We start from the raw sequence: 144,179 nt of genomic DNA on the forward strand, positions 1-144,179 counted from the left end.
TGTCCTCCTAAGAAAACATCAGTCCCGATCACCAAGAAAGGGAAAGAAAAGATGGACAAGAGACCTCCTAAACAAGCGAGGACCCTAATGTTCGTTGAATTGAAAGTGAACGGCAAGCCCCTTCACGCATTGATAGATACAGGTGCCACCCACAACTACTTGTCATCAACGCAAGTAGAGCGCCTAGGTCTTGTTTTACAAAAGAGCAAAGGCCGCGTCAAGGCTATCAACTCACCACCCCAGACATTGGGTGGAACAGCTACAAATGTCCCAGTGAAACTTGGCCCATACAAAGGAAGCATCGACCTGCGCATCGCAATCATAGATGACTTCGACATCATAGTGGGTTTGGAGTTCATGAGGCAAACCAACACCATACCGGTACCATATGCCAACATGCTCCTGATGATGGGAGAAAACGGGGCCAAGCCCTGCACCATACCATGCTTTCCCATAAAGATGGCCGCTGAAAACATCTCGGCCATGCAGTTGGAGAAGGTAGTCGACAGACATGAACCCCTGGTTCCGACTACCCTTCGCAGCAACAATCAGCCATCATGCCATCGGCCTCAAAAGACTGGTGACGCTCCTCATCGTGTGAAGACTTGTCAGCCATGCCACAAGGACAAGTCGGATCACTCATCACAGACGGGACCCTTACAGCCATTACATGTCCCTCAGAGACCATGGGAAAGTGTTTCCCTCGGATTCATCACGGGATTGCCCCAAGTCGGTAATCTTGCATCCATCATGGTTGTCATAGATCAATTTTCAAACTATGCAACCTTCATAGCAGCCCCGCAAAATGCATCAGCAGAAGATACAGCTCGACTCTTCTTCTCGCACATTGTCAAACATTGGGGCCTGCCCAAAGACATTGTTAGTAGGCGCGACTCACGCTTTACTAGCAACTTTTGGACCCATCTCTTCAGGTGCTTTGGGTCAACATTGAGTCTCAACCCAGACATCCATCCACCATTGGATGGCCCGGTTCGATGACATGTTGGAGGAATATCTCCGCAACTTTGCAACCGGATCACAGAAGCATTGGGTGAAGCTCCTGGATGCTGCTCAACTGTGTTTCAATTCTCAAAAGATCCATCATACAAACAAAAGCCCTTTTGAAATTGTTACCTGACAGCAACTGCTTCTCCCGCAAACGGTGAATGCATCAACCATGCCGAAATCTCCTCGAGCTGCCAATTTTTCGAGCGAATGGGAGCGCAACATGGGGATAGTGCGGAGCTATCTCATCAAAGCCCAAGAGCGGGCAAAAAGGTTCACCAAACAGAAGCTTTGCTTTGCCCAACATCAACTAGGGGACAAAGTAATGCTATGCATCCCAAAGCAGTATTTGTTTGCAGAAATGACCCATGACCCTCGCCTGCAACAAAAATACATCGGGCCCCTGCCCATTGAAAAACGCATTGGGAAGTCCACATACCAGGTAAAAACTCTATCCTGGTGGAAGATCCATCCAGTCTTCCATGTCAGCCGCATGAAATCATTGCGTCACCATAATAGCAAGCTCACAGAACAGAGGGGCACAGACCTCCCATCCAACAACCATCAGAAACATCATCATCATCGTCATCATCATAAGGCTACGAGGACGGCGCCAACTCAGGTGGGGGAGAATGTCATGGGCTGCTTTCCAGACACGCACCATGACCCCTTGGTCGCGCCCCATGGCGGCCTAGCAAGCCTCACAATGCCTAGCGCCATGGTCGGCCCCGTGGTCTTGGCTGCGCCAAGTGACAAGCGCGCATGCGCCTCTGTCGCCCCACCGATGCCTCTCGCCAGCGCCCAAGGGCTGGCCAATGACAACAGCGCCACGTGCCCTGACAATGTCGCGCACGCAGTTCCTGATGCCTCGCTAGCGCCCAGCTGCAGGCCCATTCCAGCAGCGCCTCGCGCACAGACCCTGATGCCAAGCACCAGTGCCCAGCCTCAGGCCAGCACATCAAGTGTCGCGCGCGCCCACAGCAACGCGCGCGCAGACCCTGACCCGCAAGACAAAGATGCTGCCATCGGACTTAGTTTTTCCTTGTAATAATCTAAGTCCTTTTCATTGTAATCATAGGCTAGTTTACATCATTTTCATTTCAGTGTGCTTCTACAGCTTTATTAGGACTAGTCTTGTAATGTTGGTTTATTTTTTTTAAGCATTATTAAGGGGGACCAAACAATCAAACATTTTCAAGCAAGCATTTTCTGGTGTCTCTCCCCCTCGACACCGCATCATTGTAATCAGCATTTTCATTCATCAATAAAATCATCATCATCATTCAAAACCCAATTCTCTCTCAGCTTCCGCAATTTGCTCACGACATTGGTTTTCCCGCACGGCACTGACAATCTAGTCTAGCGTGCGGCGAGGACCTCATTGGCGGACAGCAACCGCACTGACATCGGTTGCTTAGCCTTACGTTGCCCTTCCAAAGATCATCAGGAAGGCGTTGCGTAACAGTAAGTATGAACAAATTCAGACTGTGAAACTGCGAATGGCTCATTAAATCAGTTATAGTTTGTTTGATGGTATCTACTACTCGGATAACCGTAGTAATTCTAGAGCTAATACGTGCAACAAACCCCGACTTCTGGAAGGGATGCATTTATTAGATAAAAGGTCGACGCGGGCTTTGCCCGTTGCTGCGATGATTCATGATAACTCGACGGATCGCACGGCCATCGTGCCGGCGACGCATCATTCAAATTTCTGCCCTATCAACTTTCGATGGTAGGATAGTGGCCTACTGTTAGACCCCTGACAAAGCTGATCGGCAAGCGGCACGGCAGTGGCAAGGATTTTGGCATGATGGCCTTGCCATTGGCCTATGTGCGAGGGAAAATCAACATGCAAGACAATGCGGGGGTGTTGTCAATGGCAACAAACTGTTGCTAAGCAAGTGAGACGGACTACACTTGCATTTGAGGGCTAAGGTGGTCTCCCTGGACTGAAGGCAACTACCCCAGCTACTCACCGGGTCCAGTACCGAAATCTGCACAAAAGAGTGCTGAGTGTAGTATCAGTACAACCGACCCCATGTACTAAGTAAGTATCGAGCCTAGCCTCGGCAAAGTAGTGACGAGGCTAGGATACGACAACCAAATAAACATGTGCAGTTAAATCATGTACAAACATAATCATAGTAACAGGAATCAACAGAATAAGGTGGGAAGGGGACATGCTGCGGGGAATATCAGATTCTAACAATAAGCCAATAAAGACGTAGCAATAAACGAGCGTAATGAATATCATATCTAAATAAATAAAATAATGAAATGGTAACACGTGCACGACATCACCCTTCATGCTTTTACTCTCGCCCTCACCATATGAAACAATAGAAACGGCACGACATCACCCTTCATGCATTACCTCTCATAATCATGGCACGGAATCACCCTTCGTGCATTATTCCTCACAATATAGTCACGGCATCACCCTTCGTGCATTAACTCTCAAATCATGGCACGACATCACTCTTCGTGCATTAACACTCATAATACCGGCACAGCATCGCCCTTCGTACATTACACTCACTCATAATATCATGCACGACATCACCCTTCGTGCTTTACACTCTTTCTCACCCAAACAATAGAAACCATACGTCCCGGCAAGGGAATCAATAATATCAATGATAATATCCCGGCAAGGGATTTAGCTATAACCAATCTCGTTTTCAACAATTACTTTACAAAATAAAATTCAACTTGAACCAATATTCAACAATAGTCAATTACCAAGAAAATTTCATAAGCTTTGTTCAATATCGATAATTATCAATTTAAGCATGGACGATGCATAACAGAGTCATAACAATCATGGTATAAGACCCACGGGCATGCTTGGCACCAACGTATAGATACTCGTCACCACACCTATATGTCGTACTCAAACTAACACATAGCAAATAAGACCACAACTCCTATTCCCTCAAGCTAAGGTTAGGCGAAATACTTACCTCGATTCCATAGACAAGATTAAGCCTCAATTACCGCTTTACCTCTCGGTTCCACTTTCAATTCGCTTGTATCTAGTCATAATTTACTTAGTAACGTTAATAAATGCTAAAAAAACCAAATCTAATGCATGAAAATAGATTTCCCATTGTTTTTCCCAAAAAGTCAAAAATTGATCCCGGGCCCACTTAGTCAAAACCCGAAGTTCGAACAAAAACCCGATCACTCATTCACTCACAAACTCAAATATGTATATAGTTTTGAAATCGGACCTCAAATTGAGGTCCAAATCCCCAAAATTTAAAAATTCTAACTTCTACCCAAAAACACCCAATTGCCCATGAAAAATCCTCGATTTTGAAGTGAAATCATGTAAAAAGATGTTATAGATTGAAGAAAATAAGTTAGATATCGTTTACCTATGATTTGGGGAAGAACTCTCTTCAAGAAAATCGCCTATGGGAGTTTAGGTTTTGAGAAAGTTGTAAAATGATGAAAAATCCCGTCAAAATCCCACTTAACAGGTCGCAGATGTCACAATTGCAAACAGGGGTTCGCAATTGCGAACCCTTTGAAAACCTCCTGGTTTCGCATTTGCGAAGGGGACGTTTCATTTGCGATAATGGACCTTCGCAATTTCCATCCCAGTGTTCGCATTTGCAATGAGGGCCTGCCCAGGCTTGCTTCGGAATTGCGACACTTTGGTTGCATTTCCCAAGCCTGACCACTTCGCAATTGCGAAGCCTGATCTCGCATTTGTGAGATCAGAGGCCTAGGCAAAAATATCAGATGCACAGCTACAATTTTCCTAAGTCCAAATCACCCCGTGACCTATCCAAAACTCACCCGAGCCCTCGGGGCTCCAAACCAAACATGCACGTAAGTCTAGAAACATCATACAGCTTTGATCGTGCGATCAAATCATCAAAATAACATCAACAACTACGAATTTAACCTCAAATTTATGAAATTCCTTAAGAACATTGAAATTTCCATTTTCTCAACTAAAGGTCCAATTTATATCAAATCAACTCCGATTCTTACCAAATTTTACAAATTCGACTTAATTATTATTTTAAACTTGTATGGGGCTCCGGAACCAAGATACGATACTGATACTATCAAGAACATGCATCATTTCACTTCTAAAAGACTTTATATTTTCCAGCAAATAATTTTCTTTAAAAATTCTTTTCTCGTACTAGGGACCTCAGAATTCGATTCCGGGCATATGCTCAAGTTTCATATTTTATTACGGACCCTACGGAACCGTCAAATCATGGGTCCGGGTTTGCTTACCAAGATTGTTGACCAAAGTCAACTTTAATCAATTTTAAAGGCCAAATTCATTATTTTTCTTAAATTTCACATAAAAGCTTTCCGGAAACGCGCCCGAACTGCGCATGCAAATTGAGGTGAAATGAAAGGAGGTTTTTAAGACCTCAGGACTCAATTTTGACTTCTAAAACAAGAGATGACCTTTCAAGTCATCATATTCTCCACCTCTAAAATAATCGTTCGTCCTCGACGGACATAGAAAAGTACCTGAGTCGGTGAAAAGATGAGGATAACGGCTTGGCATATCAGAATCGGACTCCCAGTTAGCGGCCTCAATAGGCTGACCTCTCCACTGCACACGAACTGAAGAGAAATTCTTCGATCTCAACTGACGAACCTGCCAGTCTAGAATAGCTACCGGCTCCTCCTCATAGGTCAAGCCCTTGTTCAACTGGACAGTGCTGAAGTCTAACACGTGGGATGGATCGATGTGATACTTCCAAAGCATGGACACATGAAACACTGGGTGCACGGCTGATAAACTCGGCGGCAACGCAAGTCTATAAGCCACCTCTCCCACTCGATCAAGGACCTCAAAATTACCGATGAATCTAGGGCCTAGCTTGCCCTTCTTCCCAAATCTCATCACACCCATCATGGGCGACACCCAAAGAAATACATGCTCCCTGACCATGAATGCCATATCATGAACCTTACGGTCAGCATGACTCTTTTGCCTGGACTGAGCTATTCAAAGCCTATCCTGAATGATCTTAACGTTATCCAAGGCATCCTGCACTAGATTCGTACCCAACAACCGAGCCTTTCCCGGCTCAAACCATCCAACCAGCGACTAATACCGCCTACCATATAAAGCCTCATAGGGAGCCATCTGGATGCTCGACTAGTAGTAGTTGTTGTAGGTAAACTCTTCTAATGGCAAGAATCAGACGAACCTCCAAAGTCAATAACACATGCTTAGAGCATATTCTCCAAAATTTGTATAGTACGCTCGAACTGTTCGTTCGTCTGAGGATGAAATGATGTGCTCAACTCGACCTGAGTATCTAACTCACACTGAACTGCCCTCCAGAAATGCAAGGTGAAATGCGTACATCGATCAGAAATGATAGACACGGGCACACCATGAAGGCGAACGATCTCCCGAATATAAATCTCTGTCAACCGCTCAGAAGAATAGGAAACTACGACAAGAATGAAATGCGCTGACATGGTCAGCCTATCCACAATTACCCATACTACGTCAAACTTCCTATGAGTCCGTAGGATTCCAGTAATGAAGTCCATAGTGATACGCTCCCACTTCCACTCAAGAATCTCAATCTTCTGGAACAAACCACCAGGTTTCTGATGCTCGTACTTTACCTGTTGACAATTCAAATGCCGAGCTACATACGCAACAATATCCTTCTTCATGCTCTTCCACCAATAATGCTGCCGCAAGTCCTGATACATCTTAGCGGCGCCCGGATGAATGGAATGCTGGGAACTATGGGCCTCCTCTAGAATCAACTCACGAAGTCCATCCACATTAGGCACACAAATATGACCCTGCATCCTCAAAACTCTATTATTTCCAACTGTAACCTGCTTGGCACCCCCGTATCGCACCGTGTCCCTAAGGAGAAGAAAATGAGGATCATCATACTATTGATCTCGGATACGCTCAAATAATGAAGAACAAGCAACTGTACAAGCTAAAACACGGCTGGGCTCAGAAACATCCAACCTCACGAACTGATTGATTAAATCCTGAACATCCAAAGCAAGCGGTCTCTCACCGATCGAAATATACTCAAGGCTGCCCATACTAGCTGACTTCCTACTCAAAGCACCGGCCACCACATTGGCTTTTCCCGGATAATACAAGATGGTGATATCATAGTATTTCAATAGACAAACTACCTCATCTGCCTCAAATTTAGCTCCTTCTGCTTGAACAAGTATTGCAAACTCTTGTGATCCGTGAACACCTCACATGACACGCCATATAAATAATGCCTCTCTTCAGCGCGTGAACAATGGCTGCTAGCTCCAAATTATGAACTGGATAATTCTTCTCATGGATCTTCAACTGTTGCGAAGCATATGCAATAACATTGTCATTCTGCATCAACACCGCACCAAGTCCAATACGAGATGCATCACAATATACTATATATAGCCCTGAACCTATAGGCAATACCAACATCGACACCGTAGTCAAAGTTATCTTGAGCTTCTAAAAGCTCGTCTCACATTCGTCTGACCGCCTGAACTGGGTACCCTTCTGGGTCAACCTGGTTATCAGGGATGCAATAGATGAAAAACCCTTCACAAACCAACGGTAATAGCCTGCCAAACCCAAGAAACTCTGGATCTCTATGGCTGATGTGGGTCTAGGCCAGTCCCTGACTGCCGCAATCTTCTTAGGATCCACCTGAATACCCTCTGCTGATACAACATGACCCAAGAATGCAACTGAACTCAGCCAAAACTCACATTTCAAAAACATAGCATATAACTGACTGTCCCTTAGAGTCTGGAGAACGACTCAACGATGATGTTCATGCTCCTCCTGGCTGCAGCAATAGATCAAAATATCATCAATGAAGACAATCACAAAGCAATCTAAATAAGGCTTGAACACTCGGTTCATCAAATCCGTGAAAGTTGTTGGGGCATTTGTCAACCCAAATGACATCACTAAGAACTCATAATCCCCGTACCGAGTGCGAAAGGTTGTCTTAGGGACATCGAATGCCCTAATCCTCAACTGATGGTAGCCAGATCTCAAATCAATCTTCGAAAAGACTTTGGCACCCTGAAGCTGATCAAACAAATCATCAATCCTCGCCAATGGATACTTATTCTTGATTGTGACCTTGTTCAACTGCCAATAGTCTATGCACATCCTCATCGATCCATCCTTTTTCTTAACAAACAACATTGGCGCACCCCAAGGCGAGACACTAGGTCTAATAAGCCTTTATCAAGCAGTTCTTGCAGTTGTTCTTTCAATTCTTTCAACTATGGCGGGGCCATACGATATGGCAGGACAGAAATGGACTGAGTGCCCGAAGCCAAATCAATGCAAAAGTCAATATCCCTATCGGGTGGCATCCTCGGCAAGTCTGAAGGAAATACCACTGGAAACTCATGAACAACGGGCACAGAATCAATAGAAGGAACATCAGCACTAGAATCACGAACATATGCCAAATAGGTCAAATTCCCTTTATCAACCATATGTCGAGCCTTTATATAAGAAACAACCCTACTGACAGAATGACTGGTAGCCCCTCTCCACTCTAATCGAGGTAAACCCGGCAAGGCTAAAGTCACAGTCTTGACGTGACAGTCCAATATAGCATGATAAGGGGATAACCAATCCATACCCAATATGATATCAAAATTAACCATATCCAGAAGTAAGAGAATACACGGGTCTTAAGACCCCTAATAATAACCACACACGAGCAATAGACTCGATCTACAATAATAGAATCACCCACTGGTGTAGACACATATACAGGTGCACTGAAAGAATCACGGGGCACAACCAGATAAAGGCAAAATAAGATGACACATAGGAAAATGTAGACCCCAGATCAAATAGAACTGAAACATCTCTATTGCAAACTGAAATCGTACATGTGACAATTGCAGTGGAGGCTTCAGCCTCAGGTCTGGCTGGAATAGCATAACATCGGGGCTGGGGCTCACTACTCTAAACTACATCCCGAGGACGGCCTCTTGCTGGCTAGCCTCCACCTCTAACACCTCGACCCATACCTCTAGCTAGCTGAGGGGGCAGTGGAACACTTGGTGCCTAAACTATGGCATGGGAACCCTGATACTGAGAGCTGCTCGGTGCTTGAGGGCAAAATCTAGCAATATGCCTCGTATCGCCACAAGTATAACATGCCCTCGTCTCCTGGGACTGTTGACCCTAACGGCTTGAGTAACCATCCTGAAAACTCTGAAGCGGAGGTGCACTGATAGGAGTTGGTGGTACACTATAGGGCAACTAATCAGAATACTACATATGAGAACCACGGCCACCTAGAGCACCGTGAGAAGCCTGAAGTGCTGAATGAAATAGCTGCCCCTACCAAAAGAATCCCTACCTCCAGATGAGGCACCACTGAACTACCAGAATGACGGAGCTTCTTGTCAGACCCCTGATCACTCCCCAGTAATAGAACCATCTCAACTCTCTTGGCCACATTGGATGCATCCTGAAAAGAAATCTCACTCCTTATCTCATTAGCCATCTGTAATCGAATCGGTTGAACGAGTCCCTCAATGAACCTCCTCACCCTCTCTCTCTCTCGGTGGGAAGTATAATAAGAGCATGATGGGCCAAGGCAATGAATCTGGTCTTGTACTGAGTGACGGTCATAGAACCTTACTGGAGACGCTCAAATTGCCTCCGGTAGTCCTCCCTCTGAGTGATAGGAAGAAACTTCTCTAGAAATAATTGAGAGAACTGATCCTAAGTCAAAGCTGGTGACCCAACTGGTCTAGCCAAACAATAATCCCTCCACCAAGTCTTGGCGGAACCTGATAGATGGAAAGCAGCAAAGTCGACCCTATTGGTCTCCACTATCCCCATGTTCCATAGAACCACATGACAGCTATCCAAATAGTCCTGGTAGTCCTCTGAAGATGTACCGCCATAAGTAGTAGTGAAGAGCTTGGTGAACCTGTCCAACCTCCACAAAGCATCATCAGACATAGCTGCCCCATCACCGGTCTAAGCCACAACACCCGGCTAAACTACCCCAAGTGACTGAGCTACTGGAGTCTGAAATTGGGGAGCCATCTGCTCCGGAGTGCGAGTAGGGGGAGTTTGTGCTCCTCCCCCAGCCTAAGAGATGGTTGGTGCTACAGGAAGTAAGCCTGCCTGGGCGACATACTCCATAAGGCCCACTAGACGAACCAAAGCATCCTGAAGTACCGGGGTGGCGATGAACAACTCTAGGACCTGAGCTGGCCCCACTGGAACGGTCTGGGTTGGAGCCTCCTCCTCAAACTCTACCTGAGGCTTCGCCACTGGTGCTGCTACTCTGGGCTGAGATCTGCCCCTACCTCGGCCTCTAGCATGGCCTTGGCCTCGTCCTCTACCCCTTGTAGGAGCTGCCACTAGGGGCTCAGGCTGCTAATCAGCGGATAAAGAAGCACGTGTTCTCATCATCTGCGGAAGAACAGAGTAGAAGTTCAATTAGCATTGAGAAGTCAAATTGCACGACATAGAAGAATAGATGTGAAGTTATTCTTAAACTTTGTAGCCTCTGGGAATAAGCACAGACGTCTCTGTACCGATCCCTCAGACTCTACCTAGCTTGCTCGTGAATTGTGAGAACTAGGCAACCTAAAGTTATGATACCAACTTGTCATGACCTAGATTTCCCACCCTCGGGAGTCGTGATGGCGCCTACTCGTGAAAGCTAGACAAGCCAACTATTAAGGTTTCAACCTACTAGCAATCAACCCAAACAGATATAAACAATAACTATAGCTAAACAAATGAAAAGCGCAGAAGAATGATAACAAAATCACATAATCCAATACATGTCTACCCATGAATCTGGTGTTACAACTTCACGAACATCTACGAATTACTACAAACACTGGTTTGAAAATAAAAGTACAATTGTTCTCTGAATGAAAAGAGACAGCAGAAAGCTAAAATAGGGAAGGAGGACTTTAGGCTCTGCGGACTCTAGCAAATCTACCTTGGTCTCCCTGGACTGAAGGCAACTACCTTAGCTACTCACCAGGTCCGGTACCAAATCTGCACAAAAACGTGCAGAGTGTAGTATCAGTACAATCGACCCCATGTGCTGAGTAAGTGTCGAGTCTAACCTCAGCGAAGTAGTGACGAGGCTAGGACACGACAACTAAATAAAACTATGCAGTTAAATCATGTACAAACAAAATCATAGTGACAGGAAACAACAGAATAAGGTGGGAAGGGGACATGCTGCAAGGTATATCAAATTCTAACAATAAGCCAATAAAAAAGCATCAATAAAGGAACATAATGAACATCATATCTAAATCAACAAAATAATGAAACGGTAACATATGCACGACATCACCCTTCGTGCTTTTACTCCCGTCCTCACCATATGAAACAACAAAAATGGCACGGCATCATCCTTCGTGCATTACCTCTCATAATCATGGTATGGCATCACCGTTCGTGCATTGTTCCTCACAATATAGGCACGGCATCACCCTTCGTACATTAACTCTCAAATCATGGCACGACATCACCCTTCGTGCATTAACACTTATAATATCAGCAAGGCATCACCCTTCGTGTGTTACATTCACTAACAATATCATGCATGGCATCACCGTTCGTGCTTTACACTCTTCCTCACACAAACAATAGAAATAATACGTCCCGGTAAGGGAATCAACAATATCAACAATAACATCCCAGCAAGGGATTTAGCTATAATCAATCTCATTTTCAACAATTACTTTACAAAATGAAATTCAACTTGAGCCAATACTCAACAATAGTCAATTACCAAGAAACTTTCATAAGCTTTGTTCCACATCGATAATTATTAATTTAAGCATGGACGGTGCATAATAGAGTCATAACAATTATTGTATAAGACCCACGGGCATGCTTGGCACCAACATATAGATACTCGTCACCACACCTATATGTCGTACTCATACTAACACATAGCAAATAAGACCACAACTCTTATTCCCTCAAGCTAAGGTTAGGCCAAACGCTTACCTTGATTCCACGGACAAGATTAAGCCTCAATTACCGCTTTACCTCTCAGTTCTACTTCCAATTTGCTTGTATCTAGTCATAATTTACTTAATAACGTTAACAAATGCTAAATAAATCAATTCTAATGAATGAAAATAGATTTCACATTGTTTTCCCCAAAAAGTCAAAAATCGACCTCAGGACTGCTTAGTCAAAACCCGAAGTTCTAACCAAAACCCGATCACCCATTCACTCACGAACTCAAATATGCAATTAGTTTTGAAATCGAATCTCGAATTAAGGTCCAAATTCTCAAAATTTGAAAATCCTAACTTTTACCCAAAAACACCCAATTTCCCATAAAAATCCCTAGATTTTGAAGTGAAATCATGTAAAAAGATTTTATAGATTGAAGAAAATAAGTTAGAAATTGTTTACCTATGATTTAGGGAAGAACTCTCTTCAAGAAAATCGCCTATGGGAGTTTAGGTTTTGATAAAGTTGTAAAATGATGAAAAATCCCGTCAAAATCCCACTTAACAAGTTGCAGATGTCGCAATTGCGAATTGCGAACCATTTCAAAACATTTTGACTTCGTATTTGCGAAGGGGACGTCGCATTTGCGATAATGGACCTTCACAATTTCCAGCCTAGTGTTTGCATTTGCGATGAGGGCCTGCCCAGGCTTGGTTCTCAATTGCGACACTTTGGTCGCATTTCCCAAGCCTGACCACTTTGAAATTGCGAAGCCTGATCTCGCAATTGCGAGATCAGAGGCCTGGGTAAAAATACCAGATGCACAACTACAATTTTCCTAAGTCCAAATCACCCCGTGGCCTATCCACAAAAGTGTCAATTTTCATGCCCAATATCAGTATAATAGAAAGAAAGAGTAACCACCTTATAATCATCACTAGCGAAATCATAGCCTTGACTAGACATGTTATAGCTACCAGGAACGGAAGATGAAAATGAAAGATTGGAATTATCTGGTACTCTAAGGTTGTGAGGTTGATTAAATATTTAACCATTTTGTCACTAAATACCAAGATCAAACCATTACATGAGCCAAAAACTTCTAGCTAGTTATCTAAGAGCTGTGGAAGATTAAGCTTTCTTTATATGCCATCAGTTCCATTTTGGGGGTTTTGGTTAAGCGTGATAGAGTGAAGGGCTCGAGATTTAGACACGTAAATAAGTTTTTCTTCGTCTTCTTTACAGGCATGAATATTGAGGTGAGCTTTGATGAAGTGTAGGACACGCACCTGAATTGGCCTATGAATTTTGCAAGCAGCCGCAAAAGTATGCCATTTATCATGACATCTTGGGATAGGATTTCACTTTCTCTCATGGCCATTGTTGGATTTGGAGAAAAACCCTAGATTCTTTTCACTATGGTAATTTGCTTGAATCTGTACATAAATGTACTCTGGTGGTTGTAATTTTGCAAAAATTAGAAAATTGTTATGGAATAATATAAAATAAAGTAGAACAAAAGGAATTTAGAGATAGATATTTTCTTAATAATGTGTCTCATATTTATAAGAAAGTTGCTTGGTGATCAAATAACTAATCTTGGTGGCCAAGTAAACAATCTTAATGACCAAGTAACTAGAATAGTTTATGACTAACTAACTTGCTCTCAAGTTTCATGATACATGGACATTCAATCTTAATATTAGTTATAACACCCCTTTGAATGTTCATTAGTAGTTAATGTAACAAGTTAAAATATTAACTAAACTAAAATCTAGTGGAAAAAAATTCTGGTGAAGGAAAAAGAGTACTCATATTTAGAAATACGTCTTTTGGTTCCTCGTTAAAGACTTTACAAGGAAAATCCTGTAGGACAAATCCTTGTAAGGAAAAGTAATACAATGTGTATTAATTCCCCTTGATGAAAGCATCAATTCACATCTTTGAGCATTTGCATCCTAATCTTGTACACTAGTTTCTTGAAGGTTGACGTCGGTGGAGATTTGATGAACAAATCAGCCATACTATCACTTGAATGAATTTGTTTTACATTGATATTATCATTCTTTTAAAGATTAAGTGTGAAAAATAACTTTGGTGAAATGTGTTTTGTCCTATCTCCTTTTTGAATCCTCCCTTCAATTGGGCAATGTATGTTGCATTGTCCTCATGGGTAGTTTGTCATTCTTGAAACTACATTTTTCTCAAATAAGATATATTATACACCTCAACCATACACATTCTCGACTTGGTTCACGATTAGAAATTATCTCTGCATGATTAGATGAAATAGTCACAATTGATTTCTTAGCCGGTCGCTAAGATATAGAAGTACCTCCACATGTTAAGATACGGCCTGTTTGAGATCGAGCCTTGTGTGGATCAGATAAATACCCAGTATCGGCATAACCAACAAGATTGAGAGTACAATTATTGCCATAAAATAAGCCCATATCGCTAATCCCTTTTAGATACTACAATATGTGTTTAATTACTGTCTAATGTCTCCTTGTAGGAGCAGAGCTAAATCATGTTAAGACATTAATTAAAAAGTTATGTCAGGCCTTGTAGTACTAGCAAAATACACTACTGCACAAATTACACTAAGATATGGTACTTCAGGACCAAGAAGCTCTTCATTCTTTTCTTGAGGTCGGAATAAATCCTTATTCACATCAAGTGATTGAACAACTATCGGAGTACTTAACGGATGTGCTCCATCCATGTACAACTGTTTCATTACCTTTTCTATGTAGGCAGATTGATTAACAAAAATTTCTTTCGCCAAATGTTCAATTTGCAATCCGAAACATAATTTTGCCTTTCTGAGATCTTTCATCTTGAATTGCTTCTTTAAATAAACAATTGCCTTTTGGAGTTTTATAGGAGTTCCAATAAGGTTTATGTCATCAACATATATGGCAAGTACAACAAAATTCGATGTTATTTTCTTTATAAAAATATATGGACAAATGACATCATATAACATACCTTTAATAAATACTCACTAAGGCTGTTATACCGCATTCGTCCTGATTGCTTTAGACCATATAAAGATCTTTGCAATTTAATTAAAAATATTTTTTGGGACTTTGAATATGTGCATCATGCATTTTAAATACTTCGAGAATTTTCATCTGTCTCTCATTATCAAGTGATCCATAAAGGTAGGTTGTAATCACATCCATTAAATGCATGATTTTCATGGAAAACAAAACTAATAAGATAACAAAATGTTATTGCATCCATAATAGGAGAATATGTCTCTTCATAATCGACACCAGGCTTTTGTGAAAATTCTTGTGCAATAAGGTGTGTCTTATATCTTTGTACCTTATTTTATCATTCTTCTTACGTATAAAGACCCATTTATAGAAACCAGGAATAACACCACTTGGTGTTTGAACTACATGCCCAAAAACTTCACGTGTCGTAAGTGAATTCAACTATGATTGAATTGCCTCTTACCATTTTAGACAATCTCGTCTTAGTCGACATTCTCCAATAGATTGAGGTTCAAGATCCTCACTATCTTGTATAATTCTACATGAAACATTATGCGCAAAGACATAATCCACCACCATATCTATTCTATTCAAATTTATCTCAATATCGATTGAATTTATTGATAGTTCCTTATTTTCTTGAGTCACGGGATCAGTGATTTTCTCATGAATCTCAAGATTGGTTAAATTATATATTTCTTTATGAGACTCTTTCGTAGTGTCATCTTGATCATTTATTTTTATTTTTCTAAGATTTCGATCCTTAGAATCTAATAGTCTACCACGCTTTAGGCATGTTTTTGACTCATTAGCTATGACACTAGAAGATTGCCCAACAGGAACATCAATACTGATTGGAACATTCTCTGCAGAGATATGTGATTTTATTATTTTTTTCAGATCTGTAAATGTGCCTGGCATTTGATTTGCTATTATCCACAAACAAATAATCTTTTGCACCTCTTTTTCACAAAAAGAGGCACATGGATCAAGATGAGACAATGATGGATTTTTCCATTGTAACACCTCGTACATTCGGACTAGGTGTTGATATGTTAACTGGGTATTAATTTGATAATTTAGACATATGAAGTCCTAGCGGGATGAGTACGGGTGAAAATAGTTATTTCCGAATCAAGATGGAGAGCGAGGCGCATATGATTTGACAAAATCGACTAAGTTTACAAAAGGTACGTCTTCCAGCTAGATTTAGTAAAACTATATAAGGAATTTTGGAAAACTCAAAGTATTAAAGTTGTATCCCTTTGAAATAGCTTTCCAACGATATATTATGTATCCTAAACGGATCTCTGTGCAAAAAGTTATGTATATTTTATAGAACAATGTGCAATATGCATGCCCAGGAGCGTGCCCGGAGGGTCACGTGCACATCTGCACACTTGTGGCAGTGCTACTGCAATTTTGCGCGATCAGGTGTGTGGTCAGACCTTCAGGTGCATGGGGGTGCACCTAGGAGGTCATTTTTAAAGCCCTACTTCATCCCCCACACCCCAAAACACAAAAACTTGCTCTAGAACGGGAAGCTCTTAAGAACCTAACTCCTTAAAGGTCCCTCCACCATCCAAGGTAAGTTCTAATGATGATTCTAAGTTTATTTCAATTCTTCAATGCCTTATTAACATAGGTAAACCCTTCAAATCATTAGATATTCGATTCGGGCATCATTGTTGAGAGAAAAATCCTAGAACTCGAATTCAAGAAGATCGAACGTCAAGAAGGTAATATTTTCACCCTCTAATTGATTATAGCGTTGGATTAATAATTGTAGACTACAAGTTTATGAGATATGAGTTGATGGGTTTGATAGAAAAGCATGAACAATTATAGGTTTGGCTTGTTGATTGTTAATTATTGGTTAAGGGTATTGCTTATCTTATGGGTGAAGAAGAATGATATTGATAATAAGAAATTTGAGATTTTAGAATTTATCTAGAAGCAAGAGAATGACTTGTTGGGTGTAGAAATACCATTAATAAGGGCTATGAATCTTTATGCTACCAAGTGTTTGAGAAAATGCCTAATGACCAAAATATGAGTATTATGGCTAATATGGAATTCCTTTGACTTGTATTGATATAGATTAAAGTTGAAAGGGTTGGCGAACGTTGTATTACACTCAAGAATAGGAAGTTAATGTATGTGAGGCTAACTCTCTAAGTTTGGGAATGTTAACGACTCTCCCTACACTATGTTTATTTTTACCACGTTACCAATTGTCACAGAAATATAGTTAAGCCTAGTTCCTTGAATAGTTGCAGAACTTCTATTCTCTAGCTTCGTAACTCATTCATGACATTCATTTTGAACGTTGTGAAATCAGTGCATAATAAATATAGACTTGGGTTTGATGCCCATGAGTCTCATTCTAGATTACTCAGCTTGTCATAAATAGTTGAAGTTTCAATTTTCATAATCAGTTCATGAATACATGTCTCAGTCTAGCTCTATTCAGCATTCAAGTATCATGTAACTCAGTATGGTTTAGTATTTCAGCATCATGTATTTTAGCATGATTCTCAGTTCCTGAATGTTGAACGCATGTATTTGGATCTGAGGTTCTCAGTTCCTGTATTTGAACACCTGTATTTATATGTTTTATGCATACTTGGGCCTGAGGTAGTAGTTTATGCTTTATATATTTTTGGGCCTGAGGCCGTAGTTATGTATACGTATACTTGGGCCTGAGGTCGTAGCTTGTGCACATATATATTGGGCCTGAAGCCATATCTTATTCAGATAAACAGGTTGTTCATCATTCAGAAGAGGGAGTATTCATATCCTTACTTCCTTTGTTCAGTTCAATTATTAGTTATCATTTCAGTTATCAGTTATCAGTTATCATTTTAGTTACCAGTTATTAGTTCAGTTATCAGTTATCATTTCAGTTTCAGTTTCGATAGTTATCATTTCCGTTATCAATTATCAATTCTCAATTATCAGCTTAGTTTCAGTTTTGGCATTTATAATTCTTTCTATTAGTTTCTTTACATACCAGTTCCATTTAAATGTACTGACGTCCCTTTTGCCCGGGGCCTACATCTCATGATGCAAGTAATGATTTACAGGTTGACGATTTAGAGTGCCAGGATTCCTGTATCAGCTATTTGGTGATCCCCAGTTCTTTCGGGGCATTATCATTACCTTATAGTCTTTAGTATTTGCAGACGGTCAGTGTTTTCAGTGCTTCATTAGAATCTTCATAGACTAGAGTAACACCTAGACAGAGCCGCAGGCTTTTCATATTACGGAAAAGGGCCTAAAATGCCCCTTTACTAGATGAAATAGGATAGGCTAGCCCTCCGTTAAAAGTTGGTCTCTATTCTGCCCTTGACGTCAACAAATGGGCTCGTATATGCCCCCATCACTAATGGGAGACTCATAAAGCCACGTAGAATATATGTGAGGGCAAGTTAGACCTAGTTCGAATTGTACAGGGGCATATATGAGTCAGTTATAATAGTCATTTCTCAAACACTTCATAACTCCATATCAGTTTACTTAGACACCTATTTGACAACACCAAACTAATTATCACAACAAATAAACTAAGTTATAGAAACAAACATTCAAATGAACGACAATGACTTCATTAAATCCTAGTATCTCAAAGGGGTCAAATCATAACAAAAGACAATGTCGAAATGTTCTAATAGCTCAAAGGGGTCGAATAGGAGGTGTCATTACGGACTTACTGCCAATTATTTCATGGCGTGGACACCTTTAAATGCTAGGAGAAGCTAGGTTTTTCAAGTGCCCGAAGCATGAGGCAAATAAATATGATGGGTTCTTTTAATTATTCTGATTTGCTTGTAAATTTGTTTTATTTATTTTTGATTTTTAGGATGAAAAATATTCCTATTGGGAATGGCAAGATGAAGAGCTTCCTCCTAGAGTTTCAAATCTCATATGTAGTTTAAAGAAGGAAAAGGAAGCTCTAATCCGTAAAAGAAATGTTCTCCAAAGAAAAATTTGATCTTGAGAATGTTATGATGCTCGTCGATCATGGAGGAATAGAAGCCTTGGAATTGGAAAGAAATGTTCTAATGAAGAAAGTGACCGATTTAGAGTACTCAGTTGTGCTTGATGTTAAATTTCGGAAGAAGATGTTGATTTTCATGTGTGTGATATTGGGATGTCTTTTTATGTTCTTTGGATCAGTGGGAAATGATATGTAATGTTAGTGTTATTATGGCTTAATTGTTGTGTTTTATTATGTAATGAAGCTTTATGTTTTTGTACAAGGATTTAATGAAATCATTGTTGTTCATTTGTTGTGTCTATGACTGAGTTTATTTGATATGATAATTAGTTTGGTGTTGTCAAATAGGTATCTAAGTAAACTGATATGGAGTTGTGAAGTGTTTGAGAAATGACTATTATAACTGACTCATATATGCCCCGGTACAATTCGAACTAGGATAACTTGCCCTCACATATATTCCACGTGGCTTTATGAGTCTCCCGTTAGTGATGGAGGGCATATACGAGCTCATATATTGACAGCAAGGGTAGAATAGAGATCAACTTTTAATGGAGGGCTAGCCTGTCCTATTTCATATAGTAAAAGGGCATTTTAGGCCACTTTCAGTTCATATTAAGTTATGTTGGCTACAAATATATTTCAGAATTGTATTAGTATTTCCACACTTTGATTTATATTATCTAGACTTTTAGTGTATCAGCATGTGCTAGTTTATCTTCCGCATTCAGTATGTTATGATATCACATGTTGATTCAGTCAGCCAGTTGGTTCGCTCAATCGCATGTAGTCAGGCACTGGATGTCGTGTTACGTCCAGGCCCAGGTTCGGAGCGTGACATTCATAAAGTTTCCCATTTGGTTTCACCACTTTCTCCCCTAATTTGAGGGAAATTATATCATCAAATCAGTAATCTGCACAATGAACAAATCTCCCGTTAATGTTTTGAGGTAGTGAATAGTGGAGGCTTAGTGGAGGCCGATTCAAACCAAAGATATATTCCTAGCCTTCTTTGATGACCCATCTTGGTGCGATATAGCTGTGTTATAGGTACATATGATGAGCATTCAAAAAATTTTAAATGAGATATATTAGGTTCATGACCCAAAACTAATTGCAATGGGGAATATTTATGATAATTTATCGGTCTGAGACGAACTAGCATTGTTACATGCAATAATAAGAGATTTAGAGTTGGGAAGAGTGACATTGGTGGAGTTAGATATAAATGTGATATTGGATGTCCTTTGTGTGCTTAATATCAAAGGATAATAGAGAAAATATTTTAATATCAAGACTATGAAATTGATCATAATTGTGTTCCATCATATAAGAATGGAAGAGCTACTCCAAATATATTGATACACTATTTCAAGAACAAAGTCCAAAATAGGTAGGCCTAGAGGATAGATTCAGCCTTTATATTAGTTATTCAAAGATGAAGAGGGTTAAGAGACATGTCTTAGAGAAATTGGAGGGTAGCTACATTAATGATTACAATAGGCTACAGGCCTATGCTCAAAAATTGAAGGACAATAATTCATGCTCTGATATGGTTATAAATATATCTAAAGATGATTTCACAGAAAGAAAAAAAGATATTTCTTAGAATATATGTGTGCTTCCAAGCTTTGAAGAGTAGCTGGAAAGCTGATTTGAGACTAATAAGTTTGGATGGCACATTTTTTAAAGGAACTACAGGAAAATTTTACTGGTTGCTATATCTCAAAATTCAGTGAAACACTTTTACCCACTTTCTTGAATAGTGGTGGATAAAGAAATATATAGTACTTGAAAGTGGTTTATAGAGCTATTGAGATCTTCTTTAGATCTAGAAAGTGGTAAAGGAGTGACATTTTTGTCAAATATGCAGAAGGTACAAGATTTATAATTATTGATTTTTACTGTTATTTTACATTATGTACTAATAAACTTTCTTTAATATTGTAGGGTTTGTTAGATATTGTATTTACTGTGGTACCTAAATTAAATCATAGATGATGTGTTAGCCATATTTAAGCTAACTAGAGTAAGAATTGGAGGGGTGTAGAGATGAAAAAACCAGTATGCTAGTGTGATTGGAGCACTTACAAAGAAGAATTCAAGGATCATTTGAAGACAAAGGGTGATATTTCTATAAATGCTGCTAAAGATCTCATATGGTACCCACCCCAAAATTGATGTAGGACTTATTTTGACACCACATGTGAGAACAACATGGTTGATAATAACTTTACAGAATCATTCAACAAATAGATTCTAGAGGCTAGACAAAAGCCTATTATCAATGTTGGAAGATATTAGAGTCAAGGTAAATTTGTAAGATCTTTTTATATATATTGTCACTGTTTTATACATTTGACTATGATTTTTTCCTTATTTGGAAGGTAATGACTATATTGAAAAATCGTGAAAAGGAATGTAAAAATTGGAGAGGAGAATTCAGTCCATATGCGATGGAGTTGCTGAATAATTTTACAGAGAATGCAAAAAGATATGAAGTTATTTTTAATGGAGACCATGAATATGAAGTTGTTGAAGGTGCAAACAAGCATACAATTAATCTTCTACTAAAGAAGTGTGCATGTAGGACATGAGACTAGTCAGGAAAACCATGTCCTCATGCCATCAAAGCTTTAAATCATAATAAAGAAGATTTATTGAGTGAAGTGCATTGGTGGTATTCAAAGGAAGCCTACATATTAGTGTTTATGGATAAAATACAACCAGTAAGAAGTGATAAATTCTAGAAGTTGAGCCAATCCATGCAATGGATCCACCAGAAGTACATAGGATGGTTGGTAGGCCAAGAGTAAAGAGAAAGAGAAAAAAAATGAGGCAAGTAAGAGAGATGGAGTTCGGTCAGCGCCAAGAAAGGGGTTTGTGATGACATGTGGATACTGTGGCAACAAAGGTCACAATATCACAAAATATTCTTTGGTAAGTATAATTTTCTCTTTGTTTCTTAACTGAAAATATACATGAATAAAATTCTTCTTAACTGAAAAATACAATTATTGCTATTGTAGGTTGGAAGTTCTTCTCAAAAAGTACAGGATGTACCTCTGACAACACCTCAGGACAGTCAAAATTCAGAGTATGCATTTATGCCTGTCCTGAAATGAGGGTGTTTACCAGTCAAGAAAATAATACATATGAAGCATCTCAAGGAAGCTCCTCCATTTAACCAGGAAACCAGCAGACAAAAACATTTATTGCACCTCAAATTAAACTTCAACAATCTGCTCCACCTCAAAACAAACATCAACAATCTACTCCATGTTCAAACATTGTTGATGATGAAAGTGAATATGAAGATGATGAAGCTTCTGAGGTCTAAAGTGATATCTGAAGCTAAGACTAGGCTTCAATAGAAAAAGTTGTTACAAAAACCAACTGTAAGTAGAAAGATTAACTTCAAAGGAGATGAGACTAGTGTCAATATGCCTATCAACTTGCCCTATTCACCAAAGAAAGTCATTTGAAAAGGCAAATCAACAATGATTTCTAACCAGTTGGTGGCAGAAAAGAGAAAAAAGTTGGTAAACTGAAGGCTAAGAGGTCCAAATGTTAGGGAAGATGATAAAAGACTGTTTTTCGTAATGACTAATTCAAGACTACTAGTTTTTTGTTGTTTTTTGTGGTGAATCGGTTGTGGATATATTAATTCACCCCAAATATCTTTTAGTGTGCTTAATGTAGGGTGAAACACTATGTTGGCAGTTTACTTATGTTTATGTTTGGCTATATGTGACAATGTTGATAATTTGTATGCAAAGCATATTTGAATTGCAGAAAGCATTTAACCAAAATAATACATATTTAAATTGCAGAATTTGACAAAAACTACATATTTTGTTCATTAACAGTGAGAACCCCAACTAATATGGAGTACATTACATAGAACCTGTAGATCATGAATATTCTTGGAATTGCATTAGACAAAAATTGCACATCAAAAAGTCAACATATGCAGAATAATACATGAAGCACTAGAACACTAATATGCAATTTACCCAGAATGTGAGAACCCAGCTGGTCGTCTTAAAAATTTATGCCCCGATTCTCCATTAACTGTTTTTTCAAAATTTATCTGCTATTTTGATTTACCGGGATGTTTGGTTTTGAGTTTCGGAGAGTTTTGGGACACTTAGTCACTAAATGAGAGCTTAAGTGTTGGAAAGTTGACTGTAGTCGGAACAGTGTGAAGATGGCCTCGGAATAGAAACTCGATAGTTCAGTTAACTCCATTGGGTGATTTCGGGCTTAGAAGCGTCTTCAGATTGTCTTTTGGAGGTCCGCAGCTAATTTAAGCTTGAAATACCTAAAGGTCGAATTTTGAAGTTTCCGGTTCGATTGTGAGATCTTGATCCGACGATCGGAATGAAATTCCGAAAGTTGGAGTAGCTTCGTAGTATTAAATGTGACGTGTGTGCAAACTTTTAGGTCATTCGGACGAGGTTTGATAGACTTTTTGATCGAAAGCGTATTTTTAGAGTTTTTGAAATTCTTAGGCTTGAATCCGATGAAAAATAGGTGTTTAATATTGTTTTAAGTGTTCTGAAGGTTGAAACAAGTTTGAATGATATTTTAGGATTGGTTGGCATGTTTGGTTGAGGTCCCGTGGGCCTCGGGTCTGTTTCGGATGCTCAATGGGTCATTTTTGGACTTAGAGAATTGCAGAAAAATGCAGCAGGTCTCCAGTTCTTGTTTCCTTTTTCGCGTTAACGAGTAGGGTCTCGCGTTGACGAAGAGGGGCTGGGGCTGGTGGAAGCTTAATGCTTTGCATTCGCGATGATGGCCCCGTGTTCGCAAAGCTGTGAGGTCGTATGCCTACGCATTCGCGAAGAGGGTCCCGCGTTCGCGTAGGTGGGAGAAGCCTGCTACCGTGTTCGTGATAGGAGCATCGTGTTCGCGATGAAGGAAATCTGGGCCAAGCGAAGTTGTGCTTTGCGAACACGAGGGTCCTTCCGCGTTCGCAAAGAAGGATTTACCTGGGCAGATTATAAAATTTCAAAGTCGAGGGTTTAGGCATTTTTATCAAAACTAGAGTTTGGGAGCTTGGATTTGAGCAAGATTTTGAGGACTTTTTAGAGATATCAATTGGGTAACGATTCCTTACTCCTTTTTTCTTGTAACTCATTAATCTAAACATGAATTCTTCATTTAATTTCGGATTGGAGATGAAAATTGGGGAAAAGTTGGAAGAAAGTTCTTAGACCTAGAATTGGACTTTTGATTGGGAATTTTACCTTAGATTTGCATAATTTTGGTATGTATGAACTCGTGAGAGCGTGAGGATTCTGAAAATAAAAATTTTACCCGATTCCGAGACGTGTGCCCGAGGGGCATTTTGGTCATTTTACCTAATTTCGCGTATTAGCTTAGAATTTCTTTGTAGAATTAGTTACTTGAAGTATTATTTACATTATGAAATTGAATTGAATATATTTGGGTCATTTAGAGTCGAGTACTCGTGGCAAGAGCTTGGTTTCGGGTTGATTTGAGCCGGTTCGAGGTAAGTGGCTTGTTTAACCTTGTGTGGGAGACCTTCTCCTTAGGATTTGGTATATTTGGTATTTTAAATACCTTGTACGTGAGGTGAAGAGTGCGTACTTGAGCTAATTGTTGAAAATCCGGTTTCTTTAAGTAATTTCAATTGTGTTCCTTTTCCTGTTTTATTTTACTTGCAATTTAAACCTGTTGTTAGCTTCGAAAAAGCATGTATAATTGACTTAACTGTTTATTTGCTTAAACTGCGTTAATTGAATTATGTGAAGCATGTTAGATTAGCATTATCTGTTACTTGATACGAAATTGAGTTTAATTGATTATTCTTGTGTTGTTGTTGTGTGTTTTACTTTGGTACTACGAGACGGCATCCCGAGAGATCCCCTGTATGTATTTATGATTTCAACTAAGGTGCGGGATACCGAGAGATCTTTGACACGTATATTGAGGATACCAAGAGATCCTCGGGATACCGAGAGATTCCTAGCATATATTGAGGATACCGAGAGATCCTCGGGATACCAAGAGATTCCTGGCATATATTGAGGGTACTAAGAGATCCTCGGGATACTGAGAGATCCCCGGTTATTTCTTTGTGATTGTTTTTGCCTCTATTTCAGTTATTGAATTCCTTGTTTTTCTGTATCAAATTCTTCGTGTTAGTTTTTCAACTATACTGCTTATCTTATACTGTCATATCTTATATTTGTATGTTATCTCAGTAGGGCCCTGACCTTTCTCGTCACTACCCGACCGAGGTTAGGCTTGGCACTTACTGAGTACCGTTGTGGTGTACTCACGCCCTTTCTGCGCATGTTTTTCATGTGCAGATCCAGGTACCTTGACTCAGACTTACCATCATTGAGGCGAGGCGACCCTTCGGAAACTTTGAGGTATATTTGCAGCGTCCGCAGACCGAGGAGTCTCTCTCTCTATTCTCTCTTGTAGTTATAGCCCTTCTATATTTACTTGTTTTAGACTATTCTGGAGTTAGAGCACTATGTAATATCCCTAGCTTGTGATTCATGGGTTTTCGGGTCTTGGAAATATGTATTGGTTTCTGAGAGTTAAATATTGTGTATGCCGAGCGACACTTTTAATCATTGTCTTATTACTCTAATTCTGTTTTAAATTGTTTTACTTCCGCAAATTGGTTTATCTTCCGCAATTTAGGCTTACCTAGTCGTAGGGACTAGGTGCCATCATGATGGTTCACGGAGGGTGAATCGGGGTTGTGAAAAGTTGGTATCAGAGCTCTAGGTTCATAGGAGTCATGGATCACAAGCCAGTTTATTAAAGTCTCGCTGATCGGTACGAAGACGTCTGTACTTATCTACGAGAGGCTATGTAACTGTTAGGAAAATTCCACTTCATTTGATTTCCTTGTCGTGCGAGATTTTGATATCACAATTCTAAACTTCTGTCTTCTATTCTCTCACAAATGGTGAGGACACGCGCTACCTGATATGCTAGGCACTAGTGCCCCTTACTGCAGCCGTCAGAGGCCGGGGCTGGGGTAGAGGCCAAGGATGCGCACGTGATATAGGCAGAGCACATGTGCGAGCTGTCGCCGAGGTACCACCAGCAGATCCAGCCGGAGTTCATGCACCTGATACGCTTACTGCTACTACTACTCCAGCACTTCAGGAGACTCTGGCATAGTTCATGAGCATGTACACCACTTTGGCTCAGGCAGGGTTGCTTCCCCTTGCTGCAGCTACATCTCAGGCTGGGGGAGGAGCACAGACTCCCATCGCCCACACTCCTGAGCAGCAAGTGCATGTTGAGCATGTCCATAAGATTATTCCTGTACAGCCTGCAGTCTGAGGACAGGGCAACGGCTTCCGAGGATGAGCAGTTGAGGCTTGAGAGGTTCAAGAAGTACAAGCCTCCTATATTCAGTGGTCTAGTATCGGATGATGCTCTGGGATTTCTAGATAAGTGTTACCGCATTCTCCGTACCATGGGTATATCAGAATCGAGCGGGGTTTCCTTCACTACTTTCCAGCTTCGAGGAGCCACCTATGAGTGGTGGCGCACCAATGAGTTAGACAGTCCGAATGAGGCTGCTTCACTGACTTGGACTCAGTTTTCAGATCTGTTCCTGAGAGAGTATGTTCCTTAGAGCCTCAGGGGCCCATGGCGCGCAGAGTTTGAGCATTTGCGCCAGGGTGCTATGACTGTCTCAAAGTATGCCATCCGTTATACTAGTTTGGCTAGGTATGCACTAGCCTTGGTTTCTATTGTTCGTGAGAGGGTTCACCAGTTTATTGAGGGCTTTATTCCCAGCATCAAGTCTAGCATGGCTCGTGAGTTGGAGATGGATATTCCTTACCAGCAGGTGGTGAGCATTTCTAGGAGGATCGAGGGTATGCATGTTAGGGAGAGAGAGGAGAGGGAGGCCAAGAGGTCTCGAGAGTTGGGCCATTTCTCTGGTGTCCGTGCCCCAGCAGCAGGTCATCATGGTAGGGGTTATATGAGTCGCCCTATTCATTCAGCTCTTCCAACAGTCAGTGGTATTCTAGCTCCTCCTAGACCTCAGGAGCCTTATTATGCACCTCTGGTATCTAGCGTGCCTTTTGCGCAGGGTGCTTTCAGAGGTCAATCCAGCAGACCTGGCCTGAGCCAGTCATAGCTACCACGTCCTCCCAAAGCTTGTTTTGAGTGTGGTGACAAATGCCAAGTGGTGAGGGATTGCCCTAGACTTGGAATTAGTGCGCCTCCACAGACTTCTCAACCACAGTGCGCCCCGCAGAGCTCTCAGGCTATGGTTACAGCTCCAGTTGCTACCCCACCTGCTTAGCTTGCTAGAGGTGGAGGTCGGGGAGGTAGAGGTCGCCCTAGAGGGGGAGTCCAGGCTAGATACTATGCCCTTCCTACCCGTACCGAGGCTGTTGCCTCTGATTCTATCATTACAGGTATTATATTGGTTTGTCACAGAGATGCATCAGTTCTATTCGATCTAGGCTCCACTTACTCTTATGTGTCTTCTTATTTTGCTCCGCATTTGGGTGTATCTCAGGATTCTTTGAGTTCCCCTATTTATGTTTTTACTGCTGTGGGAGATTCTCTTATTGTGGACCGCATCTATCGGTCGTGTTTTGTTGCCCTTAGTGGTTTTGAGACCAAAGCCAATTTATTGTTGCTCAGCATGGTAGATTTTGATATTATCTTGGGCATGGACTAGTTGTCTCCCCATTATTCTATTCTTGATTGTCATGCCAAAACCGTGACGTTGGCTATGCCAGTGTACCGCATGTTGAGTGGAGGGGTACTTTAGATCCCACTCCAAGTAGAGTTATTTCTTTTCTTAAAGCTCAGCGTATGGTTGAGAAGGGGTGTGATGCGTATTTAACTTATGTGAGAGATGTCAGTGTTGATACCCCTTCAGTTGATTCAGTTCCAGTAGTACGGGATTTTCTCGATGTGTTTCCAGCTGATCTTCCGGGTATGCCGCCTGATAGAGATATTGATTTTGGCATTGATCTATTGTCGGGCACTCAGCCCATTTCTATTCCTATGTATCGTATAGCTCCTCCTGAGTTGAAGAAGTTGAAGGATCAGTTACATGAATTGCTTGATAAGGGTTGTATCCGGCCCAGTGCATCACCTTGGGGTGCTCCAGTCTTGGTTGTGAAGAAAAAGGATGGTTCCATGTGTATGTGTATTGATTATCGCCAGTTGAACAAGGTTACAGTGAAGAACCGTTATCCTTTGCCTCATATTGATGATCTGTTTGACCAGCTTTAGGGCGCACGGGTGTTTTCTAAGATTGACTTGCGCTCAGGTTACCATCAGTTAAAGATTCGGGAGCTAGATATCTTGAAGACTGCTTTTAGAACTCGGTATGGTCATTACGAGTTCCTTGTTATGTCATTTGGGCTGACCAATGCCCCAACAGCCTTTATGCATTTGATGCACAGTGTGTTCCGGCTGTATCTTTACCCGTTCGTCATTGTCTTTATTGATGATATTCTGGTGTATTACCGGAGTCGGGAAGACCATGAGCAGCACTTGAGGATTGTGCTTCAGACTCTGAGAGAGAAGAAGTTATATGCGAAGTTCTCGAAATGTGAGTTTTGGTTGGATTTTGTGGCATTCCTAGGCCACGTGGTGTCAAGTGAGGGTATTCAGGTGGATCCGAAGAAAATAGAGGTCGTGCAGAGTTGTCCCAGACCATCCACAGCTACAGAGATCCGCAGTTTTCTTGGCTTTGCGGGTTACTACCGTCATTTTGTGGAGGGGTTTTCATCGATTGCAGTCCCTATGACTAGGTTGACCTAGAAGGGTGCTCCGTTCCAATGGATGGATGAGTGTGAGGCGAGCTTTCAGAAGCTCAAGACAGCTTTGACTACAACCCCAATTTTGATACTGCCTACAGGTTCGGGGTCTTATACGGTCTATTGTGATGCCTCAAGGATTGGCCTCGGAGCGGTGTTGATGTAGGATGGTAGGGTGATTGCCTACACGTCTAGACAGTTGAAGATACATAAGAAACATTTCCCTGTCCACGACCTTGAGTTAGCTGCCATTGTTCACGCCTTGAAGATCTGGCACCATTATTTATATAGTGTGCCTTGTGAGATTTATACTGACCATCGGAGCTTGCAGCACTTGTTCAAGCAAAAGGATCTGAATTTGCGCTAGAGGAGGTGGTTAGAGTTGCTGAAGGACTATGATATCACTATTTTGTATCACCCGGGCAAGGCCAATATGGTGGTCGATGCTTTGAGTCACCGGTCGGAGAGTTTGGGTAGTTTGGCTTATTTACCAGCATCAGAGAGGCCTATGGCGATGGATGTTCAGGCTTTAGCCATCCAGTTTGTGAGATTGGATCTTTGGAGCGCAGTCGGGTTCTAGCTTGCGTGGTTTCTCGATCTTCCTTATTTGATCATATCAGAGAGTGGCAATATGATGACCCTCATTTGCTTGTCCTCAAGGACAAGGTTCAGCATGGTGATGCCAGAGATGTGACTATTGGTGATGATGGGGTATTGAGGATGCAGGGTCGGATTTGTGTACCCAATGTCGATGGGCTTCGGGAGTTAATTTTCGAGGAGGCCCATAGCTCGCGGTATTCCATTCATCCGGGTGCCGCAAAGATGTATCAGGATTTGAAGCAGCACTACTGGTGGAGGCGGATGAAGAAGGATATAGTTGGATTTGTAGCTCGGTGCCTCAATTGTCAGTAGGTGAATTATGAGCACCAAATACCGGGTGGATTACTTCAGCAGATAGAGATTCTGGAGTGGAAGTGGGAGTGGATCACCATGGACTTTGTAGTTGGTCTCCCACGAACTTTGAGAAAGTTTGATGCTAATTGGGTGATTGTGATTGGCTAACCAAGTCCGCTCACTTTATTCCTGTATGTACTACTTATTCCTCGGAGCGGTTGGCGGAGATCTATATCTGGGAGATTGTTCGTCTGCACGGTATTTCAGTTTCCATCATTTCAGATAGAGGTACTCAGTTCACATCACGATTTTGGTGAGTCGTTCAGCATGAGTTGGGTACTCGGATGGAGTTGAGTATAGCATTTCACCCTCAAACGGACAGACAGTCCGAGTGCACTATTCAGATTCTTGAGGATATGCTCTGTGCGTGTGTGATAGAGTTTGGAGGGTATTGGGATCAGTTCTTGCCATTGGCGAAGTTTGCTTACAACAACAGCTATCAGTCCAACATTCAGATGGCACCGTATGAGGCTTTATATGATAGGCGGTGTAGATCCCCGGTGGGCTGGTTCGAGCCGGGTGAGTCTAGATTATTGGGCACAGACTTGGTTCAGGATGCTTTAGAGAAGGTAAGGTGATTCAGGATAGACTCTTGTATAGCCCAGTCCAAATAGAAGAGTTACGCGGACCAGAAGGTTCGTGATGTTTCCTATATGGTTGGAGAGTGGGTTCTACTTCGGGATTTGCCTATGAATGGTGTTATGAGATTTGAGAAGAAAGGGAAGTTGAGTCCGAGGTTTATTGGCCCTTTTGAGATATTGAGGCGTGTTGGGGAGGTTTCTTATGAGCTTGCCTTAACTCCTAGCTTGGCAGGAGTTCATCCGGTATTTCATGTCTCGATGCTCCGGAGGTATCACGGCGATCCGTTGCACGTGTTGGATTTCAGTTCAATCCAGTTGGATAAAGATCTATCTTATGTTGAGTAGTCAGTGGTAATATTGGACAGGTGGGTTAGAAAGCTGAGGTCAAAGAACATTGCATCGGTAAAGGTTCAGTGGTGGGGTCAGCCGGTCGAGGAGGCAACCTGGGAGACCGAGCAGGATATGCGTAGTCTTTACCCTCATCTTTTCACTACTTCAGGTATGTCTTTATGCTTGTTCGAGGATGAACGAATGTTTAAGTGTAGGAGGATGTGATGACCCGGCCAGTCGCCTTAAGAATTTACGCCCCAATACCCAATTAACTGCTTTCCCCAAGTTTATTTATACTATTTTGATTTTCCGAGATGTTCGGTTTTGAGTTTCAGAGAGTTTTGGGACACTTAGTCCCTAAATGAGAGCTTAAGTGTTGGAAAGTTGACCAGTTGGAATAGTGTGAAGACGGCCTCAGAATGGAAATCTGATGGTTCCTTTAATTCCGTTGGGTGATTTCGGGCTTAGGGGTGTGTTCGGATTGTGTTTTGGGGGTCCATAGCTAATTGAGGCTTGAAATACCGAAAGGTTAAATTTTGAAGTTTCCGGTTCGATAGTGAGATTTTGATCCGAGGATCGGAATGAAATTCTGTAAGTTGGAGTAGCTCCTTAGTGTTGAATGTGATGTGTGTGTAAAATTTCAGGTCATTCGGACGGGGTTTGATAGACGTTTTGATCGAAAGCGTATTTTTAGAGTTTTTGGAATTCTTAGGCTTGAATCCGATGAAAAATAGGTGTTTTGATGTTGTTTTGGGTATTCCGAAGGTTGCAACAAGTTTGAATGATGTTTTAGGATTGGTTGGCATGTTTGGTTGAGGTCTCGGGGGCCTCGGGTATGTTTTGGATGCTCAATGGGTCATTTTTGGACTTAGAGAATTGCAGAAAATGCAGCTGGTCTCTAGTTCTGGTTTCCTTCTTCGCGTTCGCGAGTGGGGTCTCACGTTCGCGAAGAGGAGCTGGGGCTGGTGGAATCTTAACGCTGCGCATTCGCAATGATAGCCCCGCGTTCGTGAAGCTGTGAGGTCGTATGCCTACGCGTTCGCGAAGAGGGTCCCACGTTCGCGTAGGAGGGAGAAGGCTACTACTGCGTTCGCAACAGGAGCATCGCATTCGCGATGAAGGAAATCTGGGCCAAGCAAAGTTGTGCTTCGCGAACGTGAGGGTCCTTCTGCGTTCGCGAAGAAGGATTTACCTAGGCAGATTATAAAATTTCAAATTCGAGGGTTTAGCGATTTTTATCAAAACTAGAGTTTGGGAGCTCGGATTTGAGCGAGATTTTGAGGGATTTTCAGAGATATCAATTGGGTAACGATTCCTTACTCCTTTTTGCTTGTAACCTATTAATCTAAACATGAATTCTTCATAAATTTCAGATTGGAGATGAAAATTGGGGAAAAGTTGGAAGAAAGTTCTTAGACCTAGAATTCAACTTTTGATTGGGAATTTGACCTTAGAATTGGATAATTTTTGATTGGGCGTTTTGGTTATTTTACCTAATTTCGCGTATTAGCTTAGAATTTCTTTGTAGAATTAGTTACTTGAAGTGTTATTTACATTATGCAATTGAATTAAATAGATTAGGGTCATTTGGAGTCGATTACTCGTGGCAAAAGCGTGGTTTCGGGTTGATTTTGAGCTGGTTCGAGGTAAGTGGCTTGTCTAACCTTGTGTGGGAGACCTTCCCCATAGGATATGGTATATTTGGTATTTGAAATGCCTTGTACGTAAGATGACAAGTGTGTACTTGAGCTAATTATTGAAAATCCGATTTTATTTAAGTAATTTCAATTGTGTTCCTTTTCCTGTTTCATTTTACTTGCAATTTAAACCTGCTGTTAGCTTAGAAAAAGCATGTATAAATGATTTAACTCTTTATTTGCTTAAATTGCCTTAATTGAATTATGTGAAGCATGTTAGATTAGCATTATCTGTTTACTTGATACGAAATTGAGCTTAATTGATTATTCTTGTGTTGTTGCTGTGTGTTTTACTTTGGTACTACGGGACGACATCCCGGGAGATCCCCTATACGTATTTATGATTTCAACTGAGGTGCGGGATACCGAGAGATCCATGACACATATATTGAGGATACCAAGAGATCCTTGGGATACCGAGAGATTCTTAGCATATATTGAGGATACCGAGAGATCCTCGGGATACCAAGAGATCCCTGGCATTATTGAGGGTACTAAGAGATCCTTGGGATACTGAGAGATCCCCGGTTATTCTTTGTGATTGTTTTTGCCTCTATTTCGGTTATTGAATTCCTTGTTTTCCTGTATCAAATTCTTAGTGTTAGGTTTTCAACTATACTGCTTATCTTATACTGTCATATCTTATATTTTTATGTTATCTCAGTAGGGCCCTGACTTTCCTCGTCACTACCCGACCGAGGTTAGTCTTGGCACTTACTGAGTACCGTTGTGGTGTACTCATGCCCTTTCTGCGCATGTTTTTCATGTGCAGATCCAGGTACCTTGACTCAGACTTACCATCCTTGAGGCGAGGCGACCCTTCGGAGACTTTGAGGTATATCTGCCGCGTCTACAGACCGAGGAGTTTCTATCTATTCGCTCTTGTAGTTATAGCCCTTCTATATTTACTTGTTCTAGACTATTCTGGAGTTAGAGCACTATGTAATATTCTTAGCTTGTGATTCATGGATTTCCGGGTCTTGGAAATATGTATTGGTTTCTGAGAGTTAAATGTTGTGTATGCCGAGCGACACTTTTAAATATTGTCTTATTACTCTAATTCTGTTTTAAATTATTTTGCTTCCGCAAATTGATTTATCTTCCGCAATTTAGGCTTACCTAGTCGTAGGGACTAGGTGCCGTCATGATGGTTCACGGAGGGCGAACTGGGGTCGTAATATAGAAGCTACTAAAATTAGATCAACCAACACTAATAACCAAAACAAACACCACTACCTCTACTAATAAAACACTAATATGCTCTTCCCTTCACTTAACAACCCATCCAACATCGACACAAATGACCAAAATAATAACTAATTGACATAAAAAAGTAGAACTATGCATAATCTTGTAATACTTCATCAACAGTTGCCACCAACTTCTCAATTTATCATCTTGATCGCGGCAAAAAAATACAATAGTAGCCTATGACCGTAGCAGTAATTTTATCAATCGATTCACTTTTAATTCCAAATTGGAACCTTTCTCCTCCAAGGTAGATACTTTATTCGAAGTTGTGGCTTTGCAAACCATATCAACCGCATTATGCTTCAACTTGTTCCTTTCTTGACGAAGGGCATCCAATGAATTTTTTTTTTGGGTTTTCCACCCGGTGTCCGATACCCGCATTGGGGCCCGACTATATCCAACGAATTTTTTTGATTATGGATAAATATTGACGCATGAGGTAGAAAGTTTTCATCATGCCATTCCCAATAACGATAATCATTTTTTTCATAATGACAACATTTGTAGAATCTATGACCACCATTCATAGGTGTCATAGCAGTAAAATGGTTGGCAATTAATCTGCAATAACATATACGAGACTCACCTTGGTCAAGAGAAGAAAGAAGAAGAGTATTATAGAATTTTGAAGCTAAAGGAAGAATAATTATTAATGTAAATTTCAGAAGAAAATACAAAGTTGGGAGGTAAGAGATGGGAGATGGAGAATTTGAAGAACCTTAATGAAAAGAGGAAGAAAACGAAGAAGAAGATGTTGCATCTTTAAAGAATAAAGGATTCAGGTTAAAATGATTAAAGGTTAGGGGGTGGTTCAGTAATGGGGCGGGTTACATGTGGATTAGTGTATTATGGCTGGTTTTTAAGTTCAGCCAATAAAAAGCCGACACGTAGAATATACATGATTTTTTTTAAAATAAAGGATCGTTAGATATAAAGGCATGGATGTGCCAAAATATAAATGGTAGGTGCACTTTTATTCGAAAAGGTGGAAGAAGGATATTATTGTACCAAATCCAACACTTGAGGGGTAGTTTTAGCTCTTTTCCGATAAAACAATATTACCTATAAGTTTATTGGGAAAAAGGCCATTATTTCCCCTGTACTATTGGAAATAATACACGTTTGTCCTTCGTTTCACTTTATGTTTAATACCCACCCTACTGTTAACAAAGTTGATGTAGTTTCCCCTAACATTAACGGATGGTCGATGTGGCAGCTGACCCACTCCATTTTTTCCAAGTCAGCTTTCAATTAAGTCGAAAGCCCCAAATCGACTCCCAAATTAGATTGACCCAATTTCACTCCCAAAATTTTGACCCGTAACCCGTAACCGTTTGCCTACTAAATAAATACGAATAACCCGTGTAGAAAGAGTAGACCTTCTAGTACTTGAAAGAAAACGAAAGAACCAAACCCGTCAGAATCCTTGCGTCCAATGCAGATTTCAAGCGAATGTAAGAAATTATTACCAAAAACTAGATGTTTCTGTTAGTTTTATCTCTTTGTACGTAACTGAAGTGAAGTTTTACTGGGGTTTCGAAGGGATTTTAGTTCCCCCTTTCTTTATCGATTATTTCAAGCTGATAGGGGTGTGTAACCGAAGTGTAGTTGTCATAGGATTTCAAATTTGTTGTTTATTGGAGTAGGGTTTTTAAAATTATTCTTGGTTGGCTAGGGTTTTCACTTCTCCCTTTCTTTGCCGATAATTTCAAGCTTGTAGGTGTGTGTTTTTGTTTGTATTCACTTGCATGTGGTTTTTTCATTATTAAACCCTAATTTTGTTCTTTTTATTTGCATGTGCTTCATATCTAGTTTATGCTTTCTTGGTATTGAAAAGTCCTTTGGTGATTTAGGATTTCAATTTTAATATTTTGTGATCCCAATTTCCTTTGGGTTTTTTTTGTAGAAAATAAGTGAATCAGATTTTTTGTATTGGCTTTCATTTGTTCTTTTCTGCATTGTTTATTGGAAGGTGAGGCTGAGGACACTTTATTTGTTACTTTAATACTTTAATGTATGGTCCCTCATATCCATGGATACGTGTATTAGTTTATTGAAGTTGACTGACTTCTTCAATGTGTGGTACCTTCTATTTTATTTTGTCTTTATCTGCCTATATCTCTGTACCTTCAATTATTCTATTTTATTTTGCCTTCCATTAGTCTTTGTTTGTTTATGTTGACTGGTTTTAGTGTGTATTTTATATTGTTTCTATATTTTTTACCTTATGTGATTTTAGTTTGTCTTAAATATGTATATTCTTTATTTTGCAGTTTAATAACAATGGTCCTACTTGATTTGGTCTTTTATCATGATGGAGAGTGGGTCAAGAAACCACTCGTGGCATACTCAAGAAAATTTTTGCACACCAAACAAGGTTTTGACTCTGACTTGCTTTCCTATAATGATTTAGTGGATGAATATGTTTCTAACATGGGGTATATAGGAGTCCAACAACTGATAGTTAATGGTCCTTCTGGTACATACTTTAAAATAGAAGGTGATTATGGCATTAAGATTTTATTGGACTTTGTGAACAACCATTTTAATGTTATTACCATACTTGCTATAGAGGAATAATAGTCAAGTATTAATGCACCTAATATAATCCATTACAATGAGCATGATAAACCTGATGAACTTGAAGCTGCCACAGATTGTGATGAAAGTGATAATTGTGATGATAATGAATATGTTGTTTCTTTAGACTATGATTCTGATAGTCTAGAGAAACTTTTTACACAAAAGAAGAGAGACATTAATGAGAAATTGACTGACTATAAAGAGTTTGATAGGTCCATGATATTCAAAGATATTGTTGAAGCTAGGAAAGTGATAAATATGTATGCACTTGCAAATGGTTATGGGTTAGAGCAACTTAAAAGTGACTCAACTGGGCTTAGGTACATTTGTGAAGTTGGTTTCCCTTTTGTATGTCACATTTCTAGGAATTCTTCAGGGGGTGAGGCTGAATTCAGGACCTTAAATTCTGAGCACACTTGTGAACCTGCATATGAGAATCATAGAGTTAATGCTAAGATCATTGCTGCATACTTCAAGAGAGGGTTGCAAGATGATCCAAAAATTAAGATTAGAGAGATGAGGGCAATCTTGAAGGCTCCATTTAATGTAAATGTTAGTGAGACAAAGTGTAAGAGGCCAAAGAGATTGATTTTAGAGAGTCTGTAAGGGAGTTTTACTGATGAATATAATAAGTTGGTGGTTTATGTTAATGAATTGAAGTTAGTAATCCTGGAAGTGATGAGATAGTTAACTTATCAAAGGATGCTCTTGCTGAAGGCAAGAGAAGGTTCCTAAGGATGTACATATGTTCTAACACAATGAAGATGGAGTTTAAGAGTGGATTGAGGCCCTTTATAGGGTTGATGGAACTTTTTTGAAAGGAAAAGTTAAGGGTCAGCTTTTCATGGTAGTTGGTCAAGACTCTGCAAATCATTTTTATCCATTAGCTTGGGCTATTGTGGATAAAGAAACAAAAGTCACATGGAACTAGTTTTTAAGTCATCTACAAAAGTCAATGGACCTTAAGATGGGTGAAGAAATCACTTTTATCTCAGATATGCATAAAGTATGAACACTTTCTTTCATTATTTTATTGTTTTACCAATATATATATATATATAAAGATTTTATTCTTCTTCCCTTTATTTGCGAGGGCTGATTGATTCAATCTCAGGAGTTCTTCCTGAGGCACACCACAAATTCTATGTAAGATATATAGAAGAAAACAGATGCAAGAGATGGAGGTATGGGGAATACAAGAAATATCTTTAGTGGGCAGATTGAAGTACCTATGAAGACAATTTCCAAGATTAATTAAAGTGTGTGAGCCAAGTGGATGATGATGGTAAGGCTATTGTTGAAGATCTGTTAAAGCATCCACCTACTTGCTGGAGTAGGGCATTCTTTGATACTACCTGTCACGACCCTAAACCCGGACCCGGTCGTGATGGCGCCTCTCGTGAAGACAAGGCCAGCCGACACTTCCCATTTCCAATTATTAACAGTTAAACCATATGAAATAAATCTAAAGCAAGATAAGATAATCCAAAGTAAACAGATAATAGCAAAATTTGCGGAATACAACCCAACACAGCCCGATACCGGAGTGTCACAAGTCATGAGCATCTAAACAATCCGGAATACTCCAAATCAAACTACAGGGTTTAATACAAAAACTAAGAACATGAATAAATAAGATAGGGAATAGCTTCAGGCTGTGAACGCCAACAGCTACCTAGAGACTCCTCGGATCCGCCTGAGCTGGAAATGATCATCACTCGAGAGCGGGACCAGATATGCCTGAATCTGCACACAAGGTGCAGGGAGTAAAGTGAGTACTCCAACTCAGTGAGTAATAATCATAAATAAGGACTGAAAGCAGGAAATCACGTAAGGCACAAGGCATGTTATAATGAAGTAGTAAAACCATTTAAAATAGTAAACCAGTGAAAGATAGGTAAAAATCCTTTAAATCAAATTTAACTTTATAAAAAGCCTTTTTCAACAATCAAGCAGGTAATTAACAGGCAATTAAGAAAAGATAAACACATAAAGGTTCGCCCCTCGAGCACAGTATCAACAAATCCGCCCCTTAGGCAACATCTCAGAACAATACCAGCCCCTCGGGCTCAATCTCACATCACAATGGGTACCCGCGCTCACTGGGGGTGTGCATACTCCTGGAGGGGCCCCTTACAGCCCAAGCACAATATCAAGCCATCTCGTGGCGTCATCACTAGGCTCTCGGCCTCATATCAACAAGCCACCTCGTGACATACATATCTCAGGCCCTCGGCCTCATAATCAATATCAAGTGTTTCCTCACAACATACGCCCTCAGCCTTACTCAGTCAAATCCTCACAAGTCACTCAGGCAATAGTAAAACATGATTTTCAACCCAAAATATAATTTAAAAGATAATTTAAGTGTAAAACAGAGTAAACATGGCTGAGTACGAAACAATGAAATATGACATGACTGAGTTCAAGTATAAAGTCAAAACAGTGAGGAAATTTCAGTAAAAATCCCCGAAGGGTCCAAATAGTTGGCACAAGGCCCAGATATGGCATTCAGTCCAAATCATGATGATAGCAAATAGATTTCAGTCAAATACGCGGTAAAATAGTCACTCGGGACGGACTAAGTCACAATCCCCAATTATGTACGACCCCACGCTCGTCATCAAGCGTGTGCATCACCTCAATATAGCACAACAATGCGTAATCCGGGGTTTCAAACCCTCAGAACATCATTTACAATCACTGCTCCCCTCAAGCCAGACAAATCTCTAGCTCGCGACGCCTTTGCCCCTCGAATCGGCCTCCACTCGCGTCGAATCTATCCAAAATCAGAATCACGGTGTCAAAATATGCTAAGGGAATGAAGCCCAAGCGAAAATAATCAATTTACAACATAAATCCGGAAATTACCATAACGCAACCCCCGGGCCCACGTCTCGAAATTCGATAATTTTTACATTAATAGATTCCTTATCTCCCCACGAGTTCATACATATCAAAAGTTCTAAAATCCGACCTCAAATGGTCCTTCAAATCCTCAATAAAAGGTCTAAGTTTCCAAGGTTCTTCAATTTTTGGCTTAATTTCCATGATTATTTAGGTGGAATTCATATTAGAATCGAGTTTTAAGTCCAAGAATCTTACCTCTAAGTGAATCCCCTTGAATACCTCTTCAATCCTCTTCAAAATGCTCCAAAAACGACCAACAACGGAAGAAATAAACCCCAAAATCGTGGACAAGATAAATATTTAAACATTCCACCCAGGCCTTAATTCCTTCTTCGCGAACGCGGTCAAAGCCTCGCGTTCGTGAAGAACAAAAATTCCATTGACCAAAACTCTTCTTCGCGAACGCGATCTCACCATCGTGAACGCGATGCCTCAGCTTCACCAACCTATGCGAACGCGGCCAGGCTTCTCGCGAATGTGATGCTTACCATTCCGGCCCTTCGCGAATGCGGGACTCCCTCTCACGAAATCGAAGGCCAAACCTGATGCCTCCCTTCATGACCCTTCGTGAACGCGAGGGTCCACTCGCGAAAGCGAAGAGCAAAATACCTGCAACAACTAAAACCAAAATATGCAACTTTTCTTTAATTTAAAATGATTCATTCAACCCTCCGAAACTCACCCGAGGCCCCCGGGACCTCAACCAAAGGCACAAACATATCCCAAAACCTTGTTCAAACTTGTATCAATCTTCCAAACACCTCAAACAACATCAAATCAACCAAAACACATTGGATTCAAGCCTAAGTTTTCAAAATCTTCCGAATTCTGCTTTTGATCAAAAACCCAACCAAACCACATCTGAATGACTTGAAATTTTGCACACGCATCCCAAATGACACAACGGAACTACTACAACTCTCGAAATTCCATTCCGACCCTATATCAAAATCTCGCCTACCAACCGGAAATCGCCAAAATCTCAACTTCGCCAATTCAAACCTAAATCTACTCCGAACCTCCAAAATTCATTCTGATCATGCTCCTAAGTCCCAAATCACCTCCCATAGCTAACCAAACAATTGGAACTCACATCCGAGCCCTCTAACACAAAAGTCAACACCCGGTTGACTTTTCCAACTTAAGCTTCCTCAAAATAGACTAAGTGTCTCAAACCTTACCAAAATCATTCCGGATTCGAATCCAACCAACCTGATACCACATAATACGAATAAACAAAGCATAAAGAAGCAGAAATGGGGGAAACGGGGTGGTAACTCATGAGACGACTGGTCGGGTCGTCACATCCTCCCCAACTTAAACAAATGTTCGTCCTCGAACGAGTCAAGAAACATAGCTAAAGCCTCCAATAGGTGAGGGTATCTTCTCCGCATCTCCCACTCGGTCTCCTAGGCAGCCTCCTCTACGGGCCGACCTCTCCACTACACTTTCACTGAAGCTATATCATTTAACCTCAACTTTCGAACATGACAACCCAAAATAGCTAACGACTCCACATCATAGGTCAAATAATCATCCAACTGAACCGTGCTGAAATCTAGAACATGAGACGGATCCCAATATACTTCTGAAGCATAGAAACATGAAATACCGGATGCACACTCGACAAGCTAAGTGGCAAAGCAAGCTTGTAAGCCACCTCCCCAATCCTCCGAAGTACCTCAAAAGGCCCAATGAACCGCGAACTCAATTTCCCTTTCTTCCCAAATCTCATAACAGCCTTCATGGGTGAAACCTTCAACAGAACCTTCTCACCAACCATGTAGGACACATCTCGAACCTTCCTATCAGCATAACTCTTCTGTCTCAACTGCGCTGTACGGAGCCTCTCCTGAATCACCTTCACCTTCTCCAAAGCATCCTGCACCAAGTCTGTCCCCAAAAGCCTAGACTCACCGGGATCGAACCAACCAACTGGAGATCTACACCGCCTCCCATACAAAGCCTCATATGGAGCCATCTGAATACTCAACCGGTAGTTGTTGTTATAAGCAAACTCTGCAAGTGGTAGAAACTGATCCCATGACCCTCCGAAATCAATGACACAAGCATGAAACATGTCCTTTAATATCTGAATGGTGCACTCGGACTGTCCGTCCGTCTGAGGGTAAAAAGTTGTGCTCAACTCAACCTGAGTACCTAACTCTCGCTACATAGGCCTTCAAAACTGCGAAGTAAACTGAGTGCCCCTATCTGAATTGATGGAAATGGGGACACCATACAAACGGACAATCTCCCAGATATAGATCTCTGCCAACGGCTCCGAAGAATAGGTAGTACATACAGGAACGAAGTGCGCGGACTTGGTTAACTGATCCACAATCACCCAAATAGCATCGAACTTCCTCAAAGTCTGTGGAAGTCCAACAACAAAGTCCATAGTGATCCTCTCCCAATTCCACTCTGGAATATCCATCCGCTGAAGCAAGCCACCCGGTCTCTGATGCTCATATTTCACCTGCTAACAATTGAGACACCGAGCTACAAATCCCACAATCTCTTTCTTCATTCTCCTCCAACAATAGTGCTACCTCAAATCCTGATATATCTTCGCGGCACCCGGATGAATGGAATACCGCAAGCTATAGGCCTCCTCCAGAATCAACTCCCGAAGCCCATCCACATTGGGCACACAAATCTGGCCCTGCATCCTCAACACCCCATCATCACCAATGGTCACATCTCTGGCATCATTGTGCTGAACTCTGTCCTTAAGGACAAGCAAATGTGGATCATCATACTTGCTCTCTCTTATGTGATCATATAAGGAAGACCGGGAAACCACACAAGCCAATACCCGACTGGGCTCTGAAATATCCAACCTTATGAACCGATTGGCCAAGGCCTGAACATCAACTGCAATAGGTCTCTCCCCAATTGGAATATATGCCAAACTCCCCATACTCACAGCCTTTCATCTCAAAGCATTGGCCACCACATTGGCCTTTCCCGGATGGTACAATATAATGATATCATAATCCTTAAGCAACTCCAACCACCTCTGCTGCCTCAAATTGAGATCCTTCTATTTGAACAAGTACTGGAGGCTACGATGATCAGTAAATATCTCACAAGACACATCATATAAGTAATGCCTTCAAATATTCAACGCGTGAACTATGGCAGCCAACTCTAAATCATAAACAGGGTAGTTCTTCTCATGGGGCTTCAACTAGCGGGAAGCATAAGCAATAACTCTACCCTACTGCATCAAAACATAACCAATACCAACTCTCGAAGCATCACAATACACGGTATATAAACCTGAAGCTGATAGCAGAACCAACACTAGAGTTGTGGTCAAGGCTGTCTTGAGCTTCTGAAAGCTCTCCTCACACTCGTCCGGCCATACAAATGAAGCACCCTTCTGAGTTAACTTGGTCAAGGGAGATGTGATAGATGAGAATCCCTGAACAAACCAGCGATAATAGCCTGTCAAACTAAGAAAGTTGTGAATCTATGTAGTTGAGGATAGTTTGGGCCAACTCAGAACTGCCTCTATCTTCTTCGTATCAACCTGGATACCCTCGTTGGACACCATGTGCCCCAAGAAAGCCACTGAACTGAGCCAAAACTCACACTTGGAGAATTTTGCATAAAGTTTCTCCTCCCTCAATCTCTGTAACACAACTCTCAAATGCTCTGCGTGCTCCTCTTAACTACGTGAATACACCAGAATATCATCAATAAAGACTATGACAAACGAGTCAAGATAAGGCCGGAACACATTGTTCTTCAAATGCATGAACGCTGTTGGGGCATTGGTCAGCCCAAAAGACATCACCAAGAACTCATAAAGACCATATCGGGTCCTGAAAGTTGTCTTAAGAATATCCAAGTCCCTGATCTTTAACTGGTGATAACCTGAATGTAGATCAGTCTTGGAGAACACTCTCGCTCCCTGAAGTTGGTCGAATAAATCATCAATACGAGGCAAAGGACACTTGTTCTTAATTGTTACCTTGTTCAATTGCCTATAATCAATACACATCCTCATAGTGTCATCCTTCTTCTTCACAAATAGAACCGGCGCAACCCCAAGGTGACACATTAGGTAGAATGAACCCTTTATCAAGGAGTTCCTGAAGCTGCTCCTTTAATTCCTTCAACTTCGTGTGTGCCATACGATACAGCGGAATAGAAATGGGCTGAGTGCCTGGCACCAAGTCAATACCAAAATCAATATCCCTGTCCGGTGGCATGCCCGGCAGGTCTGCAGGAAACACATCGGGAAACTCCCTCACAACTAGAACAGAATCAATACTAGGAGTCTCGGCACCGACATCCCTCACAAAGGCTAGATACGAAAGACAACCCTTCCCAACCATACGCTGGGATTTCAAGAATGAGATCACTCTACTGGGAACATAATCAATCACACCTCGCCACTCAATCCATGGCACACCCGGTATAGCCAATGTGACTGTCTTGGCATGACAGTCCAGAATAGCATGACATGGAGATAGCCAATCCATGCCCAAAATGACATCAAAATCCACCATACACAATAATAAAAGATCCACATGGGTCTCCAGATCCCTAATAGTCACCATACAAGACCGGTATACATAGTCTACAATAACAGTATCACCCACTGGGGTAGATACATGAACAGGTGAAGCAAGAAACTCATGGGGCATACCCACATAACGAGCAAAGTATGATAACACATAAGAAAAGGTAGAACCGGGATCAATTAATATAGAGGCATCTCTGTGGTAGACTGAAACGATACTTGTGATAATAGCATCTGAAGCAATAGCATCGGGTCTGCCTAGAAGTGCATAGAAATGGGCCTGATCGCCACCTGATCGACCTCCCCCTCTAGGGCCAGTTGACTGACCTCTACCCCTAGCTGGCTGGGCGGGTGGTGGTGAAGTAACTGGCGTCGAAGCCGATGATTGACCCCTTTGCTGAGATGAACTCGCAAGACGACGAGGGCACTGCCTCCCCATATGACCCATCTCGCTACACTCATAACAACTCCCAGGTGATGGAGAAGGGGACTGAAGGGAACCCCTCGTAGCGGAGTAACTAGCAGATGCGCCTGGCATAGAAGAGCCTGAACTAATGGAGCACGGGACAAACTCTGAGCTGGAAGGGCACTAAGTAATGACTGACCCTAATGAGAACTGTGAGAACCATGACCCGATGATGCCCCACGATAACCTGGGCGAGCTGGCTGAGCATGCCTGAATGGACGGCCTCTACCGTGCTGAAACTGACCTCTCGAAGGAGTACCACTGTAACTACCAGATCCTCGAGGCCTCTTGGCCTCCCTCTCGTCGTGCTCCTAGCAACGAACAGACTCAATCTCCCAAGCGATGTCTACAACCTCCTCAAAGGTAGTACCAATCACCCTCTCCCTGGTCATGAGAATACGAAGCTGATAAGTGAGGCCATCAACAAACCTCCTAATCCTCTCTCTATCTGTCGAAACCAACCAAATAGCATGACGAGCTAACTCGGAGAACCTCATCTCATACTACGTCACAGTCATCTCTCTTTGACGCAACCACTCAAACTCTCTACGGAGCTCCTCTCTATGGGACTGCAGGACATACTTCTCCAGAAAGAGAACGGAGAAGTACTGCCAGGTAAAGGGTGCTGCACCAACAGGCCTACGCCTCTCAAAAGCCTCCCATCAAGTGAAGGCGGCTCCAGAAAACTGATAAGTAGTGAAAGCGACCCTGCTGGTCTCCAGAATACCTGCTGTACGAAGCATCCTCTGACACTTATCTAAGAAGCTCTGGGCATCCTCGCCCTCTGCACCACTGAAGGTCGGAAGCTAAAGTCTACCAAACCTCTCCAACCTACGTTGCTCGTCCTCTAGCATGGCAGGAACTACATAGTCCTGAGCAGCTACAATCGGCTGGACTGGATGTGCCCCCGGCGTTTGAAGTCCCTACACGACTTGCTCAGGTGTGCGAGCAGCGGGAGTCTGATTGCCTCCCCCGGCTTAAGAAGTAGTTGTGGCTATAGTGGCTAAAACCTCCTAAGCTAGGCCAGTGCAAACTGATAAGATCTGAGCCAAGGCCTCCTGAAGACCCGAAATCACAATGGGCACAACTGGTGTCTGAGCTGGTGCTGCTGGAGCACCTATAATTGGGACCTAATCCTGAACTGGGGCGACTAGTGGATCTGCAGGTGCTGCCCTAGCTACTGTGTGGGCCACACCTCTGCCCTTACCATGACCACGATCGCGTCTTCGGCCTCTAGTGGTCATAGCTAGTGGTACTGGTGATCGTCTATCCTGGCCGGTAGCGCGTGTCCTCACCATCTATGAGAGAATAGCACAACAGAAGTTAAGTACTCCGATCAACAAAGTCGCACGAGAAGAATTTCAAGAATATGGAGTTTTTCCTAAAGGTTCTGCAACCTCTCGAGGATAAATACAGACGTCTCTGTACTGATTCGTGAGACTCTACTAAACCTGCTCATAACTCGTGAGACCTATGTAACCTAGGCTTTAATACCAACTTGTCACGACCCTAATCCCGAACCCGGTCGTGATGGCGCCTCTCATGAATACAAGGCCAGCCAACACTTTTCATTTCCAATTATTAACAGTTAAACCATAAGAAATAAATCTAAAGCATGATAAGATAATCCAAAGTTAATAGATAATAGCATAATTTGCGGAATACAACCCAACACAGTCTGATACCGGGGTGTCACTAGTCATGAGCATCTAAACAATCCGAAATACTCCAAATCAAACTACAGAGTTTAATACAGAAACTAAGAACATGAAGAACTAAGATAGGGAAGAGCTCCGGGTCGTGAACGCCAACAGCTACCTAGAGACTCCTCGAATCCGCCTGAGCTGGAAATGATCAGCACTCGAGAGCAGGACCATATATGCCTGAATCTGCACATAGGGTGTAGGGAGTAAAGTGAGTACTCCAACTCAGTGAGTAATAATCATAAATAAAGACTGAAAGCAGGAAATCACGTAAGGCACAAGGCATGTTATAATGAAGCAGTAAAACCATTTAAAACAGTAAACCAATGAAAGATAGGTAAAAATCCTTTAACTCAAATTTAACATTATGAAAATCCATTTTCAACAATTAAGCAGGTAATTGACAAGCAATTAGGAAAATATAAACACATAAAGGTTCGCCCCTTGGGCACAGTATCGAAAAATCCGCCCCTCGGGTAACATCTCAGAACAATACTAGCCCCTCGGGCTCAATCTCACATCACAATGGGTACCCGCGCTCACTGGGGGTGTGCAGACTCCTGGAGGGGCCCCTTATGGCCCAAGCGCAATATCAATCCATCTCATGGCATCATCATTAGGCTCTCGACCTCATATCAACAAGCCGCCTTGTGGCGTACATATCTCAGGCCCTCGGCCTCATAATCAATATCAAGTGTTTCCTCGCAACATAGGCCCTAGGACTTACTCAGTCAAAATCCTCACAAGCCACTTAGGCAATAGTAAAACATAATTCTCAGCCTAAAATATCATTTAAAATATCATTTAAGTGTTAAAACAGAGTAAACATGGCTGAGTACGAAAACAGTAAAATATAACATGATTGAGTTCAAGTATAAAGTCAAAACAGTGAGGAAATATCAGTAAAAATCCCCAAAGGATCCAAATAGTTGGCACAATGCCCAAATATAGCATTCAGCCCAAATCATGATGATAGCAAATAGATTTCAGTCAAATACACGATAAAATAGTCATTCGAGACAGACTATGTCACAATCCTCAACTGTGCACGACCCCACGCTCGTCATCAAGCGTGTGTGTCACCTCAATATAGCACAACGATGCGCAATCCGGGGTTTCAAACCCTTAGAATATCATTTACAATCATTATTCACCTCAAGCCGGACAAATCTCTAGCTCGCGACGCCTTTGCCCCTCGAATCGGCCTCCACTCGCGTCGAATCTATCCAAATTAGAATCACGGCATCAAAATATGCTAAGGGAACGAAGCCCAAGCAAAAATAATCAATTTACAACATAAATCCCGAAATTACCAAAACCCGACCCCCGGGCCCACATCTCAGAATTCGATAATTTTTACATTAATAGATTCCTTATCTCCCCACGAGTTCATACATATCAAAAGTTCTGAAATCCGACCTCAAATGGTCCTTCAAATCCCCAATCAAAGGTCTAAGTTTCCAAGCCCTAGTTCTTCAATTTTTGGCTTAATTTCCATGATTATTTAGGTGGAATTCACATTAGAATCGAGTTTTAAGTCCAAGAATCTTACCTCCAAGTGAATCCCCTTGAATCCCTCTTCAATCCTCTTCAAAAAGCTCCAAATGACCAACAATGGAAGAAATAAACCCCAAAATTGCGGACAAGACGAATATTTAAACATTCTGCCCAGGTCTTAATTCCTTCTTCGTGAATGTGGTCAAAGCCTCGCGTTCGCGAAGCACAAAAATATCATTGACCAAAACTCTTCTTCGTGAACGCGATCTCACCATCGCGAACGCGATGCCTCAGTATCACCAACCTATGCGAACGTGGTCAGGCCTCTCGCGAACGCGATGCTTACCATTCCAGCCCTTCGCAAACGCGGGACTCCCCCTCGCGAACGCGAAGGCCAAACCTGATGCCTCCCTTCCTGACCCTTCGCAAACGCGAGGGCCCTCTCGCGAACGCGAAGAGCAAAATACCTGCAACAGCTTAAACAAAAATCTGTAACTTTTCTTTAACTTAAAATGATCCGTTCAACCCTCCGAAACTCACCCGAGGCCCTCGAGACCTCAACCAAAGGCACCAACATATCCCAAAACCTTATTCAAACTTGTACCAATCTTCTAAACACCTAAAACAACATCAAATCAATCAAAACACATCGGATTCAAGCCTAAGTTTTCCAAAATCTTCTGAAATCCGCTTTTGATCAAAAACCCAACCAAACCACGACCGAATGACCTGAAATTTTGCAGACACATCACAAATGACACAACGGAACTAATAAACTCTCGGAATTCCATTTCGACCCCTATATCAAAATCTCGCCTACCAACCGGAAATCGTCGAAATCTCAACTTCGTCAATTCAAGCCTAAATCTACTCTGAACCTCCAAAACTCATTCCGATCATGCTCCTAAGTCCCAAATCACCTCCCAGAGCTAACCAATCCATCGAAACTCATATCTGATCCCTCTAACACATAAGTCAACATCCGATTGAATTTTTTAACTTAAGCTTCCTCAAAAGAGACTAAGTGTCTCAAACCTTACCAAAATCATTCCGTATTCGATCCGACCAACCCAATACCACATAACACGGATAAAAAGCATAAAGAAGCAAAAATGGGGAAAACGGGGCGGTAACTCATGAGACGACTGGTCGGGTCGTCACACTACCTCCTAGAACCAGTCAGTGGATAATAACCTGACTGAGTCCTTCAATGCATGGATATTGCAAGCCAGACACAAGCCAATTATAAAGATGTTAGAGGAGATCAGAATCCAGGTTATGAATATATTGACTGATAATGAAACTGAAGTGGTGGGGTGGGGAAGTGAATACAGTCCCAAGACTCTAAATTTGTATAACCAATTCATGAGGATTGCACAAAAGTATCATGTGAATGCCAGTTCTGACCAAGGGTATGAAGTAACAGAAGGTAGTGATAGGCACATTGTGAATCTAGGGGCAAAAAAATGCACTTGCAGGACATGGGTCCTTTGTGGAATCCCATGTCCTCATGCAATCTGTGCCCTACTGTATAAGAAGGTTGACCCTTTAAGTGATATTCACTGGTACCTTTCCAAAGAGGCATATCTCCAAATATTCTCATAAGTTACAACCTGTGAGAGGAGAAAAGTTCTGAAAGATAGACCCCTCACAAAATATGGAACCACTTGAATTTATAAAAATGGCTGGCAGCCCAAAAGTAAAAAGAAAAAGAAAGACAAATGAGTCCCTTAATAGGTAAGGGCAATGGTTTCAATCCATAAAAGGAAGAGTATATTACATGTAATAATTGTGGAGAACCTGGACATAATGCTAGAGGATGTGCCAAGGTAATCTATCTCTTGAACAATAAATTTATGCTTCTATTTTATTCTGCGTTGTTCTAACATATAATTGTGTGTGTTGATAATAGCACTTTAAAGGAAAACAGCCAAAGAGTGGCAAAACAAGGGGAAAGCAAGAAAAATAATAAAGAACTTTAGTTGATAAACCTGATAATGAACAGCCTATATCTTTCCCAGCTGCTGCAGATATCCCAACTGAAGATGACTTCCATTTATCAGCACCCCAGCCAAGTCAAAATAGTCAAGCTAGTGAATCAGCAACTTTGTGTTTATGCCAACCCCTGCAGTACAAAGGCATCTTTCAACTAGCAATGAATGTCCAGATTTTAAGATCCCTAATTTTGAGCCTAAGCCTGACATAGCTATAAGACCAAAGAGTATCTTAGAAGCAAGGACAAGACTCCAGCTGAGGCAATAAAGTATACCCACTGCAACCAGGCAAATTGGATTTGTTGGTGATTCAAGCGGTGCAATTCAGCTATTGAAGCTTACTTTCTCAATAAAAGGCCTAACATGGCTGGAAAATTCTGCCATCACTGGAAATCAGTTAAACAAACAAAGGTTGACAAAGTTTCAAGCAAGAAATGGTAATGGTAAGGAGCAGAAGTGATGAAAATTTGCTTCTAGTGAACTTTTATGATGTAAATTTTTGGAAGTGTTGTAATTACTGCCATGATAGTAAACTTTATATTTTGGTTGCAGTTCTTTAGTTGTGACAGTTGGATGCCATGTTATAACTAGGTGTTGACATCTTTTTGGGGTTATAATATGGTATCCAGTTGTCTTATTAAGCGCACTTTATGAATGTTGATAGTTGGTACATTATGAATCAAGGTGAATGTTTGTTGATAAATGTTTAGTTTATAATTTTCTATTTTGTTCCCTTTTCAATTTCAGTTTTCCAATTATCTAGTTACCATTTTTGCAACTGGAATTTAAGTTTTTCAGTTTTACACTTGCTGTCTTTTATGTCAAATGAATTGGATTGGAAGCAATTAAATGACTTAGTTATTCAACATGTCATTTAGAACAATCAAATATGCAGAACATATACTACTAAGGGAAAGCAACAAATACTACTGCACCAACATCATCAAATATGCAGAACATGGCTGGAAAGCAACAAATACTACTACAACATGGCTTAATTGACCTAAAAGTTAGCTACACATATATAACTCAAAATCAGCAATCTTGTCTTTGCAAAAAAATCACTTCATCATCGAGGCTGCAAAAAAAACAAGAAATAGTCCTCAAGAAATCATAAGCAGCATCCTTGTCTTTGCAAGTTTATCTTCAAACTTGATGACTTTATTCACTTCATATTGGTGTATAGCCTTCATGGAAATTACTTCTTCCTTCAATTTGTCCCTTTGCATCTTAACCTCATCCATTGACGATGTTACATCTTTAATATTAGTCCAATCACTTTGCGGGAAGATTTTATCTTCCCATTTCCAAAACCTACATGAACTAGGTTGTCAAACATAATTCAAAAAGAACATTTAGCTAATCATTATAAAACTCTAAACCTGTAGATTTCATAATTACACTAAACTTAAAAAAAATAAGAAAATTGAAATTAAACAACCTTAGGCCTCGGACATTTATAGATTTTCTTCCAGGGTTATATGGAGTAGACGAAGTGAAGTGGTTGGTTATAATGCCACAGCGACACCTAATCTGTGAGGAACGGCTGCCTTGTAACATTTATCAACCAAAGCTACGACGAGAATGAAGAAAAGAGAAATTTTGGGAAGATTTCAGTCGAACCCTAAGTTCTCCGCAATGGAGTGTCTTTTGGGGGAGAAGAAGAAGACGTTGGGTTACGGGTCAAAATTTTAGGAGTGAAATTTGGTCAATCTAATTTGGGAGAAGAAGAATCTGTTAGGTTTTGGGGCTTTCAACTTAATGGAAAGCTGACTTGGCAGCTGACTTAGAAAAATGGAGTGGGTTAGCTACCACATCGACCATTCGTTAGGGTTAGGGGCAATTACATCAACTTTGTTAACGGTAGGATGGGTATTGAACGTAAAATGAAACGGACGATAAACGTATATTATTTCCAATAGTACAGGGGCAATAATGGCCTTTTTCCAAAGTTTAATCTATTGTACATGATACTCACCTTTTTTATTTTGGATTTTCAACTTACACATAATATATAATAGTTATTTCTGTCTTTTAAATAACCTGATAGTGTATAAGTTTTTTAAACTTTATGCATATATAAGTTAAATCGGCTTATTGCATAGTTTACTCTTTCCAATTTGATTGCACTTCACATTATGTAAAGAAAGGTCTATGTGTTAGGTATGTGCTAATATATATATTTAAAAAAAAAAATTGTAGGTCGGAGGGCAATCACGTTGTGCGTATGAGTAAGTGCATCATATATTGGCCAATGTGACGGAGAAGAAAATGATAGAGAAATTCAGCACGGTGTTCATTGAACTTCTATAGTATCTAATGAGTTGAGCTTTATGATGATCATATAGAACACCAGCATTTTGAAAAGGCTTGAAATCAGTTAATTTTATTTGATATCGTTTTTGTTCAGTGAAAGGAAATTAAGGAATGAAACATGCATCTAAATAGCTATGGGTAATCCCATGAAATTTCATGACAGTACTGTGCAAATAGGTAATCCCATGAAATTTCATGACAGTACTGTGCAAATAGGTAATCCCATGAAATTTCTACCTCAAAAACTACATACTCCGTATCATTAAGTGCGCTACTATCCTGCTCCCATTTATTTCTTAAACTTTATGTTCAATTAAACAACATCACTATATAAATGAAACAAAGATCTGCCATGAAACCTCATTAATTATATCCTTGCTTTTCTAGCTATCCAAGACACAGCTGAAACTAGTATTTTGTCCAAAAAATGGAGATAAATCTGGGCCATGCTTTTAAATCTGGTGTTGAACAAGCTCTTTTGCAATAAATTAGCAGTAAACTATTTCTATTTTGCAACAAATAATACACCTATGCAACAAAATACACCTATTCACCTTAACTATGAACTTTGTAGATGCGATGCAGGTCATTACCAACTGAATAGAAGACTCTGGGAAACCATATCCTCTCAGAGCTTCCTCAATAAACTCCCAGCTGACTATGTTAGAGGCCTTTCTTAGGTCTATTTAGATCGGGTGAGGTGTCTTAGCAGATCACGGCAAATCATAACATTATGCACCAGTGTCTCGCCTCTACAAAAGCTGCCTGGTTCTCTGCTACTATTGGAACAATTGTGCTTTCCTCAATCTCTTACAAATCATCTTGGAAATGTATTTATAGATAACATCACAACCTGCAATAGGTCTGAATTGAGCTGCTTTCTGAGGCACATCCATATCCCACACTTGGAAAGCAAGAAACTGGAAACAGTTTAAGGAGACAACTGTTAATACAGAGTTAGTTATAACACAGATTCAACAGGAGATCAAAGAAAGGATAGATCATTTGAAGTATTCAAAGAAAGCTTATAGGAGTAATTTTTCGATTCAGAAATTTTTGGTTCTATTTGTACATTATGCCCCTTTACAATTTATAATTTAAGAAAACGACCGTTTTAGATCTCTTACCTATAAAAGACATATCTCTTATGTGTAAAAGTAAATCTTCAATGTGTAAAGAAAGATGTAGGGTCATAAAACTAAAAACAAATTTGTAAAGAGCCACAAAACCCATTGATCCGAAATTTTGTAGCTAGTATGTTCTGTTGGAGGCTTGAAAGATGTTAACACCCTTCCTAGAAGGTGGTTACATATTTTAAGTGCTCTATAGGTGTATTATTTTGAGGTGTCAATTAATGAAAAAATATATAAATTATTTGAAGTGGAAGCATAATGTCTTGTCATATTAAGCTGGTAACATCAATGTTTTCTTTTTCTTTTATAAAATCTATTACTTCTGTGCTATCGTTCCATCATATAATCTAACTTAAATGCTAGCCATTGTCATCTAGTACTATCCAAGATTCAAGGTAGCCAATTGCATGTTAAGTTTCTACCCTGTTCTAGTGATCTGTAACATTTTCCAGCCAACAACAGAAAGAAGAGAATTAGACAGTTCTTTCTAATAAACTAAAACATAGCAAAAATACAACTTTTGGTACTGCAATACAAAGGGCAATATTGCTACTTTCACATCAACAAATAATCTCAAATATGAGGGTTTGCTAAAAAGGGGACTTTTCTCCTGCCGACGCTACAGTACTGCTTCTATGTACTTCACCATATACAAACAACAAATGCAAGTCTTCTGTCGAAACAAATTTTGTTCCTATGCAAGCATATGAACGGTGCAATTGTATGTGGCATAACAAGAAACCGATGTAAAGCCATGAAATGCTGCCCTTTCCCTCGACTATTAATTCTAATTAATTAAACCAAAATTTTCAGGGGAGTTGGGAGAGGGCAGGGGGATTCTTCAGGCTACAGGTTCATACACTATGTTTCGTAACATGATAGCAGCTTGAGAAAGAGGACAAAGATGTATCATTGATACTACTGCAGAAATAGTTACTTATCAGAACGGCAAGCATAGTTTCTCTAGACAAAGCAAATACAGCGGCTTTTGAATAATCTACAGGAGAAAGAGGAGAAAGGTGGATAATTAGCAAATATTTTTTCCCTCCCCTTTGATTCCCCGTTGATCCCTTTTTGTTGGAGCTATTGCTCTTTTGGTGACTCGAACCCACAACCCTGGGATTGTAGGTGGTGAGTGCTGACCATCTGAGCAACCCCTCTCATCGGCAAATAAGTTAAAACCTGAAATTAACAGCATATTTCTGCATCAAGAATTCAGCAAGTATTCGCTTTCTAAACTTCTTATACGATAAGTAATACCAAATCCTGATCTATAAAGTCTTTAGAGTCTAAATCAAGGAGATAGACAATATAAACTTCTTCTCCAGAATTTAAAGCAGCTAGATAGCAGTTTTACCCTCACATTGCTTTAAAATGTAAAGCACAGCAGATGAGCCAAAAATAATTCTAGATGAGTTACTTTATTCTCAGATTAGCTCATGATTTAGAGAAGAGATGAAACATTTAACACTTCCTTTAAAGACAGCATATGCTCAAAGTTAAATTACTCTTCTTATACTTCACATTACAAATCTAATAAACTGGAAAACAAGTATTATTTTGCGAACCACTGTATATTTTCAGATAAAGTAATCACTGTATATTTTCTCCAGGAAGGAAGGATTTTCATACAGAAAACTCTACGGGCAAGTAGCATTCATTTTACCGAATCATATATAGGGGACCAAATTCAAAAATCACACTAAAGATTATCAAAAATGAACAAGAAAACGTGAAAATGTCTTTGTAATACCTGGATACAGACAAGCATTATCCAGACAATCATTTCGCGCATCAAGCATTATATTGACCCTCGGTTCCATTGCCAAAGGAAGGACAGACAAGACTTTCTATGAAGGTTCGAGTTTTATACAAAGAAGGACTTACATCAACTATCAGATCCCACAACTCATTCTCTTTCATATTGTAGAGAACCAACTTTTCTTCGACATCCATTACAATATCATCATCAGTCATTGAACACAATGGTGTCCAAAAATAATCATGTAAACTCGGTGCCATAAGCCTAAATATGGTCCAAGACTCCTTAACCCCATAGTCTTCCATCAAACAGATCGTGATTGTGTCTACAGTTAAATTGGTGAACATGCAAAGACGCCCTCGAAGAGCCACAAGTTCAAACAAAGAGTAATTGTAATCCATAGAAGGTACTGGCACCTCCAAGAATTTCTCATCACTTAAATGAAAAGCAGCAATTACACATGACTCATCAGAAGTTTTACTACTAGCCAACCAATGAAAAGCCCCATTTACCAAAACCCCAGAAGCAAGGTCAGTTACTGAATGATCATAAGGAGAAATCTCAAGTCTCGTCCAAAGACCCTTTCTCACAGAGTAAATATCCACAAAAGTGTCAACTATAACAGTCTCATCCACATCATTATAATAAAAAATCGTAACCACCTTATAATCATCACTAATGACATCGTACCCTAAACCGTACATGCTAAAACTACCCGGCACAGGAAGAGCCAAATGAAAATTTGGAATTTTATGGTACTTTAAGGTAGTGGGGTTGATCAAATATTTAACACCTTCCCTATTAATCGCCAAGGCCAAGCCATTACATGAGCCATCAACACTTACCCAATTGTTTGAGAGTTGCTGAAATCAAGCTTTCTTGATATGGCATCAAAATCATCTTTGGGATTGTGGGTAAAGGTGATAGTGAGAAGAGAACAATCAACAACAATGAGCTTATCTTCTTCATGTTTGTGGGAATGGAGAGCAAGGTGAGCTTTAATGAATTGTGGGTCTGAGAGAAATTTGCGCCATTGCTTTGACACGCACCTAAATTGGCCTATGAACTTTGCAGGCAGCCACAATAGTATGTCAAATATGATTTCTTCAGGTATTTTTGCAGCGTTGTTCCTTGCCATAGTTAGGTGAATTTGGAGGAGAAACTACGGAGTCTCTGAAGTGCGGATTAGGGTTTTAACTAAATGCTTTTGCTAAACTTCAAAGTAGGGGTGGGCGGGCAGTTCGAGTAAGATATAAAAATTTCCGTTTAGATATTGACAATATAATATTCAATCTAAATGATCTGATTTTTTAAATTCGGTTTTGAATTAATTGATTTGAATATTTTGGATTTTTGGTTTTGCACCTATAAATTGATATACTTCTTCTTGTCATAAAAATTAATATCCAAAGAAAGCATTTATGTTAAATGGCGAAATACCTTAAATCACCCCTAAACTTGGCTCAGATTATTAGTAGCATCCCCGAACTATGCTTAGTCTTAATTACCCTCTCAACTTGGCCTTTTGAGAGTCATTACCCCCTAGACGCTAATGTGGCAAAAAATGTGTGTGCACTCACCTGCCATGTAGATTTTTCTACCTATGTGGCATTTTTTTGAAGAAAAATTAGTTTTTTACTTTTTAAGAATATTACTTTTTAGATAAAAATTTTCGAATACAATTTATAATAAAACTTGGATATAACTACATTATTTAGGCTAAATATTTTTATTTGGCCAAAAATAATAAAGTTTCAGTTAATCTTTTTTCGAAGTTAACCTGAAAATAAAGATTTATACAATTGAAATAAATAGTTAAGGCATCTTTAAAGTTATAAAAAATACATAGTTTGAAATTAATTATTTTGGCTATAAATTTTTATATAGCTCTAAATTACTGTGCTCTAATTTTATTTTACTTTTTCTTTTTACAAATTTTACCTATAAAAGTAAAAATACACAGTTGAAATAAATAGTCATTGCATCAAAAGAGGAAATAAAACGAGTGTATAATTGAAGATTACAAGTGCAATTCTACACTCTTTTTATTTCTTCTTTTGATGCAATGACTATTTATTTCAATTGTGTATTTTTTATAACTTTTTTAGATGCCTTGACTATTTATTTCAATTATATAAATCTTTATTTTCAGGTCAAATTCAAAAAAAGATTAACTAAAACTTTATTATTTTTGGACAAATAAAAATATTTAGCATAAATTATGTAGTTATATCCAAGTTTTATCATAAATTTTATTCGAAAAAAACTATCTAAAAAAGTAATATTCTTAAAGGGTAAAAAACATTTTATTTTTAAAAAAAATGCCACATAGACAGAAAAATCCACGTGGCAGGCGAGTGCACCTACACTTTTTGCCACATCAGCGTTTAGGGAGGTAATTACCCTCAAAAGGCCAAGTTGAGGGGGGTAATTAAGACCGGGCATAGTTCATGGAGGATACTAATAATCTGAGCCAAGTTTAGGGGTGGTTTAAGGTATTTTGCCATGTTAAATTACAAAGTTCGTCATTCTCACTATAATTATTTAAATAAAGTATTCGAATAATTAAATCATCATCAAGAAAATACAACAGAGACATTAATAAGGCCGATAAGAAATAGCAAAAGTAAAATCATGTCCAAATAGAAAATATTCTGCGAGTAACTTAGTAATTAATATTGAATATGAGATAATTTATAATGGGTAGGATATCGAACTTATTATTATTTGTATATGGATAATGAACTAAATAAAGTATAAAAAATTCTAATTTTCTAATATCCAAAAATTTAAAGTACCAAATCCAACATCTAATTCGAAATCCAATCCGCAATTCAAAAATTCAAAAAAATCAGATTTCAATTTGAATTTCTTATTTGCCCAAACTATGCTCACTCCTACTTCAAAGAAAGTATATAAGTGTTAGACACTCGATTTGTGATTGCAAGGGTACATTTGCTTTTAAATTTTAGGAAAGGTCAAATATCTAAATTGACGCTTTTAGTTGTCCCCATTTTTAAAGTTGTCACTCAAATATTTTTATTTTATTTAAAAATAGTTGAAGAAGAATTGAATAAAAATACATTTTTCTTTTATGGATGAGATGGTAAAATTTGAGTAATCTCAAAGTACAGAAGTTCATCATTTGTACTCAGTAACAGTCAATGGAAATATTACGGCAAACATTGATTATACGTCATATTGACATGTTTTCCTAGATCAATTCTCTTCGTATTCATCACTTGTAAATGATAAACTAGTCTATGGATATAGAAAATACATTATATTTAAATCCTTCTATGTGTGTCGGGCTCAGGCTCTGGTGGTGGTGATGGTACTGAGAGATTGAGCCAAATTACATGGAGTAGTTAGACTTAGTATATGGGACGAGAACTTGCTCGTTTTATATCCCGATGTTGATCAAATAAGGTTGCTCTAAGACCGAGAACACTAACAAAGCACTCTCTTAACCCCCACTGACTAGCTACTATGCATGTACGCTACCTTGTCTCCACATTGGATCAAGAATAAGATCAAAAGTATCAAAAATCAAAATCGCTAATTCATATAAAGTCATCGAATCGGCTCGATCAACAATCAGAGAATCACGCATTATATGAACATAAATTAACCGACCAGGATCATTAATACAACGGTATAAAACACGATGCCAAGGCATACTCATTGAAAGACTAAGTAGGATATTAAAAATAAAAATACAACAAAAGACTTTCACAACTTTGTTATATTGAAATCAAGTGGCCTTTTCTTGTTGAACTCATTCCTTTATGTTCCAAATTGACTCTAACAAGTTAAGGTAAGGTAGATACACCTGACAGAGAGTTTGCTTGTAGTTTTGAAAATGGACCAATTTTCTTTCTCATCAAATATTTTATCTACAGATTTTTCCGTTAGCCTCAATAAGTTGCCCCATAGGGTCAAGGTCCTACGAGGTACCCACTACTCGGAGGTGTCATTTTATCAACATCTTTCAATATGTGTTCAATTATGTATATGTCGGAGTGTACATGGACCGAGTTGGTTCGATTTTTATCAAAACCAAACCAAACCAACTATATCAGTTTGGATTGTTTCGGTTTTATCGTATTTTTTCGGGTATTTTGTTATATGAATATTATTCAATCTTACTTTGTTAAATTTTTATAAATAAATGTTTAGTAAAAATTGAAAAAGTTGACAAATATATGATCTATTAAAATATTCTTATGGAAAAATTTTCTTAGTAACACATGATAGTTATTTCTTAGTCGTCTAACAACAATTTTACGTTGATGTACACTTTCAAGGTTAATCGAATTTAATAATTAAACATAAAAATAAATATGAATCTATAAAATGATATGTTCTATTTAATTTTAAATTTTCGAAATACCATTTCAAATTCGAAAAAGATATAAGAACTTAATAGATCTTACAACAACAACAACAACAACAACAACATACCCAGTAATATCTCACACTGTGGGGTCTGGGAAGAGTAGTGTGTACGAATACCTTACCCCTACCTTGTGAGGATAGAGAGGATGTTAGGAAAGCATAAACACCACATTAATGAAAATATAGACAAGAAGGAACAGTACCAAAAAGCCATATAAAAGCAGAATAAGAACAAGACAACAAGGTGATTTAATAGATCTTGACATATGAATATGGAAGAACAAAGAGATTGACGCATTTCACTAACACTTGATAAGGAAGTGATTATACAGCCCATTATTTAAAGTTAATAAATATGGAGCACTTCATATAAATTATTACATCCCATAAGAGAATCACAAATATGTTTAGATATTCTTTAAAGAAAATTTTATAAAAAATCTTAAAAGTATATATAAAAATTATATATTATATATTTATATGTCGGTTTGGTTTGAATTTTTTTACTTAATACCAAGCCAAATCAAATCAATTCCTAATCGAATTTTTAATCGATTTGGTTTAACATTTCAGTTTGATACGGTTTTCAACCCCAATGTATAAGTTAAGCAGGGCCATGTCGTCGGCTGCCTATCATGTCTTCCAGTTTTTGGCAAGGCAAAATAGATGTTGAGTAGGATATGACGGAGAAAATGTCTATTTTCAAAAATTGGAAGAGAATTTTTTATTGTTAACACAAAACTGGAGGGCGAAAATGATTTTCACCCTTTAGATATTGGGTTTATAAACCTAAATAACCTCATACTCCATCTGTTCTACTTTATAGGACTCTCTTTATCGTTTCTTAAGAAAAATGCCATCTATTTATATTTGGAAACTCTTTAATGTTAAACTTCTTATTTTACCTATTCTAGTGGCAACAGCACACCAGGAGATAGGTGATTTGTAACATCTTCCACCAACAGAAAGAAGAGAATTAGACACAGGTATTTCTGATAAGCTAAAACATAACAAAGTTAGAATTTTTGGTACTGCAATATAAAGGAAAATGTTGCTGCTTTCACATGATAGGAAAACATAATGTAAACCCTCTTGTCAAATGAGCATGCATCATTCCAATGTTGAGAAACTTAGCGGAGATATAAGCATTCGACAAATAAATCTTCAAGTTTGCTCAAAAGGGGACTTTTCTCCGGATGGTGTTGCAGTGCTTGTACTACACCAGATACAAACCACAAATGTAAGTCTCTCTTGAAAACTCTCCGATCATGGTGATCTTTCTTCAGATGTGAAATCATAATGATTGTATAACATCATACTGAAGAAATAACACCCTTGAGATAAAATTATTTAGAGATTGAGGCCTCTGCACAAACACAACATTGCATTCAATAGAAGCACCAGGACAGGTCCAACAACAACATACCCCATATATCCCACATAGTAGGATCTGGGGAGGGTAGTGTGTACGCAGACCTTATCCCTACCTTGTGCACCAGGACATGTCCGCGGAAACTTAATTCCTATGCAAGCATCAAAACAGTGTCAATACGGTTATATGTGGCAATTCAAGAAACCAATGTAAAGCCATGAAATGATGCCCTTTACCCTCGACTATTAATTCTAGTTAATTAAACCAATTTTTGCAGGGGCGTTGGGGTTTTGGGGGGACATAGTGTTAAATTAGCATATTAGAGTTGAAATTTTAAGATTCTTATGTTATATTCTCATATAGTTAAGAATTAAGATAATATTATAATGTTTTTATAAATAATACTAGAGAATATAACATAAAAAACTTAAAATTTTAACTCTAATATGCTCATTTAACACTACGTTCATTTTGTAGCAGCATGATCTATAGTCTTTAGGGTCAAAATCAAGGAGATAGACCATATAAACTTCTTCTCCGGAATTTAAAGCAGCTAGATAGCAGTTTTACCCTCACATTGCTTAAAAATGTATAGCACAGAAGATGAGTTACTTTATTCTCAGATTAGCTCATGATTCAGAGAAGAGACGGAGCATTTAACACTTCCTTTCGAGACAGCATATGTGCCACCAATAAGAGAGTGTTCCGTTGGTGTTCTCGTGCGACCTTGCTTGGTCAACAAGGGGATAAAAATGAGAAGGGGTAGAGGTAAACCGAGCAAGAATTGGGGAAAGATGATTAGACTGAACATGATACATCTTCAGCTCACCAAGGACAATAACCCTAAATAGGAGAGCATAGGCATTGAAGATTAGCATAGAAGGTTAGTAGATAGTCGAGCAATTTCTCTCTTTTCTACGGGAGAGCTTGGTCCTAGTTTAGAGCACCTTATTTGCTCCCTATTCTCCTTATCAGTATTATTATTAATCAGTTATTATCTTATTATTCAATTTTATTACTATTGTTGTTTCTTTTAATTTGGTTATCTTTACTATATTTACTATCAGTATTTTTCTTTTCTTCAATAATTTCATCTTATACTTTTTACTCTTGCATTTTCAAACTTGTTTTGAAAACAGTTTTCTTGAGCCAAGGGTCTATTGGAAACAACTTATTTACCTCATAAAAGGTAAGGGCAAGGTTGCATACACCCTACCTTTTCCAGACCCCACTGTAAAAATTATTCATTATACTTCTCATTACAAATCTAAAAAACCGGAGAAAAGATGGATTATTTTGTGAACCACCATATTTTCAAATAAAGTCTTCACTGTATATTTTCTCCGTGATAGAAGAATTGCCATTCACAAAATTATATGGGCTAGTAGCATTCATTTTATTGAATCAAATATGGGGACCAAATTCAAAAATCTCTATAAAGACTAAAAATGAATAAGAAAACGTGAAAATGTTTTTGTAATACCTGTACAGACAACCATTTCGCGCATCAAGCATTATATTAACCCTCGGTTCCATTGCCAAAGGAAGGACAGACAAGACTTTCAACGAAGTTTCGAGCTGTATGCATATCAGAACTAACATCAACCCCCAGATCCCACAAATCATCCTCTTTCATGTTGTAGACAACCAACTTTTCGTCAACCTCCATTACAAAATCATCATCAGTCATTGAACACAATGGTGTACAAGGAGAATCATGTAAATTTGCCTAAATATGGTCCAAGACACGTTAACCCCATAGTCTTCCATCAAACAGATTGTTATTGTGTCTTTACTTAAACTGGTGAACATACAAAGACGTCCTCTAAGAGGCACAAGTTCAAAAAAAGAGTAATTGTAATCCGTAGGAGGTACTGGTACCTCCAAGAATGTCTCATCACTTAAATCAAAAGCAACAAGTACACATGGATTATTAGAAGTTCTACTAACCAACCAATGCAAAGCCCCATTTACCAAAACCCCAGACGCAGGGTCAGTAAGTGAATGATCATAAGGGGAACTCCCAAGTCTCTTCCAAAGACCCTTTCTCAAAAAGTAAATATCCACAAAAGTATCAACTATATCAGGCTCATCTATATCATAGTAAGAAAGAGCAACCACCTTATAATCATCATTAACAACATCGTACCCAAAACCATACATGCTACAGCTATCTGATACAGGAAGAGCCAAATCAAAATTTGGAATTTTATGGTACTTTAAGGTGGTGGGGTTGATAAAATATTTAGCCTCTCCCCTACGAATCGCCAATACCAAGCCATTACATGAGCCATCAACACTTAACCAGTGGTCTGAGAGCTGCTGAAAATCAAGCTTTCTTGATATGACATCAATTTCACCTTGGGCGTCGTGGGTAAAGGTGATAGTATGAAGAAAATGACTAGCAACAATGAGCTTATCCACTAGATGTTTGTGGGAATGGAGAGTGAGGTGAATTTTGATGAACTTTGGGTCTGAGAGAAGAGAACACCAGTGCTTTGATACACACCTAAAATGACCTATGGACTTAGCAGGCAGCCGGGTAAATATGTCATATATGATTTCTTCAAGTATTTTTGCAGCAGCATTGCTGTTTGCCATAGTTGGGTTTGGAGGAAAAACTGTAGAAGCACCTAAAGTGGCGTTCTTTGACTAGGGCATTTTCTGCTCCTGGGCTGACCTCAAAGAAAATTGGGGAGGAATTCAAAAATAGCCAGATTTATATGCATAGTTTAAAAGTAATCGAAATTTAGCCACGTTTCATGTAAAGATAAATTTGAGCGAAAATATTTTTTAAATCCCGAAAAATACGTCAGTATATTATACTGGAGTTCCAGCATAAGTATGCTTGAACTCCAGCATATTATACTGGAGTTTCAGGATAAGTATGTTGGAACTCCAGCATAATATGATGAAGTTCCAGCATAAGTACACTAGAACTCCAGCATAATATATTGGAGTTCCAGCAAGTATAATTGTCAAGTATAATATATTGGAGTTTGGAGCACAGTTGTTCTAGTCTCCAGTATATTATACTGGAATCAGCAAAGTATACCGGTCCAGCATAATATGCTGGAGTTCATACACAAGTGTACCGAACTCTAGTATATTATGCTAGACCGGTCTCTGTTGCAACAAAATAGTGGCTATTTTTCATTTACTTCGTAAACGCTGGCTATTTTTGAATGATCCGAAAATTGGCTATATCGTGCTATTTTTACCGAAAATTGGAGTAAAAATAGCACGGGCTAGCCAGTTTTCGGACTGGTCATTCAAAAATAGCCATTGTTTTCAAAGTCATTGAAAAATAGCCACTATTTTGCTGCAACATGGAAAGTTCCAGCATAATATACTGGATATCGGTGCACCTGTGTATGAACTTCCAGCACATTATGCTGGAACTCTAACATGCGAAAAGTTCCAGTATAATATACTGGAGATTGGAGTGCCGGTGCTCCAATCTCCAATATATTATGCTGGAACGGTATCCAGTATATTATACTGGAGTATTATTCTGGATTTTGAACAGTGTTTTCGTTCAGATTTATCTTTACATGAAAAGTGGCTAAATTTTGATTACTTTTGAAACTGTGGCAATTTTTGAATGATCACTTGTAAATCTGGCTATTTTTTTAATTTCTCCCAAAATTGGGAGTGTTCGAACTGCGATTTCTGATTGCATCTTTTTTCTGCCAAATAAGAATTACTTCATCTGTCGTAAAGAAAATGATATATTTCGAGAGTTAAGTTTTTAAATTTTGACCGGATATTAAATTATTAAATTTTTTGAAATAAAATTTACAAAGTTAGAAACTACATAAAAAGTATTACAGGTCAAAATAATTCAAAATTCAAAATTTTAAAAGGCATGTTAAAAAGTTGTGATAAAAAAAAGAAACTCGTTTGACTCCTCATATCCAAGATGTATAATTTTTTTGGGGACATAAGAAGTAATAGATGCCCCTAACACATTAGCGTCCACATCAAATAAGTGTCATATATTTTTATTTTATTTAAAAATATACTCCAAAACCACACCGATTCCGTCTCGATTTTGACCGTCATCCTTCCCCTATTTTAGCCATATCAATGTGAAATCCACGCCCTTTAGCTATATTACCTAAACAAATGTATGGATGATTATCAGCTAGAGATGTTTACAAATACTCATTTTGTCAAGTAAAGATGTTAAAATGGGAAAACGAGAGCTAAGAGTCAGAGCTAACTTTCCAGACATTTGCTTTGCATTCACATCTCAATCTATGCAACTATTCTATTGACTTGCACTGATTTGAATTTGCTTGTCATTTTTGCTCTATCGAGCACATTTATATACAACAGCAACAACAAACCTAGTGTAATCCCACAAGTGGGGCCTGGGGAGGGTAGTATATAAGCAGACCTTACCCTTACCTTACAATGATAGAGAGGTTGTTTCCGGTAGACTCTCGGCTCAAGGAACAGTGAAACTAAAGCCAGAGCACAGTTATATCTGATAAGCAATAAAACATACAACAGAGCTAGAAATTTTGATATTGCAACACAAAGGACAATATTGCTGCTTTAACATGATTGGAAACATTAGAACACCTCTTGTCAAATGAGTATGCAAATACTTACTCAGATCATCTACTCATCTAATGTCGAGAAACTCAACTGAGATATAGACAGTCAACAATACAAAACTCAAGTATGAGGGGGTTTCTCAAAAGGGAACTTTTCTCGAGACGTTTTCTGTAGTACTGCTTTTGTGTACTTCACCATATTCAAATCATAAGTGCAGGTTTTCCTCGAATACTCTTGTTCTATCATGGTGATTTGTCTTCAGTTTTGAAATTGTAACAGTTGCAACATCATAATGAAAGAGTAACACCCTTGGGATTAAAGTATATAGAGATTCTGGCCTCTGCACAAACACAACATTCCAATCAATAGAAGCACCAGAAGCAGATTAATTCCTGTGCAAGCAACAGAACAAAATCAATTTGGTATTATGTGGCATTACAAGAAATCGATATATGATAAGTTTGATTAAGAGTTGACTATACCCTTTTTATGCCAGACTCAGGTAATTTTTTCACTCAAGTTTATGTTACTTTGATGACAGGCTGAAACAAAAAGAGGGAAAAGAAGAACAGGTTCAAGGTTCACGGAAGACTCACAAATTTGGGAGTTTCTCTTCAATGGTTTAAATTATCCTTGCCTTGTAACAATGAGTTTTTGTAGTTTAAATAATACTTTTATTGGATTAAAAAGGCCAATGATTTAGCTAAAGGTGCATCTTTGATACTTAGAAATTAGAAATGCAAGCATAGTTTTCCCTAGAGTCCTAAACAAAGCCAAAAACAGCAGCTTTTGAATAATCTTGAGGAGAAAGATGACAAAGGTGGATACTACTACCAACAATCCACTCATACTGTAGCAAATAAATTAAGCATTCGCTCCGTCTATAGTTACCTTCTTAAGCGATAAGTACTGCCAAATCTCGATCTTTAGAGTCTCGGTATTCATAATCAAGGAGATAGATGATATAAACTCTTTTCCAGAATTTTGAGCAGCTACATAATAGTTTACCCTCACATTGCTTAAAAATGTAAAGCACAGAAGATGAACCGACAATAATTCAAGTTGACAGATTAGCTTATGATTCAGAGAAGGGCCTAAACATTTAAAACTTTCTTTCAAGACTGCATATGCTCAAAGTTAACTGTTTTTCTTCCTTAAAGCAGCAGCATCCAATAATGCTGAATCAACACCAATTCAAGTACGATGTGCATGCGTGACTACTTTATGTAATACAGTTTACCATTGTATATTTTCCAGCAACAACAACATACCCAATAAAATCTCACTAGTGGGGTCTGGGAAGGGTATGATGTACGCAGAACTTACCCCTACCCCGGAAAGGTAGAGAGGTTGTTTCCGGGAGACCCTCGGCTCAACAGAAGAGATAATAATATCAGGAAAAAAATGCAAGAAGAGATCTGTAACAACAAAAGAAGCAAGAGAAGTAATAATAATATCTTAAAATACACCAAATAAGTGAAAGGGAGTGCAGTAATACAATCCTATGCAAAACAACAAAATAGTGTGAACACAACATAGACCGCTACCAAACATAGGCAAAGCTCTATCATACTACCCGGTACAAAGAGGGAAAAACTATGCACTACCCCCTAGCCTACAACCCTAATGCTCGACCTCCACGCGTTCCTATCAAGAGCCATGTCCTCGGAAATCTGAAGACGCGTCATGTCTTGCCTGATCACCTCGCCCCAATTCTTCTTAGGCCGCCCTCTACCTCTTCTCGTACCTGCCAAAGCCAACCGCTCGCTCCTCCTAACCGGGGAATCTATGGTTCTCCTCCTACCACTGTATATTTTCTGATGAATTAATCACTGTATCTTCTTCAGGAAGGAAGAATTCTTATTAAAAGATTTCTTCAGGAAGGAAATTACCATTCACAAGACTCTGAGTCAGTAGCAATGATTTTAGTGAATCAAATATGGGGACCAAATTCAAAAATCACTACAGAAAAAGAAAATTAGAAAGTTAACACTAAAACCCGAGAATGTTTAAAGATGAGGAAGTACTTGATGTCATTAACCAGTGTGCCTGCGATAAAGCTCCAGGCCGAGGTGGATACACCATGGGTTTCTTCCAAAAATGTTAGTCAATTGTGAAAGAAGATATTCTGAAGGCGATTCAGTATTTCATAAACAAGAGAAGCTTGAATAGAGTTTTAAGGCTACATACATTGCTCTTATCCCCAAAAGGAAGGCAGCCAGGGAGTTGAAAGATTTTTAGACCAATTGGCCTAGTAGGAAGCTTCTACAAAGTTGTGGCTAAGTTACGAGGCACAGGAAGAGGAAGAGCCAAATGAAAGTTTGGAACCGTATGGAGCTTTAAGGTTGTGGGTTTGATTGAAACATTAATAGTTTTGTTATTCACCACCAAGACCAAGCCATAACATGAGAGAGCAACACTTACCCAGTTGACACGCACCTATATTGGCAGATGAACTTTGCAGGCAGTCGGGTGAGTAAGTTATAATTTCTTGGGGTGCGATTTCAGCTTTGCTCATTGCCATATAGTTGGATTTAGAGGAGAAACTACTAGGATAATCCTGCAGTGGATTTGTTAAACTAGGGTATGTTCTTGAATCAATGAATCCAAAGGGTCCTTAGGCTTACAGGCTAGTTATACAGAACTGACAATATATGGATTGTATAATAATAACATAGGGATTGTTATGCCATAGATTCTTGAACAATAACCTGAGGCTGTTTACTTTAAAGGCCTTTTTTCATTGTTAGTTACTCTTATCAATGTATTGTTAATACAGATATCTGTCTTGAGAGTTTTGTAGTAATAGAAAATACGATGAACCGCTAACCAGCAGGGTGGTTAGCTTCTAAAGTTGTGATAAACCTGATATCTATCTTAAGAGTCTTTTTAGTGATAGATCTTGACAACTAACAATCAAGGAGGTAAACGGCTTACCCAATATAAATCTTAAGAGTCTTTGTAGTGATAGACTTTAACAATTACAATCAAGGAGGTAAACAGCTACCATTATCTATCGTAAGAGTCTTTGTAGTGATAGATCTTGACAATTATACAACCAAGGAGGCAGACAACTTAATTTTTAATTTTTTTTTTTTTTTGGGTTTCTAGAGCAGCTAGATCACAGTTCTACCATTGGTATTGCTTAAAACAGTATCCATAGAGTGGCCAACAATAATTTTACATGAGTTACTTGTGATTCAAAGAAGAGTCAAAACATCTAAAACTATTACTTTTCAAGACTGCATGTGCTCAAAATTGAACTATTCCTTTTCCTTAAATAGCCACCATTCTATGATGTTGAATTGAAGCAAGTTACAATTCCAAGCATTTCCCTTTTTAATTGATTCAGTCAATCATTGTATATTTTCTTCACGATAGAAGAATTACCATCACAAAGCTCTATGCTAAGTTGCTTGGACTCGGGTGCGGGTATCCAATATGTGTGCGGATCTAGAGGTCGGATTGTTCGTGATCTAAATTTAAGATACAGATCCAGGTACAGATACGGGTGCAAGACTTGGCAATATTTAAAAATAGAGCTACAAAAATATGCCTAAATATGAGACATTATGTGGAAAATTTACATTAACTTGTAGAGTGCAGTAACTCAATCTTTTGTTCTCTAAGTTATAGGTAACTATCTAGAGATCTAGAGTAGATGTTGTCTTGAGAAATCAACTTGCCAAATCTTATCTCTAATTTCTCTGTATGTGGTCAAATTGCTCAATGTTGATCGACCGGATCCGATACGTATCCTATACTAATACTAGTGTTGGTATCGTGTCGACGCCGGTGCGACACCACAAATGAAGAGTCCACGCAACTTAGGCTCTATGAGGAAAGAATTACCATTCACGATACTCTATGGGATTTGTTTTATTGAATTAAATATGGGAACCAAATTAAACATATTAAACAAAATACACCAAAATGAATGAGAAATCGTGAAAATGTCTGTCTCATACCTGAATACAACATCATTTTAGAATTTTGCATCAAGTAATGAAGTTACCATCAATGTCCTTGTCAAACGTAGGACAGACAAGACTTCCCATGAAAGTTTTAGTTCCTTCACACATAGTAGTTATTCCATCAACCATCATATACCTCCACTGATCTTCTTTCACATTGTAGACAATCAACTTGTCTCCATCCACATCCAATACAACATCATCATCACTCATTAAACACAAGGGACGGCAAAGACTCATACCATAATCTATATTAGGTCCTGTAATCTTAAATCTGGTCCAGGACTCCTTAACTGGATACTCTCTCATCGTCTAGATACCAATGTTGATTTCTTGAGTCCAAGTGAACATACAAAGACATCCTCTAAGACCCACAAGCTTAATCCAAGCACAATAACCTTTATCAAGGGTAGTAGGTGCTGGCACATCCAACAATTTCTTATCAATTAAATCAAAAGCAACAATTATCTATGAATTATTAGGAGTTTTTATAGTCAACCAATGCAAAGCACCATTTACCAAAATCACAGAATAGCGCAAAGGAGCTTCATGATCATAAGTTAAACTCTGAGATCTCCTCCATACACCCATTCTCGCAGAGTAGATATCCACAAAAGTGTCCAGATTTTCATGCTCAATAACAGTGTAATAAAAGGAAAGAGTAACCGCCTTATAATCATCACAGCAAAATCACAGCCTAGACCAGACATGTTATAGCTACCAGGAATGGGAAGATTAAAATGAAAAATTGGAGTTCTACAGTACTGCAAAGTTGTGGGGTTGATTAAATTCTATCAAAAATTGCCAATTGCTAGAGCAAAAATGAGGGCCCTCTTTCCAAAGACAAGTGAAAAGAACTTCATATGGTTTTTTATCTTAAGAAAGTGCTAGCTTTCAGCTCTGTTTTGGATGTTTTTAGTGGCAGTTCCAGTCAGCCTTTGAAGTTTTTAATTTAGTGGCAGATAGGTTTTAGAAGAAATTTGAATCATGGGGAACTAGAAGATTTTTGTCAGATACTCTAGCAGGTGAACTCAGTCCAGATTAATCAAAGTCGGGTGGATTCCTTGAGTTGGACAGCTAGTAAAGATAAATTATTCTCAGTTAAAAGTTGTTACAGCATGCTGTTAAAGGAGTTAGGTCATTGGAAGATGATTTGGAAAACAAATGCTCCAGTTAAGGTAGCATGTTTAGAAAGGACTGCAACCTGGGGAGCATGTATAAAGCAACTTGCAGAAGAGGGGCTTTTCTCTGTGCAGTAGATGCTACTTATGTGAGGAATATCAGGAAGCAGTTGATCATCTATTCCTTCATTGCAAATTCTCTAAACACTGTTGGGAACTTTTTCTGAACAGACGTGGTATCTTATGGGCAATGCCTAAAGATGTAAGGGTATTATTAGAAATTGGCAGTCTCAAAGGGTTTCCAGAGGGCTGAAGCAGATATGGAAGACCATCCCACTTTGCATCTTATGGACCTTATGGATGGAGAGGAACAAAGCTTTTTGAAGGACAAGCTTTGTTGGACATAGATATCATATTTCTAGAGTCAAGAATATATGTTGCATAATCTGATTTTCTGGTGAAACGCGATCTATTAGTTAGCATGGACCAATACATGGATTTTCTAGAGTTGTTAGGAAGAAAAGAGTAGCAGCTTGTCTGGTTGGTCTTTGCATGAATTCTGTTTTCTTTTCTACCAGCTTGGTACAAATTTTACCTTATCAGGAAAGAAAAAAAGGTACTTCCTTTCAGCTCATGAGTTGTAATATATTTTGTGTTATCTGTCCTCAAATATTGTGGGATTTTTTGTTCATATAACACTTTTTGGAACCTATCTGTGAATTCAGCATTTATCTCAACATAACTAGTTTGCTAAATGCTCAACTAAACTGAGTCTTGAACCCACTCTAGCATGAATTGCCAAGATTCTAAAGGACTTAGACCTGGATAAAGAGATGAATGACTCGACTCAATTCTCTTTTTTTTTTTTAATCAGGTAAGAGTAATTTAATTTATGACAGTACCAAGAAGCAATGACTTGACTCAACTCTTCTTTAGACAAATATGTCCTAATATATAATCTAACATGAAGCATAATATAATGCCAAAAGCAACAAAAAATTAAATGATATATACAAGCAACATTAAGATAAGAAATTCTCACATCCAAATATTCTATCCATCACATCCCTTGCGGAAAATTAAGACATACTACACTCAACAAAGTTACCCTATCCAAAAGTGACCTTAATTTTTTACATTGTTTTCGTCGTAAGATACTAAATTTACAATGACATTTCACTTCAAATAATTAACAAAACTTTGAATTCTCAATTCTCTACGACGTCAGAATGACAATGAACCAAGACATGATGAAGCGCAATGTAATTTCTGGAGGCCTCAGACAGTGAATGATGAACAATCTTTAAGAAACAGCTTGAACTAAGAGGAAGCAGTTTAATTTCTGTGCAAGCATCAGAACAATGTGAATTCGATTTATCAATATAAGAATCTAGATGATTACTAATTATTCAACAAATTTGATTGGTCGATATGAGTTAATATCCTGTTACGGCAAATTGATGAAAGGTGTTATGCAGCATTACAATAAACCGATGTAAAGCCATGAAATGTTGTAGTTTACACTTTAGGCTACATCCTAGAGGTTAATAGACTATATTTGTAACATGATAGCAGCTTGAGAAAAATAAAAAATAAAAACTGGCTATACTCCTTAGAAAGGCAACTTATTTGGCTAAAGGTGCGTCCTTGATAGTACTGTTGAAATACAACCGCTTTTGAATAATCTAATGGAGAAAGAGGATAAAGGTGGATAATACAACGGAAAATGTTCTCGTAATACCTGTATACAGAATCATCTCGCGCATCAAACAATAGATTAGCCCTCAGTTTCCTTCGACAAAGGAAGGAGAGACAAGACTATCCATAAAGGTTCGAGCTTCACACATAATAGGGGATGCATCAACCATCAGATCCCTACGTTGATTCTCTTTCATATTGTATACAACCAACTCTTCTTCAATATCCAATAGAACATCATCATCAGTCACTGAACACAATAGTGTACACATAGATCTATCTAAATTTGGTTCTGTAATCGTAAATTTGGTCCAAGACTCCTTAACCCCATACTCTTTCATCATCCAACATGTAACTGTGTCCATGTCTTTACCTATACCGGTGAATATACAAAGACATCCTCTAAGAACCACAAGATTACACAGTGAGTAATTACTACCAAGACCAGTAGGTCCTGCTACCTCCAAGAATTTCTCATCACTCAAATGAAAAGCAGCAATTACAAATGAATACTGAGAAGTTTTACAGACCAACCAATGCAAAACCCCATTCACCAAAACCCCAGAAGCACGGTCACTAAGTGGATGATCATAAGGAGAACTCTCAAGTCTCTTCCAAAGACCCTTTTTCAGAGAGTAAATATCCACAAAAGTGTCCATAATTGCAGGCTCATTTTCATCAAATGAATCATAATAAGAAAGAGTTACCACCTTATAATCATCGCTAAGTGTATCGTACCCAAAACCATACATGCTACAGCTACCTGGCACAGGAAGAGCCAAATCAAAATTTGGAATTTTATGGTACTCTAAGGTAGTGGGGTTGATCAAATATTTAGCCTCTTCCCTCTTAATCACCAAGACCAAGCCATTACATGAGCCAGCAACACTTACCCAGCTGTTTGACAGCTGCTGCAAATTAAGCGTCCTTGAGATGATATCGATTCCATTTTCGGGGTTGTGGTTAAACGTGATAGTTTGAAGTTCGCGATACTAAGAGACATAGATGAGTTTCTCTTCTCCTTTATGGGCATGGATTGTTTGGTGAGATTTGATGAATTGTGGGTCTGAGAGAAGGTTACACCACTGCTTTGACACGCACCTATATTGTCCTATGAACTTTGCAGGTAGGAGGGGAAGTATGTCAATTATGATTTCTTCGGGTAGTTTTGCAGCTTTGCTCATCACCATAGTTGGATTTGGAGTACGGTAGTTACCTTTGGCTAGGGTATTGTCTATGCGTCTTTGCTCTGGAGCTGGTTTCAAATTTCAGAGGAAGTTTGGGAAAAGGGTCAAATTGCCCATTGAACTCTCACAAATTGTTCAATGTCGCCTCCTCAAATGTATTTTTTGTCTTATTAAAACGAGGCTGAGATGATTGCGTGGAAGCCTCACTGAGTACGTGTGAGAGTTTGATAATAGTGGGTACGAGGAGAGTTAGATCGAAGAAGTATTTGGAAGAGGCGATTAGGCAGGACATAGTAAGATTAGTAGGCAATCGAGCATCTTTCTTCTCGTACTAGTAATGGTAGCGTTAATCTCGTATTTTCATATTCATAGATTTCTATTACTACCTATGTTATTTATGATTTGATTTTATTAGTATAGCATACTCACTATACTCCACAGATACATCGATATATTGTTGTTATTGTTGTTACACTGTGAAGCTTTTTTATAAAGCGAAAATAGAGTCATATAATATGTGACAGAGGAAAATATTTGTAGTAGTGGCATTTTTAGAGTTTGTACTTTTGATATAGATGTTTTAAAAAAAATTATGAATGGGAACTTGAGATCGGTTATAATCGAAATTTGAAAAATGGTAAAGCTAAGAAGTTATTAGATAAAATGCTTTTGAGATTTTTACCTAATCATCCTACATTATAAACCTATTTACACTAACTTGAGAGAATTTTCACTTAATTACTTTTAATAGCAAAGGTTTCTTGCCACATGGGGTTATGCATATAAACGATCCCAATCTCTAGTAAGTAGGTGAGGTAAATCAAATTTATCCAATCCCCCCCCCCTCAATGTAGGTAACTTCATTTACTTTATGTTCATCTTCTATCATTGGAAGTCATTAGTTGATCGACTAATTGAATAGCAACTTTTGACTCGATAGATTGTGCCAGCTTTAGTTGATCGACCATATTTTAGTTGTGACACTAATAGGCAGATTAGTACTATATTTCCAGCCAGATACTGAAAGGACATGTCACGACCCAAATCGATGGGTCGCGATGGGTGCCTGAGTCCTACCTGTCAAACACTCCTAAGCATGCATCTAAGATACGAGTCTGAATAACATCTGCTGAGTTACGAAAGTAACATACAAGAAGGAAACCTGTCTTCAAGGCATATGTACGTATATAGGCAGAATACAGTGGGCGAGCCGGCAAAGCTGTTATAGACAACTATACATCCAAAACTGAAAGCCGTCAAGGCCACATACAACTCAACTAGACATACTGTCTACAAACCTCTAATGAAAACATAGTTGTACAAAGACGCGACTGAGCCACGTCATACCCATATATATATATATATATATATATATATATATATATATATATGTATCGTACCAAAAACAAAGCAGCTCCGGATCAAGTGGAGCACGCCAACTCTCGTTGATCGGGGATCCTAAGGAGGGGGACCGTCAGCTTGCCTACCTGCACCCGCGGGCATGAAACGCAAGCCCCGTGAAATAGGGTGTCAGCATGAAAAATGTACTGAGTATGTAAGACATGAAAATTAGTACGTAAAAGACATAGTGAAACATGGAATACAAAAACACATCTTTAAATCTGAATAACTTTGTAAATTCTGAAACGTTTATAATGTCATGCACGTGCGTATAAATGTCGTGTCATGCATAGGTATGGGTGTACATAATATCATTAAGCCACTGAGGGCATCCCATCATATCATCTCGGCATTGTGGGCAACATCATCAACATATACCAGCAGATCAGGTGGTGGTACGTATATAACGCTGTAACCTTTTTCCCATATCCCATATACATATATTTATGTATATACGCGTATATAACGTCATCTGGTTATGGGTCAATGCACATGTATGAAATGCATGAAAAATACGTAATAATCTCAATATTCCTTCCGGATAAACTTTTCCAACTGCGTATTATTCTGAGACCCATGAATAGAAAATAATAATAATTTTCATGGGGAATCAAGAATATAGACACCCTTAATAATTTTATGAATAGAATAATTTATGAAAACTGTGTGTTTGCTCATTTCTTCAGTATCATATGGACCATGCCAAAAGAAAGAAGGGATGACCTTAACATACCTGTTTCTTGAATTATTTCAACAAATTTGCTTCTGCGAAGTTCTTGAACGGAATTTATACTTTGAATTTGAAATTGGAACGAAATTCTTAATAGAATAAGATGTAATTGGAACGAAATTCTTGACAGAATGAGATGTAATTGGAACGAACTTCTTGACTTGAACTATTTGAATGAATGTAATTGGAACGAAATTCTTAGCTTTCTTCCAACGTTTTTGTTGGATTTGGTTGAAGCTTCTGTTTCTAATTCCTTACTTTCAGAAAGGATTAAATCAAGTTCCTTTCAAGACTTATCTATTAAGTCACTTTAGACTTAGACACCTATACCTTTATTCAATGAGTCATTTCTCTTAATTAGTGGCCTTGTGCCACGTAGAGACGGGGTGAAAGATTAGAAATCTTTATTCACTTATTAGTTAACTGGGTAATGTCCTGTTATCCGGTAATTAATTAATTACCCGCATGATTTAAAAATTACCACAAATTACTTAAAATTCTATTTATTTTTAAAATACTTCATATTTACTTTATATATTATACTACCGTGGTCATATGGTACCTTGCATGGTACTAGTTCATAATTATCGGGTATTATCGCTCGACCCGTATTTTATTCCAAATTGGCCACTTTCAACGAAACTCATTTTCTTTAATTCGTGTACCCTTTATTCTTCAGGACACTTATTTATCGCTTGTTATAAATAACGTAAATACGTTAACGTCAAAATGAGCTCATCCCCGAGTCTACGTCAATTAACCGAAGATGAAACTTTTAACGTACGAAAACGCGAGATGTAACAGGACAGTATAAGTTCAGTTTTTCCTGTATGCTAATAGAAGGTTGTATACAGTTAAAACCTAGCCTATCCGATTTTACTATTTGATTGAAACCAGAGAATTGCATCGAAGGCCAACCTCGCAGTGGATCAGACTAGAGCACGAAGACAAGGTATCGAGTTCGAGAATCGAGGTGCCTGTCGAGATCGAGGCCAAGCGATCGAGACCAAATACGACAGACTTCGAGCGAAGCGCAATAACGGAAAAGCGGGATATCCGTGAGTGGTCGAAGATCACGGGGAAAATCCCCGAACAGATCAAATCAAAGGCAACTGTTTAGGCTAATCATGAGATTTACTCTACTATATAAAGAGGGCTCTAATCATTTTGTAAACACCTTATATTCATGCATATCAAAGCAATACAATACTTTCTAGCTTATATTCTTGTTCATCAGATTGTTATATTTTTAACTGTTCTTGCATCGATCAGTTCGAGGGTATTCAAACTTGAGGGCTGAATTTCGTTCAAACATTGTTTGCCTTATCTTATTGTTAATTTCTATTACTAGTCTTTACATTTATCAATTGGTATTAGGTGAAATCATGTGTCCTTAAAACCACATTATAAGTTTAATTGTTATCCAATTTTAAGGGTAAACAAAGGCAAAGCTAGAATATTATGCAAACTTAAAGTAAACCCTCTTGTTATATGGGCAAGTAGAATAGTTAGTCAGACCATCTATGATCTATTCACCTGAAAGTTGAGAAACTCAACTGAGATATAAACTCTCTAACAAACAAAATCACATTAGAGGGTTTGCTCAAAAGGTCCCCTTTCTCCTAGCTCTGCAACAGTTGTCTTTACATAACAGCAATATACAAATCAAAGTGCAAGTCTCCATCGAAAACTCTCCTATCATAGTTTACCGAGTAGCACCATTGGGCTTTAAATATAGAGAGATCCATGCCTCCTTAAAAACATGCAGTTCTCTTGACATTCCATTTCATAGGAACCGGGAAAATGTCAGAGAAGTAGACTAATTCCTGTGCAAGCATCAGAGCAGTGTCAATTTGGCATTAATTGCATTACAGGAAGATGTAAATCCATAAAATGCTACTCTGTAGTCTGTACCCTATAAAATCTATTCTTCAATTAATGAAATCAATTCTTTTCCATTTTTGGAAGGGGAGCCCCACCAGGGAGGTGGGAAGATTCTTTAGCCTGTCCATAGATTATATTTTATAACAGGACAGAAAACTTGAGAAAATAAAGAATAAATATGAAAACCAGCAATGTTCCTTAAAACTTACAAGGCACGTTGCATCCTTCATAATACTGCTAAAATAGTTACTACTAGGCAAAGAAAATAGTGGTATAATCCATAAGAAAAATAGGACAAACAAATAAATAACAACCAAAACGTAACATTTTTTTCCATCAAGAGTTCATATGTGCTTCTTAGAAATTTTTCATCTTATGTTCTTAGTGAAGATGGTAAATAAGCTGAACCAGTAACCAGCAGGTTGCCTTCTTAAGCTATAAGTACTACCCAATATCTATCTATCTCCAAAGTCTTTGTAGTCATGGATCTTGAATCGAAAGATAGATTGGGAGGAAATGGCCTATCAATCATGACCTTTGCTTGAACCAGTCAGGGAGCTCTCAACTGAGTTGTTTATGGTTCTCGAACTTCATCTCTAGTTGGGGGCGCCTAGAGGACGGGCGGGAATGCAGTGGAGCGGAGACAGGGGAGCCGGTTCCTACTGGAAGGGGGGGAGGAGACGGCCATCTCGAGGTACATGACGACCTACATATAACACCGGCAAGACCTGGAAAGACGACACAATTGGGTGTTACTACATTTGTATCGAAGAGATGCGACAAAGTGTTCAGATCATTGTGCAATGTCTTAATCAAATGCCTGGTGGCACGATGAAAGCCGGTGACTGTAAGTTATGTCCTGCATCACGACCTTGAATGATTCCTTTCATTTAGAAAGGACAACGGCATTTGGACTATCTCCGAGATTGAAGACTGATACAATAAAGGAGGTACACAACATAATCACTGTTTTTCTTGTAGTTCAGACTTCAGAGCAGCTAGATAGCAGCCAGTTTTATCCTCAGGTTGCTTAAAATTGCTATGCACAGAAGTGGCGAGCAATTATTCTAAATGAGTTTATTTGAGATTTACTCATGATTCAAAGAAGACTCTAAACATCTAAAACTATTCCATGCTAGAATGCATATACTCAAACTTGAATTATTCTTTTTTCCTTTAAAGCACCACTAATCTGTAACGTTGAATTGAGGCAAGCCACTAAGCCTAGTTTTTCCTTTTCATGTAATACAATTAATCACTATATATTTTCTTCAGGAAGGGCGAATAACCACCACTAAACTCTATGAGGACCAAAGAATTACCGTGTCAATACAATTCATCTTATAGAATCAAATATAGGGCCAAATTAACAGTACAAGGTATAATAAAAACTGAATAAGAACTTGTGAAAAAAATTCATGTAATACCTGCACACAACATCATCTCAAAATATTGCATCAAGAAAAAGAGTAACGAGCTTCTAGCCAAACGTAGGAGAAACAAGACTCTCCCTAAAGATTGCAGTTCCTGCGTTCTCACACATGGTAGGAATCCCATCAACCATCATATTCCTCCACCGATCCTCTCTCATACTGTAGACAATCAACTCTCCATCCGCATCTAGTAAAACATCATCCTCACTCATTAAACACAATGGTATCAGATCAGTCACCGAATCCGGTCCTTTAACTACAAATTTGGTCCAAGACTCCTCAACCCCATAGTCTTTCATCATCCAAACATCAATTTCGTCCTCATCTGTATTAGTGAACATACAAAGACACCCTCTAAGAGCCACAAGCTTATTAAACACAAAATTACCTTTATCAAGAGTACTTGGTGCTGGCACCTCCAAGAATTTATCATCACTTAAATCGAAAGCAACAATTACTGATGAATAACCGGAGGTTTTACTACTAGCTAACCAATGCAAAGCCCCATTTACCAAAACACCAGAAGCAAGTTGAGGAACTACATGATCATAAGGAGAACTCTCAAGTCTCCTCCAAATATCCTTTCTCACATAGTAAACATCCACAAAAGTATAATCTATATCTGGCTCATATTCATTATCCGTATCGTAATAAGAAAGAGTAACCACCTTATAATCACCACTAACAACATCATAGCCTAAACCATACATGCTAAAGCTACCAGGCACAGGAAGAGCCAAATCAAATTGTGGAATTTCAAAGTACCCTAAGGTTGTGGGGTTGATCAAAAATTTGATTTCCTCGTCATTAACCACTAAGACGAAGCCATTACATGAGCCAGCAACACTTACCCAATTGTCTTCAAGTTGCTGAAAACTAAGCTTTCTTGAAATGGCATCAATTGTTCCATTTTGGGGGTTGTGGTTAAAAGTGATAGTGTGAAGAGAGTGAGAATCAGAGACAAGAATGAGGTTTTCTTCTTCTTTGTGGGAATTGATAGTGAGCTGAGCTGAGATGAATTGGGGGTCTGACAGAAGAGAACACCACTGCTTTGATATACACCTGAATTGACCTATGGACTTAGCAGGAAGCCGGGATAGTATGTCAACTATGATTTCTTGGGGTAGTTTTTCAGCTTTGCTCAGTGCCATAGTTGGCCTAGGGCTGACTTCAAATATAGCGAAAGAATCGGGTTTGATTCTTGATTTCTGGTTGTAAGGAACACTTCCTTTCTTAATCGAATAGACCCCACATCTACCAATTATAAAATATTATTTTTCATTTTTTTTTCTTTCAAAGTTTGAATTTCTTTTTTCTTTTTACTTGCCGCCTTAAATATGGAGCGTTTCAGCTTTTAATAAGCATTACTCAACATGAATCGAATTAATTGGAGCTCCAATGCGGAAAAAAAAAATCTTTTTCAAAATTTGAAAATCTGAAATACAAATACAAAATTTATGAAATGTTATGAATACAAGGAACTAAAGTGGCTGTCCATTTAATTTTTACATCACATACATGAATAACTTATATTTATATGCATCTATTTAATATGTAACTTTATTCTTGTTTTCGAGGATGAAGCTTTGTAACTATAAATAAAGCATTTCTGGCTCATGGATAAAATACTTGAAATAAGAAGAAAAGTCCTCTCCTCATCTCTTGCCTACTCTTATTTAATACTACTAGTTAATTGATCCGCACTTCGCGCGGTAAGATAATTCATTTTTTAAATTTAGTTGATATAGAGCAAGAAAAATGCACAAATCTTCATACTTTATCCATAAATGGGTTTCAAGGAAGTCGATTGGCATTCTGGTAAGGAACATTAGAACATAGAAATACAACATGAATATAAATAAACTCAACAATAATTGACCAAAACATCATGAAAAAACTACAATAACGATAAATTATTCATGGAGACAGGCACAATTGCCGTGAATAAATTAAAATACCAATGAAATATCTTGTATGATGTAGCTCCAAAAACAAAGCAAACTATAATAAAACTACTAACAAACAATCAAATTCTAATAAAGTATTTCTCCATCACAATATTTCATATCTATCTATCTATCTATCTATCTATCTATCTATCTATCTATCTATCTATCTATCTATATTAAAAGCACGACGGCCGTTAGCGAAATATCGTTCACCCTTTTTAACCTTTAAAAATAGAGTACACACTAGACAGAATAGTCATTTAACTATTTTTCTAATATTTAAGACTTCAAAATTACCTTAATTTTTTATATTATCTTTTTCCTTATTTAACTATATAATATACCATGTATGTAAAACAAATATTAGCAAAGTCAAAGTAGGAAACTAGCGTGTACTTAGAAGTCGGACTCCTTTAATTCTTTAGAATATTACTATTTTAGTAAAAATAAAGTGAAATTAAATGAAAGGGAATAAGCAGGGGAAGCGAATAAAGTCTCCTGCCGTGAGAACTCCTTATTCTTTTTTTTCTTAAATTCAAAATTTCACTATTTAGTGTAAATATTCCAAAGGTTATTCACTATCAACGACTTTACAACAAGTAACTTAAAATAATTAAAGGGTACATGTACATTAAAATTTACTAATAAAAGAATAGATTTAATTTTAACTCAAAAACTATTGAAATTTTCTATACATCATAAATCAAACCTATAAATCATTAATCAAACCTATAGACGTAACATGACGAGCAAAATATACATCTTTACAAAAGACAGGAATACAATTTTCAAAATAATTATACTTATATTATAGTAATAATAAACGATAATGTATTTTAAATTTTTTATTAAACTTATACATGTCAAAGCACAAACCCAATAGATAATTGAAGCATAAACAAGATACCGAAATTTATACATCTAAATTAATAGTAATATATTGTACATATTTCTTTATAAGAAATTTAAGGATAAAATAGTAGAAAATAAATTATATTATAAATAAGTCATCATTTTTAATGTTTTCCTTTTCTGGCATTCAGTCAAACGAATGATAGCCTCACTATATTTTTTATTAAACTATTTATCATAAATACTAATCCAAACGTAATTATTTTTCAGACTTTGTAATTTCAAGTTCACAACTATTGAAGTCTCCTAATACAACGTAAATCAAAGCTGTAAACATATTAGGACGAGTAAAAATATTATCTATAAATAAGTTTACAAATAATAAGACTACATTTGAAAATAATATAATTATAGTAATAATAACTATAATGTACTTTAATTTTTTGCCGAATTTTTACATGTTAAAACACAAACCCAATCAGATAAGTGAGCAACAACAACGATCCAATAAAATTTCACAAAGTGAGGTCTGGAAATCAAATAAGTGAGCATAAATAAAATATTGGAATTTATATATCAAAATTATACTAATAAATCATATGTAGTTTTTAAGAATTTAAGGATGAAATGGTAGGGAAAAAATGTATTGTAAATAACTTGTCATTTTTTCCTTTTCTTGCATTTAGTCCAACACATGATGATGCCTCACTATTTTTTTTATTAAATTATTTATTATAAGATTAATTCAACGGTAGTCATTTTTATATTTTATATTTTCAATATTAATTTTTTGGGAGCTATAAGACCAACTTTTTTATTCTCTTTTACATTGTGTTTTCAGTATTAGGTCACTAAATGTGGGTCATTACTTGTTTTAAAAATAAATTATGTATTTCGAGGCCTTAAAAACCTCTTTCGGTCTCACTTCGATTTGCGTGCGCAGTCCAGGCGCGTAATCGGAAAGCCATTATGTGAAAATCTGTAAAAAATAATGAATTTTGTTTTTAAAATGAATTTAAGTTGACTTCGGTCAACATTTTAGGTAAACGGACCTAGGCCCGTGATTTGACGATCCCAGAGGGTCTGTAGGAAAATATGGGACTTGGGCGTATGCCCGGAATCTAATTTCGAGATCCCAAGCCCGAGAAATGAGTTTTTAAAGAAAATTATTTTCTGAAATTATTTATGAGTTTTGGAAATAAAATGTGATTGAAACTTGATGGTATCGGGCCCGTATTCTGGTTCCGGAGCCTGGTATATGTCTTATATGTGATTTAAGTTGAGCCTGTGAAATTTGGTAAGAAACGAACTTGAAATGACGAGAATCAGACCTTATTTGAGAAAATTAGAAAAAAAATTGATATTCTTAAGTGATTTCATGATTTTGATGCTAAATTCATAGATGTTGATGTTATTATGGTGATTTGAATGCACGAGCAAGTCCGTATGATGTTTTTAGGCTGGTGTATATGTTTGGTTTGGAGCCCCGAGGGCTCAGGTGAGTTTTGGATAGGCCACAGAGTGGAATTTTAAATTAGGAATTGCAGGTTTTTCAACTGGTATGATCAGGTCTGCAGGCTTCGCAAATGCGACAAAGCCTCGCAAATGCGAAGATGGACATGGGCAGCCTTAGTTGCAAATGCGACTGTTCTATTGCAAATGCGATTTCGCATTTGCTAATGGTCTCTCGCAAATGCGAAGATGACCAGAAATTTGACTGGGTCGCAAATGCGACATTTCCTTCGCAAATGCGAAAGTGTCAGTTTTCTGAGGGGTTCGCAAATGCGAACCCTGGTCGCAATTGCGGCATCTAAGACCTGTAAATTCACACTTAGACGCATTTTCAATCATTTTTCATATCTTCTCAAAACATAAACTCTATTGGGCGATTTTCCAAAGAAAATTTCTTCTCCAAATTAATTGTAAGTTATTTCTAACTCGTTTTCTTCAATCATTAACATCTTTTCACATGATTTCAACTCAAAATCAAAGGTTTTCATGGGAAAAATTGGGTGTTTTCGTTAGAACCTAGGTTTTTCAAATTTCTGGGATTTGGACCTCGATTTGAGGTTCGATTTCAAAACAAATTATATATTTGGGTTCGTGGGGGAACAGGTAATCGGGTTTTGGTTCGAACCTCGGGTTTTGACCGTGTGGGCATGGGAGCATTTTTTGACTTTTTGGGAAAAAATTTAGAAAACTTATTTTCATGCATTAGAATTGATTCAGTTAGCATTTATTGATGTAATTAAGTAACTTGTGGCTAGATACGAGCAAATTGGTGGTGAAATCAAGAGGTAAAGCGATAGTTGAGACTTGAATTGTGTTCGTGCCATCGAGGTAAGTGTTTGGTCTAACCTTAGCTTGAGGGATTAGGAGTTGTGTCCTATTTGCTATGTGTTACTTGTTGAGTACGACATATAGGCATGATGACGAGTATCTATACGTTGGTGTCAAGCATGCCCGTGAGTCTTAAATTAAAATCGTTGTGTTCTTAATAAGTACTACGAATGCCTAAGTTGTTGACTTTCTGTGTTGGGCAAGAATTATGAGTATTCTCGTGAAAGTTGCTTATGGTTGAGTATTGATGCTAATTGAGGTTTCTTTGTGAAGTTAAATGTTGGAATAAGTTTGGTTATAGCTGACTCCCTTGCCGGGACGTATTTTCTTATATAGTCGGTTCCCTTGCCTGGATAGTGTTGTTTCCTTATTGTTCCCTTGTCGGGACTCTTTTTGTGATTGGTGTTGAATTATATTTGGATCGGATCGCACACCGCAACAGTATTATATTTGGATCGGGTTGCACGCCGCAACAATATTATATTTGGATCGGGTTGCATGCCGCAACAATATTATATTTGGATTGGGTTGCACACCGCAATAACATTATAATTGGATTGGGTTGCACGCCGCAACAGTGATAAATGATATGAATCGGATTGCACATCACAACAGCGTTTCATGATTTGGATCGGGTTGCACGCCACAATAATGAATGATAAAAAGTGCTTATTGATTTATTGTTCTTTATGTTTTTCTCCCCAGTTACTGTAGGTAGATGATATTCCCCCGCAGCATGCCCCCCTCCCACCCTTATTTGTGTATTTCTATTTTATTTTTTCGCTGTATATGATATAACTGCACATGTTTATTTGGTAGTCTGGTCCTAGCCTCGTCACTATTTTGCCGAGGTTAGGCTAGGCACTTACCAACACATGGAGTCGGTTGTGCTGATACTACACTCTGCACTGTGTGCAGATCCCGGAGCAGCAACATTCGGACCTTAGCTTGGGTGGCTGCCTTCAGTCCAGTCGGAGATTCCGAGGTAGTCCTGCAGACGTCTGCAGGCCCCGGCATCTCCCTCTATCCCTTCATCCTGTTTCATTTACTTATTTTAAAAACAGTGTATTATTTATTTTTTAGCCCTTGTTTGTAGTAAATTCTAGACTATCTATGAAGCGTGACACCAGTTCTGGGTAGATTTGGCTTAAGATGTTGTATTGGATACATATTCAAATGGGTTATCGTTTCTTCCGCTTGTTTTAAATTTTCGCTGTTTACAATTGTTGATTCACACTTGTTAAAGAATTAAAATGGGAAAAAGGTAATTTGTGCAACTGGTCGTCTTGCCTAGCTTTCACTAGTAGGCACCATCACGACTCCCGAGAGTAGGAAATCCGGGTCGTGATAAGTTGGTATCAGAGCTCTAGGTTACATGGGTCTCACAATTCATAGACAAGCTTAGTACAGTCTGAGGAATCGGTACGAAGACGTCTGCATTTATCCCCTAGGGGCTATAGAGTTAGGAAAAACTTCACATCTATTCTTTTCTATCGTGCGGTTTTGGTTTCTCAATGCTAATTGAATTTCTACTCTGTTCTTTCGCAGATGGAGAGAACACGCACTTCCTCATCCACTCTGTTCTTTCGCAGATGGAGAGAACACGCGCTTTCTCATCCACTCTGTTCTTTCGCAGATGGATTCTTTGAGTGCGGTGAGTATGGTTATAGGGCTTGTCCAATATTAGTAGGCATTCAGTCACAGCAATAGGGTTCCCGTGCTATGGTTCAAGCACCGAGTGTTCCACAGCCCGCTCAGCTAGCTAGAGGTGGAGGTAGAGGTACTAGAGGTGGAGGTAAAGGTATTAGAGGTGGAGGTCAGGCCGCTAGAGGTGGAGGCCAGCCAACAGCATGCCGTCCCAGAGATGTAGTTCAGGGTGGTGGGGCCCAGCCCCGATGTTATGCTCTACCAGCCAGCCCTGAGGTTAAGGTTTCCGATGCAATTATTACAGGTACTATTTTGGTTTGTAGCAGAGATGCTTCAGTTTTATTTGATCCAGGATCTACATACTCCTATGTTTCATCTTATTTTGCATCGTATCTGGTCATGCCTAGTGATTCTTTAAGTGCTCCTATATATGTGTCTACACCGGTGGGTGATTCTATTATAGTAGATTGAGTCCATCGTTCGTGTATAGTTGTGATTGGGGGTCTGGAGACTCGTGTAGATTTGTTACTTCTGGACATGGTTGATTTTGATGTCATATTGGGGATGGATTGGTTATCACCTTACCATGCTATCTTGGACTGTCATGCCAAGACTGTGACCTTAGCCTTGCCGAGTTTACCTCGTTTGGAGTGGTGAGGGACTCTTGGTCATTGTACCCATAGTGTTGTCTCATATATGGAGGCTCAGCGTATGGTCAAGAAGGGGTGTTTGGCCTATTTGACATATGTTCGTGATTCTAGTGTCGAGGTTTCTTGTATTGATTCTGTGCCTGTTGTTCGTGAGTTTCCTGAGGTATTTCCTTCAGACCTGCCGGGTATGCCACCCGACAGGGATATTGACTTCTGCATTGATTTGGCTCCGGGCACTCAACCCATTTCTATTCCGCCGTATTGTATGGCCCCACTTGAGTTGAAAGAATTGAAGGAGCAGTTGCAAGACTTGCTTGAGAAAGGCTTCATTAGACCTAGTGTCTCGCCTTAGGGTGTGCTGGTGTTATTTGTTAAGAAGAAGGCGGATCAATGAGAATGTGTATTGATTACCGGCAGTTACAAAGTTACAATCAAGAATAAGTATCCATTGCCGAGGATTGATGATTTGTTTGATCGGCTTCAGGGTGCCAAGGTATTTTCGAAGATTGACTTGAGATCTGGCTACCATCAGTTGAGGATTAGGGCATCTGATGTCCCTAAGATAGCTTTCCGCACTCGGTACGAGCATTATGAGTTCTTGGTGATGCCATTCGGGTTGATAAATGCCCCATCAACTTTTATGGATTTGATGAACCGAGTGTTCAAGCCTTACTTGGATTCGTTCGTGATAGTCTTCATTGACGATATTTTGATCTATTCCCGCAGCCGGGAGGAGCATAAGCAGCATTTGGGAGTGGTTCTTCAGACTTTGAGGGATAGTCAGTTGTATGCTAAGTTTTCAAAGTGTGAGTTCTGGTTGAGTTCAGTTGCATTCCTGGATCACGTTGTATCAGCATAAGGTATTCAGGTTGATCCGAAGAAGATAGAGGTAGTCAAGAACTGGCCTAGACCAACATCAGTTACAGAGATCCGGAGTTTCTTGGGTTTGGCAGGCTATTATCGTCGGTATCACACCTCCTTTTTTACTACACCTCCGGAAGGGGCATATAAGGGTGTTTTTTCCAACTTAAAGTGACAATCAAAACAGGATTATTTTATTAAAAATTCAGAGTCGCCACTTGGGATAATTATGGTGTCCCAAGTCACCGGTTTTAAATCCCGCATCGAGGAAAGATTGACTCTGTATTACAGTTCGCGAATACAGAAATCCGGGTAAGAAATTATGTTAACCCGGGAGAAAGTGTTAGGCATTCTCGAGTTCCGTGGTTCTAGCACGATCTCTCAACTGTTACAATTGGCCTATTATCTGATTTTAGTACACTTTTAAACTTATGCACATTTTTAACTTTAAACCGCTTTTAATTATTTTTAAGGAAAATTGCAACGTCATTTAAAATACGCCTCGAACCACGTCACATAAATGCACCCGCAGCCCGCAACACATTTTATCTAACGTTGAGATTTGGATTTGGGTCACATAAATGCGCACCCGAGTTTAGGAAGGTAAATTATTAAAACAACGCGCCTAAAGCAATTACGCGTTTGCCACTTTGCGAGGGCCATGAAAGTTCCACTAGATGGCACGCCTCGAATTCTAAGGATAAAATAAAATTAATTAAAGCGAGGGTCGTGAAATTGTAATTTTTGTTCGGCACGGGACACCCCGATCTACTTAGCAAGAGGTTTCTAAACTACATTATGAGGGCCATAAATTATTTTATGTTATTCAATATCGCTCGCCTCAATTTCTTTAAAAGAAACAAGCTAATTAAAGGAAAAAAGGTTTTTTTTTTGTGATGTCAAAATCCCAACTTAAATTTACAGAATGAATAATTAAATGCCCATTCTCCTTTTTACTTGGACCCAAAAGGGAGCCCAATGACTCGTTGCATGCTGCTGAACCGCCAATTCTCAAGGGCTTAAACTAATCTCCAAATGAAAAGCCCAGCTGACCAACGTAAACAACTGTAAAGAGGGACTCAAGATCGACTACCTGCAAAGGCCAAATGTCGTACGTTGCTGATCGGAATTGAAATCGAACCCAGGACATACATGTGAATTACCAATTAGCTATGAGATTTAATTTCAGCACGACATGAACAAACAATCATTTTTGGAACTCGCAACTTTGATGATTATCCAATCAGGCTTGACTCCATCTTTCAAAAAAACTAACTTCAAAAGACAATTTATACAATTTCACACTAATTTCAAAAGACAACTTCAAAAGACAATTTCAAAGCTAAACCAGTGTGACTTCACAAACATCATTTGGCATCTAACAATACTTGAAATGGAACTTTCAAAGATCAGAACCCAATCAACTCCCATTTGAACCTCTCTTATTCTCGGAGAACTTAAGACATTCGCAAAAATAACTCAAGCCAATCTCTAAGGCTATGCAAGGACAGGCTTTAGCAGGATTGTTGGAAAACTACTTTAGTAACTCATAATTGCAATTAAAATGTATTTAAAACCTATGATTATGGGATCAAAATAAAACACTTCAACCAATTAAACTTATAGATCACAATCCATGATTATTACGTGTCTCACCAGGTCTAAAACATGAATCTCCCATACTCACATGAAATCTAGATTTAACATCTAAATCCAAACTATATTTCATGATAAGTCGGGATAGGCTAAACTAAATATGAGCAACATAAAACTGAATCACATAGTAGTTATAGTAGAAAACTGGCTTGTTTTATTCAAATCTGATTCATATTCACAGATCCTTACAACCTCAATAAAAATTTCAAGAGCATACCTGGATATAGAAGAAACAGAGAAGAAGGGTAAGGAATCAGCAGCAACAATGCAGCAATCAACAACAATTTAAGTCCAATTTCAAGCCCAGTAAATGATATAAAGTAGTCCAGGAATCAGTTTCAAGCACATAACACACCAGCAAACATCAAACCAAGCTTGAATGACTCGACCTCAAACTATTTCGACCCCAAATAGGTAGAAACTAATTCAGGAAATGAAGACCTTAAACTTTAAAGCATAAAGCTCAATAGAACAGTATTTTTCTATCAAAATCTTCTTTTCCTTTTTTTTAGCCGTTTGCAGTATTTCTGGATTTTTATCACTTAATTTCTAATCTCTAAATTTCTCTTAGCTGTTTTAACTTTTAGATTTTTCAAAGTGTTCCTTGCTGCTCCATATGAAGAGAAATAGGTCTTTATATATGCATCCCTAAGGCATCCCTAACCTAGCTGACCATTTCCCATTTTACCCCTTTAATTCCTGATCATTTTACCCTTTTTAGCCTTTTAAAATATCTGAAAATCCCATGCCCTCAACAAACCAGCTCTCATCTTATTCTCTAGAACTTTCCCCCAACAGAAAATGATTCCCTTAAGACCCCAAATGTCCAAAAATACCCCCTGACATCCCTTTTTTTACGTTTAGCAGGCCAACCTGGGTCAATTTAACCCAAGGCCCAAATAAAGTCTTGAGCCCAAAGGAAAGATCAATTGGCAACTTAAACCAATAAACCCATAGATGAAAAAATGGACTTTAAAGAGATATCCAGAAGCAATAACTTGTAAACAATGCACCTAACAAATCGATATCACAATTAACTAAGGCAACAATTAATAAACAAGCCTAATTCAACCTAGGATGCAATCAAATCAAACATGGCACCAAGAAATCAATAAAAAAACTGCCGTTCCAGCTCTCTCATCTCACTCTCCGATGAATGCCTTTTGGGCTTGAGATGCCCTGCCCATGAATGCACGGTTTAAACCATGCCGAACAAACCCAAAATCAAAAATGAGAACCAATCACAAATTGAAAATAGAAATTTCCCTTTTCATCAATTAACTTAAATTAACCTAATGAACTGGATTAAACTTTGAAAATCACTTAAAACGCAGACTAGAAGAAGTGCATACCAATTGCGACGCGTCTTGAACTCGAATGCGCTCTGCCCAGTCAAGGCAAATCGACCAAACTTTGACATATCCAGAATGAGTCAAAACTCCCATTAATCAACGGCTTTTGATAAAAGCCATTAACTAATATTAGTTTTGACTCAAATCATGCCGAAAATTCAACAAAAGATTGGAGAACAGAGGCTTGACACTTCCGGCCTATTTTAGATCTGAAACTTAGGGAGTCCTAGGGTGTTTCGAAAGAAACTGAAGTGGGATATGAGATGAGGGAAGTGTGGGGGTTGTCTGGTATCGATTTGGGGTTGATTGGGTCATGTCGCCGCCGGTGGAGGCTTGGGATTTTTAGGGCGGCGGCTAGGGTTCATCGTATCTGAAGGGGTGGGGTTCTGAGAAAGACAAGTAAGATGGGGGGGGGGGGTGAGAGGTTTCAAACACTTTTATATTTCCAAGAGGATCAGTTCCCTACCATTGATCTGATCGAGATCGAACGGCTCAGAACAAGGATCACTAAAACGGGACCGTTTGGTTTTAAAGAAACGGACTGGGTATTGGGCCGGGTTAGACGTGGACTTGGGCGGGTATTAGGGGTAATTTTGATTGGGCTGCGGTGGAAAATCAGAAGGCTTGGCCCAAAAAATCCTTCTTTTGTATTCTTTCTTTTTCATTTCTTCTTTCTCTCTTTTTTTTCTTTTACATTAAAACTAAAAATAAAACAAAAATTAATTCCTAAAACAAATTGTCCTACCACATTAAATTAATTGAATTCTAAATTATAATTATCACAACTTAATTAAATACCAAATTAAGGGAGAATTACCAAAAATCAAAATTAAAACTAAAAAGTAAAATAAACTATTTAATGTGATTTTCCATTTTTGTAAAGCAACTTAATTACTAATTAATTCTTAAAAATGCAAAGTTAAATCCTAAATGCAAATGCAGCCTATTTTGTATTTTCCATTAATTAAATAAAATAAACATGCCCAGACAATATGCAAACAAAAACAGAAAATGCCACAAAAATCTACAAAATTGCAAACAATGGAAAAAAGTGTTTTATTTTGAATTTATGGGAGTAATTCATATAGGGCAAAAATCACGTGCTCACAGCTGCCCCTCTTTGCTCGAAAACACGAAGAGTTTTCGTGCAAAGATGAAGTGAGCGGATACGAGCAATTTTTGCCCGTTTGAATACTCCGTGGGAAGCATTTTTTGAAAGATTTGACCGCACCCTACTTCCGAGGTTGCCTACATATCCTTGGCTAAAAAGGAATTAGGTCAGTGTAGTTCGGGAAATTTTGGTAGCTGGGACTACCATGAAGATGTGATTTCACTGTTGCTGCTGCTACTACTACTGCTTACTGAACCCCTTATTACACCATGACAAAATAAAGAAAAATTATACTAGACTATGATCTATAAATTACAAGAATCCTATCTATATCTTAAAACTTGATCTTGTGATTCCTGTTACCTTTTGACTTTTATTCTCCAGGTAAAATCCCTTTATTGCTGACTCGAATTATAGTCTGAGATGCTTTCCCTTTCTCTAGGTGGACGCCTGATTGCTGAACTCGAACTGTACTCTGAGATGCTTTCCTTTTCTCCGGGTGGATGCCGGACTGCTGAACTTGGATTATATTCCCGTGCTCTCCAGGTGGGCGCCTGACGGCTGAACTTGAACTGTACTCCCGTGCTCTCCAGGTGGGTGCCTAATGGCTGAACTTGAATTGTATTCGCGTGCTCTCCAGGTGGGCTCCTGACTGCTGAACTTGAATTGTATTCCCGTGCTCTCCAGGTGGGCTCTTGATTGCTGAACTTGAATTGTATTCCCGTGATCTTCAGGTGGGCGCCTGATTGTTGAACTTGAATTGTATTCCCATGCTCTCCAGGTGGGCGCCTGACTGCTGAACTTGAATTGTATTCTCGTACTCTCCAAGTGGGTGACTGATTGCTGAACTTGAAATGTATTCCCGTGCTCTCCAGGTGGGCGTCTGATTGATGAACTTGAAATATATTCCCGTGCTCTCCAGGTGGGCTCCTGACTGCTGAACTTGAATTGTATTCCCGTGCTCTCCAGGTGGGCTCCTGACTGCTGAACTTGAATTGTATTCGCGTGCTCTCCAGGTGGGCGCCTGATTGCTGAACTTGAATTATATTCTCGTGCTCTCCAGGTGGGCGCCTGATTGCTGAACTTGAATTGTATTACCGTGCTCTCCAGGTGGGCGCCTGACTGCTAAACTTGAATTGTATTCTCGTGCTCTCTAGGTGGGCGCCTGACTGCTGAACATGAATTGTATTCCCGTGCTCTCTAGGTGGGCGCCTGATTGCTAAAATTGAATTGTATTCCTGTGCTCTCCAAGTGGGCGCCTGACTGCTGAACTTGAATTGTATTCCCGTGCTCTCCAGGTGGGCGCCTGATTGCTGAACTCGAATTGTACTCCCGTGCTCTCCAGGTGGGCTCCTGACTGCTGAACTTGAATTGTATTCCCGTGCTCTCCAGGTGGGCACCTGACTGCTAAACTTGAATTGTATTCCCGTGCTCTCTAGGTGGGCGCCTAATTGCTGAACTTGAATTATATTCCCGTGCTCTCTAGGTGGGCGCCTGATTGCTGAACTCGAACTGCTTCTCCCTGTTCTCCAGGTGGGTGCTTGATTTCAACAAAATAGACAAAACAAAGAAAATTTTCTGCCCCAGTTTGGTAGTTGGGTACATCTGTGAGTGTTAAACTGAATCATGTTACTAAATATTATCAAGAATTTGAAAGCTAGATCCTGTTATCCAGGAGGGTCCTGACAACTCCTATTTAAATGACAATTTTAAAGCTAAATTATGTCTTCTGAAGGTATGTCTTATGCTAAGTCTTGTTATCCAAGCAAGTTTTAAAACTACATCTCATTATCTAGGAGGGTCATGAAAACTCCTAATTGAGTCCTATCTTAAACATGCAAACTTTGAAGCCAACTTATATTCCTTGGGGTATATTTATGCTAGTTTTTACTACTCATGATTGTTTTGAATTTTAAACTAGGTCTCATTTTCTAGGAAGGTCCTGAGAATTTACGGTCAAACCTGTCTGGTGCTTGCCTTTCCTTACGAAGGGTTTCTCCGAAACAAACAAAATTTTCTACCCCTGTTTCAATCAAAAAAAATCTTGTCAGTTTAAAAATATGGTGGTTGGTTTGTGGCCTTGATTTTGAGGGCGATTGCTCCTTCACTTCCCATGATAACTTTGATTTCCACTCGAAAACCTTGCTTGTTTATTGACTAACCACTTTTTTTTGTCAATCTTATCACAGAAAATACCTTTGATCCGTTCACCTAACACCCTCCATCTGTTGCATTGTTCATGAATTGATATATACCAAACCTTTGTATTTCACATGGATCCCAAAGCATGTTGATTGTTACCAACTTAGTGCGCTTGTTGTTCTTTCTTGACTTATGCCACTTTGATGTGCTAGCCAGATCCCGTTTTGTGCAATTGGAAAGCTGGTAGCAAATTTTGAAGTCATTTCTCACTTGTTCTGACCAAATAGACTCAGGAAGAGGAAGTAAACAAGATAAAAGGAATAGAGTAAAGGACAATGGAAAGAGATGATTCCTAACAAGAAAACTACAAAGTAGAAACCTATCAGATGTGGATACCAACTCTAATAACCATGACATACTCCTATGGATATTCTATCAAGCAAGTTTGATGTTCAACTCCTGTTATACCCCCAAACCGCGAAACTGAGCTTCAATGCTCCGATTATCCAATCTGATTCACAATCCCTATTCGACTTGTAGTGCCCGAAGGGTTTTCACCATCAAGCCTCTCTCATTTTGTTCTTTCTCTCAACTTACAGTCGCCTCAAGGTGCGTGTGAAGGTTCTCACCAATAAGACTCTCTCATTTTTGATTTCTCTCAGTTTTCATCGCTTTACGGTGCCCGTGAGAGTTTTCACCAATAAGACTCTCTCATTTTCCATTTTCCTCATTTGGACCGGAATGTTGCCCCTAATATGATTCACCTCTACTTGCTCGCCTCGACATCTCTCGAAGACTGATTGTAAGGTCTTTCTCTAGACCGTAATGTGGGCTTTTAGATGGGGTTAGAAAGAAAGGGTATCAAAAGGCTCAAAACAAACTCAACCGGGTTCAAAATTACAACTTTTGGAACCAGATTTTCTCACGACAACCGCAAATTCTGCCCCATTTTCTTTGCTTGGGGACTTTTGGATTTTTATTTTGATGGGACCGAACCGTGAGGCTGCCTACGTATCCTTAAAAGGAATTAGATCGAATGTAGTTCATGACATAGGAATTGCTTTGTTGTTATGATTTTTTTTTCTCTTTCTTTTCTTTCTCTTCTTTTCTTTCTTTTTCCATTTTTTCTTTCTCTTTTTCTCTTCTTTTTTTTTCTTTTCTTTCCTTTTTTTTCTGTATCCTATTTCTAAGCTCTGCTTCTGATTCCAAAAAAGGGATATGAAAGAAAATAAATAAGGCTTAAAGTGGTGACAAAGGAAAAAGTGTTTAGATAGCAGGATAAAATGCCTTCGTCTTTCCAATCTTCAAAGCATGCCAAATACAAACAACACAATTAACAAACCAAAGAAATCATACGTAATATCTATTGACTACATCAGAATCGATAGCCATATCCACACATTTGCCTTCTACATTTGTTAAATACAAAGAACCATTGGACAACACTCTCATTACCATAAATGGCCCTTGCCAGTTAGGGCAAACCTGCCTTTAGCTTCAACCTGATGCGGCAAGATGCGTTTCAATAGTGTTTCTTTATGTTCTATCTGCCCCAATTTCACACAATTCGGGCTTGAAATGATCTCAAAATGCCTTTACTTATTTCCCTCAAATGTCCCTATCATCTTCAAAATTGTTTCATTGCTTCATGACTAGACTAACTTTTTAAGACTAGGATGAGAATTACGCGTGCATGTCATGTCACTAGAGTCAGCAGGAAAAGAACTATAAAAGGGAAAGAGAACTAAAATAAACACTGACTAGAAATAACAGAAAATAAGAAATTGCATTAGACAGATGGTGAAAGGGTTTGAACAACAAAATAAGTAAACTAAGCTAGGGTTACAACCCTGGAACAAAACCAGACAATACTAAATGAGCTACTACGACTAAACAAACTGGGAAAAATAAAAGGATAGAAGGGTTTGAGTCACAAGACAATATTAGGATTACAACCCTGAAAATAACCCGGACAACAGAAATGACAACAAAATAAACCACCAAAACTCCTCCCCTGCTTGCCAAGAGATGGGGCGTCTTTCCAATTACCAAACAAGATATCTTAGCCACTAGATTCCACATAAATATTGCCAATACCATTAATAACTTCAAAATCATTAACTTCAGTCAGCAGGTTCCCAAGAGAATTTGCATGCTCCCTGTCACTGTCCTTGATCACAATTACCACCTCTTGAATCATTCTTTATATTTCCCTTTTCAAAGCACGACAATCTTTAATGCTATGACCTTGGACGTTAGAGTGGCACATGCATCGTATAGTAGGATCAAAACCTTTTGCATATGGGTCTGGAGTATAGCCGAGAAGCGGCTCAATCAGGCCAGAATGCTTTAACCTTTCAAACAAGCTTATGTAGGACTCCCCGATTGGCGTGAAACTATTTCTTTGCCTTTGCTCCCCTCCCTGCCCCTGTTTTCTAGGGTTGTTGGGTGCTCGAAAATGTTGTGAAGGCAAAAGTGCATTATGCGGTACTGGCGCTCGCCATAAGGAGTGACCTGGTGGTTGGACAGATGACCGGACATTGTTCGGAGGATGATACTGAGGTGGATTATGTGGAGCTCGAGGATAGGTTTGGGGTTGGGGTTGAGGTTGAGGCTGAGTATATTGGTGAGGCGGACCCATTGAACCATGTCCTGATCCTGAGACAACTATGGCAACATCATCATGTTCCTTCTGACCCAGCATGCTTCCTATGTTGTTCTGATTGCTTGTGTTGTGGCTTTTAAAGCAGAATAATTCATGATCTTGCTAGACTTCAGCCCATCTTCTACCATTTCTCCCATTTTTACCACATCATTAAAAGGCCTACCCACAGCCGTGATTAAATGCCCAAAGTAAGTTGGCTCTTGAGCTTGGAGAAAGTACTCGACTATCTCTTTTTCTTCCATCGGGGGATTCACTCTAGCAGCTTGCTCTCTCAATCTAAGCCTGTATTCCCTAAAGCTTTCATTAGGCTTCTTTTCCATCTTGGTGAGGGACATGTGATCCGGGACAATTTCTATATTGTACTGAAAGTGCCTGGAAAAGGCCTGAGCCATATCATCCCACGTGTACCACCTGCTAGCATCTTGGCGGGTGTACCACTCCAGAGCTACCCCACTCAGACTCTAGCTGAAATATGCCATCAATAATTTGTCTTTCCCACCGGCGCCTCTTATCTTACTGCAGTAGCCTCTCAAATGGGCCACGGGATCTCCATGTTCGTCATATAAATCAAACTTTGGCATCTTAATCCCATCAGGCAGTTGGACATCAGGAAACAAACACAAGTCATTGTAAGCCACGCTCATCTGGCTCCCTATCCCTTGCATGTTTCTTAAAGACTGCTCTAAAATTTTCACCTTCCCGGATATCTCATCTTGCTCCACTGTCTTAGCAGGCTTTTTAGTTTCACCGGGAGGCTCAAAATGAGGAATGTGAGGATATGGATCCGAGACTTTGAAAGTTTGTTCTGGAGCATAGTGTTGGGCATTGGGGACTTTGAACACAATCTCGTTAGAGGATCGAGGAAAAATAGCTGGTGGAGGAGCTGCAAGAGCATGAGTGGCCAAAGAAGCGGGATATGAGGTAGTTTTGGCGGGTAGAGTGTGAAAAAGTCGTGGGGAGATATCAGCAGCAGTGGGAATCTGGATTTGTGATAGTGGTGGGATAGTTGCAGGGTTTTCAGTGTAGTTAGTAGGGAATGAAGGTGGAGGATGCCCCCTGATCCTAGACTGATACATTTCTGCCATATGTTGTTTCACCCTTTGGACCTCCTCTTTTAATTCAGATTCTGACTCCAGAAACTCCCTTGACGGGTCAACAACTCTTGTGCCCAAGTTTTTGCTAGCCATGGCTACCTTGCCCTTTGACCTTGTGTTGTATGGACGAGTTACCTTAAGAACTACAAACCAACCACCCTTCTGCTATAATGAGGAGAACAAAGAGGAACAAAATGAAGTCATCATGTTTGCGTTAGGGCATTTAACAGCTAAAAATATCATATTTCGTACAATGCACCTAGCAACAACTAACGGTTCAAGAATGACTTCGAGGGTCACAAGGTCACTTGGCATCATCCCAATTTGTTCATTTCAATCCTCTCTTTTCTTTGCTTTTCTAGCACTTGCTTGATCATTTTCCTTCCTCTTTTTCTAATTTCACTCTTTTTTTTCCTCTCATTTCTCACATCCTACAATTTCATCTTTTTTTCTCTCCTTTTCCCTTTTTCCTTTTTTTTCTTTTCTTTTAACAGTAAAAAAAATGATTCGATCGAACCCTATGTAGGTTGCCTACGTATCATGACACCGCATGAATCAAATCTTTGCGTAGTTCTAGAAATAACTGCAAAATAAGTAATAAAATATTTTGGGATTTTCAAATTTTCATAAAAAGAAAATGTTTTAATTACAACGACTTAAAAAACTAACAGACTCAAAAAGACACTAACGGACTTTGATGAAAAGATGAAAATACAGACTCCGAAACAAACTCACAAACTTCAATAGAAAGATGAAAATACAGACTCGAAAACAGACTAACAGACTTCTATGAAAATTACGAAAACATCAATGCATCAACTGCTCCTGGGGCCCGCGAGACATCATTCGGTCTCGCCACGGGCCTACGCGCTAGATCCCCTTGGAGGTAGTAGAGATCTTCCATTATCTGACGGACAAAGGTCATCACAGTGGCAAAGAACATGGATCTAGTCATATCCTCACAACTATTGCACTTCATCGCAATGTAGTCGGCGATCCTTCTGACTCTCTCTCTTATGACACCCTTTTCTTGCAACAAACGCCCAATCTACTGGGCCCTGGCTTCCAAAGTTTGTTCGGCTACTTGATTCTGTTCTTGGAGTTGTTGCAAGTCTCTTTCTAACTGTGCCATTGCTGTATAACAGTGTTCTCTTTCAGCCTTAAAGTTTTTCGCTTGCTTGATCATTTTGTTCTCAACGGTGATGACCCTTTTCTCCAACCCCGCAACCTCATTGTCGTATTTCTCCTTTAACTGTTTAACCAGGCACGCTTGTTCTTCCGCATTCTTAGCCAATTTTGTTTGAGCCTTGGCTAGTTCACCCTCAACTTTGTTCAGATCAAAACCATACTCATCCACCTTCTGCCTAAGGTTCTTTATAAACTTTTCATCCTTTTCACTTCTGGCAGGATTTTCAACTGCTGTTTTCATTTCTAAAATCTAGGCTCGAAGAGCTTCATTTTCTTTGGCTAGATTTTCCTTTTCACCCTTATCCGCTGCGGCTTGCAAACCATTCTTGAATTGGAGATCTCTGACTTTCTTTTCCAGCTTTCCTATTGTGGCCCTGTACTTATTCTCCTTGGCCAACCAAGCCCACTGTTCTTGTGATGCCTCGACAAATTCCTAAAGATGGGGTCTTTTGGCCGGCCTCCCAAACTCAATTTCCCTTTTATACCAAGCAAGGTACCCTGGCGAAACTTCACCTTTGGATCGATCATGTACATAGGTATTTGCCGTCAAGTATTGACACTCGCTCCAAATCTGGCGGACTGCTGCTTCATGAAACTGACCATCAGGACCAATCTCGACTACTTGAGCACTAAGATCTTCATCTTTTGGAACTATTTGGCATCTCCCCAACTATCTCAAAACCCGGTATGAGACATAAGGCTGGATACTCCTGAGACCCATCAAGAGGAAATAAGGCCCGATAGCTGGCATGTATATGATCTCATCTACAGGAAGTCATCCAAACGTCCACTCTATTTGGTTTGCAGTGATGGAAAGGAATTGTGATACCCATTTTGTGACCCCTTCTGGCAAGCTGATCCCATCAACCCTTGTATAAAATTCCTCTATGCAGGTTTTCTCTGTCGACCCATAACTCATGAATTGAGGACGATGGCATAGATGTTCGATCATCCACATCTAGAGCAACAAGTTGTATCCCTCAAAAAAGTCTCCTCCGGCTTTGTAGGCTGTGAGAGCGCGGAAGATTTCAGCTACTATCATGGGTGTGAGGGTGATTTTGGTTTGAGTAAGCAAATTGCTGACGACCCCAACTATCCGTATATCGATATTTCCATCTTTCCTAGGAAACACCAGAAGTCCCAAGAAGACCACCATAAAAGCAAAACACCTATGTTCTTCCCATTTGACACGGTTCCATTTGCTACAAATTTTGTTTTCTGGATTGCTAAATCCTCCTATGTGACCGTATCTCTGGTATATAAACTGTGGAGTGGAAAATCCCACGGCCAAATCTGGGTTGTGGACCCCCTGCTTATCTTCAAGGAATCTAGGAATCTGTGCACAACGACGACTCTTGGAGCGACCAGATACTTGTGTCTTAGAGGAACCTCGGCGTTCCCAATATATCCGGCTATTTCTTCCAAAGTTGGGGTGAGTTCAAAATCTGAGAAATGAAACACGTTGTGGGTCGGGTCCCAGAATGTAACCAACGCCTTTATGATGTCTCTTCTAGGCCTAATCTTCAATAACGCGGTGAGACCTCCCAAGTATGGATTGACCATATCTTGCCCTGATTTACCCAGATCATCCCACCACATATGCAGCTCCCAAGGGATTTTGTTCATGACCGTTATTGGCAAATTTTGACTCGTGCTCATTCTGCACATTTATTAAGGTGATTAAGCAAAATCATGACTCATTTGACTCAAGAAAAGTTAATTTTTTTTTTCAAATTAACATTTCAAAAATAAAACCCGTCTTTGCAAATACGGCCTTTCAACACTTCCGGTGAGAAGATTTTAAGGCTGTGCTTGCTAACCGGCCAAAAATTCGAAAAAGAGACCAAAGGTGGCTATTCTTGCAAAAACAGCCTTCAGGCGTCCTTTTAGGGACATTTGGCTAATTTTGACAAGAATGACATCGCCTTACTTACCACAAAGGCAATACAATTTTGGTTCTTTTTGGGCTATTTTTGCAAAAAGGGAAGTTGAACCCGATGGGGGTTGCCTACGTATCCCACATCCGGTGAGAATCAAACTGGCGTAGTTCAGGCAATTTTGACAAAACAAAAACCAACTCTTTTTTTTTTCAAAACATAACAAATTTTTTTCTTCAAAATTTCAGCAGAGTTCCAGTATATTTTGGGACATCGGTTTTTCAAAACAGAAAATTATCTCTCTCAGCTTTCTCATTGACTTTCCCTAAGTTTTTCCCCTACAAGCCGGTCAGCATGCAAATCCGAAGCAAATGAATGCACAAGTAGCCAGTAAGATGCATCAGGATGGTCTTTTCATTTCGGGTACACCTGTCCTAGACAGACCCAACCCCTGTGTTGAGTCTCCAAAGTCAAATGCACATGATGCAAACAAATGTTCCTACTAGGGATCCGGCATGAGGCTGAGTTATTCTAGGTTCAAAACTTGTGTAGTTGTTCTAGACTTGTGTACCTGAGCGGACGACTCGAGCCGAGGAGGGGGCTACGTATCGGGAACCAAAAGGCTATCCGGCTTAGTAACTTGTCCGAGCCTCTTTCTTATTTCAAGGTATGACACTAACAGAATAGGGAGTCTCGACTAGCGAGCACATCCCCGAAGATGAGAAGAGAAGGGTTTCGTGGCAGTTTATATACAGTTCCAGATAATATCAAAGCGGTAAAAGCAACATTTAGCACATTAGACCCAAACATGTAATAAAATCAGAAAACAGATAAAGCCAAATATAACAATTCATCTAAGCTCGAATTCTGAACCCTGAACCAGAGATTCTGGGTTCTAGTCCCCAGCAGAGTTGCCAGAGCTGTCACACCTCCTTTTTTACTACACCTCCGGAAGGGGCATATAAGAGAGTTTTTTCCAACTTAAAGTGATAATCGAAACGGGATTATTTTATTAAAAATTCAGAGTCTCCACTTAATTTCTAATCTCTGAATTTCTCTTAGCTGTTTTAACTTTTAGATTTTTCAGAGTGTTCCTTGCTGATCCATATGAAAAGAAAGAGGTCTTTATATAGGCATCCTTAAGGCAGCTCTAACCTAGCTGACCATTTCCCATTTTACCCCTTTAATTCCTGATCATTCTATCCTTTTTAACCTTTTAAAATATCTGAAAATCCCCTGCCCTTAACAAACCAGCTCTCATCTTATCCTCTAGAACTTTCCCCCAACAGAAAATGATTCCCTTGAGACCCCAAATGTCCAAAAACACTCCCTAACATCCCCTTTTTTATGTTTAGCAGGCCAACTTGGGTCAATTTAACCCAAGGCCCCAAATAAAGTCTTGAGCCCAAAGGAAAGACCAATTGACAACTTAAACCAATAAACCCATAGATGAAAAAATGGACTTTAAAGAGATATCCAGAAGCAATAACTTGTAAACAATGCACCTAACAAATCGATATCACAATTAACTAAGGCAACAATTAATAAACAAGCCTAATTCAACCTAGGATGCAATCAAATCAAACATGGCACCAAGAAATCAATAAAAAAAACTGCCCTACCAGCTCTCTCATCTCACTCTCCGATGAATGCCTTTTGGGCTTGAGATGCCCAACCCATGAATGCACGGTCTAAACCATGCAGAACAAACACAAAATCAAAAATGAGAACCAATCACAAATTGAAAACAGTAATTTCCCTTTTCATCAATTAACTTAAATTAACCTACTGAACTAGATTAAACTTTGAAAATCACTTAAAACACAGACAAGAAGAAGAGTATACCAATTCCGACGCGTCTTGAACTCGAATGCGCTCTGCCCAGTCAAGGCAAATCGACCAAAATTTGACAAATTCGGAATGAGTCAAAACTCCCATTAATCAATGACTTTTGATAAAAGCCATTAACTAATATTAGTTTTGACTCAAAACATGCCGAAAATTCAACGAAAGATTGGAAGAACAGAGGCTTGACACTTTCGACCTATTTTAGATCTGAAACTTAAGGAGTTCTAGGGTGTTTCAAAAGAAACTGAAGTGTGATATGAGATGAGGGAAATGTGGGGGTTGTCTAGTATAGATTTGGGGTTAATTGGGTCATGTCGCCGCCGGTGGAGGCTTGGGATTTTTAGGGCGGCGGCTAGGGTTCATCGTCTCTGAAAGGGTGGGGTTCTGAGAGAGACAAGTGAGATGGGGGGGGTGAGAGGTTTCGGACACTTTTATATTTTCAAGAGGATTAGTTCCCTACCATTGATCTGATCGAGATCGAACGGCTCAGAACAAGGATCACTAAAACGGGACCATTTGGTTTTAAGGAAACGGATTAGATATTGGGCCGGGTTAGACACGGACTTGGGCGGGTATTAGGGGTAATTTTGATTTGGCTGGGGTGGAAAAGTCAGAAGGCTTGGCCCAAAAAATCCTTCTTTTGTATTCTTTCTTTTTCATTTCTTCTTTCTTTTTTTTTTCTTTTACATTAATACTAAAAATAAAACAAAAATTAATTCCTAAAACAAATTGTCCTACCACATTAAATTAATTGAACTCTAAATTATAATTATCACAACTAAATTAAATATCAAATTAAGGGAGAATTACCAAAAATCAAAATTAAAACTAAAAAGCAAAATAAACTATTTTTTGTGATTTTCCATTTTTGTAAAGAAACTTAATTACTAATTAATTCTTAAAAATGCAAAGTTAAATCCTAAATGAAAATGCAGCCTATTTTTGTATTTTTCATTGATTAAATAAAATAAAGATGCCCAGACAATATGCAAACAATTAACATAAAAGGCCACAAAAATCCACAAAACTGCAAACAATGGAAAAAATTGTTTTATTTTGAATTTATGGGAGTAATTCATATATGGAAAAAATCACGTGCTCACAGTCAGTTTGTGGAGGGGTTTTCATCTATTGCAGCCCCGATGACCAGGTTGACCCAGAAGGGTGCCCAATTCAGGTGGTCGGATGAGTGTGAGGCGAGCTTTCAGAAGCTCAAGACAGCTTTGACTACGGCACCAGTGTTGATTTTGCCCACAAGTTCAGGGCTTTATATGGTTTATTGTGATGCATCTCGTATTGGACTTGGTGCAATATTGATGCAAGATGACAAGGTCATTGCCTATGCTTTGCGGCAGTTAAAGATTCATGAGAAGAACTATCCGATTCATGATTTGGAGTTAGCAGCCATTGTTCACGCGTTGAAGATTTGGAGGCATTATCTGTATGGCATGGCGTGTGAGGTGTTCATGGATCACAAGAGTCTGCAGTATTTGTTCAAGCAGAAGGTGCTAAATTTGAGGCAGAGAAGGTGGTTGAAGCTATTAAAGGACTATGATATCACCATCTTGTATCATCTGGGAAAGGCCAATGTGGTGGCCGATGCTTTGAGTAGGAAGTTAGCTAGTATGGGCAGTCTTGCTTATATTCAGGTCGGTGAGAGACCGCTTGCTTTGTATGTTCAAGCTTTGGCCAATCAGTTCATGAGGTTGGATGTTTCTGAGCCCAACCGTGTGTTAGCTTGCACAATTGATCGTTCTTCATTATTGGAGCGTATCCATGATCGGCAGTAGGATGATACTCATTTGTGTGTCCTTAGAGACACGGTGCAGCACAGAAGTGCCAAGTAGGTCACCTTAGGAGATGATGGAGTTCTGAGATTACAGGGTCGAGTTTGTGTGCCTAAGGTGGTTGGACTCCGAGAGTTGATTTTAGAGGAGGCCCATAGTTCCCGGTACTTTATTCATCCGGGCACCGCTAAGATGTATCAGGATTTGTAGCAGCATTATTGGTGGCGGAGAATGAAGAAGGGCATTGTTGCATATGTGTCTCGGTGTTTGAACTGTTAGCAGGTTAAGCACGAGCATCAGAGGCCTGGTGGTTTGTTCCAGAAGATTGAGATTCCTGAGTGGAAATGGGAGTGTATCACTATGGACTTCATTGTTGGACTCCCACGAACTCAGAGGAAGTTCGATGCAATGTGGGTCATTGTTGATAGGCTGACCAAGTCAACACATTTCATTCCTGTGGCAGTCTCCTATTCTTCCGAGAGTTTAGCTGAGATCTATATCCGGGAGATTGTTTGTCTTCATGGTGTGCCCATGTCTATCATTTCGGATCGAGATACGCATTTTACCTCATATTTCTGGAGAGCAGTTCAGTGCGAGTTGGGCACACGGGTTGAGTTGAGCACAGCATTTCATCCTAAGAAGGACGGGCAGTCCGAGCGGACCATTCAGATTTTGGAGGATATGCTCTGAGCTTGTGTCATTGACTTTGGAGGCTCATGGGATCAATTTTTGCCTTTAGCAGAGTTTGCCTACAACAACAGCTACCAGTCGAGTATTCGGATGGCTCCTTATAAGGCTTTGTATGGTAGGCAGTGTCGGTCGCCGGTTGGATGGTTTGAGCCGGGGGGGGGGGCTCGATTGTTGGGTACGGATCTAGTAGAGGATGCCTTGGACAAGGTTAGGATCATTCAGGATAGGCTTCATATAGCTCAGTCAAGACAAAAGAGTTATGTCGACCATAAAGTTAGTGATTTGGCTTTCATGGTCGGTGAGTGGGTATTGCTTCGAGTGTCGCCTATGAAGGGTGTGATGAGATTTGGGAAGAAGGGCAAGCTTAGCCCTAGGTTTATTGGCCCGTTTGAGATTCTTGATCGAGTGGGAGAGGTGGCTTACAGACTTGCATTGCCGCTGAGCTTATCAGCCGTGCATCCAGTATTCACGTGTCCATGCTTCGGAAGTATCACGGCGATCCATCCCACGTGTTAGATTTCAGCACTGTCCAGTTGGACAAGGACTTGTCCTATGAGGAGGAGGTGGTAGCTATTTTAGACCGGCAAGTTCGTCAGTTGAGGTCGAAGAGTTTTCCTTCTGTTCGTGTTCAGTGGATAGGTCAGCCTGCTGAGACATCGACCTGGGAGTCTGAGTCCGATATGCAGAGCCGTTATCCTCATCTTTTTCCCGACTCAGGTACTTCCTTCTTATGTCCGTTCGAGGACGAACAGTTGTTTTAAAGGTGGAGAATGTGATGATTTTAAATATAAATTCTGTGTTTCGAGGCCTTAAAAACCTCTTTCGATCTCACCTCGATTTGCGTGTGCAGTCCGGGCGTGTAGCCGAAAAGCCATTATGTGAAAATCTGTGAAAAATGATGAATTTTGCCTTTAAAATGAATTTAAGTTGACTTCAGTCAACATTTTGGGTAAATGGACCCGGACCCGTGATTTGACGAACTCGGAGGGTCTGTAGGAAAATATGGGACTTGGCCGTATGCCCGGAATCGAATTCTGAGGTCCCAAGCCCGAGAAATGAGTTTTTTAAAGAAAATTATTTTCTGGAATTATTTATGAGTTTTGGAAATGAAATGTGTTTGAAATTTGATGGTATCGAGCCCGTATTCTGGTTCGGAGCCCGGTATAGGTCTTATATGTGATTTAAGTTGAGTCTGTGAAATTTTGTAAGAAACGGACTTGAAATGACGAGAATTGGACCTTATTTGAGAAAATTAGAAAACAATTTGATGTTCTTAAGTGATTTCATGATTTTGATGCTAAATTCATAGATGTTGATGTTATTATTGTGATTTGAATACACGAGCAAGTCCGTATGATGTTTTTAGGCTGGTGTGCATGTTAGGTTTGGAGCCCCGAGGGCTCGGGTGAGTTCTGAATATACCACAGACTGTAATTTTAACTTAGGAAGTGCAGGTTTTTCAGCTGGTATGGTCAAGTCTGGCGAATCCTGGCTTGCAAATGCAACAAAGCCTCGCAAATGCGAAGATGGACCTGGGCAACCTTAGTCACAAATGCGACTATTCTATCGCAAATGCGATTTCGCATTTACGAATGGTCTATCGCAAATGCGAAGATGACCAGTAATTTGACTGGGTCGCTAATGCGAAAGTCTTTTTCTGAGGGGTTCGCAATTGCGAACCCTGGTCGCAATTGCGACATCTGAGACCTGTAAATTCAACTTAGACGTATTTTCAGCCATTTTTCATATCTTCTCAAAACATAAACTCTCTTGGGCGATTTTCCAAAGAAAATTTCTTCTCCAAATCAATTGTAAGTTATTTCTAACTCGCTTTCTTCAATCCTTAACATCTTTTCACATGATTTCAACTCAAAATCAAAGGTTTTCATGGAAAAAATTAGGTGTTTTTGGTAGAACCTAGGTTTTTCAAATTTTGGGGATTTGGACCTCGATTTGAGGTCCGATTTCAAAACAAATTATATATTTGGGTTCGTGGGGAAATGGGTAATCGGGTTTAGTTTGAACCTCGGGTTTTGACCATGTGGGCCCGGGGGCGATTTTTGACTTTTTGGGGAAAACTTTAGAAAACTTATTTTCATTCATAAGAATTGATTCAGTTAGCATTTACTGATGTAATTAAGTAACTTTTGTCTAGATACGAGCAAATTGGTAGTGAAATCAAGAGGTAAAGCGATAGTTGAGACTTAAATTGTATTCGTGGCAGCGAGATAAGTGTTTGGTCTAACCTTAGCTCGAGGGATTAGAAGTTGTGTCCTATTTGCTATGTGTTACTTGTTGAGTACGACATATAGGTATGGTGACGAGTATCTATACGTTGATGTCAAGCATGCCCGTGAGTCTTAAATTGAAATTATTGTGTTCTTAATAAGTACTACGAATGACTAAGTTGTTGACTTTCTGTGTTGGGCAAGAATTATGAGTATTCTCGTGGAAGTTGCTTATGGTTGAGTATTGGTGCTAGTTGAGGTTTCTTTGTGAAGTTAAATGCTGGAATAAGTTTGTTTATAGCTGACTCCCTTGCCGGAACGTATTTACTTATATAGTCGGTTTCCTTGCCGAGATAGTGTTGTTTCCTTATTGTTCCTTTGCCGGGACTCTTTTTGTGATTGATGTTGAATTATACTTGGATCGGGTTGCATGCCGCAACAGTATTATATTTGGATCGGGTTTCACGCCGCAACAATATTATATTTGGATCGGGTTGCACGACGCAACAATATTATATTTGGATCGGGTTGCACGCCACAACGATATTATAATTGGATCGGATTGCATGCCGCAACAATGATAAATGATATGGATCGGGTTACACGCCGCAACAGTGTTTCATGATTTGGATCAGGTTGCGTGCCGCAACAATGAATGATAAAAAGTGGTTATTGATTTATTGTTCTTTATGTTTTTCTCCTGAGTTACTGTAGGTAGATGATATTCCCCCACAGTATGCCCCCCTCCCATCCTTATTTGTGTATTTCTGTTTTATTTTTCTGCTGTAAATGATATAACTGCACAGGTTTATTTGGTAGTCTAGTCCTAGCCTCGTCACTACTTTGCCGAGCTTAGGCTAGGCACTTACCAGCACATGGGGTCTGCTATGCTGATACTACGCTTTGCATTGTGTGCAGATCCAGGAGTAGCAACATTCAGACCTTAGCTTGGGTGGCTGCCTTCAGTCCAGTCGGATATTCCGAGGTAGTCCTGCAGGTGTCCGCAGGCCCTGACGTCTCCCTCTATCCCTTCATCCTGTTTCATTTACTTATTTCAGAAATAGTGTATTATTTATTTTTAGCCCTTGTTTGTAGTAAATTCTAGACAGTCTGTGAAGCGTGACACCAGTTCTGGGTAGATTTGACTTAAGATGTTGTATTGGATACATATTCTAATGGGTTATCATTTCTTTTGCTTGTTTTAAATTTCCGCTGTTTACAACTATTGATTCACACTTGTTAAAGAATTAAAATGGGAAAAAGGTAATTTGTGCAACTGGCCGGCTTGCCTAGCTTTCACTAGTAGGCGCCATCACGACTCCCGAGGGTGAAAAATCCGGGTCGTGACACTAAAATAACAATAGTTTTCATAAGACCACATATTTCCTTATAAATCACCTTAAAACATCTAAAAACTTATGTCGAAAATGATTTCTTCATTTATTGAGCTTACGAAATAGGAATAACATTCAGCATTTTCTAGAATATTTCTTTAACTTTTATTATATAATTCATATTAGTCAAATACATAGTTTGATAATATTTACTTAATTTAAAAATTATGTATTCATTAATATAGGTACACGCGCAATGCGCATACTATAAAGCTAGTATATCCCAAAAGTAAGACAACTATCAAAGATAATGAATACTTCAAAATTAATAAATTAAAGCACTAAAATCAGTAATATAAATTTCAACTTCATAAAGAAAATTATTAACCTCAAAGAAAAAATGAATTGTTGAAGAACTTTCAAAACCTTTTTCCTTTTTAGTGATCCAGGTTATTATTCACACCAATCTGGTATAAGAAAGCAGAATTATAAACTAAAATGGACAACAGAGGGAGATGAAAATGACAAATCAATAACATATGACTGGTCACCATGGCCGAAGAAGAAATTTGAAAGAAAAACTTGGTTAGTAATGGATTTAAGAGAGAAATGAGCAAAAAAGAAAGATGAGTCAAGGGTAAAAAGAAGATTCGGTAGGATGATAACTTATTTTATAACTAAAAATTTTTGTGTGGAATTTGAATAGGAAAACAAAATTAAATAGATTATGGAATTGTAACTGAAATTTGTACAAAAATTGCAAGAGAATTCAAGTGTAATTATAGCCTATTATGTAATTCCAATCCAATCGTTGTAACCGAATTGTATGTCTTAAGTGTTGGAACGGTTACACATAAGGAAAAAATAGATGTTTGAAGTAGATAAATGAGAGAAAAAAGTAAAAAATTGACAAAAAAGATAAATGCCTTTCCAAGCCTAAAAGAGGTGCCACATATACATTCCTATTCCCATTTTTATATTTTTATAAAGATTGTTCTATATTTCTTTTATTTTATAACAAGAAAGTGGATAAAATTTCAAGTAAATTTCCAACCAAACGTCAATGATCGTCTCCTCTAAAAAAGAATGATTGGTTTTTACCTCAAAACATCTAATCTTACCTGTAACTTGAGACATTAACTATTCAAAACTTTTACAATAAATTAACAGAATTTAAAACTGAATGGTGAAAATTAAAAATCAAACTTAATTAACAAACCTATTTTTGTTTTCTTTTTTTAACAAAATTATTTGAGTACAAATCTATATTTATATTAAAAGCACGAATGCCCTTAGCGAAATATTGTTCGCTTTTTTAACTCATTTAAAATAGAGTTCACACTGAACAAAATTGTGATTTAATTTTTCATTAATCATTTAATTATTTGTCTAATATTTAGGAATTCAAAATCAACTAAATATTATGTATTAGATTTTTCCTTATTTGATTATGTAATATACCTTATTTGCGAAAGAAAAATAACAATACATAACACAAGAAAATCACGTTTTTAGGGTTTAGAGTCTTTTTGTGTAACGACCCGACTGGTTGTTTTGAGTATCTGCACTTCGCTCGGTGATTTAGAACCAAACTTTGTATTTCAAAGCCTTTATAGCCTCATTCTAGCCTTCCTTGATTTATGTGCGCAGTCTGGGTATTGACTCGGGAGGCTTATATGCTAAAAAAACTAATAAAAACAAGAATTTTTGCCTAAAAAAATTAATTTTAGTTGACTTCGGTCAACGTTTTGAGTAAATAGATCAGGACCCGTATTTTGATGGTCCCGATGGGTCTGTATTGAAATATGGGATCTGGGTGTATGCCCGGAATCGAATTCCGAGGTCCCTAGCTTGAGTTATAAATTTTTATTGAAAATTAAAAGTCTGAAAAATCTAATGTTTTTAAGAATTGATTGAATATTTAGCATTGTTGATACCGGGTTCGTATTTTAGTTCTAGAGCTGGTACATGTCCAATATAATATTTTTGACTTATCTATGAAATTTGGTAGTAAACAGAGTCGGTTTGATGTGATTCGGACGTTCGGTGGTAAAAATAGAGATTTTAAAGCTTTCTTGAAAATTTTATTTGATTTGGTGTTCAATTCGTAGTTGTAAGTGTTATTTTGGCGATTTGATCACGCGAGCAAGTTCGTATGATGTTTTTAGACTGGTGTGCACTATTAGTTTGGAGTCATGAGGGGCTTGGGTGTATTTGTGGATCATTGGTTGAGAGACTAGTAAAGTTTGGAAATTTGGGAGTTTGACCATGGTCAATATAGGGTTAAGACGACCTCTTTTTAGTGTTTTGAGTACGCGAGCTGGTCCGTAGCGTGTTTTATGATTGAAATTCATATATGGTTTGTGTCTGGAAGGTTCAGGATGAGTTTCGGGGTGGGTTCGGATCATTTCGGAGAAGTTTGGGTTTTGCTGGTTTCTGCTGCGATACTGTTCATTCCTAATTACGAACCTTTTATGGCAATTGCGAAAACACTGTTCATCCGCAACTGCGAACCTTTTATGGCAATTGCGAAAACACTGTTCATCCACAATTGCCAACCATTTATGGTAATTGCGAAAACACTATTCATTCGCAAATGCGAAGTTTTGTTGGAAAATGCGACCTGCAGCTAAACAAAAGATGACTTAGAAGGGATTTTTGATTCATTTTCTAAATTTTCAAAACCTAAACCATAAGAGGCGATTTTTCCAAAGAACTTTTCTTCCCCAAAACGTTGGTAAGTGATCTTAAACTAATTTCTTTCAATCTTTCACTACTTTTTCATAAGATTCAACTAAAAATCTAAGGTTTTCATGGTGAAATTGGGGATTTTTGGGTAGAAACTAGGGATTTGATAAATTGGAGATTTAGACCTCAAATTGATGTCAGATTCCAAAACAAATTATAAATTCGGGCTCGTGGGTGAATGGGCAATCAGATTTTGGTCTGAATTTCGAGTTTGGACCAAGCTGGCCCGGGTATTGACTTTTGTTGACTTTTTCAAAAAATTGCCTAAATTGAATTCTTTGCAATCGTGGGTAGTTCCTAAAGCTTAAATTGAATAGTTTGGTTGGTAGTTTGCTAGATTCTATTGGTCCAGAGGATTTTGTGAAGGGATTTTTGTAACGACCCGGCCGGTCGTTTCATGAGTTACCGCTCCGTTTTCCCCATTTCTGCTTCTTGTTGCCTTGTTCAGTTGTATTTTGTGTTATCAGGTTGGTTGGCTCGGGTTCGGAGAGGTTTTGGTAAAGTTTGAGACACTTAGTCTCTTTTGAGTAAGCTTAAGTTGGAAAAGTCAACCAGATGTTGACTTATATGTTAAAGGGCTCCGGATAGCTTCGGGAGGTGATTTGGGACTTAGGAGCGTGATCGGAATGTGTTTTAAAGGTTCGGAGTAGATTTAAGCTTGAATTGGCAAAATTGAAATTTTGGTGTTTTCCGGTTGATAGGTGAGATTTTGATATAAGGGTCGGAATGGAATTTCGAAAGTTGCAGTAGGTCTGTTATTGTAACGACCCGACCGGTCGTTTTGAGCTTTTGCACCTTGCTCGTCAGTTCTCAAGCATGACTTGCTCCGTGTGACGTATTATGACTTATGTAAATCGTTGGTTTTGGTTTTCAGGATAATCGGAATGAATTTGGAAGAACAGTTCTTAGTTTGAAGCTTGAAATTTGAAAAAAAATTGACCAAGATTTGACTCGTTGGTATATGATCTCGGATTAGAATTTTTATGATTTGGTTAGCTCTGTTAGGTGATTTAGGACTTAGAAGTGTGATCGGAATGCATTTTGGAAGTCTATGGAAGGTTTAGGCTTGAATTGGTGAAATTGAGATTTTGGCGTTTTCTAGTTGATAGGTGAGATTTTGATATATGGGTCGGAATGGAATTCCAAAAGTTGCAGTAGCTCCGTTGTGTCATTTGTGACGTGTGTGCAAAACTTCAGGTCATTCAGATGTGGTTTGGTTGGATTTTTGATCAAAAGCGTAATTTGGAAGTTCTTGAAATTCTTAGGCTTGAATCCGATGTGATTTTGGTGTTTTGATGATGTTTTGGGCATTTCGAAGGTTGAAACAAGTTTGAATGAGGTGATGGGATATATTGGCATATTTGGTTGAGGTCCCGAGGGCCTCGGGTGAGTTTCTGGTGGTCAATCGGACCATTGCATGTTGTTTAGAATTGCAGAAAATTGTTGATTAGTGCTGCAGAGAAAGGGCCTTTGCGTTCGCGAGTAGGCCCTCCCGTTCGCGAAGGGTTAGTTGATGAAGGCTGGGAGTTAAGCCTTCACGTTCGCGAGGAAGGCTACGCGTTCGCGAAGGGCTGGATGTTTGGTCATCGCGTTCGTGTAGAGTGGACCGCGTTCGCATAGAGTAATTTGGTCAGCTGGACTTGAGGCATTTTTACTCATCGCGTTCGCGAGTGGTGTAACGCGATCGCGAAGGTTTAGTCTGAGGAAGCATCGCGTTCGCAATGGGCAGGTCGCGATCGCGAAGAGGAAATTCTGGTCAAAGTTATTTTGTGCTTCGCGAACGTGAGGCTTTGACCGCGTTCGCGAAGAAGGATTTCAGGCCTGGGCAGAATGTTTAAATAGTCGTCTTGTCCGTGATTTTGGGGTTTATTTCGATCATTTTTTGTCGTTTTTGGAGCTTTTTGAAGAGGATTGAAGACGGATTCAAGGGGAATCACTTGGAGGTAAGATTTATGGACTTTATACTCGTTTCTTATGTGAATTCTACCTAATTAATCATGGAATTTAAGTCTAGTATTGAAGAACTAGGGCTTGTGAATGGAGACCTAGAATTTGGGATTTGAGGGGCCATTTGAGGTCAGATTTTGATGTTCTTAGTAGGTAAAGACTCGTGAGAAGATGAGGATTCTATTGATATAACTTTTATCACATTCCGAGATGTGGGCCCGGGGTTCGGGTTTGAGCAATTTCGGGATTTTTGATGTAAATTAGATATTTTCGAGTGGGCTTTGTTCCCTTAGCATATTTTAATAGTTATGTACTGATTGTGGCTAGATTTAGAGCATCCGAAGGTCAATTCGTTAGGGCAAAGGCATCGCAGGCTAGAGTTTGGACCGGATTGAGGTAAGTAATGATTGTAAATGTTGTCCTGAGGGTTTGAAACCCCGGATTTCACATCGTTGTGCTACTTGAGGTGACACACACACTAGATGACGAGCATGGAGTCGTGCACTATGGGGATTGTGACTTGGTCCGTCCCGTACAACTGTTAAGTCGCGTATTTGATTTGAAATCTTATGATATTCCGTATTTTAGAGATTGATATTTTTTGGGTTGTATGCTATGTTTGGGGCCTCGTGCCAACCTGTTGAGACCCTTAGGGGCATTTGTACTATTTTTCCTCACTCTATTTGTTTTGAAAGCATATCCTCAGATATGATTTACCTGTTTATTGTTTAAACCTGGTTTTATCACTTTAATTCTTAAATTGTGAAAGCTGATTGGGCTGAGTTCCCTATTTTACTGATGGTCCGAGTGATTGTGAGGTTGATGACTGAGATAGACCGAGGGTCTAATTATAAGAGTATTGACTGAGATAGACCGAGGGTATGATTGTGAGGTTAATGACTGAGATAGACCGAGGGTCTGATGATGAGGTTAATGACTGAGAGAGGCCGAGGGCCTGGTTATGAGGATTATATATTTATGGATCGGGCTGCACGCCGCAACACAATATATATATATATATATATATATATATATATATATATATATATATATATATATATATATATATGGATCGGGCTGCACGCCACAGCGATATGTTGGATCGGGTTGCACGCCGCAACGATATAGCGCTTGGGCTGTAGGAGCCCCTCCGGAGTCTGCCTACCCCCAGTGAGTGCAATTGATTATATATATGGATCGGGCCGCACGTCGCAGCGATATATGGATTGGGCTGCACGCCGCAATGGTTATTATATGGTACTTAGTGAGTGTGAGTGCTGAGTGTGAGCACTGATTGATGAGAGTTGAGTCTCGAGTGACTGAGAGGCTTGCCCGAAGGGCTGTATACATATATGAGTGATGCTTTGCCCGATGGGCTTGTTTTTATGTAATTGCTGTTTTCCACTCCTCTTTATACTGAGCCTCTATTGAAAATTTTGAACAAATACTTTTAAACAACTTTCATTTAAGCTAGAGTTTTTACGAGATGTTTGGAATTTGATCACTGATTTGGCTTTGTTATATCCACTAAGAATTTTATGTTATGAGGTGTTTATGATTCCTGTTTTGCCCGAGGGGCTGTATACGAACTATGTTTTGCCCGAGGGGCCGATTATGGTTTTAATCTCTTTTATTATTAATGGTATTGAACCCCTACTAAAACTGTTGGAAAGCATTTTCAAATGATTTTTTACCAAAAGCTGGATTTTTAATGAGACGATTGACTCGTATTCTGATTTGAAAGCCTGTTGTGCTTATTGAGTTTATCATAAATGTAGATTCATCGTTTCCTACTGCTCAGTCTTTATTTACTCTTATTACTTACTGGGTTGGAGTACTCACATTACTCCCTGCACCTCGTGTGCAGATTCAGGTATTTCAGAATCCATTAGCGGGTGTTGATTGCTCAGGGGCGAAGTCATTGGAGTTAGCAAGGTGGCTGCACGACGTTTGCAGCATTGCTTTCCTTCCCCTTATTTTCATTACTGTATTTAGTATATTTTTATACTTTTGTTGCATTCAGACCTTGGTAGATGCTCATGACTAGTGACACCCCAATGTCGGGCTTGTGTAATTATTCCGCACTTCTCTTTAAAATTTCATTATGAGAATTATTGTTTATAAATGGTATAAAAACAATTTTTATTGGAAAATGGTTGATTCAGGATTTGTGTCGGCTAGCCTAGTTTTACGATAGGCGTCATCAAGACCGGGTCGATTTTTGGGTCGTGACAAGTTGGTATCAGAGCCTAGATTACATAGGTCTCATGAGTCATGAGCAGGTTTAGTAGAGTCTCACGGATCGGTACGGAGACATCTGTACTTATCCTTAGGAGGCTACAGAACCTTTAGGAAAAACTTCACATTCTTGAATTCTTATCGTACGTCCTTAATTCAGCTTGAAAAGTAACTCTTTGAATTCCTTCCACGTGTTCGTATGTGCACATAAGCGCTCAGTATCCGATGCACATCGATGGCTTGTGATTCCTCGATCAAGGGGCGTGATGTGATCTATGTGTGTTGATGTTAGGCCAGTCTGGAAGACTTGAGGCCGAATTTTTGCCTATAGCTCGAGCCCTGAGTTGTTGATTTTGTGAGTGCGTGTTTCTGGATCTATATGTTCTATTGTGTCCCTATTGAGGGGAGTAATGACTGGATAGCTACGTGATGAGTATGGTATGAGTGCGAGGAGTATTCATATGTTTTGGAAACGACGAGAAAGGTTTGCCGGAGGATAGAAAAACTATTAGGTACTTGATTTTCATCTTGATTTAAGGTATAACCCCGAGTTATGGGTGTGTGAAGAATCTTTTTATGTTTCCTAGTTGGGAGTGAAGTAAATTTCATGTTGCGGTATGAGTTCAGACTCAGGAAGACTAAGTGACTGCGTAATATTTATGACGGTGGAAGGTATACAGAAATGTTAGTTAGAGGCAAAGCAGGTGGGTTATCTCCTGCGGAGTGTTCTGAGGTTGTGTGATCCTTATGTTGTGTGTTAGGAGATCTTATTTACAAGTGTAATATACGTGTTGCAATTTAAATTTGGGTCGCTTAAGAGAGTGGGGTTCAGCTGTTACGAGAGTGAATGCGAGATTTGCATAAGATTTAAAGTACTAGGTGGTCTGTGTTTCACGAATGTGTGAAGGGTTAAGTTTAATCTCACTATGGTATTATGGCATCAATAGAGTATATGCACTATGAGTTATTGAGTGTGTTTTGATCTATGGCTTCGAGCCAAGTGGTGGAGTCTGCTATTGATTAGTTGATTGCACGGTTATGTGCTATGTTGGTTCCAGTTTGAGGCATACTGGTGAATCAGTTATGGCCTAGGAGATTGAGACCGAGGATGGCCCGAGTAAGGGAATTTTTTTTTGACAAAGGTGGTAGTTTGCTTCATAGGTGTGTGAGAATCACGGAATGTCTTGAGTTGTTGTTGGTAAAGGATGCTCGGTGCATAGAGCAGGAAGTTGCATGGTTGTTTTGGGATGAGGTTGCATTCTGCAGTGTCTGAAGTGCTAATGAGGCACAGGTTGTTCGATTCTTTTGATCGGGCTAATTGCGGTTTGAGTAGAGTGGATGACTCTCGATAATGGTTCTAATGTGTTCAAGATTTTACATGTAACAATTGAGTATTTTCAAGTTGTATAAGTAGCTAGAAACTGAGTTTTCATTGGAAGATGTCAAGATTTGTGGCATTTCTATATCAATTATGGGATTCTATGTATCAGTATCAGGAAGGTAAAGGTAACAGATTTAGATTCCCAGGAAGTCTCTTCAGAGTAAAGTATTTTGAATGTGGTGCTTTTGGGAATATTTGAGAGAGTATTCAGCGGCTTATGAGTCTTAGACGATGTGGTTTTGTGCTTGGGTCTCGTGTGGTGAGTCTGGGTTAAGGAATTGTGGTGTTGTAGCAAGAAAAAGTGTCAAGCTGTCAGTGGATCAGAAGGAAACTCGGATAGATGGGATAGCTTGGTAGTAGGCCGGATCGGTGTGGTAAGGATATGATTAGTTCTTTGGATGCTTATGAGGTAATGAGTTTATACAGGTGTTTTGCGACAATGCTCTTGGGTTTTAGTGGCCTGCGTAGCTTGGTTGAGTTAGAAGGATTCAGTCCTGATGGCTTAGTTTTGTGCAAATAAAATTCGGAGAGTTCTTGATGGCTTTCTGCCACGGTTTAGAGGTATACGTTTTCTACTAGCATGAGGAGCATGGGAGGTGTAGTGATTTTCTTCTAGATGGGTTCAATGGAAAGTTCTTGGCTAATTGAGTACGTACCTTCTTGTGGCCTGGAAGGGATATGAAGTTGTCGTGGTTATCCTAGGATGGTACGGTTTATGTGGTATGTTGTGTAGGATTGAGATTTGCATGTGTAAGGACACGATTCAGATTTGAAAAGAAGGTCACAAATTCTTAGATATCATGGGCAGGTTTATGTGACTAGATAAATGAGATCACTGATTGGTGTGGCTTAATGAGGGTATAACATTTCAGAAAGGGCGATGTGTTTGAGATACAGATGCTTTATTGGTATTGCGGCACTATCTTGTCTGATCGATGGATGATATTCGAGTTTGCTTGGTGGCTCAGAAGAATTATAGGTGTACCTCTCATGAGATGATTGAGTACTAGAGGTATGCTATATATGCGAGTGGCGGAATGGGATCAGATATGGTAATTCGTGTGCTTTATGAACCTGAAGACTAGAAGTTGTCATATACAGGTTAACTCGTGGTTGTGGATGGCAAAGATGTGGGTAAGTTAATCAGATGATAGTGTGTGCTATGATTTAGTCATTGTGAACCTTCGGAGGATTATTTATCTGTTGTGTATGACTAGAGTTGATGTGTGGTTTAGTGGTAGACCTATATAGATATGTGTTTTGCATCGAGACGGCTTTGTTGACTTCGAGTTGCCATTGGTGAGGGATGTGTTGATTCGGTTGTTATTGAGCTATTAGTAATCAGGGGGATCTATGAGTTACCTTTCCGTGTTGCGAGCCATCAGGATTTGTTGATTATAGGCACATGTGGTGCGATGTTATTAGGGCCTCTCAGTGGAATTCGAGCGGGAAGAGCACTGGGTATTACTCGGTGGATGGCGTATCGGTTATGTACTTTCGAGTTACGTGGTGTTATGTAATTGCCTCGCGGTGGTTATGATGATTGCTTTGGTTTTAGACATCATATTGCACACGATTATCGATTTTGAGCATAGTAACTTAAGGTGCCTCATGTGGACCAGTGTTTGGATGAGGTCGCGTATTGGAGCGAAGCTATGTGGAAGTACGATCCTGCGGGTTAGATTCGTGTGTTCTGTTTCTACAATGTGTGGCGGGTTCTCAGCCTTGTGTTGTGGTGGTACTAGTGAGCTTGCGGTACAACTCTTTCTTTTGCGTCATTTTTATGATTTGAGTAAGTTCGGATTGTGGCTTATTGGTGAAGGATTGCACAAGTCGTGGCTTTAGTCTGTATTGATGTGTCAATGTCACCAGAGTAGTTGTGTTGGATTAGACGAGATCGTCGGGATCTTTAATGACTGCAAACGAATTTGATTTCAGCATGTTGGAAGGATAACATCGAGGTTCGGCGTAGAAATTTGCTATGGTCTTTGCCAAAGGAGAAATGGCTTCATGAATGGTTGATCTGAGAAAACGGTTAAGGCTTACTGCGTGTTTCATTTATCATTGGTAGTGTATGAAAGTGTTGGATTGAGGTTGTAGTTGATAAGAGGTTTCCTATCAATATTCAGTTGTTGTGTGCAGCTGCTGTGATTAGAAGTTATCGCTGCAGGCGTTTGAGTTATATGGTATATCATGTAATTGCACCGAGGTTGCAGGTATGGGCTATTACAGCTTGTTCGGGCTTAGTCAGAGTATAGATGTGAGATTTTGATCTTATGGATGATTTCAAAAGTGAAAAAATGGTTCTAAGGTTCATGGGCTAGGTTGGACTGTGAAATTTCAGTTACATTGTGTTATCGGACCTATACGAGATAGGGTGACGTGGGATCACCCTCGGGTATGTGCATGGTAAGGTTATTCAGTGATTGGTTGGCTTTTGGAACAACTCTGGGCACGTTCGAGGATGAACGCATGTTTAAGTGGGGAGGATGTAACGACCCGACCGGTCGTTTTGAGCTTTTTCACCTTGCTCGTCAGTTCTCGAGCATGACTTGCTCCGTGTGACGTATTATGACTTATGTAAATCATTGGTTTTGGTTTTCAGGGTAATCAGAATGAATTTGGAAGAACAGTTCTCAATTTGAAGCTTGAAATTTGAAAAAAAATTGACCAAGATTTGACTTGTTGGTATATGATCTCGGATAAGAATTTTTATGATTTGGTTAGCTCCTTTAGGTGATTTGGGACTTAGAAGCATGATCGGAATGCATTTTGGAAGTCCGTGGAAGGTTTAGGCTTGAATTGGCGAAATCGAGATTTTGGCGTTTTTTGGTTGATAGGTGAGATTTTGATATAGGGGCCAGAATTGAATTCCGAAAGTCGCAGTATCTCCGTTGTGTCATTTGTGACGTATGTACAAAATTTCAGATAATTCGGATGTGGATTGGTTGGGTTTTTTATCAAAAGCGTAATTTGGAAGTTCTTGAATTCTTAGGCTTGAATCCAATGTGATTTTGGTGTTTTGATGTTGTTTTGGGAGTTCCAAAGGTTGGAACAAGTTTGAATGAGGTTATGGGATATGTTGGCATGTTTGGTTGAGGTCCCGAGGGCCTCAGGTGAGTTTCAGGTGGTCAATCAGACCATTGCACGTTGTTTAGAATTGCAGAAAATTGTTGATCTGTGCTGCAGAGAAAGGGCCTTCGCGTTTGCGAGTAGGCCCTCGCGTTCGCGAAGAAGGATTTCAGGCCTAGGCAGAATGTTTAAATAGTCATCTTCTCTGCGATTTTGGGGTTTATTTCCACCATTTTCGGTCGTTTTAGGATCTTTTTGAAGAGGGATTCAAGGGGAATCACTTGGAGGTAAGATTTATGGACTTTATACTCGTTTCTTATGTGAATTTTACCTAATTAATCATGGAATTTAAGCCTAGTATTGAAGAACTAGGGCTTATAATTGAAGACCTAGAATTTGGGATTTGAGGTCCAATTTTGATGTTCTTGGTATGTATAGACTCATGAGAAGATGAGGATTCTATTAATATGACTTTTATCGGATCCCGAGACGTGGGCCCGGGGTTCGTGTTTGAGCAATTTCGGGATTTTTGATGTAAATTAGATATTTTCGAGTGGACTTTGTTCCCTTAGCATATTTTAATAGTTATGTAATGATTGTGGCTAGACTTGGAGGTCGATTCGCGAGGGCAAAGGCATTGCGGGCTAGAGTTTGGAGTGGATCGAGGTAAGTAATGATTGTAAATGTTCTCTTGAGGGTTTGTAACCCCGATTTCACATCTTTGTGCTACTTGAGGTGACGCACACACTAGATGACGAGCATGGAGTCGTGCACCATTGGGGATTGTGACTTGGTCTGTCCTGTACGACTGCTAAGTCGCGTATTTGATTTGAAATCTTATGATATTCCGTATTTTAGAGATTGATATTATATTTTGGGTTGTATGCCATGTTTGGGGCCTCGTGCCGACCTGTTGAGACCCTTAGGGGAATTTTTACTATTTTTCCTCACTCTATTTATTTTGAAAGCATATCCTCAGACATGATTTACCTGTTTATTGTTTAAACCTGGTTTTATCACTTTAATTCTTAAAATATGAAAGTTGATTGGGCTGAGTTCCCTGTTTTACTGATGGTCCGAGTGATTGTGAGGTTGATGAGTGTCACACCTCCTTTTTTCGCACCATAGAGGGTGCAAGGGAGTTTTTCCAATTAAAGGACAATCGAAATGAGATTGGTTTATTAATTTCAGAGTCGCCACTTGGGAGATTTAGGGTGTCCCAAGTCACCAATTTTAATCCCGAATCGAGGAAAAGAATGACTCCATATTACAATCTGCGCACCAGAAATCCGGATAAGGAATTCTGTTAACCCGGGAGAAGGTGTTAGGCATTCCCGAGTTCCGTGGTTCTAGCACGGTCGCTCAACTGTCATATTCGGCTTATTTATCTGATTTTAAATACCATTATGAACCAATGTGCCAATTTTAACTTTTTACCGCTTTATTGTTATTATTTCAAAAGGATGTGAACATCGCTTAAAACATGTCCTTGGACTGCGTCACATGAAATGCACCCACAATCTGGAACATATTTTATTTGATGTTTTGGGATTTGGATCTGGGTCGCATGAAATGCACACCCCAAGTTTTAAGAAAGTAGATTATTAAACACGCACCTAAAGAGACTATCGTGTTATTATTTTAGGAAGGGCCGTGAAATTTGCTAAACGGCCCGTCCCGGAATCTAAGTATTTAATATATACATTTAGAGGGCCCCGCAGCTTCTACATTTTTGTTTGTCGAGGCTCGTCTCATTTTTATTTTAAAGGATAAACCTATAATGACTATATTTCCTATTAAGTTCGTCTCTAAAATAAAAGAAAATCTCTTAATTATTTACATGCTTGCAGATTATTTACAGCAGGATCCGAAATGCTTTTACAGAATAAGGAAACATGACCATGCATACGGACAGCTGATCGAACATTATGGGCCCAAATCCAGCTCATGCGGGATGGGCCAGACCTGGGCCACTGTTTATCCGAGGCGGGTCTGTTTGGTCTGTTTTGACCTGGGCTCGACCTTCATAAGGTTGAGGGGCGCGGACTTGTGCTAATTGTTATAAGGGTGTGGCTTGATAATTATAACGAGGCAGTTTATCAAAAGAGAATGAAAATTAACTAAGGCGGATAGTTTTATTCTTTGACATGCATTAAAAGAGAATGCTAATTACAAAACACAACTAATTTCCAAGACATAGCCTAGTATACTGCCAATCCTTTTGTCTGTTAACCTAACCAACATATGATATTAAACCATACTACATTTTTTGTATTCACTATATGAAAGGACCAACTCCAATACCCAAACAAGATTGTAAACCATTACACACTACATAATCATCTATATAGCAACTACATGTGGACATAGATGTCTTCAAATCTTCCCTTTTGTATTCATGCTCGACTTTCAAATTACATGGACAATATTAGTTGTGTACCTGGTATAGAGGAACAAACGAAGAAGGAAAAGGATCAGCTGAATAGTACACAGCAAACAACAGCACAGCAGATTCACAGCAACAACACAGCAACAACGACCAGCCAACAATGATGAAGCTTAGCAAGGAGTCGAGCAACAAATAAACAATCCCAGAAAAACAGAGTAGGAAATAACAGTCCAGAATGTTGAATGTAACAACAACAGAAATCCAATGACCACGAGAAAGCTTGGCAAACGACAGAAAAGCAAAAACCACGAAGACAACCTGATCAAACTGGACTCTTACACAGTTTCTTCTAGACAATACTCATTCACAATGTTTTGAAATTTATTCATGTTTTTCTTTTTCAGTTTTCTTACTCACAGAATCTCTCAAGACTCAAAAAAATCAACCTCTTTTCTAATGGAAGGTCTCCTCTTTTATAGCCTAACCTTAACACTTTACAGTCTGTTTTACAACTCAAAATTGTCCCCCCTGTTGTTTTTCCACTCACTTGTTTTAAATAACCAAGCTCCCATGAAATCCCTGACAGCCCCTCTCTCTTTTTGGTTGTTAAAGTGTACTGATCACTTGTTTATTTAACCAAAGTATGGGCAGTAGGAATATAATCTGACAGCACATGCTGTCCAATTATTTTAATTCCTTAAAGCTAACCATACACATGCTGCCCACGGTCTAAACCAAATGGCATCGTGTTTTAAAATCAAAGTCTGAATCTGCCATTATAACCTTTCCCCTAGATGTTCTTTAATTCGATTTGAACAAAATCAATAGGCAATACAATTCAGTTCCTAATGGGACTCAAATACGATCACAGCAGAAATAAGCAATACGAATCAAGTTGTTACCATTAACGATTGAAACTAATTGACGACATATATCGACTCGACTATATTAATCGTAACACATAACAATCAATCGTTCATATAAACAACACGTATAGAGTCCCGAATGACCTCAGACAAATTTGTTCAAACACTGGGAACTTATGTGAATTAAACTCGTTTGACGACTAATCTAATTGATGAGCACGTATATCACAGGGTATATTCAGAACACAAACAGAAGACAATTGGCCAAATAAAAAGGCCTTTAACAGAGATGGAAGAAATCCGAATGAAAAATAACAAAATAACAAACAAACACAAAGAAATATGCTGACAACTTAATTAGAAATAAAACAAAAGAAAGGAAAACTTACCAAAAAGAGTTTGAAATCAAAATGACCCAAATCTGACTCAACTTCGAACTCTTGAAGCCGAACAAACTTTAATCAGGGTGTTCTCACATGAGAACACCTTGATTAAGGTCTATTAGACCTCAAACCCTTGTCAAGGCCGGCCAGATTCCCCAGGTGCATGTGTTCTAAGGTCTGGATTTCCAGATCTGATTTTTAGGGAGTTGTGGGTAGATTCGGACCAAACCAAGCTTGGTTTGGTCACGAGGAAGGTCAGGGGAGTGTCTGGTATGAAGATGGGGTGGTTTGGCATAGATCGAGTTTTGTCTCGAATCTTCAAATCCAGATTCGAGACGATAGGAGGTGATTCGAGGTTCGTGGTTAGTGGATTCGTGTTCAGGGTGGTTGGATGCTTTAGGGGTGTGAAGGGGGTGGTCACCGGCGTTCGTGCCGCCGGGTTTTGGTGGAGGGGAAGCTAGGGCGGCTTGCTAGGGTTTGGGGTTTCAGCTCGGGGAAGGAGACGAGTGAGGGGTGGGGTTCGGATAGGGGGCGTGGGGTGAAGGGTTGAGTTTATATATGGGGAGGCTGATTGGATCTGAGCCGTTAGATCAGATGATCTCAACGGCTTGGATCTGATGCTGAGAAATGAGACGGGGTCGTTTGGTAGTTAAACGGGGTCGTTTGGTTTAAGTGAGGGGTTGGATCGGATTGGTTCCTGGGTCGGGTTTTGAAACGGGTTACTGATAGAGGTCCTGAGCCGTTGGATCGAGAGTTTGAACGGCCAAGATCAGACGCATGATGCGGCGTCGTTTCGGGAGGTGGTCAGGGCAGGCCTGGTTTGGACTGGGTTGAGTGCTGGTTTGGGCCTGTTTTTGTTTCATTTATTTTGGGCCCAACCGATTTTCTTCCCTTTTTGTTTTTCTAGTTTCATTTTTCTTTTAAAACAAAAAATAAAATAATAGACAATAAAATAATGAAATTAAAACTAAACAACAATGGAACATTTTAACACAATTATCACCAAATATTCAAGTAAGTTAACTAAAAGCCTAGAACGAACGATGCACACATATGTATATATTTTTTTTGAATTTTCTTTTACTGACATATATTTTTGTATTTTTGTTTGATAATGACTAGATGCAAAATGGACAGACCCACAAATGACTAATAACACATGTCACGGAAAAAAAAATCGAAAAATTGTACAGCGAAATCATCCGTCACTATTTTTATTTTTTGTTTTCCTTTTGGAGTGATTGCTCGTGAAGCAAAAATCACGTGCTTACAGCTGCCCCTCTTTGCACGAAGACACTAAGGGTTTTCGCGCAAAGATAAAGCGAGCGATTTTTGCCTGTCCGAATACTCCGTGTGAAGCATTTTTGAAAAGGATTTGACCGAACCTTCGCTTCAGAGGTTTCCTACATATCCTGGGCTGAACAGGAATCAGGTCAATGCAGTTCGGGAAATTTTGGTAGCTGGGACTACCGTGTGACTGTAGTGTTTGCTGTTGTTGTGCGCTGTTGTATGCTGCTGTAGGATGCTACTGCTCAACCGATCTCCCTATTACATTGCTCTAAAAGGAAAACAAGAAGCTAAGCTAAACTGAGGATCCTGAAATCTCATCCATCTTCAACTTGTTCTTGTTGCCTTGCTTTCTTGTCGGCTAACGCTTTCCTCTGACGCCTTTATTTTGTGAACTTGGAGATGATGCTGGTCCTTCACCTTTTCTGAATGTCAGTTCTCATCACTTTGCTTGATTTGCTGGGAACATGGCTTTCTTCCTTAAATCTTTCAATGGTTTCTTCAGCGGTATGGTTTTTCATCAGAATTGTTATGTTGGGCATGCCATAATGTTTCCGAACTGCTTCTTCTGAGACGCGTTCTTCCTTCCTTTTGAATGTGCGCTTGCTTTGGCAGACTTCTGCTTCTTGGCGCTGGGGATTTTATTGTTTTTCCTGCTTGGGGCTCTCTGTTGTAACCTTCCGTCTTCAGGTGGGGCTACTGATTCCAAACTCTAGAGCTAAAAGTGTTCCCGCATTATACTGGTGGGCGACCTAGAACTTAAAAGTATTCCCGCATTATACTGGTGGGCGACCTAGAACTTAAAAGTATTCCCGCATTATACTGGTGGGCGACCTAGAACTAAAAAGTATTCCCGCATTATACTGGTGGGCGACCTAGAACTTAAAAGTATTCCCGCATTATACTGGTGGGCGACCTAGAACTTAAAAGTATTCCCGCATTATACTGGTGGGCGACCTAGAACTTAAATGTATTCCCGCATTATACTGGTGGGCGACCTAGAACTTAAAAAGTATTCCTGCATTATACTGGTGGGCGACCTAGAACTTAAAAGTATTCCCGCATTATACTGGTGGGCGACCTAGAACTTAAAAGTATTCCCGCATTATACTGGTGGGCGACCTAGAACTTAAATGTATTCCCGCATTATACTGGTGGGCGACCTAGAACTTAAAATGTATTCCCGCATTATACTGGTGGGCGACCTAGAACTTAAATGTATTCCCGCATTATACTGGTGGGCGACCTAGAACTTAAAAGTATTCCCGCATTATACTGGTGGGCGACCTAGAACTTAAATGTATTGAAATTGCTTCCCCGTTTTTCGAGAAAATTTTCTGCCCCGGTTTTTTGTGACTTCCATGGCGTTGCATCTTGCTGCCATCATCAATTCTTTGCTCTCCTGCAATAGACAAAAGGATTTAGTCAGTTTTAATCGTGGTGGTAGAGGGTGCCTTTCTGGCGAGCCATTTTTCTCTCTTCCCTTTCTCTTGCTCTTTGTCCCCATAATTGGTTGGCGGGCAAAGTTGCCTGTTGGGGGTCTCTAGCCTGCTGGGGATTGGTTTTCAATTTATCCCCTTTTCTGCTTTCTCTTTAAGCATATTCTGTGGGAGTCTGCTTCTACCTCCCGAAACCACTCCCTTTTGGAGCTTACTTCTTCCAAAATTTCCGGGCACAATCCCTGCATTGCCTGGGACCGGCCTTTAAGACTGTTTGTATTATCCTGCATTGGATGAATTCCCCTTCGATTTCTGGTAGTAAGCTTTGAAAAATCCTTTCAAGACACATTTAGGAAAAGAAATAAAAGCTAGAAAAAGGAGAAAATCTTTCTGAAAGAATATTTTGGTGGGAGAAGAAACTCAAAAGAACTTATCTGGGGGATACGACTGGTTCCCATGATCATGACGTGCACCATAGATTCCCGACCCAGTCTATTTGTATCAATCGCTTTGCCCGATGGTCCGACTTGCTGGGGATGATAAAGGAGTGTCCGTTTCGGATGTTGTAGCTTTTGCTGATCTGTCTTGTCGCCTCATAGTGCCCTTCGAGGGGTTTTCACTGATGAGACTCTCTCGTTTCTCTCATCTCCCGGCGCCTTATGGTGCCTGTGAAGGTTTTCACCAATAAGACTCTCTCATTTCATATCCCTCATCTTACATCGCCTCTTGGTGCCTTGTGAAGGTTTTCACCGATAAGACTCTCTCATTTTATTTCTTTCGGAAAATCGGGGTGTTGTAGATACGTTCCTCCTTTCTGGAGATTCCCTTGACCATCAACTCATTTCTAGTCTTACGATCCTCTTCTTTGCTTGGGATCAGTGTATTATCCTCGGCCTTATTCGCCGGACTTGGCATCTCTCGAACATTGATCGGGAGGTCTTTGGAGGTTGATGTTGGTTTTGGTGTGGGTTTGAAGAAAGGATATAAAAATGAAAACAATTTGAAGGGTGATGTGCTACAACTTTTGGAATCAAACCTTTGTTGGAACTTAAAACATAACCTCTGCCCCAGTTTTCTTGCTTGGGGAATTTATCTTTTATGCTTATGTTGAGCTATGTGCGTTACGCACATTGTGCCTATTATGCACACTATGTACATTATGCATCCTATATTTGCTATGATGCATACTATGACCGAGCCGTGAGGCGCCTACGTATCCTCTTTGAGGAATCAGGTCAAACGTAGTTCCCACGGTTTTATATTCCTTGATTTTTCTTTTCTTTCTTTTCATTTTCTTTTCTTTTCTTTTCCCTTTTCTTTTCCTTTCTTTTCTTCTCTTTTCTTTTTCATATCTTTCCCATTAGTGATTCCAAAAGAGGGGTATGAAAGAATAACTTAAGGCTCAAAAGGGGGAAGCAAGGGTTAAACAGTGTTTGGATAGAAGAAAGAATTGCCTCCGTCATCTCATTATTCAACAAATGCCAAATACAAACAAATAAACCAAAAATTGCCGTAATTAAAGAAATTACGCATAATATCTCTTGACTGCATCTGAATTGATAGCCATGTCGACACATCTACCTTCGACATCTGTCAAACACAAAGCACCGTTGGACAATATTCTGGTCACGATATAAGGCCCTTGCCAATTTGGGGCGAATTTGCCTTTTGCCTCGACCTGATGTGGGAGGATCTTCTTTAATACCTGCTGCCCTACTTCAAACTTCCTGGGGCGCACCTTCTTATTATACGCTCTTGCCATTCTCTTTTGGTACAGCTGACCATGGCACACTGCTGCCAATCTTTTCTCATCTATCAGGCTCAACTGTTCCAATCGAGCCTTGACCCATTCATCATCATCAATCCCGGCTTCAGCGACAATTCGGAGGGACGGAATTTCGACCTCCGCTGGTATCACGGCCTCAGTTCCATACACCAACAAATAAGGAGTTGTGCCTATGGAAGTCCGGACGGTAGTGCGGTAACCCAACAAGGCAAAGGGTAACTTCTCGTGCCATTGTCTGGACCCTTCCACCATTTTTCGCAGTATCTTCTTGATATTCTTATTGGCTGCTTCGACTGCTCCATTCGCCTTAGGACGATATGGGGTGGAATTGCGGTGTGTAATCTTGAATTGTTGGCATACCTCTCTCATCAAGCTGCTATTAAGATTCGCACCGTTGTCCGTGATGATCACTTTTGGGATCCCAAATCTGCAGATGATATGGGAGTGAACAAAGTCCACCACTGCCTTCTTGGTTACTGATTTGAAGGTTTTAGCCTCAACCCATTTGGTGAAGTAATCAATGGTCACTAGAATGAACCTATGACCGTTGGACGCTGCTGGCTCGATGGGCCCAATGACATCCATGCCCCATGCTACAAACGGCCAGGGTGCTGACATCGTATGTAACTCTGTTGGCGGAGAATGAATCAAGTCTCCATGTATCTGGCACTGATGGCATTTCCTCACGAAAGTGATACAGTCGTGTTCCATGGTGAGCCAATAACACCCTGTTCGAAGGATTTTTCTTGCCAATACATATCCGCTCATGTGTGGCCCACAAACTCCAGCATGTACTTCTGCCATAACCGACGTTGCCTGCCCGGCATCTATGCATCTCAACAATCCCAGATCCGGGGTTCTTTTGTACAATATTCCCCCACTGAGGAAGAAACCATTCGACAACCGCCGGAGGGCTCTTTTTTGGTCTCCAGAGGCATGTTCTGGATATATCCCCATCCTGAGGTATTCCTTGATATCATGAAACCAGGGTTCGCCATCTGCTTCTTCTTCTATGGCATTGCAGTAGGCGTGCTGATCACGGACCTGGATGTGTAGAGGATCAACATACATTTTGTCAGGGTGGTGCAGCATTGATGCCAAGGTGGCCAAGGCATCCGCAACCTCATTGTGAACTCTCGGGATGTGTTTGAACTTTACCGATCGAAATTGCTTGCTCAGATCATGCAAGCATTGTCGGTATGGTATGAGCTTTAGATCTCGTGTTTCCCATTCACCCTGAATTTGATGTACCAAGAGGTCCGAGTCTCCCAAGACCAAGACGTCTTGGACATCCATGTCAGCAGCCAAGCGCAGACCCAGAATGCAAGCCTCATATTCGGCCATATTGTTGGTGCAATAGAAGCGTAGTTGAGCCGTAACAGGATAATGCCGTCCTGTTTCAGAAATGAGTACTGCTCCTATTCCAACCCCTTTTGCGTTTGCAGCTCCATCGAAGAAAAGCTTCCAACCTGGTTCCTCGGGTAATTCCAACTCATTCGTATGCATCACCTCTTCGTCAGGAAAATACGTTCTTAAGGGCTCGTATTTTTCATCAACGGGATTCTCGGCCAAATGGTCTGCCAGCGCCTGGGCTTTCATGGCCGTCCTCGTCACATAGATGATATCAAACTCTGTGAGCAGAATTTGCCATTTTGCCAACCTTCCCGTGGGCATAGGTTTCTGAAAGATATACTTCAATGGGTCCAAGCGGGATATGAGATAAGTAGTATATGAAGACAGGTAGTGCTTCAACTTCTGAGCTACCCAAGTTAGGGCGCAGCACGTTTTCTCGAGTTGAGTGTACTTGACCTCATGCACTGTGAATTTCTTGCTAAGATAGTAGATGGCCTGCTCCTTCCTTCCTGTGTCATCATGTTGCCCCAGTACACAACCAAATGAATTTTCCAAGACCGTCAGGTAAAGGATTAGGGGTTTCCCGGGCTTAGGCGGGACCAATACGGGTGGATTAGACAGATACCCTTTGATTTGGTCGAAGGCCTCCTGACACTCTGCTGTCCAACCTACTGCAGCGTCCTTTCTCAGCAGCCGAAATATGGGCTCACAAGTTGCTGTGAGTTGAGCGATGAACCTGCTGATATAATTGAGTCTACCCAGCAAACTCATTACCTCTGTTTTGTTCCTTGGCGGTGGCAAATCTCGGATGGATTCAATTTTGGATGGGTCTAACTCAATCCCCCGTCGACTGACGATGAATCCTAGCAACTTTCCTGATGGAACCCCGAATGCGCATTTGGCCGGGTTAAGCTTGATATCATACCTCCGGAGTCTTTGGAAAAATCTCCTTAGGTCTGCCACATGGTCCTCCTGACGCCAAGATTTGATGATCACATCATCGACGTACACCTCAATTTCCTTGTGTATCATGTCATGAAACACCGCAGTCATTGCTCGCATGTATGTTGCCCCAGCGTTCTTTAACCCGAACGGCATTACCCGATAGCAGTAGGTTCCCCATGGCGTAATAAACGCTGTCTTCTCAGCATCCTCCTCATCCATTAGGATCTGATGATAACCTGCATAGCAATCCACAAAGGATCCGATCTCGCGCCCTGCGCAATTGTCGATTAAGATATGAATGTTGGGCAGCGGAAAATTGTCCTTGGGACTTGCTTTGTTGAGGTTGCGGTAATCAACGCACACCCTGATTTTTCCATCCTTCTTTGGGACTGGTACCACATTGGCCAACCACTCGGGATATCGAGTGACCCGAATGACCTTCGCTTGTAACTGCTTAATCACTTCTTCCTTGATCTTTACACTCATTTCTGTTTTAAATTTCCTTAGTTTTTGCTTGACCGGAGGGTATGCCGGGTCAGTGGGTAATTTGTGAACCACTAAATTGGTGCTTAATCCAGGCATATCATCATATGACCAGGCAAAAACGTCTTTGAATTCCCTGAGAGTTTTGATCAATTCTGCTCTGACATTCGGCTCAATGTGGATGCTAATTTTGGTCTCTTGGACGTTATCAGCGTCTCCTAGATTCACCGCCTCGGTGTCATTTAAGTTAGGCTTGGGTTTCTCTTCAAACTGGCACAGTTCTCTGTTTATTTCTTCGAAGGCTTCACCTTCGTCACATTCAGATTCATCGTCACAAACGACCTTTTGCATCATTGAGTCGGTTTCAGATTGATTTATTAGACTAGGTCGAAAGATCCGCTGTGCATGCCATGTCATTAGAACCAGTAAAAAGAGAACTGTTCAGAAGGAAAAAGAACAAGACAAAAATTAAAATGAGACCAAAGAAGAGAACTTTATTAAATTTGCGGGATAAAAGGGTTCACACTTTTACAAAAACGAAAGTAAAATTTGGATTACACCCTTGAATAATCCGATCAAACAAATAAACAAACAAAACATTAATCAAAGCCTACTACCAAGACTCCCCTCGGACAGGAAGAGGAGTAACCGTCCAATTGTTGGTCTTGGCCTCAGGCCCCACAAATTGTATCTCTGCTCTGCTGGAACCTTCTCCAGCTTCCACCATACTGACATCCGCGAACAGCCTCTCAAAACTCTGATTCAGGTCTTCATTTATACCGATCAAAGGTCCTCGAATCTTTGGGATCGCTGACCCCTTGGCACTTGCTTTAACAAAAGACCTTGAGAGGCGTGGCACTGGTTTAGGCAGAAACCAGACCCTCTTCTTCATTTTTCGCGCTTGCTTCCTGTCTGCTGCGGTTGGTTTGAACCCCAACCCGAAAGTTTCCAGATTCTTAGGAAGGGAGACAGGTTGGACTATCCCTTGAAGTTCAACTCCCAGGCCTTTTCCCGGCACAAATCCATTACCCAGCATTTCTGATACCATCATGACTGTTGCGGCAGATACCCTAGGGCGCGGGATGATTTCTCCTTCAGAAATTTTGTTGGCCGACCCTGTATTGAAAATCTGGTAGACCCAAGGACCTTTGTCATCAGTGGTCTCTATGAAAGGCACAATGGTTCCGCTCATGGTGCATGTTGTATCCTCACCGTGCAACACGACCTCTTGTCTTTCCCACTCGAACTTCACTGTCTGATGTAGGGTGGAAGGCACCGCTTTAGCTGCATGAATCCAAGGTCGTCCTAACAGCAAGTTGTAAGATACCGTGGCGTCCAACACCTGGAATTCCATGGTAAACAGGACCGGGCCAATGGTTAGTTCAAGTACAACATCCCCCACAGTGGCTGTTCCGTTTCCGTCAAACCCTCGGACACAGATGCTATTCTCCCGGATTCTTCCACGGTCAATCTTTAACTGGTCCAGGGTGGATAATGGACAAATATTGGCGCTTGAGCCTTTATCCACCAATACTCGGGTTACCACCGAGTCTTCACATTTGACAGCTAGGTATAAAGCTTTATTGTGCTCCGTTCCTTCCACCGGCAGGTCATCATCTGAGAATGTCACTCTGTTCACCTCGAAAATCTTGCTGGCAATGGTTTCCAGGTGGTTTACAGAAATCTCACTGGGTACATGGGCCTCGTTCAATATCTTTAACAGGGCCCGACGATGTTCCTCGGAATGGAGGAGTAATGACAATAGTGAGATCTGGGCAGGTGTTTTTCTCAGCTGCTCAACCACAGAATAGTCTTGTACTTTCATCTTCCTCAGGAATTCTTCAGCCTCTTCTTCTGACACTGGCTTCTTGGTTGCCACTGGGTTGGTTTTTCTTAACTCCACCGGAGCAAAACATCGACCTGATCGAGTCAGCCCTTGCGCTTCACAACTGACTTCTTCCACCTGTTTTCCTTGGTACGTCACCACTGCCTTTTCATATTTCCAGGGCACAGCCCTGCTGTCAATCATCGGCAGTTGGACCACCGGCTTTATGGTCACCCGTTCTCTACATACCCCTTTCAACATGACTGCCGGTGTGGGCAGGATCCCTGGTATTACCAACTTGCTTGGCTCGGGTTTGCTTGCTATGACGGACGGGCTCTTCCCCAATATCACTACCGGCTTGACGCCTTCTCCCTGCGACTGTATACTCATTGCTCCACTGGTTAAGACTTCTTTCGGGGCGGCTTGGATCATCATCACTGTTTGTGAGGGTTTTCTTAATTCTCCTCCCTCACACACCAACTCAATCATGTGAGCTTCGTGGTGCGCTGGCAGTGGGTTTTGGTTGATGTTAGGGGCCTCCGGTGTCTGGACCTCGATCTTATTGGTGTCAATAAGATCCTGTATGGCATGCCTTAACTTCCAACACTTCTCGGTATCGTGCCCGAGCATCCCTGAACAGTATTCACAACTGATTGAACGATCCAAATTCTGAGGCGGGGGATTTGGTTCCCGAGTATGGACAGGACTAACCAAACCCAATTGCCGCAGCTTGTGGAACACAGCGGTGTAGGTTTCTCCCAGTTCGGTGAAGGTTCTTTGCTTCCGCAACCTGTCATTCCTGGCATCTAGATTTCCCCGGAAACCTGCCCCTGGAGGATTTCTATATGCCCTTGGTGGAGGGTAGGTGTTTTGTGGTGGTGCATATATGTTCTGGGGAGCCGGTGCGCGCCATTGTGGGCGAACCGGAGGCTGAGTGTATACCTGGGCTTGGTGTACGGAACAATGTGGTTCTCGAGGTGGATAGAAATTTTGTGGTGGGTTGTATGGGTAGTTTGACCTGTGAGGCCTGGGTTGGTTGTAGTGCGGCCTGCCAGCCCTGGACCAACTGCCTGCCTCGATCGTGGCAACCTCTTCTTTCTTTCTTCTCAGCGCACCTCCCGTGCCGCTTTGAATAGCCTGGGTTGTGGCCTTAAGCGCCGAATAGTTCAAGATCTTGTCCGACCTCAAACCTTCTTCTATCATGACCCCAATTTTGACCACCTCGTTGAAAGATTTTCCAACCGTCGTCACCAAGTGACCAAAGTAGGTTGGATCCAATGTCTGCAAAAAATAGTCCACCATCTCTCCCTCTCTCATGGGAGGATCGACTCTAGCTGCTTGTTCTCTCCAGCGGAACCCGAACTCGCGAAAACTTTCCCCGGGTTTCTTCCCAGTTCTCAATAACGTGAGACGGTCAGGGACTATCTCTAGATTGTACTGGAAATGACCTGCAAAAGCCTGTGCCAGATCATCCCACGTGTACCACCTGCTGAAATCCTGCCTGGTATACCATTCCAGTGCAGATCCGCTCAGACTTTGGCCGAAATAAGCTATCAAAAGCTCATCCTTGCCTCCTGCCCCTCTCATTTTGCTACAGAATCCCCGCAAATGTGCCATGGGATCACCGTGCCCTTCATATAAATCAAACTTGGGCATCTTGAACCCAGCCGGGAGTTGGACATCTGGGAAAGGGCACAGATCTTTGTATGCCACGCTGACTTGATTGCCCAGCCCGTGCAAGTTTCTGAAGGATTGCTCCAGGCTTTTGAACTTTCTTAACACTTCATCCTGTTCAGGGGCCTTAACCGGCTTCTCAACCTCTGCCGGTACTTCCAAATGGGGATTGTAAGCCTGAGGTTCCGGTGCGTGGAATGTAGGCTCGGGGGGATAGTATTGGGTGTCGTGAGCCTGAAACAATGGCTCACTAGTCGTTCGCTGCAAAGGGGCTGATGTAGGTCCCACAAAAATGGGAATGTTGGGTGTTGGGAGAGGTTGATGGGGTGGTGGAGCTTGGGAATCGTGAGGGCTTCTTTCTTGATGATAGAGGGGATTTGGGCGGCTTGTGGAAGGGCCAGAGTGAGGGTATTCCGGCATGTGTCCCAGTGTCTCAGGGCTCTTTTGTGTTTTGGCCAGGGCTAGCTGCATTGCATGCATCTCTAGTCCCATCCTTTCAATCTTTTCCATTGCCTCTTTTAGCAACTGGCTCATCGGCCTTTCTTCCTCATTACTATTCTCCGAAGTAGTCATGCTTGATGCTATCGGTCCTTTGGATCTGGTTTGGTATGAATGTGTTGCCAGAATTCTTTAACAACTAACTGTCTGGTATCAGACAACAACAAACTTTGTTAGTGTTAGAGCTTAACAGATTTGATCATAACACATAGAGGATGCAATGCACCTAGGCAGTTAACCGTTTCTACATGCTTTGCTTCAAACAACATGCGTCATCCCGGTTTGCTCATTTGTCTCTTTAAAGTATTTTGCGAAACCCTGCGTTTTATTCTATTTACATTTTCTTTTCTTTATTTATTAAAAGCGGTCGAATCTTATGGGGATTGCCTACGTATCACGTCCCCGCGCGAATCAGACCAGGCGTAGTTCTGCCTCAAAGCAAAGACACACAGTAATTCTTCTGGAGTCACTTAATTTCATTATCAAAATTTGCTATTACACAGTACTTAAAATAAAAATAGCAGAAGTACAGACTCCACGGTTTTAAACTTGGTTTAATGAAAAGAAAACAACATATGGAAAAACAACCAAAGCCAAATAAACAGGACTTGACCAAAACTAATTCTCCAATTTAAGGGCCCGCGAGGCATCACTCGGCCTTTTCGCGGCTCTAGGTGAAAGGTCTCTTTGCAGGCTCTTCAACTCGTTCATAATCCGGCGGACGCAGCCAATGATGGAAACAAGGAGGGTCTTCCGAGGTGTTTGCTCACATGCCAAGCATTTCATGTAGATGTAATGCCCTATTTCATCAATCCTTGCTTGGATGTCATCTCTTTCACTGAGCAACTGCCTGATTTGTTGGTTTTTCAACCCCAGTGCCTGAGCATCGTCGGCAAGTCGATCCTGAAACAACTCCATTTGTCTTTCCATGCAGGCCATTGCATCGTAGCACTGTCTTCTGTCAGCCTGGGCGTCTCGTGCTTGTTTGACGATCCAATCATGTAGAGTGGAGCTTGTCTCCCTTAATATTCTGACGCTCATTTCATAATCACTTATGACCTGTTGCAAACGCTGCTTCCGGGCCATTGCGTACTTTGCCCATCTGACCTTCATCCTTGTTATGCAAGCTTTTGATTGTTCTAATTCTTCTTGGCTTTGGCCGACCTGATTTCTCAATCTTGCTATCAATCTTTCATCAGAGCGACGCTTCTGTCGGTCAACGTTACTCTTACTGGCTTGGCGAAGGCGGGCCTTCAAGGTTTGGTTTTCTTGGGCTAACTTGTTTCTTTCAGCCTGCTCCGAGGCGACTTGCACATTGTTCTCAAATACAAGCCTTTCAACTTGTTGCTTTAGCTTCCCGATTTCGACCCGGTAACCTTTCTCCCTTTTTAACCATCCCCATTGCTCTTGTGAATCATTGGTGAAGTGTTGGACGTGGGCCCTTTTAGCAGGTCTTTGCCGAAGTCTGAAACCTTCTTTCGAACCAAGCACCGTACTTTGGGTCTACCTCACCTTTAGCTAGCTCTCGTACCATGGTTTTGGGCTCCAAGAATCTACATTCATGCCACAGTTTTCTAATCTTCCCCTCGGGGAATATGACTCCCGGGCTCAATTCCAAGGCATGCTTGCTCAGATTTTCATCATTAGGGACTACTTGAAACCTGCCCAGTTGTCGTAATACCCGATGAGGGGCATATGGCTGGATGCTGCGAAGCCCCATTAAGAGAACATGACATTCTTCAGCCGACATGTAGATAACCTCAGTATCAGTCAACCAACCAAATGCCCATTCAATTTGGTCAGATGTTGTTGACCTTAACCGTGTAAACCATTCTTCGACACCTTCAGGAAATCTGGCGCCTGTCATGCGCTTCTTGAATCCGCTGATACAATTCCTCTCGGTCAACCCGTGGTTCATGTATCCTACTCGGTGATGGAGGTGTTCCTGCATCCATAGCTGAAGTAACAGGTTGCAACCTTGGAAGAACGTACCTCCTTCTCGGCATATAGTTAGAGCCCGGTAGATTTCGGACAAAATCAAAGGAACCACAGTACTATTGGTTCTTTTGATTGCCACGTCGGCCATCCCTACCAGACCTATCTCTATCTTTTTGTCCTTCCTTGGGCAGACCATGACTCCCAAGAATGCTGTGATAAAAGCCAAAGTACGTCTTGCTTCCCATTTGTTTCTGTTCCCGCCGTGAGTTAGCCCAAGGTTCGGTTCCTCGAAACCCTGCGGGGTCCCGTACCGCTGATACAAGAAATGGAGATCACAACACCCTCTCGATAAATCGTCATGTTGTACCTTCCGACTAATGCTTAGTAGATCCAGAAACGCATGCGGGGACACTGGCCTTGGCGAAAGCAAATATTGCCCTCTTAACTTCTCATTCAGTCCCGCATATCCGGCAACTTCCTCAAGTGTCGGTGAAAGTTCAAAGTCAACAAAACGGAATACATTGCAGGTGGGGTCCCAAAATGGTATTAGAGCTTCAAGAATATCTGTCCTCGGCTCAACACCCAACAAATTTACAAAACCTCCCAATATTCTTCCTATTACCCCTTTGCTATCGGCTTCCAAGTCATTCCACCACATGTGGAGTTGTAGAGGGACCTCGCTGAGGGCTGAGAATGGTTCATTTTGCTCTGTGTTCATCCTGCACATTTATTAGGGTGACCTTTTAGGTGAAAACAAAACCCTTTATTTTGACTCTAACCAAAAATCTTTGGACAAAAACAAAAAAATTTATTTATATACATGTGTATACATATATACATATATGCTTTATGGTATATCATTTTTGGTAAAAATGGAAAAAGAGTTGGACCCGATGAGGGTTGCCTACGTATCTCACATCCGGTGAGAATCAAACCGACGTAGTTCGGGTGATAAACTAACTGGTTTATTTATTTCTATTTTTTTTTATATATATATTTTTTTTGTAAAAATTTCCTAACATTCAAAACCGGTCATCATGCATGTTTGAAGCAAATAAATGCACAAGCAGTGAGTAGGATGCATCAGGATGGCCTTTTCTATTTCAGGTTGCTATTCCTAGACGGACCCAACCCCTGTGTTGAGTCCCCTAAGTCAAATGCACATGATGCAAATAAACGTTCCTACTAGGGATCCGGCATGTGGCTTTGTTATACTAGGTTCAGAACCTGGGTGTTTGTTCTAGACCTGGCTTACCCGAGCGGACAGCTCGAGCCGAGGGGGGGCAGCGTACCGGGAATACAGAAGCTTCACCGGCTTAGCAACTTATCCGAACCTCGTTCTAAATTGGGATTTGACACTATACAGAAAAGAAGTCATACGAAGTATGCCCTTCTTCATGATTTAGAAGACTCAGAAAGTATAGGTTTCGGCACAATTTATATACAGTTCACATAATATCAAAGCAGTAAAAGCAACATTTAGCACATTAGGCTCAAAACATGTAAAAATCAGATAAAGCCAAATATAACAATTTATCTAAGCTCGAATTTCTAACCCTGAACCAGTGGTTCTGGGTTACTGTCCCCAGCAGAGTCGCCAGAGCGGTCACACCTCCTTTTTTCGCACCAGAGAGGGTGCAAGGGAGTTTTTCCAATTAAAGGACAATCGAAATGGGATTGGTTTATTAATTTCAGAGTCGCCACTTGGGAGATTTAGGGTGTCCCAAGTCACCAATTTTAATCCCGAATCGAGGAAAAGAATGACTCCATATTACAAGTCTGCGCACCAGAAATCCGGATAAGGAATTCTGTTAACCCGGGAGAAGGTGTTAGGCATTCCCGAGTTCCGTGGTTCTAGCACGGTCGCTCAACTGTCATATTCGGCTTATTTATCTGATTTTAAATACCATTATGAACCAATGTGCCAATTTTAACTTTTTACCGCTTTATTGTTATTATTTCAAAAGGATGTGAACATCGCTTAAAACATGTCCTTGGACTGCGTCACATGAAATGCACCCACAATCTGGAACATATTTTATTTGATGTTTTGGGATTTGGATCTGGGTCGCATGAAATGCACACCCCAAGTTTTAAGAAAGTAGATTATTAAACACGCACCTAAAGAGACTATCGTGTTATTATTTTAGGAAGGGCCGTGAAATTTGCTAAACGGCCCGTCCCGGAATCTAAGTATTTAATATATACATTTAGAGGGCCCCGCAGCTTCTACATTTTTGTTTGTCGAGGCTCGTCTCATTTTTATTTTAAAGGATAAACCTATAATGACTATATTTCCTATTAAGTTCGTCTCTAAAATAAAAGAAAATCTCTTAATTATTTACATGCTTGCAGATTATTTACAGCAGGATCCGAAATGCTTTTACAGAATAAGGAAACATGACCATGCATACGGACAGCTGATCGAACATTATGGGCCCAAATCCAGCTCATGCGGGATGGGCCAGACCTGGGCCACTGTTTATCCGAGGCGGGTCTGTTTGGTCTGTTTTGACCTGGGCTCGACCTTCATAAGGTTGAGGGGCGCGGACTTGTGCTAATTGTTATAAGGGTGTGGCTTGATAATTATAACGAGGCAGTTTATCAAAAGAGAATGAAAATTAACTAAGGCGGATAGTTTTATTCTTTGACATGCATTAAAAGAGAATGCTAATTACAAAACACAACTAATTTCCAAGACATAGCCTAGTATACTGCCAATCCTTTTGTCTGTTAACCTAACCAACATATGATATTAAACCATACTACATTTTTTGTATTCACTATATGAAAGGACCAACTCCAATACCCAAACAAGATTGTAAACCATTACACACTACATAATCATCTATATAGCAACTACATGTGGACATAGATGTCTTCAAATCTTCCCTTTTGTATTCATGCTCGACTTTCAAATTACATGGACAGTATTAGTTGTGTACCTGGTATAGAGGAACAAAAGAAGAAGGAAAAGGATCAGCTGAATAGTACACAGCAAACAACAGCACAGCAGATTCACAGCAACAACACAGCAACAACGACCAGCCAACAATGATGAAGCTTAGCAAGGAGTCGAGCAACAAATAAACAATCCCAGAAAAACAGAGTAGGAAATAACAGCCCAGAATGTTGAATGTAACAACAACAGAAATCCAATGACCACGAGAAAGCTTGGCAAACGACAGAAAAGCAAAAACCACGAAGACAACCTGATCAAACTGGACTCTTACACAGTTTCTTCTAGACAATACTCATTCACAATGTTTTGAAATTTATTCATGTTTTTCTTTTTCAGTTTTCTTACTCACAGAATCTCTCAAGACTCAAAAAAATCAACCTCTTTTCTAATGGAAGGTCTCCTCTTTTATAGCCTAACCTTAACACTTTACAGTCTGTTTTACAACTCAAAATTGCCCCCCTGTTGTTTTTCCACTCACTTGTTTTAAATAACCAAGCTCCCATGAAATCCCTGACAGCCCCTCTCTCTTTTTGGTTGTTAAAGTGTACTGATCACTTGTTTATTTAACCAAAGTATGGGCAGTAGGAATATAATCTGACAGCACATGCTGTCCAATTATTTTAATTCCTTAAAGCTAACCATACACATGCTGCCCACGGTCTAAACCAAATGGCATCGTGTTTTAAAATCAAAGTCTGAATCTGCCATTATAACCTTTCCCCTAGATGTTCTTTAATTCGATTTGAACAAAATCAATAGGCAATACAATTCAGTTCCTAATGGGACTCAAATACGATCACAGCAGAAATAAGCAATACGAATCAAGTTGTTACCATTAACGATTGAAACTAATTGACGACATATATCGACTCGACTATATTAATCGTAACACATAACAATCAATCGTTCATATAAACAACACGTATAGAGTCCCGAATGACCTCAGACAAATTTGTTCAAACACTGGGAACTTATGTGAATTAAACTCGTTTGACGACTAATCTAATTGATGAGCACGTATATCACAGGGTATATTCAGAACACAAACAGAAGACAATTGGCCAAATAAAAAGGCCTTTAACAGAGATGGAAGAAATCCGAATGAAAAATAACAAAATAACAAACAAACACAAAGAAATATGCTGACAACTTAATTAGAAATAAAACAAAAGAAAGGAAAACTTACCAAAAAGAGTTTGAAATCAAAATGACCCAAATCTTGACTCAACTTCGAACTCTTGAAGCCGAACAAACTTTAATCAGGGTGTTCTCACATGAGAACACCTTGATTAAGGTCTATTAGACCTCAAACCCTTGTCAAGGCCGGCCAGATTCCCCAGGTGCATGTGTTCTAAGGTCTGGATTTCCAGATCTGATTTTTAGGGAGTTGTGGGTAGATTCGGACCAAACCAAGCTTGGTTTGGTCACGAGGAAGGTCAGGGGAGTGTCTGGTATGAAGATGGGGTGGTTTGGCATAGATCGAGTTTTGTCTCGAATCTTCAAATCCAGATTCGAGACGATAGGAGGTGATTCGAGGTTCGTGGTTAGTGGATTCGTGTTCAGGGTGGTTGGATGCTTTAGGGGTGTGAAGGGGGTGGTCACCGGCGTTCGTGCCGCCGGGTTTTGGTGGAGGGGAAGCTAGGGCGGCTTGCTAGGGTTTGGGGTTTCAGCTCGGGGAAGGAGACGAGTGAGGGGTGGGGTTCGGATAGGGGGCGTGGGGTGAAGGGTTGAGTTTATATATGGGGAGGCTGATTGGATCTGAGCCGTTAGATCAGATGATCTCAACGGCTTGGATCTGATGCTGAGAAATGAGACGGGGTCGTTTGGTAGTTAAACGGGGTCGTTTGGTTTAAGTGAGGGGTTGGATCGGATTGGTTCCTGGGTCGGGTTTTGAAACGGGTTACTGATAGAGGTCCTGAGCCGTTGGATCGAGAGTTTGAACGGCCCAGATCAGACGCATGATGCGGCGTCGTTTCGGGAGGTGGTCAGGGCAGGCCTGGTTTGGACCGGGTTGAGTGCTGGTTTGGGCCTGTTTTTGTTTCATTTATTTTGGGCCCAACCGATTTTCTTCCCTTTTTGTTTTTCTAGTTTCATTTTTCTTTTAAAACAAAAAATAAAATAATAGACAATAAAATAATGAAATTAAAACTAAACAACAATGGAACATTTTAACACAATTATCACCAAATATTCAAGTTAACTTAAAAGCCTAGAACGAACGATGCACACCTATATATATATTTTTTTTGAATTTTCTTTTACTGACACATATTTTTGTATTTTTGTTTGATAATGACTAGATTCAAAATGGACAGACCCACAAATGACTAATAACACATGTCACGGAAAAAAAAATCGAAAAATTGTACAGCGAAATCATCCGTCACTATTTTTATTTTTTGTTTTCCTTTTGGAGTGATTGCTCGTGAAGCAAAAATCACGTGCTTACAATGAGTGAGATTGACCGATAGTCTAATTGTAAGGGTATTGATTGAGATAGACCAAGGGTCTGATTGTGAGGTTAATGCTCGATATAGACCGAGGTTCTGATGGTGAGGTTAATGACTGAGAGAGGCCGGGGGCCTGGTTATGAGGATTATATATTTATGGATCAGGCTGCACGCCGCAACATATACATATATATATATATATATATATATATATATATATATATATATATGTATATATATGTACATGGATCGGGATGCACGACGCAACGATATGTTGGATCGGATTGCACGCCGTAGCGATATAGCGCTTGGGATGTAGGAGCCCCTTCGGAGTATGCTCACCCCTAGTGAGTGCAGTCGACTATATATATGGATCGGGCTTCACGCCGCAACGGTTATTATATGGTACTTAGTGAGTGTGAGTGCTGAGTGTGAGCACTGATTGATGAGAGTTGAGTCTCGAGTGACTGAGAGGCTTGCCCGAGGGGCTGTATACATATGTGAGTGATGTTTTGCCCGAGGAGCTTGTTTTTATGTAATTGCTGTTTTCCACTCCTCTTTATACTGAGCCTCTATTGAAAATGTTGAACAAATGCTTTTAAACAACTTTTATTTAAGCTGGTGTTTTTACGAGATGTTCAGAATTTGATCACTGATTTGGCTTTGTTATTTCCACTAAGAATTTTATGTTATGAGGTGTTTATGATTCTTGTTTTGCCCGAGGGGCTGTATACGAACTATGTTTTGCCCGAGGGGCCGATTATCGTTTTTATCTATTTTATTATTAATGGTATTGAACCCCTACTAAAACTGTTGGAAAGCATTTTCAAATAATTTTTTACCAAAAGCTGGATTTTTAATGAGACGATTGACTCGTATTCTGATTTGAAAGCTTGTTGTGCTTATTGAGTTTATCATAAATGTGGATTCATTGTTTCCTACTGCTCAGTCTTTATTTACTCTTATTACTTACTGGGTTGGAGTACTCACATTACTCCCTGCACCTCGTGTGCAGATTCAGGTATTTCGGAACCCGGTAGCGGGTGTTGATTGCTCAAGGGCGGAGTCATCGGAGTTAGCAAGGTGGCTGCACGACGTTCGCAGCATTGCTTTCCTTCCCCTCATTTTCATTACTGTATTTAGTACATTTTTAGACTCTTGTTGCATTCAAACCTTGGTAGATGCTCAAGACAAGTGACACCCCGATGTCGGGCTTGTGTAATAATTCCGCACTTTTTTAAAAATTTCATTATGAGAATTATTGTTTATAAATGGTATAAAAACAACTTTTATTGGAAAATGGTTGATTCAGGAGTTGTGTCGGCTGACCTATTTTCACAATAGGTGCCATCACGACCGGGTCGGTTTTTGGGTCGTGACAGTTGTGTCATTTGGGATGTGTGTGCAAAATTTCAGGTCATTTGGACGTGGTTTAGTAGACTTTTTGATCGAAAGCAAAATTTAGAAGACTTTGGAATTCTTAGGCTTGAATCCAATGCAAATTTGGTGTTTTGACGTTTCAAGCATTTCGAAGATTGGAACAAGTTTGAATGATGTTATGGGATATGTTGGCATGTTTGGTTGAGGTCTCGAGAGCCTCGGGTGAGTTTTGGGTGGTTAAACGGATCATTTCTAGTTGTAGAAAATTGCAGAAAACTACTGTATGTGTTGCAGACCAGTTGGTCTTCGCGTTCGCGAGTGGGCCCTCGCGTTCGCGAAGGGTTGGCATGTGAGGCTGAAGATTTGGCCTTCGCCTTCGCGAGGAGGTCCTGCATTCGCGAAGGGCTGGGGTCATTGAGCTACATGTTCACGAGAGATGAGTCGCGTTCGCGATGGGTTGTGGAGCTGAGCCTTCGCATTCGCGAGAGGGGAGACGCGTTCCCAAAGAAGGAAAATGTGGTCAACGTCAGGTTGTGCTTCGCGAATGCAAGGCTTTGACCGCGTTGGCGAAGAAGGATTGAAATGTCTGGGCAGAATGTTTTTAAAGCTCATTTCCGCCATTTTTAACCTAGGTTCCTCCATTTTTGGGCAATTTTGAAGCTTTTTGAAGAGGATTGAAGAGGGAATCAAAGGGGAACACTTGGAGGTAATATTCATGGACTTAATACTCAATCCTAATGTGATTTCTACCTAATTTATCATGAGAATTGTTTAATTTAAGCCTAAATATTGAAGAACTAGGGCTTATAATTGGAGACCTAAAATTAGGGATTTGAGGAATCATTTTTGGTTGGATTTTGGTGATTTTGATATGAATGAACTTGGGGAGTGATAAGGATTCTATTGATGTAATTTTTATCGGGATCCGAGATGTGGGCCCAAGGGTCGGATTTGGCCAATTTCGGGATTTGTGTTGTAATTTGATTTCTTTCGAGTGGGCTTTGTTCCCTTAGCATATTTTGATGGTTTTGCACTGATTTTGGTTTAGATTTGGAGCATCCGGAGGCCGATTTGAGAGGCAAAGGCGTCGCAAGCTAGAGTTTGAACCGGATAGAGGTGAGTAATAATTGTAAATGTTGTCCTGAGGGTATAAAACCCCAGATTTCACATTGTTGTGCTATATTAAGGTGACGCACACGCTAGATGATGAGCGTGGGGTCGTGCACCATTGGGGATTGTGACTTACGTCCATCCCGAATGACTGTTTTACCGTGTATTTGATTGAAAACTGTTTGTTATCATCTTGTTTTGGGCTGAATGCCATATTTGGGCCTCGTGCTAATTATTTGGACCCTTAGGGGATTTTTACTGCTATTTTCTCACTATTTTTGATTTTATATATGTACTCAGTCATGCTACATTATACTATTTTCATAACTCAACCACGTTTACTCTGTTTTAATACTTTAAATGATATTTTGGGCTGAGCATCATATTTTACTGTGCCCGAGTGGCTTTTAGAGATTTTTGACTGAGTAGGTCCGTGGGCCTGTGTTGTGAGGATTATTATGGGATCGGGCTGCACACCGCAATAATGTTGTACTAATTATGATTATGAG

General features: G+C 39.8%; 2 protein-coding genes, 1 long non-coding RNA gene and 1 pseudogene across 7 annotated transcripts; all 4 read right to left on the reverse strand.

Moving 5' to 3' along the window:
* Positions 1–51,848: 51,848 nt before the first annotated feature.
* LOC104237993 (uncharacterized) lies at positions 51,849–55,712 on the reverse strand. Its single transcript, XR_713797.2, has 2 exons — positions 54,473–55,712; positions 51,849–53,901 (listed from the first exon to the last, which is right to left on the reverse strand). It is a non-coding gene; the product is annotated as an uncharacterized lncRNA (long non-coding RNA).
* A 4,131-nt stretch (positions 55,713–59,843) lies between these two features.
* LOC104237991 (F-box/kelch-repeat protein At3g06240-like) lies at positions 59,844–62,944 on the reverse strand. Of its 4 annotated transcripts, XM_009792248.2 has the most exons (3): positions 61,735–62,944; positions 60,367–60,402; positions 59,844–60,245 (listed from the first exon to the last, which is right to left on the reverse strand). In XM_009792248.2, the coding sequence occupies exon 1, from the start codon at positions 62,850–62,852 to the stop codon at positions 61,938–61,940; it is 915 nt and encodes a 304-aa protein (XP_009790550.1). In that variant the 5' UTR covers positions 62,853–62,944; the 3' UTR covers positions 59,844–60,245; positions 60,367–60,402; positions 61,735–61,937. The 4 variants fall into 4 exon arrangements, with proteins under 4 accessions (XP_009790550.1, XP_009790549.1, XP_009790547.1 ...); XM_009792247.2 differs by lacking the exon at positions 60,367–60,402; XM_009792245.2 differs by having other exon boundaries at positions 59,844–60,402.
* Positions 62,945–64,770: 1,826 nt separating this feature from the next.
* LOC138874564 (F-box/kelch-repeat protein At3g06240-like) lies at positions 64,771–73,045 on the reverse strand (annotated as a pseudogene).
* Positions 73,046–76,387: 3,342 nt separating this feature from the next.
* Positions 76,388–79,440, reverse strand: LOC104237994 (F-box/kelch-repeat protein At3g06240-like). Of its 2 annotated transcripts, none has more exons than XM_070153290.1 (2): positions 78,240–79,440; positions 76,388–76,754 (listed from the first exon to the last, which is right to left on the reverse strand). In XM_070153290.1, the coding sequence occupies exon 1, from the start codon at positions 79,394–79,396 to the stop codon at positions 78,293–78,295; it is 1,104 nt and encodes a 367-aa protein (XP_070009391.1). In that variant the 5' UTR covers positions 79,397–79,440; the 3' UTR covers positions 76,388–76,754; positions 78,240–78,292. The 2 variants fall into 2 exon arrangements, with proteins under 2 accessions (XP_070009391.1, XP_070009408.1); XM_070153307.1 differs by lacking the exon at positions 76,388–76,754 and adding an exon at positions 76,970–77,540.
* Between the last annotated feature and the right edge of the window lie 64,739 nt (positions 79,441–144,179).

Source organism: Nicotiana sylvestris, chromosome 1 (assembly GCF_000393655.2).
Source record: "Nicotiana sylvestris chromosome 1, ASM39365v2, whole genome shotgun sequence".
Taxonomy (NCBI): domain Eukaryota; kingdom Viridiplantae; phylum Streptophyta; class Magnoliopsida; order Solanales; family Solanaceae; genus Nicotiana; species Nicotiana sylvestris.

What these genes read in the sequence shown, in the direction of transcription:
- LOC104237991 (XM_009792247.2), bottom strand. Translation starts at nt 62,852, where the DNA reads ATGGCAAACAGCAATGCTGCTGCAAAAATACTTGAAGAAATCATATAT.
- LOC104237994 (XM_070153290.1), bottom strand. Translation starts at nt 79,396, where the DNA reads ATGGCACTGAGCAAAGCTGAAAAACTACCCCAAGAAATCATAGTTGAC.